This window comes from Poecilia mexicana, unplaced genomic scaffold (assembly GCF_051168715.1).
Source record: "Poecilia mexicana isolate PSO_F unplaced genomic scaffold, ASM5116871v1 scaffold_11, whole genome shotgun sequence".
Lineage (NCBI taxonomy): Eukaryota > Metazoa > Chordata > Actinopteri > Cyprinodontiformes > Poeciliidae > Poecilia > Poecilia mexicana.
Genome location: NW_028263380.1, coordinates 24345691 through 24487434, shown reverse-complemented (window position 1 = coordinate 24487434; position 141744 = coordinate 24345691). Strand labels below are relative to the sequence as shown.

At 36.7% G+C, this 141744-nt stretch overlaps 11 protein-coding genes and 2 pseudogenes across 18 annotated transcripts; 6 read left to right on the top strand and 7 right to left on the bottom strand.

The window, feature by feature from the left end:
* Positions 1–529: 529 nt before the first annotated feature.
* Positions 530–3507, top strand: LOC106913258 (major histocompatibility complex class I-related protein 1-like). Its single transcript, XM_014979971.2, has 7 exons — positions 530–717; positions 833–1087; positions 1172–1426; positions 1829–2125; positions 2209–2337; positions 2595–2636; positions 3020–3507. Exons 1-7 carry the CDS (start codon positions 657–659, stop codon positions 3058–3060), a joined length of 1080 nt encoding a protein of 359 aa, XP_014835457.2. The 5' UTR covers positions 530–656; the 3' UTR covers positions 3061–3507.
* Positions 3508–7493: 3986 nt separating this feature from the next.
* Positions 7494–10959, bottom strand: LOC148156564 (complement C1q-like protein 2). Its single transcript, XM_088009918.1, has 6 exons — positions 10596–10959; positions 10437–10478; positions 9914–9976; positions 9629–9712; positions 8044–8175; positions 7494–7940 (listed from the first exon to the last, which is right to left on the bottom strand). Exons 1-6 carry the CDS (start codon positions 10825–10827, stop codon positions 7657–7659), a joined length of 837 nt encoding a protein of 278 aa, XP_087866044.1. The 5' UTR covers positions 10828–10959; the 3' UTR covers positions 7494–7656.
* Positions 10960–17770: 6811 nt separating this feature from the next.
* On the bottom strand, positions 17771–24419 carry LOC148156563 (major histocompatibility complex class I-related protein 1-like). Its single transcript, XM_088010453.1, has 7 exons — positions 24157–24419; positions 20960–21223; positions 20508–20786; positions 19918–20220; positions 19480–19581; positions 19263–19280; positions 17771–19124 (listed from the first exon to the last, which is right to left on the bottom strand). Exons 1-7 carry the CDS (start codon positions 24317–24319, stop codon positions 19102–19104), a joined length of 1152 nt encoding a protein of 383 aa, XP_087866579.1. The 5' UTR covers positions 24320–24419; the 3' UTR covers positions 17771–19101.
* A 2750-nt stretch (positions 24420–27169) lies between these two features.
* LOC106911452 (major histocompatibility complex class I-related protein 1-like) lies at positions 27170–31552 on the top strand. Of its 2 annotated transcripts, none has more exons than XM_088010454.1 (7): positions 27170–27815; positions 28023–28277; positions 28359–28631; positions 29147–29443; positions 29530–29646; positions 30228–30269; positions 30670–31552. In XM_088010454.1, exons 1-7 carry the CDS (start codon positions 27755–27757, stop codon positions 30708–30710), a joined length of 1086 nt encoding a protein of 361 aa, XP_087866580.1. In that variant the 5' UTR covers positions 27170–27754; the 3' UTR covers positions 30711–31552. The 2 variants fall into 2 exon arrangements, with proteins under 2 accessions (XP_087866580.1, XP_087866581.1); XM_088010455.1 differs by having other exon boundaries at positions 27175–27815; positions 28069–28277.
* A 5430-nt stretch (positions 31553–36982) lies between these two features.
* LOC106911450 (uncharacterized) lies at positions 36983–51380 on the bottom strand (annotated as a pseudogene). Its single transcript, XR_015764582.1, has 9 exons — positions 50700–51380; positions 49492–49755; positions 49057–49335; positions 48365–48667; positions 47666–47841; positions 40515–40757; positions 39127–39402; positions 38519–38821; positions 36983–38392 (listed from the first exon to the last, which is right to left on the bottom strand). The product of XR_015764582.1 is annotated as an uncharacterized LOC106911450 (transcript).
* A 787-nt stretch (positions 51381–52167) lies between these two features.
* Positions 52168–56094, bottom strand: LOC106919413 (major histocompatibility complex class I-related protein 1-like). Of its 4 annotated transcripts, none has more exons than XM_088010459.1 (6): positions 55935–56089; positions 55339–55418; positions 54580–54807; positions 53180–53455; positions 52573–52875; positions 52168–52444 (listed from the first exon to the last, which is right to left on the bottom strand). In XM_088010459.1, exons 2-6 carry the CDS (start codon positions 55385–55387, stop codon positions 52329–52331), a joined length of 972 nt encoding a protein of 323 aa, XP_087866585.1. In that variant the 5' UTR covers positions 55388–55418; positions 55935–56089; the 3' UTR covers positions 52168–52328. The 4 variants fall into 4 exon arrangements, with proteins under 4 accessions (XP_087866585.1, XP_087866583.1, XP_087866586.1 ...); XM_088010457.1 differs by having other exon boundaries at positions 54580–54846; positions 55935–56088; XM_088010460.1 differs by lacking the exon at positions 55339–55418 and adding an exon at positions 55471–55585 and having other exon boundaries at positions 54580–54846; positions 55935–56085.
* A 935-nt stretch (positions 56095–57029) lies between these two features.
* LOC106911451 (major histocompatibility complex class I-related protein 1-like) lies at positions 57030–62308 on the bottom strand. The gene is made up of 6 exons (XM_088010456.1): positions 62181–62308; positions 61291–61557; positions 59814–60092; positions 59408–59710; positions 58770–58874; positions 57030–58660 (listed from the first exon to the last, which is right to left on the bottom strand). Exons 1-6 carry the CDS (start codon positions 62224–62226, stop codon positions 58614–58616), a joined length of 1047 nt encoding a protein of 348 aa, XP_087866582.1. The 5' UTR covers positions 62227–62308; the 3' UTR covers positions 57030–58613.
* A 1483-nt stretch (positions 62309–63791) lies between these two features.
* slc39a7 (solute carrier family 39 member 7) lies at positions 63792–69590 on the top strand. 2 transcript variants are annotated; one of them, XM_088010452.1, is made up of 9 exons: positions 63792–63957; positions 64535–64698; positions 64983–65428; positions 65789–65957; positions 66214–66294; positions 66395–66523; positions 66864–66977; positions 67900–68096; positions 68761–69590. In XM_088010452.1, exons 2-9 carry the CDS (start codon positions 64605–64607, stop codon positions 69013–69015), a joined length of 1485 nt encoding a protein of 494 aa, XP_087866578.1. In that variant the 5' UTR covers positions 63792–63957; positions 64535–64604; the 3' UTR covers positions 69016–69590. The 2 variants fall into 2 exon arrangements, with proteins under 2 accessions (XP_087866578.1, XP_014845375.2); XM_014989889.2 differs by lacking the exon at positions 64535–64698 and having other exon boundaries at positions 63795–63957.
* Positions 69591–73992: 4402 nt separating this feature from the next.
* LOC106910296 (chitin synthase chs-2-like) lies at positions 73993–81281 on the top strand. The gene is made up of 19 exons (XM_088010451.1): positions 73993–74837; positions 74969–75155; positions 75276–75374; positions 75598–75759; positions 76345–76519; positions 76592–76693; positions 76814–76955; positions 77037–77237; positions 77743–77858; positions 78326–78494; positions 78642–78821; positions 78905–79183; positions 79268–79430; positions 79523–79557; positions 79673–79737; positions 80047–80157; positions 80252–80463; positions 80563–80638; positions 81021–81281. Exons 1-19 carry the CDS (start codon positions 74015–74017, stop codon positions 81180–81182), a joined length of 3459 nt encoding a protein of 1152 aa, XP_087866577.1. The 5' UTR covers positions 73993–74014; the 3' UTR covers positions 81183–81281.
* A 17176-nt stretch (positions 81282–98457) lies between these two features.
* On the top strand, positions 98458–106286 carry LOC106919430 (chitin synthase chs-2-like). The gene is made up of 19 exons (XM_088009985.1): positions 98458–99337; positions 99458–99644; positions 99776–99874; positions 99982–100143; positions 100750–100924; positions 100997–101098; positions 101221–101362; positions 101444–101644; positions 102081–102196; positions 102599–102767; positions 102922–103101; positions 103184–103462; positions 103547–103715; positions 103811–103845; positions 103986–104050; positions 104460–104570; positions 104666–104877; positions 104977–105049; positions 106140–106286. Exons 1-19 carry the CDS (start codon positions 98515–98517, stop codon positions 106284–106286), a joined length of 3447 nt encoding a protein of 1148 aa, XP_087866111.1. The 5' UTR covers positions 98458–98514.
* A 4511-nt stretch (positions 106287–110797) lies between these two features.
* LOC106919441 (chitin synthase chs-2-like) lies at positions 110798–117766 on the top strand (annotated as a pseudogene).
* Positions 117767–117778: 12 nt separating this feature from the next.
* LOC106919522 (C3a anaphylatoxin chemotactic receptor-like) lies at positions 117779–121811 on the bottom strand. Of its 2 annotated transcripts, none has more exons than XM_014989939.2 (3): positions 121722–121811; positions 120530–120701; positions 117779–120185 (listed from the first exon to the last, which is right to left on the bottom strand). In XM_014989939.2, the coding sequence occupies exons 2-3, from the start codon at positions 120692–120694 to the stop codon at positions 119376–119378; spliced, it is 975 nt and encodes a 324-aa protein (XP_014845425.2). In that variant the 5' UTR covers positions 120695–120701; positions 121722–121811; the 3' UTR covers positions 117779–119375. The 2 variants fall into 2 exon arrangements, with proteins under 2 accessions (XP_014845425.2, XP_087866576.1); XM_088010450.1 differs by having other exon boundaries at positions 117779–120182.
* Positions 121812–122787: 976 nt separating this feature from the next.
* LOC106919516 (N-formyl peptide receptor 1-like) lies at positions 122788–129488 on the bottom strand. The gene is made up of 3 exons (XM_014989925.2): positions 129254–129488; positions 125286–125466; positions 122788–124697 (listed from the first exon to the last, which is right to left on the bottom strand). The coding sequence occupies exons 2-3, from the start codon at positions 125457–125459 to the stop codon at positions 123825–123827; spliced, it is 1047 nt and encodes a 348-aa protein (XP_014845411.2). The 5' UTR covers positions 125460–125466; positions 129254–129488; the 3' UTR covers positions 122788–123824.
* Between the last annotated feature and the right edge of the window lie 12256 nt (positions 129489–141744).

Sequence of the window (141744 nt, the reverse complement as noted above, 5' to 3'; positions counted from 1 at the left end):
GGAAGAAAAAATAACAACCATGGCGGATGATACCAAGGACTAAGTTGTTAATGTGACTTTGAGAAGGCAAGATATGCTCCACCAGTACCATTTATGTTTAAAAAGGGAAACAGAAAAAAATCAAGACTGAGTAAAGAGATAGAGCAGCAACAAAAAAACAAAAGCTAAGGTGGAGCACGTTACCTGTTTGACATCAAATCCAGTTTGTTGAGATCAGGTGTAGAAGATTTGAAGTATGTTTGCTAAACAGTTTCAGGAAGCATTCAAAGTAAAATCATTCATCAATGTCACACAGTCAAACAGGAAAGCATAAGAACATAAGACTGCAAAGACATTCTTAAGATTATTACAGAAAAGTTGTTTTATCTCTTCCTTCTGGCGCTATAACATGATTAAAAATAAGTCTTTACAATGGACAATGGAAAAATAAGTTACACCTTCAGAAATCAACAGATGTTAAACATATATCACCATCTCATTGCTGAATAATGTTTCTGCTTCTACTCCTCAAAGGCTGTGGGAAGGGCAGGTAATGTAACTGAAGGCGGCTCTTGTTTCAAGTATCTGTAGTCGCTTTGCATTGATCTTTGGTTTTGCTCTCAGCTTAACCGATGTACTTCACTCACATGATTTAACAGCTCGGTTTTCTAGAAAAGATGTGGCTTTACACAAACAAAATACTAATATTGCTTCTTCTCTGCCAGGCTTCATCATCAGGTATGGTAACCAGTTTTAATGTCACTAATATAACCGTTTATGCATGGATGGAGATTTGTGTAGGCTGATGTTAACTGACCGTATAAGTGGATAATCTAACATCTTTTCTCCACAGTCAAAAATTCACTGACATTTTTTGCCATTATATCAACTGGGATCAAAGATCTTCCAAGCCTGTTTACAACAGTAATTGACGACATCCAAGTGGATTACTATGATGGCAATGGAGTTAGAAAACAAAGCTCAATTCTCTGGAAGAACATTTCAAATTCCTCTCAGTCGACGATATTCTCTGAAGAAGCATTAAGGTCTCTGGACAACCTTTTGACATCCTACTTAAATAAGACAGCAAATCTAAACCCAACTGAAGGTACTGTGCATTTACCTGACATTTAAATGTTAAGTACTCTTTCTTTTAAACAAGTCACTAATTTCCTAATTTTGTCTGTCTTAGCTGTTCATGTTTTACAGTGCATGACCGGCTGTGAATCGGATGAAACGTCTGCTGAAGTTGTCATTTTTCAGCAGTGTGGCTACAATGGAGAAGATTTTATGAAAGCAGACTTCAAAAATCTGACTTGGGTTGCTCAGAGTCCTTTGGCTGAAAACATTACACAGGAACTGAATGTATACCAGCATCTATTTCTGTCACTGACTTGCCCTGAAATGCTGAACGAGTTTGTGAATCGTAGCGCTCTGCAGAGAGAAGGTATGCAGTGGATTGTTTTATCAACTTAATGAGGCATTCAGCTCCTCGTTGTTTTTAGAGTAAGATTTAATTTAGCACTAAACATCACTAGATCATAAAACTGGTTGTTTTTCACTTTATATCTATTAACTTTTCGTAAGATAAAATACAGACCAGCTTTTAGTAGCAAAACAGTAAACCAAGATACAGACTTATTTCAGAAGCCCTTGCTGTCGGTAAAACTTTGCTTTGGCGTCCGCTGCTTGTCCAGTCAGTTGGAGGTTTGACACAAAAACAAGGTGGTTGCATTTCTCCAGCAGTCAAAGGGCAAGATTCATATGTCTCCCATTTATGTTATCACTGCCCTCTTGTTTTTCCTAAACATTTTGCTTTTCTTCTCTCCACTTTGCCTCCCTCATGCAGATCTCACTTCTGTCGCTCTCCTCCAGAAGACCCCTTCCTCTCCTGTCAGATGTTTTGCCACAGGTTTCTACCCAAACACAGCTGAGATGTTCTGGAGGAGAGATGGAGTGGAGATCCAAAATGATGAGGAGCCCAGTGAGATCCTCCCAAACCACGATAACACTTACCAGATGAGTGTTGACCTGAATGTTTCAGCAATTGCATCTGAAGACTGGAAGAGATATGACTGTGTGTTTAAGCTCGGTAATAAAACCATAGCAACCAGACTGAAAAAGGAAATAAACATTACTGAGGATGGTAAGCTCCCATCACAAATTTCACAGATTAAATATTAAGTTATTTTGCTCTAACTTTGTCATAAAACGAATGTCTAATTCTAGCTTCAGATCCAGTGTCTCCTTCCTCTTCCTCCAAGTTTCCTCTTGGTTTGGCCATTGGACTTGTTGTCGGATTGATTCTGTTGTGTTTCTGCATAACTGGACTCTTTCTTTGGAAAAATTCAATAAACGGTACAGACTTCAACCTTTTTTATATACTGACAATTAACTTTTTTTAAACTTTACAACAAAAGAATAATTAAACATGAGTGAAAAAAATCTTCATATTTATATTTCAAACCTCATTTGTATCGACACCTCTTAAGTTGAAAGTTATTAATGTAATTTAAAAGTGCAAGTTAATTACTAATTGTTGTGTTGTTTCCACATGAACCAAGCTATGTTGCAAATATATTGTGATAAAATACTAATGTTTTTTTCCCTACTAGCCTCACATTTCAATCACAGACCTTCATATCCCAACTATCCAAGTAAGTTCTTCACCACACACACACAATGATCCATATATATTTGCTAAAATCTTTCTTATTTTGTTCATTGGACATGATATGGATAAAAGTTATTGCTTGAGTTCTGTGCAACAGCATTCTGAAAATAAAACATGTACTTTTTCAAAAACCTATTTTTTACCTTTTATCAGAACTGAATAGTGTTGGATTATATTTAATGGTTATCTATGCTGGAAATATATAGCCTGATAAATAGAAATATACATTACTTTTTAATCTGAACATGTTTCATTGACTTTTGTTTCTTTTAATGATGCATTTTAATAGAATTGCATGATGGATTTTAAAATCTGAAACAGGATTATTTTCAAATAATTGAGATTTCTTTTTTTCTGTCTTGACAGCCACCATACGAAATTGTCAACATCATTGTGATTTAGAGTAAGTTTGTGATCAAAGTTTATGTTTTGAGTGGGATCAAAAGAACGGATACAGAGCTGGAATTACAAATAATGTTATTTAACCAACACTACCTGCGACTCCTTCAAAATATTATGGTGTGACGTCTCTCTCAGTGAACAGTGAAACAGGAAACATACTGGAAAATAGTAATAACTTGTTATATATTTTGCTTTAACTTTTTTTTAATGAACTGATATCAAAGCAATCTTTTAATGAATGAAAGAAGACAGTTTTTAAGTATTTCGATTCAATAACTTGTAATGCTCTATATAGCTATGATTTTCTTGAAATAATTTGGTTTGTATGGCAATTACAAAATCACAATATTTTCGGAATTATATAATTCTCTATTCACTTCTTCTTGTTCTATATTTTGATCAATGTTTCTGTTTAGTATGTGATCAATTAAAGGGTATATGTTGTCATCATATAGTTTGCTTCCTGTCCTTGAGTTTCTTCAGTTGAGTATCCACATCCTAGTTAAAGGCACAGTACATAACTTTAATAAAAATATATTTTATTTTTACATATTTGTTAAAACTAACAAATATGTAAAAAATATGTAAAAAATATGCTATAAGTGAAAAGATCAATCTCCTCCACCTCCTCCCTGAGCTGCTGTTGCCATCTGAAGAAACAACCAAAAACAGCCAATTAGAGCAGGAGACTTGTCTTAGCACTGTGAATAAATCTCCTGTACTCACTGTTAAATGTGCCAATGGCAGAGAAACGACAGGAAAACCACATATCTGCCACGCTAACTAGACTGAGCATTCACAACAGGCTATGCTAGCTGCAGCTTAGCACAGAGCAAGGGGGGGATGGAAAGATGAGCAGTGCCATACAACAATGTGATTGACGGCGCTAAGACCCACCTCCTGGCTCTGATTGGTTGTTTCTAGTTCACACTAGGAGAAGGCAGAAGGCATCTTACTTGGCTGTAAAAAAAAGATGGCGTCCTACGAGTAGTTTATCGGTGAGCTGAAGCTTAACAACTTTATTATAAAATAATGCTATGACTCCTGACTATTATTTTTTATGTGGATCCTCAGACAGAACATGTATCAGTGAGCAGCTCTCATAGACACACGTGTCCACTGTGAGGTTTTTCATAGTTTGGATGAAGCAGCTGCTGAAGTTGGGTTCTGATTGCAGCTACGCCAGTCCTCTGAAGCTACCAGCTGTGGTGCAGCAAAGTGGGAAAAACTGGTTTTACTACACCAGTAAAACCAGTAGTGCTAGTCTACTTCATGTTGTTTATACAGACACAGCAATCCTGTGCTAACTTTGCAACTTTTAAATCTAATAAAATAATCTAGCTCAGATCTTAACTTTGTTGACACATTTTAAAGGATAAAAAATTATGTACCTGAAGGTCACTTTTTTGTTGAGGAATGAATTTTTTTTAATCATGTATAAGATATAAAAAGATGTTTTGGAAATGTCTGCCTAATAGTTCAATATATTAAGTCTTTTTTTTTGTCTTATTTGATATTTCGGGGGATTTGTGTCGCTGCAAACACGATAAGTAAATGTCTCCAAATGTTTCAATCCTCACAGGGAATCTTCTTCTAGTTAATTATGTGGAACTTTCAGTGAACTGGTACAAAATCAAAGCAAAAAGATTTGGATTGGCATTAAATAATACATATTTTGCCTGTCCAATGCTGCCCTCAAAACATTTCCATCAAGAAATTGCAGTGCTTAACCAGTGCAGCAAACAGAACAAGTTCTTATTGATTTGATTTTTAAGAAAACTGAGAGCCAAGCTATACTAATCTTTAGATTCCACCTCCTAAGAGGCAATAAACTTGTAATATTCTGATGCTAAGCTGACATTTCATAAAACATAAAATGAAGTTCAATACATCTATTATCAGCAGTCGGTCACTTACTAATATATCAAATCCATGTGATCTTAAAGAAAATGTAAATGGTGGAGAGTTTTAAGGACTCAGACATAGGTATGCCATACAAAAAGATAAATAAGTAGATTGAATTAATTTGCAGTGGGGTTATTTACATAGATTTATATGTAGCCTAGTACATTTTTTTTTCTGTATACATTCACCGTTTTCCCTTTCTCTGTTATTTCTAAGACAGTTGACTGTTATTTCAGTTTTGAACTTTTTTTGGTTTATATTCCTGCGACTAACTGTGTATACTTTCATTCAATAGGATTTGCAACTACCTCAGAGTTTATTTGCTTTGTTGTTTTTGTCAGCTAGATGAAGATGGAGCCATGAAAGTAACTGCTCCAGTTATTAATTAAATTTTTTGTAAACCCCTGGCGGATACTATACCACAATGTATGCTGTGTCTGTACTGTTATGTATTCTGTATTTCAATAGATCTATTAAAACAAATAAATAAATAAAAAATAACGGGCCCACCCAGTAAAGCGATAACTTCCGATTTAAAAGCATCCAATCGTCCAATCAGCTATTTCTCAGGTCTCCAACTGGGCATACCCTTTCCATTTTGTTAATGTTGTAGTGCTTCGTTACATAGACATGAATACCTAGACGCCTCATGAAGCGCTGAGTTGTATGTAACAGCGTCCGCCATCTTCTATGTGGCAGCAAGGCGATCGGAGCTCCTGATTAGCATATCTGACGGTAAACTGGCTTTCTACCTTCCTCACATTTTACTCACTCCTGTGTTTTTGACTTGTACATGGACAGATCCTCATCAGTCGTTTGCTTTGTGCTCATGCCAAGTTTCTCCATTGCTTACTTTCACTGTGTGAATATCTCATTATTCTATTGCAGGTAACAGATTCTCATGCATATTGTGATTGTAATTAATTTCTGATGGAGCCTGATTCTTTTGGTACCCTACTCACCGGCACTGACTCTAAAGAAGAAAAAAAAAAAAAAAAAAAAGCTTTGCATGTCTAATATTTCATTTCAATCCAGAGAGCATAAAATTAAATGCTTAACTGATGCCTTCTTTTTTACTTTTGTTCTGAGAGTAGCTAACTTTCATTTTCTCGCACAAAAAGGTTCAAAATATTTTAACACAAATTGGTAATTTGAATATAGCAAATGCAGCAGATAAGCAGAAGCAGATTAGCAAAATCAAAGTGAGAAATACCTCTGACCATGATGTGGCATAGTGCTTCCATATATTTGCTTTTATGATACGAGGCTTTACCCACTGTAAGTGTAAGAAGTTGACTTGTAAGAGTGACAAAACTTACTACATACTTGCACAACACAACCATTCACTTGCATACAGATGACCAAACTCTCTCACAAACACTATGATCCCAATGTGTCACACAACAAACACAATTATACTCTTATAGTATTTGTGAGAGTTTGGTCATCTTTGTCAGTGAATGCTTGTCCCATGGGGCCTCTCACACCTTCTGGATGTTGTATCTTAATAAACCCAGTTCCTGCGCCTCCCACACATCCATCTCCAAGTCTCTATGAATGTCTTCCAGAACAGAGGTGTACAACACATTTTGCCCACTCTTGGAAATATATGTTATCATTCTTATATGTATATAGAACATCTTACCATAGCAGTCTTATATTATACTATAGATTATTGTGATTTTCATTTTAGAAGTGTTGACTTTTGACTGCTGTGTTGAAGACTTTTGACCCACTCACAAAATGTCTCAGCAGCATAACTGATGGTTCCCTCCAGCCTTGAGAAAAATCACTCTCAAGGGAAAGGACTGGATGACCTGTGTGTAGAACTTGTAGACAAAACTTGTGCCTTTCGCATCTTCTCTTTATCTCTCCCTTCTCTCAAAATAAAAGACGAACTCAAGCTGGAAGTTGTCAGAACGCTGCATCTTCTCCTTTCATGAAAGCTTGGAAAAAACTCACATAAGTTGTCTGTAGTTCTTTTATGTAGATTCAGAAAATACCTATTACCCACTAGGAGGGAGTAATGTATTGTCTTCCACTATAACTTACAGCATTTTGATTCTTCAAAAATATATGCCTATAAGAACAAGCCATTTATAAAGCAGTTCATAAATAAATTGAACAATCACTATAAGTTAATTACTGGATGTTTCAGATGAAACGGCTCAGTCAATAATCCATTCTGTGACACTGTGCATTGCATTCATTAAAAAATAGAACTTATGCTACAAATGAAAAACATTGAAGACTGTAATGTGGACATGTTTATTAATCCTGTGACATGAAAAAATAAGTTGATGTATTCAAATTGTTCTATATAAAAATGCTCAATTTGATTTTAGAACATGTTCAGATGTGTAATAATGTGCCAAACTGGACAGAAAGAGGCGCTGGTGCTGTGTGGCCCTCACACACACACACACACACACACACACACACACACACACACACACACACACACACACACACACACACACACACACACACACACACACACACACACACACACACACACACAAAAATCTCTTCTACTTTTCAATTTCAATTACGTGTGATTTAGAAAATGCACATTTAAACCAAAATGTAATCAACTGTTTGTTGTTATTATCTTTGAACAATAATCTTTGATGCAGATCTGTGCTGCCTGGCTTCTACCACAAATTCTAATTTAAAAATAAAACCCTGTTATATTTCTACATGGTGAACAGTAGATGGCCACTGAAGGTAGTGTGATGATCTTGATTGTCATGAACCCATGAGTTAGCCGGCAAACGCACAAATACAATGTCTCCGATGTTTAGCATCAGTGTAACGCCATTAGAAGTCTTCTGACCACCGGAAGTCTGTTTTTCATATGTTGCAAAGATTTGCACTCCATTCTTGACCAACACCGCAGAAGTAGGCTCTGTAGAACTTCCATGTCCGTAGATGTGGAACTCAAAGTGATACACTCCTCTTACTGGTGCAGTAAACAGCCCTGTATTATCAAGAATTGTAATTATCTCTCATGTCATAAGAAATGTTACATTTTGTTCATACTGTAAATAAAAATGCAAAATATAAAGTGTAAATTGATGCACCTGTACTTGGACTGTAGGCATTTCCAATATTAGTGGTAACATGTCTGAAGACCATGGTTGTGTGTGTGTTGAATGGGCCATGGTTTCCTGAACCCGACTCCAAAAGAGCAGCAGAGAAAGCCAGTCGCTTGGCTGAGAGACAGACACGGGACATCAGCCAAATTCAGTCACACAGCAAGAGTTTTAAACATCTCAACATTTGTGAATTTGTTGTTTGAATACAACAAATTCACAAATGCAAAAAAGTTGTAAATATTTGCATTGATTTATTTTCTTAAGCATGCTGATGTCTTCATATACTTAAAAAGAATTTCAGCAGTGCTGGAGCTCCTATCTGTAGATGGGAGATGGGAAAATGTCTCATGCAGTTTGGACATGTGATAGTGAGAAACCCATTTGGAAAATTCTTTCTCTCGTAGAGCGTATTTTATATTCCATAAATCGAAGGTTGAATTTTTAGATCATTTTAAATGGGTATGTGCAAATTTTACTCCAAAAGTAAAGATCTGTACTGGTAGATTAATGTCCCATTTACTGACAGGAAGTGGATAAATTTTTTAAATCTATTTCTGAATTCTAAGTTTTTGAGAGAAACATTGGGGATTGAGGATTGTGATATAGGAGCCGTCATGAGCCGGGACTTAATTATGAGTCCGTGTCAACATGGGAGCACGCCTGCACATACATACACAAAACCGCTAACTTATTTCTGTTGCAGCTTAAACTGACGTGGTTCATCGTGGGTGCACACGCGGTGTTCCTGCCTCAGTTAGCATGCATCCTAACCTATTTTCATTTGCAAACATTTTCCCGGTTTTGTTTTCAAGCAGGGTTATTTCCGGATTGTGGCGCGCCAGGAGAGAGTCATGTGATGACATAGTGACTTCATCGGAACATACTGAGTGTTTTCTATTAAATTGATTATTGTATTTTTGATTACAAGTTTATTTTTATTATTATTATTATTATTATTATTATGTATACTTTAAGCGTGTATTTGAGTTAGAAGTAATTGTTTAGTAGTTGTTGAGAAGTCACATGGAAGGTGATGGACTCTTGCAATGAAGGTATTGCTGTTTGTCTGTTTTTAACCTGCCTTGGACGTCCTTGTATATATTCTGCACCTGCCATATTTTTCACCTGAAGAAAAGCTAAATAAATTTCACTAAAGTGATCTCTGGCCTTGGGCAGTCAATTTTTGTTTGTCCAAGTCATAAGAGAACCCTGTCACAAGGATTAAGGAAGCTCGCTATCACTACAGGAAGTTCTATTTTTATTTTCTTGGTCTTATAGTTGGACTGCTACACAATAGATTTTACTTGGTAATAATCAAATAATCTACTTTACTTAAATCGTATGGCCTGTATACCATTTAATGTTCCACGTTAAAAAGTTAAAACCTGCAAATATTATAGGATGTCAGCTTTGTTCTAAATGCTCATTTAAACCTATTCATTTTCACATTCAGATTTCATCCAGTCTTAGGATAAGATTTGTGCTCACGCAGTTATTTTCATTGAACTTGGACATTGAAGTCATTGATGGTGAACTGCTGATATGAGTGTTTCCTTCAGAGTTCACAAACCTTCTCCTTCTCTCCTCAGAGCCTCCACTTGGTTCTCGGTGACGTTAGCCTTGGCTTTAGCAGCAGCCAGTTCTGCTGCCTGAGCTGCAGTGAAAGGATAAACAAAGAGATTCAGTGAAATAAAACATTTATTTATATGTTCAGAGTATTATGTCTTCCCACATCTGAAATATATTGTACAAATATGATCAGCTGTAACAATTTAAATTTCAAAGTGAGATATTAATGTCACTGATATGGATGTGACATCAAACAGGCTGAGTGTTTCCTTCAGAGTTCACAAACCTTCTACTTGGTTTTCGATGCCGTCTGCCTTGGCTTTAACAGCAGCAAGCTCTGCTGCCTGAGCTGAAAAAGAAGAAATACCAAAAAAAATGTGTTCTGTTGTTTTAGGTATTTCTTAGTGGGTTGAAAATCTACGTTTGTTTGAAACAAAACTGTTTTGGTTAAGGTAAGTCTGTTTTTAATACAAAGGCATTGTCATAGAGCAATACAGGTATCTGAACAAAAATATTTCTTCTACTTTTTTAAATTTCTGTACATTACATTAAAAAGTTAAATATTAGTGTTGTATACATTTATATCTATACTTTTTTATACTGTAATAAACATCATGTGCTTTATTTATTTTAAGTCAAGTCCAGATTGACAGAATCAAGAGAAAGATTTGCTTATACCGTCTATACCGTCATGTGTGTAACTTACTGTTCCCAGTTATTCCATTGATATTTTATTAGTTGATACTTGTGATATATCCAAAGTAAACTTAATACCAAACCTCTGCACATCGTCTTGTATCAGTCAGTACCTTGGTACCGTTGGCTCAGTGATTCCAGCTCTTTCGTCTTCACTATGAATAGAAAAAAAAAACAAACATAAAACACAGAATTAAAATGGTCGTGCAATATGAGTCTTTAGTTAATCAGAAATAGTCTTTCCAATGCTTGAACTCTCTTTGTAAACAAACCTTCATTATCACTCTGTAGGTGCTGAACCTCCACCTTCAGTCCAGCCAACCAGGCGCTCATCTCCCTCAGGACTCCGTTGATGTCCTGTGTGCAGGTCTGCTGGTCCGGTTCTACCTGTCCCCCAGTCTGCCTTAAATGTGGAAGAATGTCATTTCCAGACTCCGCTTGAGGTTGAGCTGCAGAGACGGAGCAGACCAGCAGCAGCAATGGAAGAAGCGTTCTTATTTCCATCCTCGGTGTTGGTCTATGTGGGTCAACTCTTAAACTTCGTCAAGCCTTAAAGACTGAATTTTATTGTTTGTGGCAAATAATTACCAGAGTATCTTGTCAGTAAGACAGATGATAAAAAGTGTTACTTTAGCCTTGTCCAATAAAAAGGAGAATAATGGATCATAAAAACAAATTATTTCAAAACTGTACTTCAACAGGATCTGGAGGGTGGGGAGGAAGTTAGAGGGAATAGGTCAGATCTGGTCAAATCTGAATTGAAGTCTATGGGCCCAAAATATCAGTAAAATATTTAAATGTTACTCTACAGAACTGGTTGTGTATGAAGCCCACCTGCACACAGAAGGAGATTCTGCCATTTCAGGTCTTCTGGTTCTGGGAATGCAGAACAGACCACAACCAGAACCAGAACTAAACATGGAGAAGCAGGATTCAGCTTCTGTCCACCACAACTCTGGAACAAATTTTCAGTAATCTGTAAAACAGCTGAAACACTGAGTTCATTTAGGTCAAGCCTAAAAATCCAGAGTTGCCTTTGAATAGTAGCAAATGGACCATTGACCAAATGTAAGGTCAAGGTGATTGTATGATGCTTTTATAATGCAAGGCACTATGAACTACCTGATAAGGCACTACGAACTACCTGATAAGGCACTATGAACTACCTGATAAGGCACTACGAACTACCTGAACACGTGTTATACAATTAAACCTGAACTGACAATAAAGGAGGGAGTTGGATTGCTCTTAAAACCAGAACAGTATGTTTTTACAACATTACAGTGCCTTGCTAATCTAGTATCATATAAGCAACTCTAACTCAATTAAGCTCGACACACAATATGGTGTCTCACTGCTGCTAGAAATAGGAGATGATGTATTTTTGCGAATGTGGACCAATTCATGGGTACATGACACTCAAAGTCATCAAACGACCTTTAGTAGTCATTTGCTTTTCACCATGTAGGCAGTTAATATTATTTTTATTTACGATAAAGGTGAAAGGAGCACAATTAAACACATCTGCACCAGAGATTTAATTATGAAAATGATTGATTTGTAAAATAAAGTTGGAGCTGTTTGGTTTCTAAAGCAGCCATAACAAACATATATATGCTTGAGATTTTTTGTTGCTTTAGCCAAATGTTGTGTTCACACCAAACACGTTTTGAGCATCAGTCGCCTCTGGTTTACATTAAAAGTCTATGTGGAGTAGCATCAGAAGTGGCAGAATCACTCTAGCCGTTGTTTTCCATTGCCAGCGTATTTGTCTGATGTGTCAGACCCATTGGACGCGCTTGACAAGTCAAATGCTCTAAACGCTTCAAATCGCGCCGTGCTATGCACTCGAAAAGCGCTGCAAAGGCCCTCGACTCGCCTCTACATGGACTTTGAATGTAAACCAGACAAACCTGATGCACGAAACGCATTTGGTGTGAACGCACCATTAGTCTAAATCCGAACATAACTGAACAAGATTTTCTGAACGAATTTACAACTTTTATTAAAACTGGATGAGCAAACTCTATTTGGACCCAATTGTTTTTTATTTTTCAAATTAAAATATAGTGGAAACAGTAATAATGGAGCTCTTTCCAATGTGTGTAGAAGACATTTGTTTTGTTTGTATATGTAAATGAAACTGAATGATTTTTAAGAAACATACAGCAGAGAATCTGCAATAGAATAACTTACAATAAGACCAATCCAGGTTTTGAATGGGCTAAATCTAAATCTAGACGTTTGTTTATATAAAACACTGAATTTGCATTTAGGCTTCCTTTTTGTGTAATAAGTATTTGCAGTGTGGAATTTTGTGTGTTTTGTACATTTGATGTTAAATAAAAAAATGTCAGAATTATGTTAAAATAAAATTGTGTTTTATTCTGGCATGATACATTAAGTCCAGGACTTACAGGACAGTGCACGTTTTATTCTCCGCTGTCATATCATCAAATCATATATTCTGAGAAAAAGCTCTTGGTTCCTGAAAAATTAAGCATACATCCTAAAACCATTTTCAAAAGAAATAAGAAGAGGACCTGCTGTTTTATTATCAATATTAAATGACATATTGACCAAAAGTTGTTTCTCTTAAAAGTTGGTTTTAGTGCAAACCAATTCAGATAATTCAGATGAGTTAGTTTCCTGTTTCCATCCCATAAACTGAAAGCAATGATTTACAACACCTTCAGTTTAACCCACAATAGATTTTCTCAAATGAAAATATGATTTGAATATTGATGAGCATGTTTTAGTTTTATTTTATTTTTTTCAAATGAGTTTGTGGGTTTTGGACTGAATTTCAGTCCCAGGTTTATTCCAAAAATATTTATACCTCTGCAAACAAAGTATAATATTTCATCTGGATTAGGTAAACAACTTATGAAAAGTGACTTGATTCTAACCTTTTATACTTAAATCTTTGTTCTTTTAGTAAAATCTCATCTAAACCATTTATGGTAAATTACTGACACTTATCACATTAAAATCATTTCATACATGCTTGATATGTGAATTTAATAAGACCTATAATTATTTATACATCGTCTTTCTTTTGTTTTTGTTTAGCATCCTATGAATTATTTGATCCAATATTTATTTTCATACAAGTTGAGACAAGAATTTAAAACCATTGAACTTTAAGTTATTTTCCCACCATATGAACTTTTGAAATAATCATTCAAAATTACGTTCTTACAAACAAGTTATAATATTCTTTATGAGCCTAGATTATAATTTTTACATGTCAAATCTAAAGTATCAAGTCTTTTTTTTAATTTCTGATAATAGTATGGTAATAATTAATCAATAATAATAAGCTCTAAACGTTAAGGCTGGGCTCCTACTTCAGTCTCAAACAGCAGAGTGGACCTCCAGAGACACTGAGGATGGAAATGAAAATGTTTCTTCCGTTGCTGCTGCTAGTCTGCTCTGTCTCTACAGCTGAGCTGCAAGATCAGTCTGACAATGACATTCTGTCACATGTAAGGCAAACTGAGGGACAAGTGGGAGAAGCAGAGCGTCTGACTGAGCAGCAGACCTGCACACAGGACATCTTTTAGGTAAATTGTATTATTATCAAATGTTAGTTGTTTTATATACCTTTATAATGATCTTGTCTTATATGCTTTTATTTGTTTAGTATACATCTTTCTTTAAATGTTCCTGTATTGTTAAATTACTCTGATTCCTTTCTCAGAAGGCCTCTCTGAAGAAGAGCAATGACAACAGCTTTCTGCAGTAATTGTTCAGCAGAACGCCCTGCCTTTTGACCTGTTAGATAGCTGTAAAATTATCTCTGTGAAGACGTACAACTTGCTCTGTTTGATCCCGTCAGGAACTGGATAATCTTGTAAGATAGATTGTGTTAGTGATAATCTTGGCGCTGTAACTGTGATGAAGTGTTTTCCCCTCCCTTTAGAGTTACAGCGCTCTCTGTGATAAGGGATCCTAAAGACAATAAAAAGAGAAGGGCAGGCAAATGTGCTTTGAGAGCGGTAGGAGATTGTAACTGAAAGCACATCTCTGTCTGTTCTCCTCGCGAGTAAGAAAAAGAATCTAACTCTCTTGTCTTTCCTGTGTTGTTTAATCTGTGTTAATAGATGTCAACTCTGACAACATCAATGCTGTTCTGAGAGAGAACAGCAGTGGCTGCACTGAAGGTGGAGGTGCAGCACCTACAGAGAGACAATGAAGGTATAATAATAGAAGCTTATTCAAATTTGGTGGATGAGTAAAAATATGAATACTCATATTAAAAATTTAATGCAACAAAATTACATTACTCATTTACTATTTATTTATTATGGCCTGACCAAATAAAAAATGTAATAACTTAAATACATTAAAACCACCAAAACTTCACCTGTAGGTCAGGATTTAAATCTCTTTATGTGGCATCTTATTTGTAAAATGTGTGGACAAACAACAATGGTTTTTCAGTAAGGTTGGGGAAAATACAACATTTTCCCAGTCAATCTTTGTCAGTTCAAAGATGTTCTTTGTAGGCAGAACCATGTAAACAATGAATTGCAAATATACAACACAAAATGTCCAAAACAGGACTAAGTGGTTGTCAAAAAATACAAAGTTGCCTGTTTGGTTTTACTTTGGTCTGAAACCAGACAAATGAGGTAAACCAAAGGTTTTAGCCAAACTGGTTTGACACTTGTGCAGTTTCAGCAAAGGACTCAACCATGATGAAGTTTCATGAGCGTTACATGATCACCACCTGGTGGATCATACCATGCGTTTGCCAGGAACGGCAGCTCCATCAACAAGTGCTAAGAAAGCTTTTCACCAGCTGTTAAATATAAAAAGGACAGACCCAACTGGTTTGCTGTAAATATCTCTCAAATAAGTTAAACGTTTCCCACTGATGTTACAAATGACAGGAAAACATACCAGCGATGAGCACATTTTCCTGTCTTAAGCATTGCAGGTAATTTTGCATATTTTCCATGGGATGTGTGTTTTGGCTTCAGTCAATCACTGTAATTACCATAATTAAGAGAGTCCTTAGGCAAAAAAACAACAACCTCGAATTGATTGAGGTCCGATGAATTTGTGGTGATTTGGGATTTTGTTTCTGTTGTGCATTACTTTTAGGCCTCTTGTTTTCCCCGTCTCGCCGGAGCAGAAGGGTTTCTAAAAAAACAAAAAGCAGCATTCTAAATAAAGATAATTTTGAATCTTCAACTATAACATTATGTTTGTGTTTTCTTTTCTTCGTCACAAGAAACTCAGATAAAAGAACTGCAGGAACAAAGCCAAGGTAGATTATGTTACAAGAAAAGTTTGCTGCAGTGATTTGCAGAAGTATTTACACCCCCTGAACTTGTACATATTTTGTCACATTACAACCACAAATATTCTTTTTTTTTTGTTTGTTTAGATTGTACTTGATAAACGAACACAAACTAACAAGATACTGTGAGATAAAAAAATACTGATTCAAGATTCATTACTGTTTTGTTTTTAATTATCATATATTACTACACTACTGTTATACTTTGTGTTGAATCATCTAATCAAATCCCCAATAAACCTATGGAACATATCTGTCGTTATAATTTGAAGAAATGTGGAAAAACCCAATTACTGTCTATAGACACTGTACCAATACTCGATAATTACTGTATTAAATGAAACTAATAATGAACAATAACTGCACTGCAATTACATTTACCTGGACTACAACAGCTTTAGAAGCAAGATGACATTTCTTTTTTTTTTAAATATAGGTTTTATTCCACTAAGAAATACCTCAGATTAAGTACTCTGAAGAAATTTTTGAATTAATTCCATCTCTTTGGAATAAAAATGGAATACAACAAAGTTTCTGCCTGAACTGAAATCATCTCATTTCAGCTCAGGCAGCAGAACTGGCTGCTGTTAATGCTGAAAACCAAGTGGAGGCTCTGAAGAGAGAAAGGGAAGGTTTGTGAACTCTGAAGGAAACTTGTCTTTGCAACACACTTGAGATTCAACAAGTAAATATGGAACATTATATATCCCCTTAACTTCAACTTAAAAAAAAAAACAGATCAGCACATGTTACATTATTAAAACAATTGATTTAAAATGGTATTTTTCCAAACCTACCATGGTCGCTAAACAATGGAATATATGGGAACAACACACACATGCTCAGTCACACAGGAAATTGAAACTTGGCCACAACCCTGCCAGCTTCTCTTTTATGGACATTCAGGCTGTAAGGAAGGTGCAACACCTAGTGGTAGCAGGTGTTACACAAACATTAAGCACAAATGCAACAGAAAGGTGATTTACAATACCTTAGTTTAAAACACCTAACTCAGTTCAGATGGTGAAACAATCTCACTTGGATCGCCAGGTTGGTCAAAGCAGCGCCCAAACTGAGGAAAATACCTTCATGTCAAGGAATGGAGAGGCTGCTACAGTAAGCCTCTGCAGGCAGTCTCATCAAGAGACTTTCACGTCTCCATGGTAACGCAGAAACGCGGGGTTTGCAGATCCTTTTGTAGAAGTTCTCCAGTGAACACTTTGAAGCCTTTGAAAGAAATCTTCTTCCTGACCAGCAGATTAGAAGAAAAACTTAAAGTTTCCTGAGTCGGAGGCTCGGGTGGAGTCGACCTCTAAATCCGTCAGTCTGAGCTGGAGGTCGACTCCAAAGACGAGGTTTGAGATTCAGGATCAGTTCTTATGTGATCAGCTCTGAGTTTCATTTCATATGGTAGTTTTCTAGCCGTGTCTCCAGCACAAAAGAATGGTTATTTATTAAATTTGATCAGCTCTTGAATAAAATGAAATACAACAAAGTTATTTTGCAGTTTTTGGTACATGTGAATTACTTGGATTTGTTAGTCAGTAACCTGACTAATAAATCCTAGTTTCTTGATGCCACAGAAACAATATGATCCTTGGAAAATGTTGCAATGTTTGATACTTTTCCCTGCTGTTTTGAACTTTTTTGTGCTATTGCTGAAATTTAGTGTGTGCTTTCTTTCATCCCATAAGTTTTAAAACTAGCTCAGATCTTATTTGTTTTGTCTGCTAGATGGAGCAACGCAAGTAGCTACTAATGCTATTATTATTCTATCGCTATTATCTTTCTACTTTTTTCTTTAACTAACTTAACTGGATTAATGCTTCTATATTTTTCTATGCATGGTCTGGTCATAACAGATAGCTGCTCACACCTAATTTCTTCCTTTCAAAATGGAGTTCCTCGCGTTCCTACAAGCTCGCTCACTGTGAGAGATTGTTGCAAAGTAGTGCACTTGAGTGCCCATTGTTGGTGCTCATACAGGAGGAGTGAGTGCTGTAAAGTCTGTGGCTCTATGCAATCAGCAAGTTTTGTTTTAGAAATAAAGCCCTTTTTACCATATCAAATAATAACTGATCTTCCCTTCAGTGTTTATGTTATAGTGGAGGCAAAAAAGACAAACTGATTTGTAGATAATATTATAGATAACATTTAATTAAAGATAAATATAACACATCTCGATTTAGGTTTACAGTCGCTGCACATTGCTCATAAATGTCCATTTTGGAAATAGATCTAACAATCAAAGCTGCTAAAATATTAATATAAAAGTAAGCAGCAAAAATGTGGCAGAACATTTCATTTAATTCATATTATTTTACTTTTGGGGAATTCAGCATATACACTTTCATTATATCTTTAAATTACAAACTCTTTTTTTAAACAATATGAATATCAGGAATGTTTCCTTGTTCTGTTGAAACAGGTTTAGGAGACAGGCTTCATGTAAAAAACATTACTTCGAAGCATATAAAACAGGAATGGCTGCAATGCATACAAGATAAACATAGCTGCTAACTAGAAGTTATATACACATAGAACTCAATAGGACAGATTATAATGAACAGAATCCAACAACATAAAGGATATTTCACGACATTCTCATTATCTCAGTTATCCAGCATAATTTGTCAGAATAATTTGTGGAACTTTGACAGAGTATTTTCTCATTTAGAAAAGACTGAAAAAAATTAAACATATCTGTGCTTTTATTTTGGATATATTTTTCTTTGTATTGGTTAAATAAAAAAGAAGAGACAAAAAGCATAAAGTTATGATTACATTTTTCTGATAATCTCTGCTGTACCTGAGAACCCACAGCTGGCACCACACTCTGCCTGCAGCAGATAGTCACACCACTGCTGTGTTGATTTGTTACTTTCAGCATGCATTTGAAACCGATGTTTTTAGCAATAAAGTTTTGCTGTTTGTCTATTAATTTAGACTCAATGCACATTTAAATAGGTATTTAAATTAGCATTCACTAACACAGTTATATATGTTAATACACGTTATACTAACATTCAAAAACTAACATTTGTTTATTTACATCCATTGGATAAATTGTTAAAAGAAATGCTGTTAAATGTACATCCAATTAAAATAGGCCTTTTTAAAGCTTTCGGTGCAAATTATGCTTCTCCAACAAAGATACACTTATGTTAAGGCTATTTACTCATTCTTATAAACTGCTGCCAATTAATATAGCTTTCAGTATGTATAGGTAATAAATACAATACAGTATGAAATCATTTTCAAAAGAACAGAAAGATCATTTATATAGGAGTTCATCTTTAGATGGATTTTATTTGTACAAATTAAATGAATGACCAATACTACTTTGAATAAATCTAACATATTCTTTCATTTAATTTCATAAAAACTTAAATACCCACAATCCAATTAGGAGACCAAAGTCATAGCAGGATGCTGCATTTCTCCATCTTGATTCTCAAGTCAGCTTCTCAGAGAGACATGTTTTCAGAGTCTGAAGAACCAAAAGCATGCTGTTAATCTACTAATCTTATACTTCACAGATTATTTGGTGAAACATCAATTTAATCAGTGTCAGAGCAGACATAACAAATGGATAAAGAACAGACTAACAAATGCTCTGCCTACTTACCAGGGGTGAGTGGTCTTTCTGAAAGCAACACAGATAATTTGGGTTTCAATATGCAAACATATGATCAGATCAAACTTTTAAAATTGAAACATTTATATTCCTATGTTTTCCTATGTAATGAACATATTAACAGTAATTTTTTTGCTGTCTTCTTCAGATTGTACTCAATTAAGTTTGAAGTTATTTCATGACAAGTCCAGCTCTAAGAGGCTCTTACCATTTCTCTTCTTGTAGGCAGTAAATGCTAAAGCGATGATGATGATGGCAATCACAACAGAAATTACAGCAATGATGATGATTCTTATCTGAGATGATTCATCTGCTCAAAGATGAACAAAAAGAACTGATGAGGTAAGAACACAGCATGAATTGGAAACTGCTGAATCGAGCCCATAGATGTTATGTGAATTGTCATATTTTACTGGGGTTTTATTTTTAAGAAGGGATGTGCTCAGTATGGGACACTGACATCAGCAGTTCTGCAAACAGCTTCTTCACAAAAAGCTTATACAAAGCAGTTACAATGCTTCCTATGCAGAATATGTTTATTGTTTTCTAGATTTTCTGATTTCAGCAGAATGAAGTTTTAGTTCACGCATCCAACAGCATTAAATACTAATATTTATGAGTCTGAGATATAGATACTTATCCTCACCCCAGTTGGTCTCGATTACTTCTTTATCCAACTTGATCAGGATTTTGTTTCCAGCTCCAATAAACTGAAACACACAGTCGTACCTCACCCAATCCACAGGTGGGATAGATGAAATATCCAGATCAATACGATACTGGAATGTACTATCCTCATTGTTGAGGACTTCTCCAGGGTTCACACCTTCATGAATCTCCTCTCCATCCTTCCTCCAGAACATCAGGAAACTCTTTGGGTAGAAACCAGTAGCGTGACACCTGACGGGAGAGGAGGGAGTTTTCTGAAGGAGAGAAACTGAGGGGTAATCTGAACATGATGGGGGAAAACAGAAGAGGAAAGGGATGAAGAGGTAGTAAGTGGATGATATAATTAGAGCAAGGCATGGTCAACAGTTTATTAACTGAGTTATACATATATAACATATTTTTCCAACAAGCTTGTTGGACAAATATGATGAAACAGCTTTTAACAAATTGGTTTCAAAAGTAGAATAAAATAGTAGAAAAATATGATCGTTATTACTATGTACCACTTGATAACAAGACATAGAATAATTTAGTACACAAGAAGTCCATTCAGTTAAGTGATTGTACCTGTTCTAAAGAGAGTTCTGTTTCCAGCGATCAAGGATTCACTGAGCCATAGATAGCACTGATTTGTAAGGAGATCAACAAGAAAATCTATAGTCAACATATCCAGGTCCCAAAGCTGTTTGAGAAAAAGAGCCTCTTTTCTCAGAGCAATCCATTCCCGTCCTTTTAAATCAAATTCAAGAAAATCTTCTCCATCATAACCGTACTTCATAAAGCCAGTCAGCTCTTCAGTTTCCATATTCAGTTCACAGCCATTTGAAATCTGAAAAATATGGATGCCTGAAAAAAAATAGTCTAGTTATAGGCCACATAACATGTCAAAATGAGAGTAATATTAAGCAGTGAAAAATACTAATCTAGTTAGTAATGGCTTATTGCTATCTTAACTGGCATAAAATAAAGAATATTCACATTAACTATCTCAGATAAACAAGGTAATGAACATACTGTACCTTCACTTTGATTGAAGTGGTTCATAATGAGATCAACATTTTTGCTGAAGAAAGGAGGATTTTTTAAGTAGCAACGATCTTTGACCCATTGAAATTGGTCAGGATGATCTGTAAATAGTTTCTGCATCCAGTCTTGATTTGCTTCAACAATTTTTGCATTGCAGTAAACTACCTGGATGTCATCAACCTCTGCAATGGTTTCAAATGCAGGGAATTCTGTGAGCCCAGAGGACCCAGTGTAGTCGATCTTCATGACATGCATCACTGTATGGAAAAATATTAATTAGAACAAAATTACAATAACAAAATTCTCTCTCTCTCTCTTTCTCAACTGTAATATTATATTAGACAGACCGTAAATCTAAAGGTACTTGTCACTTCTATATTGTGGGAGCACGGGAAGCGGCATGGATGAATAAAAAAAACAACAACAACAACAAAAAAACATAACAATGACGAACACTGTGTGTGCTAGGAGGCTGGAGTTGGGGGGGGGGGGTTGAGTGGATGGAAGATTATAACAGGGAGGAGGGGGGGGGGGACAGAAAATGCTTGGAAACCACTGGGGGGCCCAGGAGAAAAAGTTTGGGAACCACTGCAGTAATGAAAAGAGAACACTATGTTGCTGTGGGAATATGGGTTTTTGTGTGTCTTTATTGGTTAATTTAGTCCCTGTGTTGTTTTGTCTAGCCCTTTATTGGTTCCAGCTGTATCTTGTTCCCCTGATTGCTCCCTTGTGTATTTTACCTCACCTGTGTCACCTACTCCCCACTGGATCCTTGTCTCTGTCATGTCTGTGTTGCTTACTTTGATGGTATGAGTTTCGTCCTCATAGCTCACCTTAGATTCCTGCTCATTTTCATTTTGGTAACCATTAAAGCTGATTTCTCAACTTGTTTATTGTTTTCTAGAGACCTTCTACAAACCATTTTGTGACAGTTGCTTGGGAATATGTTGCCCCAAGCAACATAGTGGATTACTATGCTGCTTGGGGCATAGTAATCCCAAGCAACACCAACATCAACAAGGAACATGACAACTGTGGAGAGTAGAGATTTTTACTCCTATACTGTGGGAGTGACTGCAGCAGGTTACTACACGCACACCCCTACACCCCCACCCCTCCATTACACCTCCACAACCCTCCACACTTTACCCCATAAATCTTAGTGCAAGGATGAGCATACATGTAAAATAGTTAAAGAATAAACAGCAATGAGCCTTTCATGCTTATGTTTGTTTTCTGGTAATCCTGACATTAACCGAAACAGCTACGAACACAGAACAGTGGCAGAGCTTTCCTAAAATTGCACAGTAACTTGTAAAAATAAATATACAGGCTGAAATATATTTATGATTATCCTAGTTAAAAACAAATGTTTATTGCTAAAATAGATTTACATCACACGGATTTGTAAACACACTCTAAATGACCTCTTGCTTAAAAATTGTTATCTATTCATGTCGGTATGGAGAGCCTTACAAAGCAAATGGGTGATTCTTTTTTTGCGGCAACATTTCGGCTTCAGGATTTTTGAAAAAAAAAAAAAAAAACAGTATTGTTTTAAGTTTTAAATATTTTGTCACAACACTGACATGTTTAACAATAAGAAATTAATAATGGGCAAGCTCAGGCTTGGATAAATTAATAATTACATGTGTTTTTTTTCACCATTGTCTCTGAATGTGCTCCACCCCGTTATGAACATTTACATATAGACCACAAATAGTTAAACATTTAAATATTGAAAAATAATGGCTTTTTCTTAAAAGAGTGTGTCCCTTTTACTATATGTTTGTTCTTGAAATTGTAACACATCATGTAGTTACGAATCATTTATGTCTGTAATGTAAAGAAAAAACTGTTTTTTTACTCATTATTACTGACAGCATTGAACATATTGGTAATTTTAAAAACGTATACCAATATTTGCATTTATTGGTCTTCAATTCCCAACATGGACCAGAAAAATTCACAGTACTTAATGTGTCTGTAACAATATTTAATAAAAACATGTGTGGAATGGAACATAACATGGTAGATTGTCCCATAACAAGGCGGAAAATCAACATCTTTGATTCTAAAATTTGACGATTTTCATCATTAGTTGCATAATTGCCTCTTTCATGTCAAAGTATAGGCAGAGTATTTGTCCTGGCTCTATTTGGCAAAAACAGGTGACATCCCTGTAGTGGATTTCCCCATGACAGGTACTCATTGTTCCTCTCACAGGAGTCAATGGGGGTACCAAGTGAAATGAAAACAGACAAATGGTAAAGACGTCTGTTAATACCTCAGACTACTCTGCAACTCTATTCCATCATCTGACATTTTTTATTTTACTTAAAATGATTACTTTTCACCCTAATTTCCACACTGTTTGGTTCATGAACATAACAGGGTGGAACTTTTCTAACTAATCTACCTACAGCTATTTATGTGGTGAACATTTAGCTAGTTAACCTTCAACAGAATAACAAACCTTGACTAAATCTAATATATTGTTTTTTAAATTCTACTGAATAAACATTTTTCACAATCTATCCTATCATGGTGGAACTTTAAGCTTTACTCATACAGGTTTAACATATTTAAGATAAGAAAAAGTACATAGGTAGTGACAGTTGAAGCTTACTTTGTTTTCCATGGTTGAATTTACTTCAAAACCAATTGATGTCACTTACATTAAAGGGTTTTTATGGAGTTTCAGACTTTTTGAAGGCAAAAAGGAAACATCCTAACAGGGTGGAAAGTTAGTACTGGGACATGTATAATATGAAGAAAATATCAAATGAGAAAAATAGTTTCAACAGATTCAATTGCATATTAAAATAAGGTTTAGTCCAGTCATTCAACTTATTGAAGAAAACTTAAAAAATATATATATTTTATAGATTTAACTTCATGAGGAAGTCTATTACTCTGCACTGGGGACACAATGAAATTGAGCATGTTGGTCACCAAAAAGGTGTGTAAAGAACAAAATAATATTTAAAAGGCATTTAATTTATATTTGAATAATGGCAAACATCTAAATGTATAATTGAAATACTTTGTTGTAAATATTTGGCACATTTTACAAAAAATAATTGTAAGCAAAACATGGGGACATGGAATGTTGCTGCAAAAAAATAATCACCCAAATTAGAAAAAAAACAATATAAGGTATAAATGACAATGTACTGCAATTTCTTACCTGCAGCTGTGGTATGGCAGAACATGAGAAGTATCACTAACTTCATCTTGCTTAGAAAGCTTACGTGCAAATGAAGGTTTGAGGGGAAGTCTGACTCGCTTAACTTGTTTGCTAAATCTAGAAATACTTTCTGTTTTATGCTCTTCATTGTATAATGTGACATGTGAGAGCAGGGGTGAAAGTAGTTTTAAATTCTTGGGGGAACTATGACAGAAAAAAAAAAAATAAAATAAAAAAAAAAAAATATATATATATATATATATATATATATATATATTTTTTTTTTTTTTTGTGTGTGTGTGTGTGCTTTGGAGTTTCTGTGCTGATTAATTGTTTTGTGAAGTGATAAAAGCTGGTAGCTCTTGAATTGCTACAAAATAAAGCTGTATTTCCTTCAGTCCACTGGGTGCAATGTTGAACCTTGAGATGCTATGAGACCTAAATTCTGAACATCATGGCATGGAGTGCATCCCAGTTTTCCATGTCTGGCATATAACCATTCATTTTATCTTTTAAACTGGTTATATTGATCCGCCAGACAGAGGGATAATCAGTAGCCCAGCATCATGACCTGTTTGTTCTGAAGATCCTGCAGCTTCATCTTCCCAACATGGCGCCTCCTCATCGTGACTCTCATACTGACAGGAGGAACCACAGAGCTCGGTTAGGTTAAAGCTCATCTTCTGAAGTTGGGATATTTTTCCTCCAACAGGATCCAGAGGAATCGCCTCAAACCAGATGTTGGACTGGATTTTATTTCAATGTCATTTGTGAATGTTAGCTTCTCATTTTCAACAGTGGAGCTATAAAGGTTGAAAAAGGTAATCATTTTGGAGAAAGTCTCATCAACATCAATATTTCAACTAAATAAGAGGCAAAAAAAAAGAAAAGCCTCTTAGACTCTGAGCCTGACAGCACCAAACTATTTTTTATATTAGACAATTAATTTAATTTCACATAATTATTGTGGTAGAAGTCATCTGTTTGTTAAATACTTAATGAAACATATTTACCGTGTTTCATTATTGTGAATGCTGTGTTATAGTCACAAAGAACGAGGTAATTAGTCCAAGTTTGTCATGTTCAGAAACTACAGCGGCTGTGCGCCAAGACAAAGGTAAACAAAGGTAAAACAACCCGAACAGGTGATCAACTCTAAACCACTCGCACATTTTTACTCTCCGTCTCTGTCGTTTAAGCACACCCGTTGCCATGGCAACCTCCTGCGCTCCACAAGCCGACCAGAGGTTACGTTAAAACATAACATTCTATCCGTTACGATATCAGGTTTTCAGGCTTGATATTTATTTTGAGATTATTAATAAGCCTCCCTGAACACAGCGGTGGTTGATTAGCTCATTTTAAACTCCTGCTCTGCTAGTTATTTTGGTAATGGAACCGAAACGCACAGAATTGTGCAACACCTTGCTGAAACAATAATTACTGAGATTATTGTTGTTGTTGGGTGATGAATTTGAAAACGTTTTGCTGAGTTTTTTGTTGCTGTTCTTTAATAAAGTTACAAAAGTTTTAAGCGAGCCAGAGGAGGACGTGCTGGTCTCAGCTTCCTGACGGCGTTCAGTTTGTCACTTAATGGGACAAAAGTTATTTATTAACTGATTAAGTCGTGTTTTAGATTGTTCTTGAAAAACTAATCAGTCACGGCTAATTAGAAAGAGAAGGAGTTTTTAAAGCAACAGAGGTCCTATTTTGAGGTGTTAAATTACAAAGTCAAATTTCTTTGAAGTCATATTTGACCTATAGAGCATTTTTATATCAACTACTGATTTTGTTTTTAGATGAACCATGTAGCACTTTGAGATTTTTATTAATGAAAAGTGCATTATAAATTAAATTTATTTTTGTTATTATTATTATTATTATTATTATTATTATTATTATTACTTGATTATGCTATAAAATGGAACGATGTGCCTGGAAAACACATAATACTGCCCTTTAACCTTTGGGGACCACTGCTCTAAATTGTCCTCAGGTGTGAGTGTGTGTGCATGGTTGTTTGTCCTGTCTGTCTCTGCCCTGTGACAGACTGGGGACCTGTCCAGGGTGTACCCTGCCTCTCGCTTGGAACGTTAACTGGAGATAGGCACCAGCGCCCCTCCCGAACCCACTAAGGGACAAGAGTGTACAGAAAATGAATGGATGGATAGTTTAAAATAATATAAACCCTGTTTTATAACTTAAAAGCAAAAGCTGGAGAGATTGGAGTTTCTTTGTGTTCACACCTCAGTCAATGCATATTTGGATGAGTCGTTTGGAAATTACCATTTAGAAATTATCTTAAGGGCTTGTACTTTCCCAGACGTCATGTTGGAGAACAGAGCACATACAATATTTTCTTGAGAGGTTAAAATTTAATTAACTGATGTATTTTATAGATAAAATTTTCAAATCTGTAGTTCTATTTCAGCATGAGAAAAAACATCTCCTCACCATCTATAGCTTGAATTCATAGTATCTTCCAGCTGAGCAGGTTTATGTTTATAAATGGAAGAGAAGAAAAATGGAGGATGAGATGTGGTAAAAGACTAAAACAAAGGTGAAGGAGAGTGCACCATCTGATTTGGCATCAAATCCTGTTTGACAAGATCAAGTGCAGGAAACAGAAAATATATTTACTGGCAAAATGCAGGAACTAACCAAGGGAAATCTACCTCTTAGAACCACATTAAAACACAAAAAAGCTTTAAAAAATCACACCAGAAAATAATGAAGACATTTTTTAAAAAAGATAGTTACAGAAAAGTTGTTTTTCTGTCTTCTTTTTAACATCCTTAATAAACACATTCAATTTATTTTATACTCCATCACCATTTATTGTGCCCTCATTTAATCAGAGGGACATTTCAAACTTTTATTGTGAGAAGTGATGTCTGCATGAGATTAATTAACTCAACATTAAACATCTATGTATGCTAATTATACATGCTAAAATACAATAAAAGGGCACATTTTTGAAAAAATCCATTACTTTTAAATGCATGTGGTACATACATTTAACCATACAGGGTCATTCTCAAAAAGTGAACAATTGATTACATATGAAGATGAATAACTTCTGAAAATAGATATATTTTGCTGTCACTGCTGCAAAATACAACCCCCACCAACAAACCTTCCCGTAATGGTTTGCTTACTGTCACTGTCTTTGGTGTCATTGTTAACAGTAGCCTTTAGAAAAACATTCCTCATTTATTGATGTCTTTGCAGTTATCTTCAATTTGCCAAATTGGCAAGTGTTTACAATGGGAAATGAAAGTGTGAACAAATCTAACCAAGAGGCAGCCCAAGAACAAAATATTGGATTGGAAAGTTAATTCATAAAATTATAAATTACATTTTAAGAAACAAGCAAATGAAAACGATGCATCTGTTAACATGTCATTGCTGAATTACACTTTGCTTTCCACAAACTCTTGTTGTTGCCTGTACTCCTCCTCAAACACTGTGGGAGGAGCAATTAATGTAACTGACGGTGGTTCTTGTTTCAAGTGTCTGCTGTCATTTTTGTTTTAATCTTGGTTTATACTCTCAGCTCAACAGTTTGAGAGGATTTAAAATCAGCTTTCTAGGAAAAATGTGTCTTTACACAAACAAAATAGTAATATTGCTTATTTTCTGCCAGGCTTCATCATCAGGTATGGTAACCAGTTTTAATGTCACTAATATAACCATTTATGCATGGAGGAGGATTTTTTTAAACTGTTTATTCAATGTTACATGACTCTGTGTTTCTGTTTTTAATGTTGTAAAGCACTTTGAAATGCCTTGCTGCTGAAATGTGCTATACAAATAAAATTTGATTGATTGATTGACCATATATCTTCCACATTTGTTTTCCACAGTCAAAAATTCATTGACGATTTTTGCTATTATTTCGACTGGAATTAGGGATCTTCCAAACCTGTTTACAACAGTAATTGATGACATCCAGGTGGATTACTATGATGGCAATGGAATTAGAAAACAAAGCTCAATTCTCTGGAAGAACATATCAGATTCCTATCAGTCGACGATATTCTCTAAAGAAGTATTAACCTATGTGGACCTCAGTTTTACTGTATACTTAAACAAGCTGGGAACCTTAAATCCAGATGAAGGTACTGTGCAGATACTTCACACAATGAATGTTAAATACCTTTTATTAACAAACAACAATAATTCTTTGCTGTCTGTTTTAGCTGTTCATGTTTTACAGTGTATGAGCAGCTGTGAATTGGATGAAACGTCTGTTGGAGTTATCACTTTTCAGCAGTGTGGCTACAATGGAGAAGATTTTATGAAACTAGACTCCAAAAATATGACATGGGTTGCTCAACATCCTTTGGCTGAAAGCTTAAAACCGCTGTGGGACTCTGCCCAGGAGCAATTAAACAACATAACACTGTTTTTGACACTGATTTGCCCTCCAATGCTAAAAGAGTTTGTGACTCTTAGCGCTCTGCAGAGAGAAGGTATGACAGTCATTGTTTATTCAGTTTAACTTTCACATTCAATTTCTGATTTTCTGACAGTAAGATTTAATTTACCACTAAGAATGCAATATATCATACTATTGTTTATTATCTCACTTCATTCATGATAACCTTCAGTAAGACAAAAATAAATAGTAGCTTTTAGTAGCAAAACAAAAAGGCCAAAAACCTTTAACTTTTGCACTTGTTGTTTAGAACTTTGTTTTTACATGAGCAATTGACAAATGCCATGTAATATTTTGAATAAATTGAGATTGAATCTTTCTTGTCTTTTATTCCTCAAAATTATTATTAAACCTACTTTTCTATTGCTGCTTACTGTGGTTCACCATTGTGGTCATGGGTTGACTGGTGCACATTGTACTTCCAGCAATCAAAGGCTGGAGGCAGACTCAACCATTGTCCATTTATTGTATCACTGCACCATTTTATTTCCTCTCCTCCTTTGCCTTCACCTTCTGTCCTCCTCTCTCCACATTGTCTCCCTCATACAGACCTCACTTCTGTCACTCTCCTCCAGAAGACCCCTTTCTCTCCTGTCAGCTGTTTTGCCACAGGTTTCTACCCAAACACAGCCGAGATGTTCTGGAGGAGAGATGGAGAAAAGATCCAAAATGATGAGGAGCCCAGTGAGATCCTCCCAAACCACAATGACACTTACCAGATGAGTGTTGACCTGAATGTCTCATCAATCGCATCTGAAGACTGGAAGAGATATGACTGTGTGTTTAAGCTTGGTAATAAAACCATAGCAACCAGACTGGAAAAAGCAGCAATCAGTACCAACTGGGGTAAGCTGCCTCTTCTCACAAATTGCACAGATTAAATATTTATTCTACAACTGTTTCATAAAAAGAATGTCTGGTCCTACTTTTAGATCCAGTCTCTTCTTCCTCTGAGTTTCCTCTTGATTTGGCCATTGGACTTGTTGTCGGATTGATTCTGTTGTGCTTCTGCATAACTGGACTCTTTCTATGGAAAAATGTCAACAACGGTATACACTTGAAGATTTTTCTACACACTGAGATAGAGTTTTTCAAATTTACAAAAAAAGTCAGTTAAATACATGTGACTGAAAAATAATTCACAGTAATTATTGATCTTTTTAAATATTTATATTTCATGGTTTTTATCATTTATACAGTTACACAGTAAAAAATAATAATAATATTGCCGTTAGTTTATGCAGCCCGTCAACAAATGAATGTTCATTTTTCAGATTCATATTTTCACCTTGTTATTCATACATGTATAAATATCAGTCTTCCAAGCTAAACATTTAATTCACAAACTAAATATTAGTTTGTATATTAAGCTTTCAAATTAAATATTTAGTTTGCAAACTAAATAGTTCCAAATGTAATGTTTAGATATAGGCTAAATATTTAACTTCATTTAGTTTCTGAACCAAATATTTAGGCGTAAATTGAATATTTATTTTGCTAACTAAATTTTTGGCACTTGTTAAAATTGCAGTTTATTAATTTGATTATAATTAATCAATACTGTTATTTCACATGAAACAAGGTGTTATGCTATGACATAAAAAAATAATCATATCTTTTCTTCTTCTAGCTTCAAAATATCCTGACACAAGTTCATATCACACATATCCAGGTAAGTAATTCAATGCACACACATATGACAAAACAGTTGCTAGCAATGTTTCTTGTAGTCCTCTTTTGAGAAGAAATGTTTTACATTTATAGCTTGATTTCTGTGTTACTTGAAATGCATCTTGGATCTCAAACAAATAATAAAAAAAAACATTTCACCAGATCTGAGTTTTGTTAGATTACGTTTGATGGATGTCTGTGCTTCTTAGAGTTAAAGTGGAAATATATAGCCTGCTAGAAGTAAAAATTTCTTACTTTTTAATATAAGCAAATGTTTTATTGACTCTAGTCTTTTAAATATGCATTTTAAAACAGTTGTATACTGGGATTTAAAATCCTAGACAAGACTACACCAGGACTGAGTTCAAATATCTAAGATGTCTTTATTTCTGTCTTGACAGGAACCATTCAAAATTGTCAGCATAATTTTGAAATACAATAAGTTTATGACCGAAATCTGCTTGAGTGGGATCAAAAGGATAGACACAGCAAAAACTGTTATAAAACAAACCTTAATTGTGACTATCAGTCACAAGAATGTGAGCAATTATATTGGAGCAATTAAACTGACAGGCAGGATAATTGGATGTGGTAAGAGTTAGATAAATATATTGTCTTAACTTTTGTATAAACTGAAATAAAATCAATATTTTAATGAGGAAAACATGCAGTTTTTATCCGTCTTGCCTGGCAGTTGCAAACTTTAAGTTCTGTTTATTCTTGCACTATATTTTGCATAAAATTCCCTTGAAATAAGTCTCTTTGCATAACTATTTGTCAGATCATATAACCTGAGTGATTAATACTATGCTAGTTAATTAACTTCTTCCTGCTTTCTATTTTGTTGTGCCTGTTTAATGAATTAGTGGTGAATAAGTGGTGTTTCATTATGTGAATCATACTGATTTTCTAAAATTACCCTTTTGAAGAAACAGATACTTGGACACTAACAGGGAAATACCTATTCAAACCTGTCCTTTTTCCTTAAACAGAAATAAAAATCTAGTTCCATTGTTTTTACCATATGTTTACATTCCATCTGTTGAAGCAAAAAAAAAAAAGTTTTGTTGGCCTACAAGGAAGTGTCATAACCTTTTCTGGTTCAATTTAACTTTCTGGTGCAAGTGATCTTATCATGGTGACACGCTTCGGATGTTATCATTCCACAGAATGGCCACTATCAGTGATTATCAGCCCCATTGAACGGCCTCAGTTGATCCCTCCTCTGCCTGTTATTTTGTTGTGCCTGTTTAATAAATTATTAAAGGATATGTTTTATTGTAATATTTTGTTTCTTGTTCTTGAGTTCCTTTACTAGGGTCTGAACATCAACATTAGTAACTACAATGTAACAATAAACAATTTACCCTGTTTGTTAAAACTTATGTTGAACAGTTAATAGAAATGAAGTGGATAGGCAGAAAAAGAACAAAGAATCCTTTGGGTTCTGTTGTAATCTTCTACTAACCTGAGCAACAAGCAGCCTTGGTAAAGCATCCCGAAGACAAATGGACTGAGGTTTGTGAGGGATTTTAAAATGTTAACTAAGCTCCTGCATAAGTAACAGTGAGTTACTGCTTGATGGCATGAGATAATATTACCCATTTTAATATTTAAAACATACTGTTAACTCTCACACTGTGTTTTTGTGGTTTGAGCTCCAATATGGAGATGGCTTTCCCCACTTTGAACCGGATGACAGGTTCGCTTTGTGAACCAGAACTGATGCAGGAGAACAGTCAACAACTTACAACTCCATGGGATGGCAAAACACACAGTTCTTAGTTGCTTATTTACATAAGAGTGAAGAAATTAGAGGCCAATATGGCTAATAATAACATTTCTGAGTATCTGTAACAAATGATGGACCCAGACTAAAGTCAACAATTTGCGCAGACTCTATTCAGAACCAATGACGATCAACACTTATGATTCTAGTTGATCATCAAATAAAGAAACAGCTGTTACAAGTGGTGTTTCATTATGTGAATCATACTGATTTTCGAAAATTGCCCTTTTGAAGAAACAGATACTGTCAGGGTTCCCGTGTGTGTGTGTAAGTGATGCATCTGTTCCAGCGAAGATCTTGGTGAAGAACCTGGGCAGCCTACACAGGTGGATCTCATCTGCCTCATCAGTGTTGGGGAGAAAGGAGCAGCAGAACCTTCACTCAGTGCTGGATGATTAACGTGCTCCGGTAGTCTCTCTAGCCGTCTCTTGTAGTTTACAGTACTAGTTTTTTTGATCTGTCTCTTCAGTATTTTACCAGTGGTTTCATAGTCCCTGTGTTTGCCTGCCTTTAGGTCGGTCTCTGGATTTTCCTACTGGATCGGTTCCATTGTTTTCTCCTCCTGTGGATCTTACCTGCAAGTCTGCCTGCCTGCTGCTCCCTCTGCACCACTCCATCAATTCTCCGGCTCCCAGTCAACACCATCCTCACGCTTGTCTCAGGGACCTCCGTGAACCATTCTCCACACTGGACCTTGGGCACATCCCCCCATGCTTCAACCAGAACCATTCTAAAGCACCTCTGATTGCATGACACTACCGGCCCCAGAAGGATTAAGAAGATTTGTCTGTTGTCCTTAAGAAAGAAAATAAAACCCTTACCTTTACTCAGGGTTGTTGATTTTGCATGTGGGTCAGAAGGTTAAAGCCGAACATGGCAGATACTTAGACACTAACAGGGAAATACCTATTCAAACCTGTCCTTTTTCCTTAAACAGAAATAAAAATCTAGTTCCATTGTTTTTACCTTATGTTTACATTCCATCTGTTGAAGCAACAAAAAAAAAAGTTTTGTAGGCCTACAAGGAAGTGTCAAAACCTTTTCTGGTTCAATTTAACTTTCTGGTGCAAGTGATCTTATCATGGTGACACGCTTCGGATGTTATCATTCCACAGAATGGCCACTATCAGTGATTATCAGCCCCATTGAACGGCCTCAGTTGATCCCTCCTCTGCCTGTTATTTTGTTGTGACTGTTTAATGCAGAGGTTCCCAAACTGTGGGGCGCGCCCCCTAGGGGGGGCGCCGTGTCATTGCAGGGGGGGCGCGGGAAGCCGTCTGGATAAAAAAAAAAAAAACATGAACACTGTATGCGCTGGCTTTTTACCTTAGAATGGCCAACTCTCTGTTATTCCTATGTCAATTTGATACAGTAGAGCAGGGGTGTCAAACTCCAGTCCTCAAGGGCCACTGTCCTGCAGTGTTTAGATGTGCCACAGGTAAAAAACAGTGGAACAAAATGGCTTAATTACCTCCTCCCTGTGTAGATCGGTTCTCCTGAGCCTTGCTAATGACCTAATTATTCTTTTCAGGAGTGGTGCAGCAGAGGCACATCTAAAAGTTGCAGGACAGCGGCCCTTGAGGACTGGAGTTTGACACCCCTGCAGTAGAGGCTTCCACACTTCCCATAATTGTGTCCTCTGTCACTTTTATCAGCAGTTAAAACTGTTTAATCCGTTGTTAACATGTTGTAACCTGTTTTTCTGAGCCGCCTTTAAACGCAACATGAGGGATACGACGCTCGCGCTGGGTTTCCACCTGTGAAGGAGACCTGCTGCTGCTGTGCGGAGCTACGTAGGTTTGTGTTAGAATCACGGGAGCAAACCAGCAAAACGCAAAGAACTTTTCACAGTTTTTCCCTCCAAACTAACCGACTGAGTTGAGTAAAGCTGCTGGATGCAGGTAATGTGAGCTAAAAGATGACTAGCTAATATCAATACAGAACCTTAAGCTTAACAAGTACCTTGTAGGCTACCGATGTTGGTGTCTATTTTCAGCTACGTACAGTTGTGGTCAAAAGTTTACATACACTTGTAAAAATCATAATGTTATGGCTGTCTTGAGTTTCCAATAAGTTCTACAACTCTTATTTTTCTGTGATAGAGTGATTGGAACACATACATGTTTGTCACAAAAAACAGTCATAAAATTTGGTTCTTTCATAAATTTTTTATGGGTCTGCTGAAAATGTCACCAAATCTGCTGGGTCAAAAATATACATACAGCAACATTAGTATTTGGTTACATGTCCCTTGGCCATTTTCACGGCAACTAGGCGCTTTTGGTAGCCATCCACAAGCTCCTGGCAAGCTTCAGGTCGAATGTTTGACCACTCTTCTTGACAGAATTGGTGCAGTTCAGCTAAATGTGATGGTTTTCTTGCATGAACCTGTTTCTTTAGCACTGTCCACATGTTCTCAATGGGGTTTAAGTCAGGACTTTGGGAAGGCCATTCTAAAACCTTAATTCTAGCCTGGTTTAGCCATTCCTTTACCACTTTTGATGTGTGTTTTGGGTCATTGTCTTGTTGGAACACCCAACTGCGCCCAAGACCCAACCTTCGGGCTGATGGTTTTAAGTTTTCCTGCAGAATTTGGAGGTAATCCTCCTTCTTCATTATCCCATTTACTTTCTGCAAAGAACCAGTTCCACTGGCAGCAAAACATCCCCAGAGCATAATACTACCACCACCATGCTTGACAGTAGGCATGGTGTTCCTGGGATTAAAGGCCTCACCTTTTCTCCTCCAAACATATTGCTGGGTGTTGTGGCCAAACAGCTCAATTTTTGTTTCGTCTGACCAGAGAACTTTCCTCCAGAAGGTTTTATCTTTGTCCATGTGATCAGCAGCAAACTTCAGCCGAGTCTTAAGGTGCCTTTTCTGGAGCAAGGGCTTCTTTCTTGCACGGCAGCCTCTCAGTCCATGGCGATGTAAAACACGCTTGACTGTGGAGACTGACACCTGTGTTCCATCAGCTTCCAAATCCTTGCAGACCTGCTTCTTGGTGATTCTTGGTTGACTCTTGACCATCCTGACCAATCTCCTCTCGGCAGCATGTGATAGCTTGTGTTTTCTTCCTGATCGTGGCAGTGACACAACTGTTCCATGCACTTTATACTTGCGTATAATTGTCTGCACAGTTGCTCTTGGGACCTGTAGCTGCTTTGAAATGGCTCCAAGTGACTTCCCTGACTTGTTCAAGTCAATAATTCGCTTTTTCAGATCCACACTGAGTTCCTTTGACTTTCCCATTGTAGCTTTTGTAGCTGAGTCTAATCACTGGGTCAAATGAGCCCTATTTAAATGGGCTCATGAGAAGTCAACAGCTGTAGTCAATCAGAATCACTTACAAGAAGTGAAGAGGCCATGACATGAAGCTAATTTGATTGACACAACTCGCTACATCACCAAAATTGACAAATTTTGTTGCTGTATGTATATTTTTGACCCAGCAGATTTGGTGACATTTTCAGCAGACCCATAAAAAATTTATGAAAGAACCAAATTTTATGACTGTTTTTTGTGACAAACATGTATGTGTTCCGATCACTCTATCACAGAAAAATAAGAGTTGTAGAACTTATTGGAAACTCAAGACAGCCATAACATTGTTTTTTACAAGTGTATGTAAACTTTTGACCACAACTGTACATTCATTTTGCCCCCAAAAATGTAGATGCCCCCCCGTCACACGCGTCGTTTCAACCAGACAGCCATTTGTAATCCATAGGGGGGCGCAGAAAATGTTTGGAAACCACTGGGGGGGCGCAGAAGAAAAAGTTTGGGAACCACTGGTTTAATGAATTATTAAAGGATATGTTTTATTGTAATATTTTCTTATTCTTGAGTTCCTTTACTAGGGTGTGTACATCAAAATTAGTAACTACATTGCAACAATAAACAATTTACCCTGTTTGTTAAAACTTATGTTGAACAGTTAATAGAAATGAAGTGGATAGGCAGAGAAAGAACAAAGAATCCTTTGGGTTCTGTTGTAATCTTCTACTAACCTGAGCAACAAGCAGCCTTGGTAAAGCATCCCGAAGACAAATGGACTGAGGTTTGTGAGGGATTTTAAAATGTTAACTAAGCTCCTGCATAAGTAACAGTGAGTTACTGCTTGATGGCATGAGATAATATTACCCATTTTAATATTTAAAACATACTGTTAACTCTCACACTGTGTTTTTGTGGTTTGAGCTCCAATATGGAGATGGCTTTCCCCACTTTGAACCGGATGACAGGTTCGCTTTGTGAACCAGAACTGATGCAGGAGAACAGTCAACAACTTACAACTCCATGGGATGGCAAAACACACAGTTCTTAGTTGCTTGTTTACATAAGAGTGAAGAAATTAGAGGCCAATATGGCTAATAATAACATTTCTGAATATCTGTAACAAATGATGGACCCAGACTAAAGTCAACAATTTGCGCAGACTCTATTCAGAACCAATGACGATCAACACTTATGATTCTAGTTGATCATCAAATAAAAAAAAAAACAAAACAGCTGTTTCATTATGTGAATCGATACTGATTTTCTAAAATTACCCTTTTGAAGAAACAGATACTTGGACACTAACAGGGAAATACCTATTCAAACCTGTCCTTTTTCCTATCTGTTCTATCTGTTGAAGCAAAAAAAATAAAACAAAAATGACTTGTTTTGACACTTCCTGTAAGGAAGTGTCCAAACCTGATCTGGTTCAAGTTAACTTCCTAGTGCAAGTGATCTTATCATTCTAGTTTAAGCTGGGGATTCCTGGTTTAGTTTTTTTTTTTTTTTTTTTTTCTGCTTTATTCCTGATTTTTTTGGTTTGTAATTTTGTTCTTATATGATTTTAAAAACTCAGCTCAGTCTGGTTCTCATTTTCTGATCTGGTGTCAACTGTGGCTAATCAGAAGAACCAAATGCAGACAAGATAGCGGTTGATATGTTCTCAGTTTAATGATAAATAAAGAAGACAAACAGTACAGTAGAGGTGCACAAAACCAGTGCTGGAGAATTACTATCCTATTTTCAGATGTGTACCGTCTTCAATACATCTGAATCTGAATAAGCTTGTACAAAGTTTTGTACAGTCTATAAATGGGAAATGGAAGACTGGCTAATACTGACATAAAATGTCACAATAATTAAATCCTAGAGCTAATAATGGCATCAGGTAGTTATGTAATCAGAAATTTTAACTTGTCAGGCACTTTTATCTTATGCTGATATTTGTCTAACTCTCAGACTGGAACTATTAAAATGAAAATTGCTGTTTACATGGAGTTTATGTGTTCTATTGTAGGTATCAATCAACATTTCTGTCACAACTGCACTCGTCCAAGTCAACATTATCAGCCCCTGGTTGCTTTTCAAGATGTCATAACCCTGAAAAACGGATGCGATAGTAAAGTGTTAGTTATGTAAAACCATATAGGGAATGTAAATTCCTTGATTCCTTCACTTTTCATCTAAAATCATGCATGTAGTTGTTCTTCATATACACTCTGACAGACAAGGCTTATCAGGTTTAATGATTCTGTAACTGTCTGCAACAGAAGCGCTGAGTGAAGAAGCCTCAGCCAATCTGCTGTAAGAACTGCAATTGGAATCTGCCTAAGAGTTTATTATCAGTAATGAACTTAATGACTTTTTCCACTGTTTTTAAAGAATGTGGAGTACAATTGTACATCTCTATAGTTCAAAACCTAAAATGTTTAAGTCAAACCAGAGTCTGACCATTTTACAGCGAGGGTATTTTCAATGTTTTTTTTTTTTTTGCTTTAGAACCACCACAGTTAGAGGATTTGTGAAACCTCAATTTTACTGTGTAAATCAAATGTTCACTAGTTTGATTCTTGTTTGGGTTCTTCTGAATCCAAAATCATGTATTATCTTATGAACTGGATGAATCTTTAGATTTCCATTATCTACTTTAACAGACTTATAATGTAATAGCTGAAAGTATTGTTATATGAGTTCAACAAAAAATAAAATATTAGGTTAACTTTTAAGTTGGAATTTAGCATTTTTATCATATTTAAAATTAAGGGATATATGGTGGCCATGAAATGATAACACCTGTAGAGTCAGCATAGAGTAGTAAAGTAGCTTGGAGCCATTTATAGTTTATAATGAACTAGAGAAAAAAGCTTTTTCTTAACCTTTTTAACATTTATTTATTTTCCCAATAATTATCCTTGTGGTGTAGCAGTAGAAAGAGTAGTGCTACTCATCATTGTGGTTTCTGCTCCAGGCAACAAAAGCAAAAGTGCAGGCCAGTGCTGCTAAAAGCAGCAGAACCACTCCAATGGCAACACCAAGGTGATTTCTAGAAGAAAAACCTGGAACCGTAGCAAAACATGTCAAATAACGACATAAGCAATTTGGTTGTGAGCTGTTTCAAGAGTTATTCCAGTGAAAAACAAAAACCAATGGAAATGATCCCTTCTTCTCTATTTGAATCATACCTTGGTTTGTTCTGATCATGGTTCTGTCCAGCCTGGTGGTGATGCTGTCCTTCAAACTGGCGAACAAAAAAATGCAGTCATATCTGCTCCAGTCTTCAGCTGTGACTGAAGAAATATTGAGATTAACACTCATCTGGAAGGTCCCATCATTGTTAGGGAGGATTTCTCCTTTCTCCACGCCTTCATAGAGTTCCTGTTCATCTTTCCTCCAAAACATTGTGGCTCTTTCAGGGTAGAAACCTGTAGCGTGGCAGGTGACCACAGAGGAGGGAGTCTTCTGGAGGAGAGACACTGAGGGGTGAACTGAAGACACAGGCCAAAAGAAATGTCAGCTCACAAAGCAACAACTCAAGGAGAGGACATGAAACTGAAAACAAATATCCAAAAACGGGAAAAATGCAGAATATATAGGAAATTGAATTCATATTAAAAACCAAATAGGAGGTTGTTCAATATTCTTTAGAACAATATGCTTTGACATTTTTAGTGCTGCATATTAAAATGGAATGATAAACTCCAAAAGCTACTAATAAACCATCACTAGGAGCTTAAGACTGAAAAAATATGCGTTTATATCCAAAAATGAACTACATGAGTGGAGTTTGTACCTGCTGTCTGTAAGGAACTTTTCCCATAATTCAAATACAGCTTAAGAAAATGTATGCAGTCCTCAGTCAAAGCATGCTTCCAAAACAGACTACTTCCATCTCTGTCCCAGTTGTGCTTGTTAATGACAGTCTGATGTCTTGGACTGATCCATGTCAAGGTTTTCAGGTCGAATCTTATGAGGTCGTCACCATCATAACCGTATTCATTAAAGCCATCAAATTCTCCGGTTTCATCGTCCCAAAAGCATCCATTTGTCCTCTGAAAAATGTGGACACCTGAAATAAAAAGATAAACTTAAATGTTTGAGTGCAGGAGTGAGACGACATCAAAACAGCAAGACATCTTTCATCAAAGACAAGTGAGTGTTGAGAGACGCTGTCTAGTTTCTGTCAGCAGGTAAATGTGTCTGGTACAAAAAGAAAGTATTATAGATCATAGATTAAGGTCTGTATTTTAATCTTCATGTTTGCACTCATGTTCAAGACTTTTATTTTGAAGTTAGGGAGGAAGTAGCTCTTGCATTGTAAACTTGTAGACAGAATAGACTAATAAAGTCTTAATATGGAGCTGATGGACTCCATATTAATCATATTAATCTTAGTCAACATCAGAAAAAAAATCTCCAAAACTAACTTATTTCTGCAGCAACATTTTCAGTACTTGGAACAAAGTTACATATTAACATAAATACTAGCTTTAAGCAATTTTTGAGCACTGAGAGAATACCACAAATACCATGAATATTCATGGTAGCATCTAAACATGTGGAAACCTTGTTGAGATACTGAAATAAAAGCATATTTCACAATTTTAACTCTCCAGAGTTTTAAAAACTTACATTTATGAAACCTTTATTGTAAATGTGAAAAAATAAAAATACTTCATTGATCATTATTAACTGATAGTCAATGTACATTGTCAACATTAGGCACCCACAAAAAAAAAAAAAAAAAAAAAAAAAAATATTAAACAGCATCATGAATAACTGCTGATTCCAGAAAGGAGAAAGGTGCAGCTATGCTTTTTGAACTTGTTCTGTTTAGGAATATCACATTTCTGATGTGTTCACAGATCTTTATCTGTGAACAGATAAAGATAACAGGTCTGTAGTCTGTTCTGTCAAGATGTCTGTTTACCTTCTGGTGTCCATTTCACTTTTGATATAGACAAGCATAAAAACTGCAATGTAGTCAAACTTGGCAAGAATATTTCACAATGATTACCTATTTTTAACCCTGGTTAACAAAATGTGGAACCTTTGCTCTGTTTGTGAAAACCAAAAGAGAGATTTAAGCAATTAAACCAGATATATTATTACAGTCTTATGAACCAAACATTTATAATGACCCTACATAGATATAGTCATCTTACAAAATGTGTCACTTACCCTCTGACTGGTTGAAGCGCTGTTTCAAGGTTATGATTGTCGCTTTAAAATCCAACTGGTTTAACAAGCACTTGTTATTCAACCACTGCGTTGAGGATCCTCTTCAAATAGTTTACTCATCCAGTGTGTTTTGAGTTTTGCATCCTTTAAGCCAGAGGTTCCCAAACTGTGGGGCGCGCCCCCTAGTGGGGGCGCTGTGTCATTGCAGGGGGGGCGCGGGAAGCCGATGAAAAAAAACAAAACATAAACACTGTATGCGCTGGGTTTTTACCTTAGAATGGCCAACTCTCTGTTATTCCTATGTCAATTTGATACTGTAGAGGCTTCCACACTTCCCATATTTGTGTCCTCTGTCACTTTTATCAGCAGTTAAAACTGTTTAATCCGTTGTTAACATGTTGTAACCTGTTTTTCCGAGCCGCCTTTAAACGCAACATGAGCGCTACGACGCTCGCGCTGGGTTTCCACCTGTGAAGGAGACCTGCTGCTGCTGTGCGGAGCTACGTAGGTTTGTGTTAGAATGTGTTAGGCCTAAACAGCAAAGGGAGAAACCGTTAAAGTACAACTCAAAACCACGTCTTTCTCGCTCTCTGTATCAGCGCAGCTACTGTGTGGCTAACTCGCTGTTACTGTCTCTTACTCTGCAGTTGTGGAGTCACAATGTCTGGGTTCATGAGCGCCCCCTGCGATGAGGCACGAGAACTGGCTGCCTCACCTCGAATCTTTTCGCTGCCGTTTCTGATCGCTCCTCAGCACACGAAACACGTTACACACACAGTTGGTGACAATAAAAACACAGTACATTAAATACATAAGCTAAATTATTGAAAATCAGTTCATAGATTAAAGGTTTTTAACCATTTTATTGGCGCGTACAGACAGGAGGAGCATGCTCTCATAGAATGGCAGCTAGTGCAGTTAGCGAGAGGTTGCGCAATCCCAGGTGAGGCTCAGCTCGCTGCTGCCTCACCGGCTTCGCTTCCAAGCATTTGAATGGGAAAATGCGAAAATTAAGCGATTTTGAAGAAAAAAAAATCATCAGATTTGGTTAAATTAAATGAAAAATATGTACTTTATAGTACAAACTACAGGGTGAAAATATCTTTATAAATGATTTTATTATTACATATTATTTTTCCATGATGACAGGTGAGGCTCAGCCTCACCTGCCTCCCCTGACCCCACGTCACTGATATATATCTTAAGAATCTTTTGATTCACAAATGTAAAGGGATTCTTCCATTATACTGTGCTGTGAAATCAGGCTGTTTTTTCTCTTATGTGTCCAAGTATGGCTGGAATACAACTACAGGTGATGGTCAAAATTTTTTTACATCATGAACAGATTGATATATTTCAAATGCTTTATTCTTTTAATGTTGATGATTATAACTCACAACTAAAAACCCCAAATTCAATATCTCAGAAAATTTGAATATTACTTCAGAGTTCAGACCAATACAAAAAAGGATTTTTAGAAATGTTGGCCAACTGAAATCTATGAATATGGGGCTCGTTTTGCCTAGATTACTGTAGCAATGCGGCGTGGCATGGAATCGATCAGTGTGTGGCGCTGCTCGGGTGTTGTTAGACCCCATGTTGCTCTGTTAGTGGCCTTCAGTTCTTTTGAATTGTTGGGTCTGATGTATCACGTCTTCCTCTTGACAATACGCCATAGGTTTTCTAAGGAGTTAAAGTCAGGAGAGTTTGCTGGCTAAGAACAAGGTTACCATGGAAATTAAACCAGGTACTGTTGCTTTGGCACTGTGTGCAGGTGCTAAGTCATGTTTGAAAATTAAATCTGTATATCCATAAAGTTGGACAGCAGTCAGAAGTGCCCTAAAACTTTCTGGTAGATGGCTGTGCTGACCTTGAACCTCAGAAACTCAGCTCTCTACGAATGTGTGTAGGAGCAGATTATGAATGAACGTTTTTGTGAATGGGTATTGGGTCACATGGTTCATCAGCGGTCTATTTAACAGGAACCTTTGTTGGTGAAGACAGGTATTCCTCCTGAAAGGCAGAAAAAGTTTTTCATCGCTGAATGCTGTACGCTCAAAGCTGAACGGTGAACGCTACATACCGTCACAGGTGTTTGATGAATCGTAAAATATACATTTTCTGGCTTTGATGATCACTGCCGAGATGCAAAGAAAATAAAGGGATGACCTGCACAACAATCAAATACAACTCTGATTTTAATTTAGCTGACAAGGTAATCAACACTTCACCTTTCCCTTGGCGTACCACCTTGGTGGCTTAAAGCTTTGGCTGAACACAGAGGTCTGTGCACAGCCTGCCTCTAGCAATGACATTTGTGTCTTACCCTCTTATGCAAGGTGCCAAAGATAATCTTTTGGGCAACTGTCAGGTCAGCAATCATCTCAATTATTGTGTAACTTACAGAACTGAACTGAGAGACAATTTAAAAGTCTTTGCAGGTGTTTTGAATTAACTGATTAGTGTGTGGCACCAGGGGTTTTCAATATTGAACCTTTTCACAATATTCTAATTTTCTGAGATACTGAATTTGGAGTTTTCGTGAGTTGTCAGTAATAATCGTCAACATTAAAGAAACATACATTTGAAATGTATGTAATGAATGAATATAATATACAAATTTTACTTTTTGAATGGGATTACTGATTTATATCAACTTTGACACATTATTCTATTTTTTTTTACCAGCACCTGCACATAGCTGAGGGTTGGAGCATGAATTTTGCTTTGTCAAAAAATAAAGTAAGTAAAATGTGACTACCTGGAGATACAACATGGCAGATGAAAAACAAAGCAAAAATCTTCATCTTGTCTTTTGTTATTTTGATGAAATTCTGTTTATGGAGGAAACAAATCAGTCAACATATACTTAGCACAATATACTGTGTCTAAAAATTTGCTGTCTAAAAATAAATTTAGCATCATCATTTACTTAATCAAATAACTTGTCATTATCAGTAAACCTTAAGAACAAAACTACTTTCAAACAAGATTTTTGAGTGCTAAGAAGACTGTATTTAAACTGATTATAAAAGTGATGTGAATCACCTTTTTAAATTAGTATTTGTCTTATACTGGCTATCATGAGACTGCACTCTAAGAAATGAAATTCTGATGCTGCTTGTTTTATTTAACCGTTTTATGTTCAAATTACTACTTAAAATTACGTTTTTATGCTAAACATACTCAGTTATGTCAACTGGTTCCACTAAACTAGCTTATGAGAATATGAAATTCAGTCAACAAAATCACAGAACCAGCAGTATGTGAAAAAATAGAATTAAACTTAAGTCTAAATTGTTGAATTTACTCAACTGAATTTATGTCTTTATTTAAATGATTATGTTGAAAGTACAGGTATAACACTCTTTATTTTAATTAGCTTAGTGGAACCAGTTGACATAAATTGGTTAAATAAGTTGAACATTTCATTTCTTAGAGTGTGTCAGAGATCAGAGTTCCCGTAAAAGAAAGAAAAAGTTTGAAAGCATAGAGTTTTAGGTAAAATAATAAGTACCTCAAAGTACAACAGTAAAAATGGTGTATTTACTCTGCAACCCTCCATATGTCTTGCATACTCGTGAAAGCAGATGCACCTGCTGTGTGGTGGTTATTTTCTAGATCAGGTTTGTGTGTGCATTTGTTTTCATTCATGAAAAACGTATCAAGCCCAATGTGTTATAAATCTATATTATGACTTCCACTTTCTGAAATGAGTGATACAAATATTGAAGACTATCATATTCATATTTATTTTATCTTTACTTATATTATCTTATACTTATAAAAAAGCATCATGTGAATTCCAAATTCACATAACCACACGAGGTTTTAAACAAGTTTTAACTGTCTTAATGTGAGACCCAACAAAGTGAAACTTTAAATGACCTTTTCAGTTACAAATGTTTTTCAGAAGTATAACAAGACAGGAAGAAAAAAGTCAGACAACAAATGTACCTGGCAAACGCCTGGCTCAAACTTTTAGAGTTAGGTTTTATCTCACTACCTCACCATACCTGTTGCCATCAACCCTGTCCAATAATCCTGCTTCTTTCCAAAGATCTTCTGTCCTTGCCCCTCTCCTCTTTACTCAGTTCCAATGTATTATTTCTTACTAGATTTAAACCTCAGTTTGATATACCATTGTAGTTGCAGAATGAGAACACTTACCTGTAGATTGTAATTGTAACCTTGCTCTTGGATATTTGTTGTAAGAAATAAAAGTCTCCCCAATTTTTAACAGCGGTTTTGTAACATACACAGTGACAACGCACGTCGTTCGTCTTAAATGGAGAACTGAAAGCAGAAGTTATCATGGATCTTTTTTAGCCAATCGGAATCTGAGACATGATCATAGATCACATGATAGTCAGGGTGGTATCTGAGCTACATTTATGATTGCTGTAAAATCTGTCGCTCTATGCATTTGGCAAGGTTTTTTTCTTAGAAACCAAACTTTTTTTATACCATATTAAATAACTGATCTGGACTTTATTGTTTATGTAATGGGGGAGACAAAAAAATCAAGGTTTGAAGATAATTTTTAATTAAAGATTTATAAAACATAACAGCTTGATTTAGGTTTACAGTCTCTGCGTATTGCTCATTAATGTCAAGATTGTAGAGTGGTGAGGAAGACGCAGTGGACCCAGGTTTGTAGAATAAAACAATGATTTAATGACTAAGAGTACAAAAATCAGGCAGCACAGGCAGGAACTCAGAATTTGGTAGCAACTGGTAAAAAAGTACTCAAAATGGGAACAAAGATGGCAGTGGACAAGACAAGAACCCAACAAGGAACAAGAGACACAGGTGGGATTAAATACACAGGGTAATGAGACACAGCTGGGATCAATCAAGGGGTAGCCAGGACAACAAGGAGACTCAGCTGACAGAAACCAAAATAAACTCACAGAAAAACTCAAATCCTCATAATTAATGTCCATTTTGGAAACGGATCTCACAACCTAAGCTGCTAAAACATCATTGATTAAAACAGCAAAAATGTGGTACAAGATTGCATTTAATCACCTTATTTTACTCAACATATCCAGATTTATTGCATCTTTAAATTATATACACCGTCACAAAACATCATGCAAACATCAGAAATATTTAATTGGTAAACTGGTATAATTTGGAAATGGTAAGCTTAAAGCAAGGAGATAGGTATAGTATATCAATATCAGATGTAATACATTTTAAACATTTTACATAAAAAATTATCCATAACATATCACCACTGCTGTCTTGGTAATTACTTTTTCAGCATCCATTTGAAATAGTTTTAGCAGTAAAGCTTTGCTGCATGTCTATTAACTTTGACTCAATTCACAGTTAAATAGTTATTTAGATTAGCATTTACTAACATACACACATATATTATTAGTACCTGTTCATAATACATTCACAAACTAAAATTTTAATTTCTTTACATTGGCTACATTATGAAAAGGAATGCTGTTAAATGTACATCCATTTAAAGTTGGCTTTTTTAAAGCTTCCAGAGCCAGTTATGGTTCTCCAACAGAATAGACATTTTGTCATGATTTGGAGATGTGATGGTGAGGAGAAACGCAGACGAGCCCGGGTAGACATGTTTAAAGTTGATTTAATGACAAAACCAGGTCACAAATTCCAAAACCTCCAGAAGCACAGGGGAACAGCCAGCACCATAGACATCAATACGTAGACCCTCATGGAGCGCTGAGTCATACGTAAAAGCGTCCGCCACCTTGTATGTGGCAGCAGAGCGATCGGAGCTCCATAAGTCCTGTGCTGTGTGGACTTGTTTCAACCGTTTTACGAAACAAACTGGATTCATTAGGATTACCTTCCCCAGGTAAGGATGAAAGATCAGAATTACTTGACTTTGCAGCCAGAAATTCGCTTTTAAACAACCGAAAAATATTTCCTATGTAGCTAAATTGGCCCGAAATAACCCCTGATTATTAGCTTAGCAGCTAACGTTTTCATACTGTTTTCTAATGAGAGAGCTGATGAAAAACCACTGTTAGAGGAGAAGTTCATTAAAAACCAGAGGATTTAGTGAGGAAAGATCAGTCAGGATCAGAGCTGGAGCTGCTGTTCTTCAGTCTGTTTCCAGCTCAGCTTCTCCATGTCGGTATTTAGCTTTAAAGATGCTACGAGTCAGAGCCCAACATGCTGAAAATGTCTTACTGAATGTGAAAGAAACATATACGGAACATATCGTATGTATTTTCTATTACACTTTTGGATAATTTCTCTTTTATCCTTGGCTTTAGCCTGTGAACCAGGACGTCTCAGAAGTCATTGAGTTCTCCCAGTGTGACCAGCAGTCTGAAGCATGTGACCAGTGTTCCCAGTATAATAAATAAATGTTTTATTCTTTCACCAAAACTGGCATTAGCCAATGAAACACAGCCCCTGTGGTAAGGTCCATTGAAGAAGGACCCGACAAGGAACAAAGACAACAGGTGGACTTAAATACACAGGGAAGATAATTAGGGAATGAGACACACCTGGGAAGCAATCAAGGGGAAGGAGTCAGGACACCACAAGGACTCACAGGGGAACAGAACTAAATAAACACAGAAAAACCTCAATAAATACACAGAAAAAACAGATCGCAATATTTATGTTAGGACCTTTTACTCATTCTTATCAACTGCTGCCAATGAAGGTGGCATGCAATACAAATGATGGTAATAAATGAAATACAGTATAAAATAATTTTCCAAAGAACAAAAAGATCATTTATGTGTACAAATTAAATGACCTATGCTACTTTGAATAAATCTAACTTACTGTTTAATTTGTGATCATAAAGGCTTAAATACCCACAATCCCATTAGGAGACCAAAGTCAGAGCAGGATGCTGCATTTCTCCATCTTGATTCTCAAGTCAGTTTCTCAGAGAGACATGTTTTCAGAGTCTGAAGAACAAAAACATGCTGTTGATCTACTAATCTTAGAATTACTTCACCGATTATTTGGTGAAACACAAATTAAATGTCAGAAAAAGAGCAACAAATGTTAGGACTTACCAGACATATATGGTCTTTCTGAAACTAATACAGATAATTTGGGTTTTAATATTTAAACATGTTACACAACTTTGAGAGAGAACACATCTTTATTTTATATTTTTCAATTTAATGTTACATTCAACATAAGAGTAAATTTATTTTATTCAGTTTGTACTTGATTAAGTTTGAGGAGGAATCCAGCTTTAAGATGCTCTTACCATTCCTCTTCTTGTAGGCAGTAAATGCTAAAGCGATGATGATGATGGCAATCACAACAGAAATGATAGCAATGACGATTCTTATCTGAGATGATTCATCTGTAGAAAGTCAAACAAAATTAACAGTTCATGTAAGAACACAGGATAAATTAGAAACCGATATATTAATATTAATGTGAATATATCAATATTAAAAAACATCCACATTATTATTACATAATCATATTATTGTTATATAATATTACTGCTGTTAATATATTTACAAAACAGTAAAACCCATTTATTTGAGTATTTGACGTATGGCTGTGTGGGAGATTGGAACTATGATTTACAATAAGGGAAAATCCCAAAGGGAATAATAAAGTTTCTATCTATATCAAGCCATAGATGTTATAAAAACTGATGCATTTTTTGAGAAAATGTCACATAAAGGGATCTTATTTTTAAGAAGTGCTAAACAAGATCAGCAGTGTTGCAAACAAATTTTCTCCAAAAGTTTAAGTAAAGCAGAATATGTTTATTGTTTTCCAGACTTTCTGATTTAAGCAGAATTCAAAAGCTTTAGCATACATGTCCAAAATACTGATGGTTATGATGCTGAAATATGGATATTTATCCTCACCCCAGTTGGTCTCGATTACTTCTTTATCCAACTTGATCAGGATTTTGTCCTCAGCTCCAATAAACTGAAACACACAGTCGTACCTCACCCAATCCACAGGTGGGATAGATGAAATATCCAGATCAATACGATACTGGAATGTACTATCCTCATTGTTGAGGACTTCTCCAGGGTTCACACCCTCATGAATCTCCTCTCCATCCTTCCTCCAGAACATCAGGAAACTCTTTGGGTAGAAACCAGTAGCGTGACACCTGACTGGAGAGGAGGGAGTTTTCTGAAGGAGAGAAACTGAGGGGTAATCTGAACACGATGGGGGGGAAAACAGAAGAGGAAAGAGGTCGTAAGTATATGTAATCCAAGTTTATGGCTGTGTTGATTTAATTATGTTTCTATGACAATTTAGAGCAAGTTGGTTGAAAAATATGAGCAAAGTACTTTTACTCAAATGGCTTCAATCAGAACTAACTGCAAAACATAAGTGTTATTGAAAACATAATTTTAGAGATAACTCCTGAAAGAGAGGGATAAGCATAAAATTAATGTTTATGTTTCAGCTGACTGAATGGAAGTACATTCAGTCAGCTGAAGAACTGTATCTGTTTTAAACAAAGAACTTTGTCCAGAGACCAATGAGGCATTAAATAACCCGTAGCATAGATCTGTGAGCAGATAACGGTGAAGAACTGTACCTGTTTTAAACAAAGAGCTTTGTCCATAGACCAGTGTGGTATTTAATATCTCATAGCATAGATCTGTGAGCGCATAATGGTGAAATTCTAGATCTCGTGTATCCATATCCCAAAGCTGTTTAAGAAAAACTGCCTCTTTTTTCAGAGCAATCCATTTCAGTCCTTTTAAGTCAAATTCAACAAAGTCTTCTCCATCATAACCGTACTTCAAAAAGCCCTTAAGCTCTTTAGTTTCAATGTTCAGTTGACAGCCTCCTACCATCTGGAAAATATGGATACCTGAAACAAAAATATTTTTTAATGCTTAAACATGGCATTAATACTGTAGTGCAGTTTTAAGCAATATTAAATTGCAGAAGTGATAAAATAGTGATAGAATAGTACTGTATTGAGGCAGCAAGTGTGTTGACAAATTGACAGATTAATAAACATTACCTTCAGTTTGATTGAAGTTCTTCATAAGCTCAGCGATTATATATTTAAAGAAGGCAGGATTATCGATAAAGCAAAAACGTTTGAGAAGCTCAAATATTTTTGGATTATCACTAAGTAATTTTTTCACCCAGCCTATTTTTGCATCAATTGCTTCATTGTTACAATGAGATGTATCGATGTCATCCAATCTTCCAACCGCTTCAAATGGAAGGAAGCTTGTGAGCCCAGAGGATCCAGTGAAGTAAACCTTGAGAACGTGTGTCTCTGCATGAAAAAAAAAAGATTGTTTAGACAAAATGTATAATATTTTTTTATTATAAAAAGCTTGTCCTCTTGCTGCAGTCTTTGAGTGAAAATCTTTAATTTATATTTACATTATAAATATCGAGTTCTGGAGGGCATTTAGTTGATTGTAAATCTCTCCATTTTGTCTCATGTTTCTTTAAGAAATAATGTCATGAATTTACCAGATTTACACATAGCTTGAGGTTAGATCAATGTTTTTTAAAACCAGGTAAAAACAGATGATTTTTACATAAAAACGAACACAAGACAGATGCACTTTCTTAAAACCATTTGTGTATTTAACAGTTTGTTACAATATAAAAAACAATCTAGCCAAAGTGAGAGGATAATGTCTCTCAAAAATTATCAACTAAAAATATATATATAAATATACATCTGCCTTCTGTGTATGTCAGATAAATACTTGGATGATTGTAAAAAAGGCTCAAATTCAGCACAGTTATATAAAGACAAATGAGGTATACAATTCAACATCAGTTGTACAGAAAGATGCCCAATTTAATTTGAAAGCTAATAAGTCAATAAATAATTGATGGGAATCAGTTCTTCGATAAACTGATTCCCATTGAGTGAAAGCTGGTGTTCTTTGAAAACAGCCAAACTTCCCATAGAATCAACAATTAAAATATTTATTTAAATTAAATTATGCTTTCAAAGCAACTCCAAACAGGAGGGTTTTTAGTGTAGATTTAAAGCCAAGACGTTTCTCAACGGTTTCGCAGAAACAACCTCCTTGTCACGAAAGGTAACAATTCCCACACCGCTTTTTCTATACGATATGGAAAAGCACAGTGATATGATCTTCATAGTTATTACAGTTTAAAGAGTTAAATAAGATTTACATAACATCTCACAGGAGATGAAAAGGAGAAAAAAACATGCAAGGTTTTGCCTTTTCTTACCTGCAGATGAGCCTTGGCTGAACATGAGAAGTATCACTAACCACTTCATCTTGCTTAGAAAGCTGAAGTGTAAATGGAGACCTAAGGGAAAGTTTCAGTTGTTGAACTTGTTAGTTAAGTCTAAAACGGCTTAAATACCCGCCCAATTGCTCTTGGGCGGGTTTAATGTGATCAGTGAGTCAATGCTTGACTTAAACCTCTTGTCAGTTTGATAATATCTGTTATGTCCACATGACCATCCAAAGAACTACAAGTAAAATAAAATATGACTTCCTTGTAGGTCTATCTCTGCCATTTTGAGGTTTTATCTGAACATTTTGTGAATCAGTATGTTACCTTTCATAGTGTATTGCAGATCGCAGATTAGAAAAAAATACACAATGCACTTTCATCTGGTGATTAGATATTTCAAACGGAAATTTCTGCATAGATCTTTTATTCTTTTTTTTCTTAGTTGATTGAAAAAATGTCTGTTATATCTTTGGAGTGGGGATTTCATCTTATCAAAAGAATAAAAGTAGTAAAGAAGCAATTTATTCTGTATCAGACTTAAATAACTGTATATTGTCAAATATATCTTTTAAATGAACCAACATATTCATGAATCCCTCATTAAATAATTTTGAAAATCTTGAAAGTTTTCCTAGAGGTTGTTTACCATAGTTCAATTTTAAAACAGAATAAAAATGGAAGTAAAAAAGGACAGGGAAGTTCTGAACGTGTTTTTGCACATGTTCAAAACTTTTCAAGAAAACAATGCTTTATTTCTCCAGAAAAGTGAACTACCTAAAAGTAAGTATCTATTACATGCATGCTTTAGGTGTGTGACTGAATCTTCTTCTCTTTTGGCTTTTTCCTTCTGCATTTGCCCAGTAATTAATATGTTTCAATACAGACAGGTTCTCTCCATCGTCTAGCCTTTCACCATCTAACTTCATCTCCTCTTTCACCATAAATCTCCTTCTGGTCTCTCACCCTGAGGCTCCAACATCATGTCCTGATGTAATCACTGTATCTCCTCTGAACATGTTCAAACAATCTCAGTCTGGTCTCTCTAACTATATCTCCAAAATATCTAATATTAGTGGTACGTGTCTGAATAAAGTAATAGTGAGACTAAATTATTTCAACTGACCGATCGTTGGGTTATATAAGATCTTTATAAATACTGGAGCAGATGTTTTCTTTTTTTTTAATTCATATTTTTTTTTTATTTGTTCTACATTTGGGAAGAAGATACATACATATGGATTATACAACAATCCCAAAGTCAGGTGGAGATAAAAACAGAAATAATATAAATATAGTTTATAATATAAATATAATGAGATCTTTTATTTATTTATTTTTCTCACCTGTTCACAGAGGTTTTTCACAGTCCTTATAATTATCTCATTATAATGAGATAATTTATTTTATTTTTTTTAACAGAGTGGCGGAAACGGGCTTCCATAAAACAGAGACTCACTTTGTTTTTAATTTTGTTTGAAACTTTATTTTTTTCAGGGAGATAAAACTTTTTTTTAATCGAAATAACCTAGCAATGCAGGGTCATTGCTATGAAGCCTGCTAGACTTTGTTAATTTTTCCAATAATTATCCTTGTGGTGTAGCATTAGAAAGAGTAGTACTACTCATCATTGTGGTTTCTCCTCCAGGCAACAAAAGCAAAAGTGCAGGCCAGTGCTGCTAAAAGCAGCAGAACCACTCCAATGGCAACACCAAGGTGATTTCTAAAAGAAAAACCTGCAACCATAGCAAAACATGTCAAATAACGACATAAGCAATTTTTCATTGTGAGCTGTTTCAAGAGTTATTCCAGTGAAAAACAAAAACCAATGGAAATAATCCCTTCTTCTCTATTTGAATCATACCTTGGTTTGTTCTGATTATGGTTCTGTCCAGCCTGGTGGTGATGCTGTCCTTCAAACCGGCGAATAAAAAAATGCAGTCATATCTCCTCCAGTCTTCAGCTGTGACTGAAGAAATATTGAGATCAACACTCATCTGGAAGGTCCCATCATTGTTAGGGAGGATTTCTCCTTTCTCCACGCCTTCATAGAGTTCCTGTTCATCTTTCCTCCAAAACATTGTGGCTCTTTCAGGGTAGAAACCTGTAGCGTGGCAGGTGACCGCAGAGGAGGGAGTCTTCTGGAGGAGAGACACTGAGGGGCGAACTGAAGAGACAGGCCAAAGAAATGTCAGCTCAAAAAGCAACAACTCAAGGAGAGGACATAAAACTGAAAACAAATATCCAAAAACAGGAAAAATGCAGAATATATAGGAAATTGAATTCATATTAAAAACCAAATAGGAGGTTGTTCAATATTCTTTAGAACAATATGCTTTGACATTTTTAGTGCTGCATATTAAAATGGAATGATGAACTCCAAAAGCTACTAATAAACCATCACTAGGAGCTTAAGACTGAAAAAATATGCGTTTATATCCAAAAATGAACTACATGAGTGGAGTTTGTACCTGCTGTCTGTAAGGAACTTTTCCCATAATTCAAATACAGCTTAAGAAAATGTATGCAGTCCTCAGTCAAAGCATGCTTCCAAAACAGACTACTTCCATCTCTGTCCCAGTTGTGCTTGTTAATGACAGTCTGATGTCTTGGACTGATCCATGTCAAGGTTTTCAGGTCGAATCTTATGAGGTCGTCACCATCATAACCATATTCATTAAAGCCATCAAATTCTCCGGTTTCATTGTCCCAAAAACATCCATTTGTCCTCTGAAAAATGTGGACACCTGAAATAAAAACATAAAAAATGTTTGGATGTAGTGAGATGACATCAAAACAGCAAGACATCTTTCATCAAAGACAAGTGAGTGTTGAGAGACACTGTCTAGTTTCTGTCAGCATATAAATGTGTCTGGTACAAATAGCATGTATTATCTTGGATCATAGATTAAGGTCTGTATTTTAATCGTCATGTTTGCACTCATGTTTAAGACTTTTATTTTGAAGTTAGGGAGGAAGTAGCTCTTGCATTGTAAACTTGTAGACAGAATAGACTAATAAAGTCTTAATATGGAGCTGATGGACTCCATATTAATCATATTAATCTTAGTCAACATCAGAAAAAAAAATCTCCAAAACTAACTTATTTCTGCAGCAACATTTTCAGTACTTGGAACAAAGTTACATATTAACATAAATACTAGCTTTAAGCAATTTTTGAGCACTTAGAGAATACCACAAATACCATGAATATTCATGGTAGCATCTAAACATGTGGAAACCTTGTTGAGATGCTGAACTAAAAGCATATTTCACAATTTTAACTCTCCAGAGTTTTAAAAACTTACATTTATGAAACCTTTATTGTAAATGTGAAAAAAAATAAATAAAAATACTTCATTGATCATTATTAACTGATAGTCAATGTACATTGTCAACATTAGGCACCCACAGAAAAAAACAAAAACAAAAAAAAACTATTTTTTTATTAAACAGCATCATGAATAACTGGCTGATTCCAGAAAGGAGAAAGGTGCAGCTATGCTTTTTGAACTTGTTCTGTTTAGGAATATCACATTTCTGATGTGTTCACAGATCTTTATCTGTGAACAGATAAAGATAAAGGTCTGTAGTCTGTTCTGTCAAGATGTCTGTTTACCTTCTGGTGTCCATTTCACTTTTGATATAGACAAGCATAAAAACTGCAATGTAGTCAAACCTGGACAAGAATATTTCACAATGATTACCTATTTTTAACCCTGGTTAACAAAATGTGGAACCTTTGCTCTGTTTGTGGAAACCAAAAGAGAGATTTAAGCAATTAAACCAGATATATTATTACAGTCTTAAGAACCAAACATTTATAATGGTCCTACATATATATAGTCATCTTACAAAATCTGTCACTTACCCTCTGACTGGTTGAAGCGCTGTTTCAAGGTTATGATTGTCGCTTTAAAGTCCAACTGGTTTAACAAGCACTTGTTATTCAACCACTGCACATGTTGAGGATCATCTTCAAATAGTTTACTCATCCAGTGCGTTTTGGCTTTTGCATCCTTTAAGCTGTTGTCACAGTATGCCACCACTACACCATCAACTACTGCAGATGCCAAAAACTCTGGAAAATCTGAGATCCCTGTAGTGGCAGAGAGGATATACCAGAGGGAATGTGGTTCTGTGGGAGAAAAGCAATTCCCTGTAAATCTTTTTGTTTACATGTATATTTCTTAGTAAAAATCTGTTTTTCTGCAAACAAACTTGCATGCAAGTCATAGTTTACACTACAAATGTTGTTAAATTTGTGCATCAAAATTTAACAACATTCTTGCAGTGAGCCAACATTGCTAACCCCTATACCACTATGAAGCACCAATAGTCAAAGCATAGTTAAGTTTTATATTCTATTTGAAAACAGGAGAAACATCATTTCACTGAACAACTCACGACAGTACATAAACATTTTATTTCCTGTTTACACAGACTAGACATTCAAAGCATCTGTTTCCAGGATCAGTCTCTACTGTGAAGTAATAAACCACCAGGCAGCTCCATAAACAAATGTATGCAATTCAGAGGTCAGGCTCACTTAATTTCCAATTATAAGTCAGCAAAAGTAGCTTTACTTTTCAGTAATTATGAATTAGGAGTAGAAGAGGGAAGACTATACCCAGAAATGCAATATGACAGATGAGAAGAAAAGTAAAAAGCCTCTTCATCCTCTTATGATGCTCATGGATAAAAAGATCTCTGCAATCAGAAAAGCATGAAATCTGTAAACTTTCTTAGCATGTCAACTTACCTGCATATATTTTTACTCAGCTGTGTTTACAAAAAATTTTGGTGACACACTTATGGAGAAGAATTAGCTTCCTGTGTCCAGCAGCTTATTTGTGTTTATCCATGGAAATTAGACTCTGTTGCCATTAGAAACATAAAATTTAGATATGTTACAATTGTCATTTATTAATTAAACCTTTCAAAAGCCATGTCTTTTTAAAAAAATATGTAACCCAAATCACAATGCTTTTGTAAACAGTTACAGTGTTTACCACCAGAAAGACATGGCTGGATCTGCTTTAGTAAACAAGAAAATGACAACTAAAATCAAACAATAAATTCATATTTGGCTTAAACAAAAATCAAAACATCTACATTCTGGGAGAAATAATTAAATAAGCATATAATTTCGTGATTTCATTAAACGTGCTGTCAAAATCTTGGGTTGTGTTTACTCAGCATGCTTGTAGAAATTTGCACACTCACCTGTTACATCATGCTGCATTTAGGAAATTCTTTGTGGTAAATGAAAATTAACTCGTTTCTAGATTAGAAAACCGTTACTGCGTCAGTCCAAAGCGTCTCTTCATGTTACTGAAATGACAGAAGAATCATAACAGAGTGGTCACTTGACCAACAGGAGAGCAGATTTCATCACACATTGCGCATTAAAAGGCGGAAGCAAGAGGGAAAGTGAAAGTAGGACTGTGGTGTTTAAATTAGCAGTGTCAGCAATAGATTTTAAGGTCTCTGTGTTGATACATGTGTAAAATAGAGAGATTTAATAATTATCAGACTCATAGCCAATATCTTATGTACACCATAAAAATCTTTGCAAATCTATTACCAAAATTATCATTTTATTGTGGCTTTACGTTGACGTTTTTAAAGCCATTTTAACCCTTGAGTTTACAAATGGGTCCAATCGACCCCACACCCATATCACTTTTATCAGTTGCCTCAGTCCTCGCACGCACAAGAGTTAAGAGAACTGAATGTTTCGATGTTTCAGTGATTTCTAATAACAATTAGCTAAATAGTTATTAGAAATAACTGTTAGCTAAATAGGTGATTTCATGTATGATCTTTGTCTCCCTCTAGTGGAAAGTTGCTTAAGCATACATTTACTAAAAAGTCAAAACGATCTACAAATTATGCATTTCGCCCCAGATACTGCAGAAGCTGCACAGTGCACATGCAATTTATTAAACATTAATCTGAAGAAACAAACAAACAAGAAACAAAACAAATAAACACTATGTTAAGAATTTGTAACAGTTTGCTCGGACCTTCTTTTCTTATTTTTATTTTCCTCCTCAGTTTAGAATAGAAATAATTATGATTTTTATTTTTTTTAAAGTGTCTACTGTACAAAAACAGAAAGAAAGTTTATTACAAAAATAGCATTGTAGAAATAGGTCAAAAACAAATATCTTCCTCAGACTATATAGAAAATTGGACATGTCGGATTAGTAATTTCTATCTCCATGTTCCCAAAATGTTTTCAACTTCCTGTGTGAAGTTTTCATCTTAAGTTTTTATAAATATAAGTACAATGACAAGAAAATAAGCAGACAGCACTGCAAGAAAATTACTAATCATTTTATTCTATGTGGTTTCAATTGTTGGCTGGTCACCATCCATCCATCCATCCATCCATCCATCCCTCCCCCGAATCGCGAGGGTAGCAGCTTTAGAAGGGAGACCCAGACTTCCCTCTCCCCAGCCACTTGTTCCAGCTGGGAGAGGGAGAGCAGGGTGGATGGGCTCTCCCTTAGAGATGGTGTAAGAAGCTCGGCCATCCAGGAGGGACTCAGAGTAGAGCCGGTGCTCCTTCACATCAAGAGGAGCCAGTTGAGGCTCGGGCATCTGGTCAGGATGCCTCCTGGACGCCTCCCTGGTGAGGTGTTCCGGGTGGAGGGACTATGTCTCTCAGTTGGCCTGGGAACGGGATTCCCCTGGAGGAGCTGGAACAAGTGGCTGTTTATTCTGGTCAGCATAAACAGCTTAATTGAAATTACGCTAATTTTAAAATGTTTTAAGCCACATTATGTAGTTCATTAGGACAAACTGAAAACATGTTTTCAAAAGACAGTGTAATATTCTAATTTCAGACATTTAAAAAAATGTGTTGATGTGTGGCATCTTTATGTTTCAGTTATGCAGAATCAAAATATTCTTAAGTTTTACAACCTTTGTTGTTACTTCTGACACAATTGTTTCACCTTTTTTCTTCAAAGTTGTCCAAATTCTGACTAATTTTTGCAATCAACAACTTTTGTTAAATAATATATATATTACATGTGTTTGTACCAGGACATTTACAGTTGTTTCCTACTAATGAGTTATTCAGTTCTGTTTTGGAACTTAATATGACTGTTTCCTTTTTTCACAAGCATGAAAAGTTTGTCTGATATTCATTATGTCAAGAATTTATTTTTAAAAATGCAGTGGAAGGTGAAAACAATGTATTTATCTGATATAAATTAATATGAAGTTAAGATAACATGTTACGCACATAAAATCTGCTAATATAAATACTTTTTATGAAAAAATGGCCTGAACTTATCTTACACTTTTATCCACAATCAGAGAAATTAGACACTAAGTGAAAGGGTCAATCTACAACAGAGCAATTCTAGGATAGAATAGAATAGAAACTTTACTGTCATTGTCACAGGGGCGGGATTAAAAGTGCCATCAGCCAGTGCAATACGCACGCAATAAAAAAGCTAAAATTTGCTAAAAAGACAGATATACACACATCAAAGTATCGGCATAACATATAAAATTGGTCAAGCTCCAAGGTCAGCAAAACAACTGTTTGGGTTGTTGCATCAGAAAATGTTCATTCACAGCCCCTGATGACCAGACATGGCTGCACTAAGTGAAACTTATGTCTAATCCAGTATATTTGCCATCTTTGTTTGTGTATATTGCTGGACACAGTACCAGTATTAGCTTTCTTTGGCTCTGAAGCCATTGAATGTGTGAAGTCAAAAATGTTTCTGAAAGGGCCAATTTATTGACTTTCCCCAAAGTCAATCCTCATCCTTTAATCTTCTCCTGTAAAGACAAATTGTTATAATATGAAGTCTTGTCTGTTGCAGTGGATATAACGGCATTCACTGATTAAAGAAAAAAAAAATGTATCAGATGACTTTGTTAAATATTCTTAAATGGTGAATAGTTACCATCAACAAGCTGGAAGCCTGAAATGCAGACAATAAGTACCATAAAATAATTAGTGATTCACCAGTTAAAATATCTAAAACATGAATTTTGAATTCTGTCAACTGGTAAAATTCAATTTTTCCTCACCAGTACGTTTCTTCAGCCAGAGGACAATTACAGCAATCACCAGAAGAAGAAGAAATCCTCCTGCAATGCCTGCAACAGGAGCAACTGGAAACTCTGGAGGATAAGCTGAGGAGGGCCAAACATTTACAAAATTAAGCAGTGCAGAACTAAAATGTCTTCTTTATGACTGGATGTTGCGTTACAAAATTTGAGTTTAATGCAAAATTGCCCACATTAAAGAAACATATTGCTTTTAAATTTCTGAGTGAAAGAAAATACTGTCTCTAAGCTGCAATATAATTATGGAAATTTTATCTAAAAAAGACACATCTCTTGTTATGTATACCTTTAAATAAATTTGCACAACATTGGCAGAAAAGGGGCAATCTCTCAATTATAGTTGCCATTTACTATTCTTTCCAATGTGTCTTTGGCTTTAATTTTTCTAAAGAGCCCATGAAGACATGTAATACATAGCTGCATGCAACATAGGGATCCCTTTTCTTATTTAGCCATGTTTGTGCAGAAAAGATTATAAAGTGTCATGTTTATATGTGGAAGTACCCAGAACAAATATGTTTTTGAGGGAAACACATGTTGCTCAAAAATCTCAGTTTGCTGTCCTAAAGAAGTGGTACCATCACAGCGGTGTGTCTTACCCCAGTTTGTATAGATGACAGATTTATCCAGAGTGGTTTTTATGTTGTCTCCAACACCAGAAAATTGAAACACACAGTCGTATCTCCTCCAGCCATCAGGTGGGACTGATGAAACATTGAATTCAACACTCATCTGGAAGGTCCCATCATTGTTGAAGAGGATCTCTCCTTTCTCCACATCCTCATGAATTTCTTCTCCGTCTTTAGTCCAGAACATTTCAGCTCTGCCAGGGAAGAAACCTGTAGCGTGGCAGCTGACCACAGAGGAGGGGGTTCTCTGGAGCAGAGATATGGAGGGGTTTTCTGCAGGAAGAAAATACTCATAAATAAAATATATCCATATAATATCTGCAAATGTGGGCTTCACAGCTATAAATTAACAACTGTATAAACTGAATAAACGTACCTGTCCGCTGCAGAAAGCTCTTTCCATGGCGAATATAATTTTTCAACCAGTCAGGACATTTGTAGATGTAATAGTTTTTATTATGTTCTAATCTAGCTTTCTCACCATCCCATATGAGTTTTGTGAGCACAGCTTGTGATTTTGGAGCAGTCCATGTCAGTGTCTTCAAGTCCAGGGCTAAGAAGTCTTCACCATTATAACCATACTGATTAAACCCTATAACCTCTCCAGTCTCATCATCCCACTCACAGCCATTCATTCTCTGTAAAATGTGGGGACCTTAAAGAGAGAGAAAAATTCAATACAAATAGAAGAACACATTTTATCAACATAAAGGGATCTTTATGTACCTATGTAAAAATAATGAAAGATACCTGAACTTGTGAGACTGACTGTAGCTTTAGCATGTCACCGAAATTACATTGAACATTTTTAAGGGAAACCAAATTGATCAAATTAGACTGAATTTAGCAAGAAATGACATGAACAAATTAAGCTAAAATTAGGAGAAGAACATATGGATTAAAGCATAAATTTGCAATGAACTACAAAGTAAAATGAAAGCACAGGAAATTATTCCTTTGATGAAGACATGCACAAAAAGGCCAAAACAAAACTCCACAGTCAAATGACACTGCATTGCTTTACAGCCTAAAGTCAATGTCATGGGAGACATTGACTTTCTGTTTGCTTGCTCTAAGGTTTATGTTACAACAATGGGAAAAAACAGACTGGATATGCTGGCAGCACATAGAGTAGGTCCAGTAGTGTTGTTGGTATTGTTTTAAAACAGAATGGAAATGCAAATAAGAGCAATAATAGAAATTCAAGATTCTCCAGATACTTTTATTTTACAACTGCTTTAAAAGAAAAACGCAAAGAGGAAAGTTTGCTAAAGGCATGTTACTTCAGGCAGAGCTGCTACTTTATAAAATTGCCTAGAAAGCATGTGAGAAAAGTAGACTTTTTTATTGAAGTGGAGTAACATGTGAGTTAAATTGCCTCAAAAAATCTTCTTGGAATCATGTATTTAAAAAGTTAAATTAAAATCTAAAACTATATATTCAGGATCTATAGTTAGATTCAGAGTCTAGTCTTGAAAAGACTGAAATCAATTCAAGACTGAAGACACTTGCAAAATACAAATACGACAGATTAGGGGATCACAGGAAAACTTTTTTATTTTATTGTGCTTTTATGTAATTTCTATTAGTATTTGAGTCACATTTGAGGTTTTAATTTTTGAGCTAGTTAATAGAAACTGGTGGGAGGCACAGCTTTTCTACATCCTTCATCCATCTGCCAGGATTGAAGGACAGACTCTACCACAAAATTTGCATGGTGGGTAAATATACATAGAGTCCACAGATTTTTTCACTTTAAAATTACATTTAATTTAACCAATCTAAATATATGACAACACCTAAACATTATCAAGAAGGTGGCAAAAAGTAGTTAAAACTATAGAGCAGATTACCTTTGGTGAGGTTTAGGCGTTGCTTCAAAATGTCAATGTTTGCCCTGAAGACATGCTGACTTCCAAGACACTTCTGAGAATACCACTCCAGGTGCTCAGGATTCCTTTCGATCAGTTTCATCATCCAGTCTTGTTTGGGCTTGGCTATCTTAATGTTGCTGTCACAGTATCCCACCTGAACTTCATCTACTGTTGCTGCGCCGACAAACTCTGGAAAGTCATGAACTCCATGGGTAGCAGTAAGAAAATATCTGAGGGAATGTTTCACTGAAAAAAATGTATATCATTAAAAAAGTAACTATTCTTTACCCAAAGAATTTCACAAACTACATTTAAAGGCTAAAATCGTTATGTTGATTTAAACACTGTGGTAGCCTACTTCAATCTGATGTAGTAATATCTGTGTTGTGATTATTTACTTGTTGTGGGGCAAAAGATAGTCTTTTTTATTCCTTTAGAAAAGAACCACCGTTAAACATTTAAACACAAGTATGTGTCCCTTATTAGGACACATACTTTTGGTTTAATATACATGTAATGGTAGCCAGATTAGCCTGTTCGGGGTCAGAATGCTGTCTTCTATATAAGGCATGAAGTATCTTACTTTCATATCCACTACAAAACGTAATAGCGTGATAAAAGAATGGACACATGATATGACAAAAAAACAAAACAAACAAAAACTTTTGTCTGCGAATAGGTGGCTATAGATGCAAGCGGTAGCTGATGATGAACGGATGTGTGAGGGATTTTATAAATAACATAAAAATTGCAGCGTTTCAGTGTTGAATGAACAAACGCCACGCAGGCCAGGCCAACCTTTGACTTAAAAATGAAACTATCAGGATATTGCGCTGTCACGGAAAACGACACATGCGACATTGTCTTACCCGAAGAGGCAACGTGAAAGAGCAACAGTAGACCAAAGCAGTTCATGATTGCGATTTGTTCGAGCTCTTCAGAGGTAGAATCAGCTGTATAAACATAAAGGAGCCAAAACAACCTGCCGGAAAGGGGCGTGTCCACTTCCACTGACGTTGTCACATCAAATGCGGAATGTAAGCACAAAGGTGAGGACTTAGGGGCAATAAAAGAGGTTATCTTCAAGTGGGACTGACCCTTTGCACCTTGTTGCATTTTGGACAGACACTTTGGTGAAGGTCGATCTACTCCTAAGTTTATTTATTATTTATTTAAAGTTCTACTATGTTAAATACTTTCAAATATTTCTGTATTATTCTGAGATTTATGACTTATTCCTCTCTTTTCAAAAGAGGAAAAAAAAACCCTGAAAGGTATTTTTCTGAACCTACATAAAAGAACCACAGACAGCGTAAGAGAATTTTATGGCCAAACTTTTGCAAAAGGAGAAGACTCGGCAAACTGCTCCACCAAGCCGTTCACAGAGCGTTCTGCCCTCTCTCTGCTAGAGCAGGCCTTTTATTTGGGAAAACAAAAGCCAGAAAAAATAAACAAAAACAGATGGCAAGCTCTATCTAACACACAGGTCATCAAGCCCTTTCCCTTGAGAGCGATGTCTTCCAAGGGTGGAGGGAACGATCAGTTCTCAGGAACACAGATATTCAACACAGCAATCAAAAAGTTTTAGCACATCACATCACTACTGATTAATATTAGACTGACTAATAATCTAAAGTAATCAAAAAATCTCTAACAAACCCAATACTTTTAGACACCCTGGGACGGGGATTAACTAATCATTTTGAGATTTAGGTCGCTCAATCGAACCATCACACACAGTCCATGAGAATTTGAAAACATTTACTTTACTTGCTAAAGTTATCAGCTGTTTGAATATATCCCCCCTCCATAACATGAGGACAAATTAATGTACTTTAATTGTATTTATTCCTCTCAGCATGGTCAACAAATACAATAGATTTGGGAACATTTCCCTTTATTTACCAAAGTTACCTGGGGGGAACAAAATTCACCTGTTTGAAATAATGTGTCCCACCTCCATGGCAACAAATTAATTTACCAAGTCTTTAACTGGGTGTATTCCTCTCACCATGGACAAGAAATCATGCAGATTTGAAAACATTTGCTCTTCATTTGCCAAAATTAGGGCGCAAATGAACTTGAAATATGATCTGTGCAAAATGCATGTCTTGAGAAAAGACAAAAACATGGATGAACTGAACGAGGCCGTTAATTTGAATGACCTTTTTACTCACATTAAACATTTGATAAATTTTCCAACATTCAGCTGATTATCAAAAATGCTCTGCTGTATTCTGCAAACGCTTATCCAGCGGCTGCTAAACGACGGAACTCCATCCTGTCCTTCAGGATGCTCCTGATGTTCATCTCGCGATATTTCGTATCCTCATTATCTTTTCTTTGTGTTCTTCAAATTACAGGTAAGGTGTTGCATAAGTATACTTTAAAGTTTCACGTGTGTCAATTCCTGTGAAGTTATTTTCTATTCTTAGTCATACATATATTTAATCTCTGGTGTGCAACGAATAGAGATGTAAACATGCTTGGAATGAAACGTGTCCCCGCGAGATTTTGAGGAGTTTAGTTGTGCAAATGCCACGTCTGACAAGCAGCATCAACGCAGACGGAACTATCAGCACGTTTACCTCTCAGGACAAAAAGTTATTTAGTAGCAAAACGAGCCGAGATATTGAACACTATTTGGTGAGACTGCACTGATTGTTTTTCATTGTATTCCGCACTTTGTAGCGATGCTCAGGTTGCTGCATCAAGCTAGCACATTCACTATTTATTAGCTTCCTAGCTAGCTCTGCTGCAGGCTCTGTAAACAGCTTGCAGAAACCGGTGGTGATTGTTTGGTGGTCGGATTTTACTGTTTTCTGTTAGATGATAGGTGGTTCTTTTCTAAGGGAATTAAAAAGAGTATCTTTAGTCCCACAACAAATAAACAATCACAGAAATTACTACATCAGACACCAGGCTACCGTCAGTGTTTGAATTATCGTAAAGATTTTATATAGACTTAATTTATCAGCTGGTTTCGTTATAAGGAGAAAAGCTATATTAAAGATCTCTGAAAGCTGTAGACAAATCAAAATAAGGTATGTAGTTTTTGGTTTAAGGCTAATAGTTTCTCGTCGAAAGAAGAGAAGATTTCAGTGTTGATGATTCAACAAAATGTAAAGAAGAGGGATGTTACAGTATTTCATGCACTCCAACCAGATAGTCATGTATACCCGTCTTACTTATTTGTATCTCTCTCTCTGCTACTAAAACCAAGCTGTGCTGTCCAGACATGGAGGCTACTAGATCTTGTCGTTGATTGGAGTAGAAGATCCGAGTCCTGTAAGATGGGAGGCTGGCGGATCCGACTTGGTTCACATATGCTCAGTTTGATTGAGATCCGGGGAGTTGAACGGCCAAATCATGACCACAAAGACTGTGGTATTCTCCTCATGTCACTCTTCCACTATTTTTGCTTTGGGCCAGAAGGTCACAGACATCACAGAATATTGTTTCTCTCCTGACTGATCTGTGTCTACGCAGTTCCTTATGCAAAACACTGTGATTTACTCCTATAGTCTGATATTCAAAATTATAATTTGTCTTGTTTACATTTTTCTTTTGCTTATATTGAATTTATTAACACAACATAAGCATAACAGTTGTCAACAAAAAACAGAAAAGTTTTCAGTTTTTTTTTTTTTTCTCATTTCTCTTTCTCATAGGGTCTAATATGGGCTGCTTACGTCTGCTGACACTGACACTGGCTGCTTCTGCTGCACTGCTGTTAACCTCTCAATCGGCCACTGCTCACAGCCATTCCCATGGTGACCACGGGCACACTCACCATCACCACGGCCACTCCCACGGTGAGGATGATGGACACTCCCACGGCGCTCAGGTGAAAATGTTCCACGGAGCGAGCAAGTGGAGCGCTGAGGCCAACCTGCCTCAGCACGAAGAGGAGCATCACCATCACGGACACGATCACGGACATGGACACGCACACTCCCATGATCATGGACATGCACACTCCCATGATCACGGACACGCACATTCTCATGATCACGGACACGCACATTCTCATGATCACGGACACGCACATGGATCAGAGAGAGCAAAGAGAGAAGCAGATGGAGAGAAGCGTGACTTAGTGGAGCTCTGGACTCAGGTACGCTCAGAGGAATGTGTTGCTATAATTGTAAAAGGTAAAATTTTTATAAATATAGCAACATAGTAAACATCTTGCTATAATAGTAACAAAGATGGAAAATCTTTATTTGTTTGAAAAGGTAGAAGTTGTCACGTTGACTTCTTGGGGATTTGTTTGGGGATTGATATCACATTTTTATGTATTGAAATAATCTAAAATCTAATTTTTTCTGGCTAAAAACAATCTCACCACTAAGCTACATGTATTGATCACTGTCTTTGATCATGATCAATTCTACCTTTACAAACTCGGCCACTTCCCCATCATGTAACATTTCTGAGGAACGTCTGCCATTGAGTTGATTTTCATTGTCTGCAGGCAATCGGAGCCACCCTGCTGATCAGCGCGGCTCCTTTCCTCATCCTGTTTCTGATCCCAGTCCAGTCCAACAGCGACCAGCACCAGAACCTGCTGAAGGTGCTGCTGAGCTTTGCGTCTGGTGGACTCCTGGGTGATGCCTTCCTGCACCTCATACCACACGCTCTCGGTAGGTTCTCTTTTGTTTGTTTCATAGCTTATAGAAATGTAAAGTTTTATTCAGAATTGTTTACATTTCCACCACATGAAATCATACTGAAAGTTTTACATAAGAGTAAAAAAAAGAAAGTCTATATTTTGCTATTTCAATCAGTCTTTATGTTCTGTTTCTAAATTGCTTTATTTTACAGATCAGAGCTGCAGACTTTGCAGTTTGACTTTTTAAATGTAATTCCTGTTTCCTTATGTCATTGTATTCTGCATAGATCCTCATTCCCATCATGGAGAGGAAGATGAGGAACACGCTCATGCAAGCGAAGAGTCACATGACCACGGTCACTCCCATGGTATTCCTGGAAGCTCTTTTCACTCAGCTGCTATGCAGTAAAGTCAGCGATATTCCGTATCAATATTTTCCACCTGTAAACTGAAACTTTTCCAACACAGGAGCCGCCCACGGTCACATGATGTCTGTTGGTCTGTGGGTTCTCGGGGGAATCATCGCCTTCCTGGTTGTTGAAAAATTTGTGCGTCTGCTGAAGGGAGGACACGGACACTCCCACAGTCACTCTCATGGTGGGAGAGAAATTTATGAACAGAATTTTTTTTCTTAAGATTAATATTTAGAAATATTTTCAAATGTGTTTTTGCTGCTGATGGTTTCTGGTCCACTGTGTGAATTTAAAGAAAATACTTATTTAATCAAATGCATTATAGTGTATACAGCTATGAACAATAAGGCACTGATAAAAACAGTCTTCAAGTCTGGACACTTTTAGTGGATGGCAAATGTATTTACATCATCTTCCAATATTTGACCACTAGATGTCATCCTGGGCTGGAATACGTCCTTTAGGATAATTGATTCTTACCTTTGTGAGGTAAATTATACATTTCCTGGATGTCCAACTTTCAGCTGCTGCCAAAGAAAAGGACAGTGATGGAGAAGAGGAGAAGGAAAAGAAGACAAAAGAGAAGAAACCAAACAAAGGTGCGAAGGCGGCAGAGCCTAAGGAGAAGAAGGGCACAGGCGAGTAATCTAATTTCCTGGATGTTTCCCGCTGCCTTTCTCCCCTCTCTCGTTCCCTCGGGACTTAACATAGGAGGTGCTTTACAGTTTTCCTCTTTAAAATGTGACACACTTTCAGGAAGCATGATCATTTCTCAGCACAAAACATTTTTATAGTCAAAGATGACCAAAAATGTTTTTTCTCATGAAAAACAAGCTCACTTTAGGTGTAGAAGTTTTTTAAGCTGCTATGCAATGATAATCTCATACTGGCCCAAGAGCAACAAAATAAAAATACATTTTATTTTTTTTTTACAAACATCCAAAGGATTGACTTGAATATTCCCACAACTCTAATTACAGTAAAAGCAACAATAATGGATCAATTAAAAAAAAAAAAAATGGTTCTTTGGAAAAGTGCACACATTTAAAAGTTGGCTTGTTAACTGTTCCTTTAAGAACATTAAAACACATCAGTAGGAGGTGTGTCTAAATCTGGGTTACTTCCCTACAAATGGAACAACTTCATAAGAAAACAATTATTTAAAGAAAATATTATGTGGTTCATCAATTGTTTATTTTCTCCATCCTCTTTTTTTCTTTTTGGTTTGGTAAACTAAATCTTACTCAGTAAAAATAAAAGTTGCATGTAAAAATAATTTTAGAATTTGAACTGACAGACCACATGTGGTTAAGCAGAATTATTATTATACATATTCTTATTTGATGTACATAAAAATGCCATTTCTGTTTTGGAAAAAAATCTAAACTTGAGCTAGTGTTGCTTGAATTCATGTAATTTTTCAATTTTTCAATTTTTCAGGTGTTGAACATACCTGAAAAACGTACAGTCACGATTGATAACGTTTCATGGTCATATATATATGCTGTCATTAAACATCATTACTTGGTAAAAACAGTTTCTTTTTCTCCATGGAAACAGAAATCAAGGTGTCTGGTTATCTGAACCTAGCTGCTGACTTCACACATAACTTCACCGATGGCCTGGCAATCGGAGCGTCATTCCTGGTCAGTCCAGCTGTTGGCGCTGTCACCACCCTGACAATCCTGCTTCATGAGGTCCCACATGAGATTGGGGATTTTGCCATTCTTGTCCAGTCTGGCTGCACTAAAAAGAAGGTACTTAAATTGTACATTATTTTGTCCTTTTTTCTAAAGATGCCGTTTCAGATTGGTTGTATTTTCCTAAAAATGTAGAATTTGACACAAACTTCATTAGTGTAAAAACAGGATAATTTTCTAAAATGGAGCAGGTTTGAATATGTATTGTATTATTTGCTTCTGCAGAACAGATGCCTCTATTTGTCTTAGATGTCAAACTCAGCAGATTCTCTCTGGAACGATTTATGTGCCCTTATTGTGTAACCAGAATTTCAAGTTACAATTCCTGGTTCAAAGTTTTTGTGCCTTTTCTAAGTTAATCCAAAGTTTTCTGCTTCCATTTAGGCATTACAGTGGGATTAAATTTGAGATAAGAATTAGTGAAGTTTATTGTTCCAGTTTTAGTTAAAATATAAAGATTTCTGTGTCCAAACAGAAAGTTACACAATATTTGAGTATGAAGGTATAAAATGGTGAAGTATGTTTATGATAATGGAAGTAGCTTAATTATGTAACAACTAGGAATTGGTAAAGGTGGTAATCAACCCACATTTCCAAATAGTCCCCCAATCATTTAAAACACATGTACTAATAATATTGAATTATAATTTTAGCATTTCTTTAAAATGAGGAGGTGTGTGTAGGTGATAATGAAGCTGAGTTTCTGTTGTTCCTCTGTCAGGCGATGTGTCTGCAGCTGCTGACCGCAGTGGGAGCTCTGGCCGGGACGACTTGCTCCCTGCTGGCTGAAGGTGTGGGCGCCACGGCGACCGCTTGGATCTTACCCTTCACAGCTGGCGGGTTTGTTTACATCGCCACGGTGACCGTGCTCCCCGAGCTGCTGGCGGGCCGCTCCAGTTTCGGCCAGTCTCTGATGGAGATTCTGGCGCTGCTGTTTGGAGTCGGCATGATGGTGCTGATCGCAGAGTACGAATGAAGCGCTTTTTGTTTTTTTTGGAGCGGACAGAAACTTTTACAGCACAAGAGAAAGAACGGAGACACTGACAGGGAAAAATACATTTAAATGAATTTTTGTTTTTATTGCTTTTTTTTCTTATCAAATTGAATTTATGTTGTTTTTGTTTTTTAACCAGAAGGGTCAATGTTTTCTGGAAGAAAAAAAGAGGTATGGAAAGAGATTAGTGGATAAAAACTGATATCAGGATAAGGAGTTCTGCAGTAGTATAGTCTGTAAATTCACCTGCCACTTATGTTAAAACAACCATCCAACTTTCAGTGTGACTGCTGCATAAAACGCAGAGCAGCTCCTCAATACAAGAGAAGAATGTTTGTTCTACGGTGACCTGCAACTATGAAGTCCTATTGTTGGATACCGAATGTTAGCTTTTTTTACATTCCATGCAAAATGATGATGTTGCTTTTGTTGATGTGGTCAAACTGCATCACATTTTACATTTGATTTAATTAGCTTGAAGAAATGTTTTTCAGTACCTTGTTTTCCTGAGATGAATTTTGCTGAATGTCCCCAAATAAAGACTCATTATTTTCTAAGTATCATCTGATTCTCAATAAATATTAAAATAAATTGTATATCATTTAAGAGAATTTATGTGATGGCACAAAAGTATTTAGAACCTGTTTAATGAGGATCAAATCTATCCATGATCTAACTGGCCAAACCATTGGAGGAACAAAAAATAACTAGTAAGAACTCTGAATCCCAGAATGCAAAGCGTTAACCCATTTTCATGCACGGCAGTAATCCCTGTTACGTTATAGAGAAACAAAACTCTAGGCAGCAACAAGTTTCTCATCTTTGTCCACAGCAGCTGCAGCATTTGGAAGAACATGTGTGAACCTCATCACCTCAGTTACAGAGTGAAAGAACGCATCACTGAAGAAACTGGATCCAAAATACAGTATACAGTAGTATAGATTTCCTTTTGAACCCAAAAATGTTCAGTCTGACAAATTTAAGTTAAGAGATTAGTCCATAACATTTTAAACACAGTATTTGAAATGTGAACTAATAAACAAAGATGGGTGATTTTAAATGAACATTTATGGATTCTGGATATAAATGTTTATATCCAGAATCCTGGAGAAGGCATTCCTTCTCCAGGAAAGCCAGGAATGCTGCAAGGCATTCCTATAGAAAGGATGCCTTCTCCAGGAAATTCTTGTATTCCCATACCAGTAATGTACAATGATGATCAGGTTTTATACATTCACAAAAGGAAGTGAAAGAGGATAAAATTTCAGGAGGAAAATCAAAACCTGCCGTTCCTCTTATGTTTCTTTCAGTTTTACAGTCTGCCACGCCTAAAATCCAGGGGAGAGAAACGGATTATAAAAAGTTTTTGTGAAGGTGTGGAGCTCCTCCAGAAGTGGCTCCTCCTCCTCAGGACCTCACATTTCAGTAATACTCTGACATAATTCCCCTACTCATGACAATAATAGTGACCCATTTCCTCTTGTTTTATTTTCTTTTCCGGTGAAAAGAGAACTTGGAGAATGAATATCCATGGATATTATTATGTCATCACTGTTTTGGTGAAAGTCAGTCCAGAAAGTCGGTTCAGAACGTCAGTTCTTCCTGGTTAAACTTCTCTCATGCCCCATTCTGTGATTTTAGGTTATCCTGAGTCTTCTTTGTAGTCATGCTGCTACAGCCTTGGGCAAACTGAACAGTTTTTCTCTCTTACTCCTCCAATTTGCAATATTTGCTGCTATTTCAATTGTGAACTTTTTGTTTTCTCGGTTGTTTTTCTCTCCATAGAAGCTACACCTGGTCTGGCATTCTATTTGCCTCTTCGTGGAGGAGGGAATTGGCTGAGATAATTTTGCCGATAACTAAATGTTCTCCGATTAACTTATTTTTCTTTGACTTAGAAGGTACTTCTACATCAGTTCTGCTTCTTTTTTGTATACCTGCTCTGTCTTCTCAAACCCCCAGTCATTCATGGCAGATGGCCCATCAAACTGAAGCAGGTTCTGCTGGAGGTTTCTTCTTGTTAAAGGGAGTTTTTCATCTCCACTGTCGCTACATGCATTTTGCATGCTAGGTTTGAGGGATTGCTGTAAAGTCAACAACATGAGATACTGTCTACTGTCACAACTTGCTGGTCCAGAAAAAGTAAATGCTGCGATCCAGTGACTTGATGCATTTCCTTTGATAGAAAATGTTTTAAAATAATTTGAATAATAAATCACCCTAATGAAATGTTTGGCAACTAAGGTTAATTGGAATGTGAGTGTAATTGAGCTGATATGACTTTTTTTTGATGACTTATGTTGTTAATTCTGTTTTTGATTTTCCATCATGATGGCCGGAATTAGATAAGGTGCCAAATACCAGAAGGTTTTGAACCAGTTCTTTTGTGGAAATAAAAGCCAAAGTCTCTGATTACAGAAACAAACCCAAAGCTCTTTATGTGTTTTATATATTGTGTTTCGTCAGCCAGCATATTGTTGCCTACAAAGGAAAACATCTGATACGCAAAGACGGTAAGCAGGCTGGTGTGCTTTACAGGAAGCATCTCATTTCTCATCACTTCTAATCCAGCCAAAGCAAATAATGAATTTTTTAATTTAATAAATACACAGCAGAACATTTTTGTTTGTCAATATTTCTTCCTCCTTATGTACTTACTTTGGTATTAAAAAATATTTATTGATGGATATCAATTTTCTACCTGCTGCTTCATTATTACCCATAACAAAGGACGAAATTATCTGGACTTGTGTATAGAGCTAAACTAATTGCATACGTTACATTCCTGACTCAGAAGACATTGGATGTTGATACTGTCTAATCACAAAAAACATTTTCAAAATTTTGTTTAAATAATCTCTTCATGAACCTCCTGGCAAAACATAAGAAAAACACAATCAGTCACAATTTTAGTGTGCTATTTCACTGCAAAACATCAAGCACACATTTTATTACATAAATGGGAATGCAACATAAATATACATTTGATCAATTTAGTTATATTAGAAAATTACCCAGTATTTACTGAAAAAGTAATTTTTTGAGCTATAAAAACAAACTGTTACGTTTTTTTTTTTGGTGGGGGATAAAGCATGGGGAGGAGGTAATCTTCTCTGAATTCATATCACATATTATGAATTCACTTACCTGAACTTGCTAAGCCTGTTACACACTTTCCAGGCATTTAATGCAGGAGGAGCTTAAAGTAGGTTATGAGTCAGACAGTATAAGAGACAACACCAGAGCACACAGAGAGCATCCATAAGCAGGAGGTACGATGAAGGGAAACGGAGAGCTCAAGTAAGTAATTTGTAAACTTGATCTTTATATATGCTGTGTCTGTACTCGCAAATGGCAATATTGATCCAGAAATTAATATATTAACAAATATAAATTGATATATCTGCCTATCTACAGTGCCGTGAAAAAGTATTTGACCTCCTACTGATATCTATTTCCGTTTTTGTTTCTTTTCATTGTCGTCGATTGAATATCAACGAAATACAAAATGTTGTTTTCATAGGATAATTTAATCTATTAAAGAAAAAATAATATTCATACCAAACTGGCTTCATGAAAAAGTTATTATCCCCTAAACCTATGTACTATATTGTGCCACTGCAACAACTTGCATCAAGCATTAACAACATGTTTTTACATTGTAGAAGATGCAAAAACTTGTTTTAGAAACCATCCTTATCACGGTTTAACCTCATGCATCTGTTCCAGGAGGCCATGGGACACCTGTCGGGAGGTTCCTGTAATTGAAGACGAGCACACACCTTGGAAGTTGTTAAAGCTTCTAAAGACCATCACTTTGTTTGCAGTAGCTCTCACTGTGTTTGGATTGGCAATATGTAGCAAGGTTAGCTTCATTTTACAGATTTAAATTTGACTTCCTAATTTGTTTCTGTTTCACATATTGTTTCTGTGCTGCTTGATATCATTATAGAGATATACAGTAAATATAAATGTAGTCACTAATTGTCATAGGGGGTCTGATTGTCAAAAAGTACAAATGAAATAAAAGGTTGTTTCTTTTTTTTTGGTAAAAGATAACACAGAACATCCATATTGTGGTAACACTTTATTTGAAGGGGGTTGAATAAGACTGTCATGACACCATTATAAACATGACATAACTCCTGTCATGAACATGAATAAGCCTTCATGAATATTTATGACTGTTGTCATAAAGCATCATTCGGTAAATTATGACACTTTTAATACAAAGTTGACATTATTCAAAATGCCGTTGTTATGACAACTTGACATTAACCAAGAAATCATTACTGACATAAATTTGTTATAAAATAATTACTGATTTCACTTAAAAAATTAGGTAACTTTATGTTATTAAAGGTAAAGTTTGAACTGTAATGATTTCTTGGTTAATGTCATAATTTACCGAATGACGCTTTATGACAACAGTCATAAATAGTCATGAAGGCTTATTGATGTTCATGACAGGTGTTATGTCATGTTTATGAAAGTGTCATGTCAGTCTTATTCAACCCCCTTCAAATAAAGTTTTACCCATATTGTTTAGTTTAGTTTCAAAGTGGCAAATAGACATTCTCAGCAGTCAGTTGTGGTACCAGTGAACTTTTATTTTCCAGGCTTCTTTCCTTCTCCTCATCACTTTGTCCCATGAAGATACAAAGACCCTCCAAGCAGAGCAGAAACCCATCGCACTGCTGTGTATTGGCTGCTCTCTCATTGCACCCGCTGTTCTGCTGCTGCTGAAAAGCATCTGGAAATCATGTTACAAATCATCAAAGCTGCCAAGAAAATCATCTGCAGCCCTGGTAAGGCAAAAGATAATATTTTTAACTGTATCTGATCTGTAACTGATCCTTAAATATGATCTAATTACTTGTTTCTGTGACATTTTGTTGAATTGACCTTTTTCTTTGTCCCTCAGGTTTTGTTCTTCGAGTTCCTTGTTTCTGTGGGGTTAGCAGTGCTTACCATTGTAGCAATGCCACACCTGGACATTGTGACCAATGTGACCATCCTAAACAGTGTAGCTGTCCTTTCTGCATTCCTACAAGCGGTCACTCAGTGCACTGTCAAAAAGATGAACATCTTCCTGCTGCCTTCCATCATGGCCTCTGTGGTTATGGTTGTTGGTTACTGTTTGTTCGTGGTCCTGTACATTTTGAAAGACTCCGCCGATGTGAAGACAGCCATCTGGGTGGGTCTTGCTGTTGGTGGGTCAATCTTGGTATCTTTCAACTGGTGGGAGAATTACTTCAGGGTGATCTGTGTGAAGAGAAAATCCAACGTCCTCAAAAATCTGTTTGAAGACTTGAGCAAGTGTCAGAACATGCTGCACATCATGTCCAGCTTACTGAGGATTGTGGTCACTGCCTGTGTGCTTGGTGCCTATGTTCCTCTGGCCAAGCTGGACTGGGACATTGTGACCTCCATTCCAAGCAGGGAAACAAGGATAGTAGCCATCATCATCGGGGTCCAGCTGATCTCCTCTGCACTCTGCCATTGGTTTGCTTTGGCAGCCTGTAAGATGCATGCTGTCCGCCGATGCTTCATCCTGCCTTTGTACCTGGCTTCACTGGCTGTGATGGTGCTGTTCATCGTCCCTGTTATTCTGGATTATCAAGACCACCAGTTAAGCTTGAACACAACTGAAAAGATCAATTTCACAAGTTACTGCGCTGAAGCTGTGAATGTAAGAAATCAAAGTCTGAGTGGTAACCTGTTCCCACATCTGATTTTGGATGTTGCCCAAACACTCTGCTTCCTGGACATGTCCAACACAGTGAACATCTTCTTACTCGCAGGTAAAAAGAAAATAAAGAAATGCTGTTGTTGTTATCTGGGTATCTTACTTTTTCGAGGTTTTTTGTTTTGGCTGTTTTAGTATTTAAGCTTTGGTAGTAGTGACTTTATTCTTTCTTTTCTTTCCTATCAGGTGCAGCTATATCATGGTGGATTGGCCTTGTGCTGGCTACTATCCATATATGGTACTTTAACATCTATCGTATCCAGAAGACGCAAGACTTGTTTGTTCGGAGACTCTATGAGGGTGCCTTTATTGAGCAGTCCTTACTCCTCAACACCCGTTTCAACATCGAAACCAGAAAACGCAAGAAGAATCAGTAAGTCATTGTGTGCATGACTTACGTCTTTTATCTTCTTTCTATTAGTAATGTGATTAAAGTAATAATCACATTACAATGGAAACAGTTTCTCATATTTGCAAATATTTTCATATCAAGGAATAAGGAGAATGCCACCCCTGCTATGTTGTATCTTTGTGCAACAATGTGGCATGAGACCTATGAGGAGATGATGAATATCATGGTCTCTATTTTCAGGTGAGTTAAACTTATGCCCACCTTAAGAGTCTGTGTTATTTTAGCTAATACTGTCTGAAATTTACATCTAATATTTTATCGTAAATAAGGAATAAGAAAAACTCCTTTAAACAAATGTTATATGGAAATTAGTTCCAATTTCCAAGCATTATTGTCTAAATATTCTTATTTTACTTTTTTTTTTATTATGAATTCATCCACACTTTGCATTTGTCTCATCAAGACTGGACAAGTACAGACCAAAAACAGGACCCAAGTTTAATGATTTCACCTTTGAAGCCCATATCTACTTCGATGACGCCTTTGAAAATGCCAAAGGAAATCAGGATCGTCATCTGAACACATATGCAAAGAACCTTGTGCAAATCATCACTGAGGTTTATGGGTAAGAACCATGTTTACAGATAGCTTATTGTATAACCTGAGCAGTTTGTCATTAAACTTGAATAATGACCATGTTTCCCATAGAAATTACTTAATAGGTTGTTTTTGCTAGCAATATTTAGCAAATTGAAAAAGTCAGTCAGTCAGTGATAGTTAATGCAAGAAATAAAGTTGATCTACAACTTTAAAAAAAAGACATTAGCTGAATAGAGAACTGACCAGGCCATGGATAGAAAACATATTTTTGAGACCAAATGTGTGAGTTCTAGCAAATTTGTGTAGATCTTACATGTTCAGGTATTATAAAATGCTGGTAAAGGAGGCAAGTTTTGATTTCATTATGAGTTTGCTGTTCAAATATATCTCGGTGACATCCTGGTTAATGAGATAACGTCTATTACCCACTAGCCTGCCATCTTATGAAATATAAAATGAGATCTCTCCTGGCTGGCTCGCCACCCCAAATCTCTTCATAACTGAGACAGTTATATCTTGTGACATAAATCTTGTGCCAATTAATTTTAATCCTTTGATGGAAAAATTCCATGGTAAAGTATTTATTGCTGTCCCTTTTCTATATCATCAGCATCTTCAAGAACCTTGATAAAACATTCTTCGGAGTACAGCAGCAAATTCCAGATCAGTCAATCATAGAGACGCCATATGGAGCTAGACTGGTTGTTGAAATGCCTCATGGGAATAACATTGTAGTTCACTTCAAAGACAAACAGAAAATTCGGAACAAAAAGAGATGGTCTCAGGTAGGTAATAGCAAATGGATCATCTCAACACTTTAATCAAGAACCTTTAGTTTAACTGTTTATTGTCTGCAGGTGATGTATCTTTACTATCTTTTGGGTTGGAAACTCATGACCAAATATCACAGACTCTGGCAAAAGGGGTGCAATGAAAATGATCTGAGGAAAGAGTTCCAGGTGAGACAGAAGACACTTTCTGGATATTTATTAGAGCAAGCATGATAATTTTACTTTTAATGCGTGGTCAAAGACAATTGTGTTGAATGTATACAAAACAAAACTGTGTATTTATTCCAGAGAGAAAAACACAACACCTACCTCTTGGCTTTGGATGGGGACACAGACTTCCAACCAGCGGCTCTGATGCTGCTCATCGATCGTCTCAAAATGTATCCCCGTGTTGGCGCAGCATGTGGCAGAATTCACCCCACTGGATCAGGTTGGGAGCAAACCAGGGCTATTTTGCGCGAGGCAAAGGGCCATGGTGAGGTTATAAACCAGTTGTCTATTTCTCCTGCAGGTCCTGCTGTTTGGTTCCAGAAGTTTGAGTATGCTGTCAGTCACTGGCTGCAGAAGACAGCTGAGCATGTCTTTGGCTGTGTACTGTGCAGCCCTGGTTGCTTCAGTCTGTTCAGAGCAGAGGCACTCATGGATGACAACGTGATGAAGAAATATTCAACCAAATCCACAGAGCCCAGTCACTACATCCAGTATGACCAAGGTACAAGAGTGAACACTGAAAATATTTTGGGATAACTGTTTCTTTTATTATTTAATATGATCTAATGACAGCTAATAATTTCACAATAGATGAATTTTTTTTTACTACAGATTAGAAAAGTTTTTCTCTTTGATTACTCACAGGAAAAATGTCCTAGTTGGAGATTTTCTGTGGGAACTTTGCTTGTTCTCTACTTGTATACATATGTTACTTTCCAAGGCCCAAAACATGCATGTTAAGTTAATTGCTGTTAAAATGGGTTGGTCACATAGTTCACTGTTTTGCCATGCAATGAACTGCCAAACTGTCCATTGTGTTCCTCATAGACCACTGTTGTTAGGCCATGTGACCCAAGAGACTCTGCTTGGATAAATGGATGTTGAGAATGGATGGATGAACAGATCTAATTATTCAATAAAGACAAATTTCCTTTTCTGTCTTTGTGTTGACTTTAAAGCTTTCTCTTTACTATTCCAACATCTAAATATAGATTTTGTTTTTGCAGGTGAGGACCGCTGGCTGTGCACTCTGCTGCTGAAACAAGGCTGGAGAGTGGAATACAATGCAGCATCTGATGCCTACACCAACGCACCACAGGACTTTAAAGAACTGTACAACCAAGTAAGTATATAAGCAGTGCAGAACATAATTAATTGAGTTATAATTCCAAATGTAACGGCAATGATTGCCAACAAAATTATCATCACCTACTAATGTTGACTTGGCAGCCTTTAAAATAGAAATGCAATACAAGAAATAAGAATTAAATCCTTCTTTTCCTGTGGATTAAGGTAATTTGTCCACCACTGATGTCATCCAGTGCTTTAGTTTGCAACTCAAACTCACAGTTATACCCCTTGTGATCTCGAAAAATATTTTTGTTATACTACTGTTCTGCCAAACAATGTAGCCGTGACTGTGCTTGATTGATGCTCCAGTAAATATCAGTCTTAGTTATATTATTTCTGAGTGCTTTTCAAATTTCCAACCAATTTCAGTAATTAGTTAATTTTTGAAATTTAGGTGAATAAAATATTTTGGGACAAAAAAAAAGTGACACTACAAATGACTACTGCTTTTCTACTTAGCGAAAACGATGGGGCCCTTCCACAATGGCAAACGCTGTGGATCTGCTCGGTTCCACCAACCTGGTTTCCAAGAAGAATCCATCAATGTCCAAACCATTCATGTTCTACCAGTTGTTTGCCATGATATCAGCCATCCTTGCTCCGGCCACCATCTGTCTCATGGTTGCAGGTAACTGTTGTTATGTCCTCTGGACTTAACAAACGCTATTTACTATTTAGAAGTTATTAGAGTGGACATGTTCAACACTTGTACTCCATTAACATTTAAAAAGCTTGTGGACATACCTTAAAAATATGTTGTTTCTTCTGTACCCAGGGAGTCTGTCCTTCCTTTTGGACATACCTGCTGCTGGTGCTCTGGTCTTAGCTGTGATACCTCCTGCCATTTACTTGGGTCTTTGCTTTAAGCTGAAGGCAGACACTCAGATCACTATTGCAGCAGTGTTGAGTGTCATCTATGCATTCCTTATGATTGCGGTGACAATGTCCATTATTGGTAAGTGCACAATTTTATCTAAAACAAATATTTGGGTGTTGTTGTTTTAACTCTAAACATTGGTATTCTTTGCTTTCTGCCAGCCTCAATAATGAAGGAACAGACCATTCTGACACCCAGCAGCATTTTCATTGTGGCCATGTCAATCATTTACATCGTCACTGCACTGCTGCATCCTCAAGAACTTCCTTTAGTATTTTATGGCTTACTCTACATCATCTGCATCCCAAGTGCCTACCTCCTGCTCACCATCTACTCCATGGTCAACATGAACAGTGTCTCATGGGGAACCAGAGAAACAAAACCTGCTGCAGAGGCTGGAACAACTGGAGCCAACATCCAGCAAACTAAAACACAAAAAGGTAGATTGGTACCACTCTGAAGGACTAAATGAGTAGAGCTGATCTTTCTGCAAAATAAACTGAAACTTAGTTTTACCTTTACAGCAAAAAACACCTTCAAACGACTCTGCTCCTGGAAGAAATTTGAAAAATCCAACCACCGAGAAGAAGACAACCAGCTCGGCGTGAGACAGGAGATCCCAGATCCTATACAGCTTGGACCTCAACCCCAGAACAGTATTGTGGATGATTATCCCCAAGACAAAGAGTAGGTTTTAAAGATATGAAAAACAAGTAAACTGCAAAGTAGTAAAGCAATGGCTGACACCAATAATTTTTCTTTTTCAGTTTTCCTTTTAGGCCAGAGGAGACCATTTTTGACTCCCCAGTTCAATGTAAGTGCAAGAAAATTGTTGCTTTTAGAGTGCTTAAACACTACAGTACTGCATTTCCATACATTAGTAGAATATTATTTTTTCAAATACTTTTCTGTCCTGTCTTGTTGCTTAGGTTGGAAAGCAGAAGTGGAGAGTTTCTCCAGTGACATTCAGCTGCAGGTGGATTCTCTTGATGAGGTGATGTCCTTTAGCTTAATAGAGACTTCACTCATAAATACTTACAGCCATTTATTGAATTCTTTGTTTTACTCTCTATATGATAAATAGCACCATTGCTCACCACTCGTTATTCACATTCCTCAACAGTTGAAGGTGATTTACTTGGTTTTAAAGAATCGTTTAATCTGGTGATTCTAATTAGAATTTGACTGGTTAATCCACCAGTAAACTGTATGTAATACTTATGAGATTGTATTCACTGAATGGCACCATGCTGAAACCTGTCAGCTAAATATCAACAATGCCATGCTTCATTTGTTGTTGCAGGATGAGGACCAGTTTTGGAAGGAACTTATTGAAAAGTACCTGGAACCTCTGCAAAATGACAAAGAAAAACAGGAAAAGACTAAAAATGAGCTGCAAGATCTTAGAAACAAGGTAAGTAAAGAGGACTGGAATGTAATGTGTTTGAGATATGCTTGAAAATATATATATATGTTAGGCTAACCTTTGCACTTCTTTCCTCACACAGATCAATTTTTCATTCTTCTTCTTGAATGCCCTGTGGCTGATGGCAGCCTTCGTATTTCAAGTCTTCAAGGTCTTTGAAATTCAGATTGATATTGTTGACTTGAACCTTAACAAAACTGGTGGAAAATTCCAAATTGAGCCAATGAGCCTCATGTTCATCCTGGGCTTTGCTATTTCAGTTTTGCTTCAGTTTATAGGGATGTTGTGCCACAGGTGAATATTGATCAGATTACGCTTTTATCAAATATATTTCCATAGCTATACTCAATTAAAAAGAATCATGTAATATTTTTTTTTCTCCTGCACTTTTAGAGTCTTCACCATCATTCATTATGTGGCATTTTTAGAAACGGAGCCAAAACAACAAAAATCCACTGCAATAAAACAGGTATTGTTTCTGTTTCTTACTCAAACTAAACCTAAATATTGCTCACACTTCTGCTATGCTGTAACACCACAGATACTCCAACTGCCAATTCATATTTTTTCGACAATTGTGCAAAAATTACCTTCTCTAGCTCCAAAAGCTTTGCTCAAGTAGATCATGACAAAGCATTCATAAGTAGAAATGAATGTTGCTTCATTTAAAGGATAGTACTAAATTACATTAGAATCAACAAAGTGAGTAAGACCAGATTCTTCACATAATTCTTAAATATTCCCAGTACAACAGTTTTCCATACTTTCTGTTGATAGATTAGTTACTTGGTGGCTTTGCTCAAAGCGTTGCAGCATTTTTATCCACTAATGTCCCTTTGATCTCCTTCCAGCATGACTCCATGTCCAATGCAGATTCAAGCTCAGGCCTTTCTTCCATTACTGACCTGAGCAACATCACAAAGGATGAATCTGAGCTTGAGTTAAGTGACGGGTGGGACAGCGGAAACGACTCTCCAGAGTTGGACTTTGAGCTCGGAACTGAGGAGGTTTAAGTTTTAAACAAGATTGTTTTTTAACACTTTTGGCACTTTGATGTATTTCATGTTTGATCATTTGAAATGATGCAGCAAAGTGTGACCATCAAGTTGACCTCCATATAAAGTATTTTATTTAATGTTGTGATTTCTTAACTATTTATGGCTTCTAAAATATAGTTCATGTAACAGTGTTTTTTTTTATGTTGTTCCAAATGTTACTGTGTAATGTGCAGACTGAGCCTGGAAATCAGTGGTTATTTATTTTTAATCAGCTCAATCAATTAATTAAAGATTATTGACATTGTTATTGATGTTTATTTCATTCTTTTTATCTGCCATTTTCATTGACGCTGTAATTTCAGTTTATTACAGTTTATAGAAGGTAAAAACTGAAGGATGAATTGATTTTAATGTAAATTAATTAAGGTGTTGCTGCTGTTGTAAGTTAATCAAGAAAGTTTTTCCTCAGAATTTTGCTGAGATCACTACTTGCAAACAAACAAGTATTACCTTGAAGATTGTTTTGTTAAAGTGCAAATACTAAATTATTTTAGATGTTTTTACGTTGCTTTGTGTGACCAGGAAATCATACACATTGTTTACAATATTTATTTCCTGTTGTCATTTCAGTGTCTTCTTTTTTTTCAAACTGTTGAAATATGTAAATAAAAAATATTCAAAAGTATTTATGCACTCTTGCATGTGTTTTATTTGACAAGAAAACAAAACATAAACGCAAGACATGACATGAATATAAAGAAAAAAACTACAGAAAAAACTGGTTGACAAAGGTTGGGGGTTTATTTGAAGGGATCTAAGGGGGCATACTGATCTTATTTTTATTGGAAATATGGTAGTTATTACTACCTGTGGATGAATTAGTTCAGTAATTTTAAATGTTAATTATTTTTAACATTTGAAATCCTCAGGATTTGCGCTGCACGCTTGAGAAACAAAAAGATTTTATCAACTTCCAATATGCAATTTGGCCACTAGATGTCAGGCTAGGCTGGATTACATCGTTTAGAACAGTGGCGTCCGAGTCCAGTCCAGATCTGCCACTATGCGACTTTCAGATGCGTTTCTTCTCCAACACACCTGGATCAGATGAATGGCTCGTCAGCAGGTGTGAGTTACTGCTGGTGAGAGAAGTCTGCCTTTTGACTCAGGCGTGTTGAATCAGGGTTGCATGTAAAACTTGCAGCAAGGGCAACAGCTCTCGAGGACTGGAACTGGGCACCTCTGCTTTAGAACAATTGTTCTTTAAGATTTCTTTTTGGGGTAAATAGTTAATTTTCTTAATGTCCAACAAGAAAAGTAGAGTAATGGAGAGGATAAAAAAAGGAAAAGACAAAAGATTAGAAACCAAACAAAGATGCAAAGGTGCCAGAGACTGAGGAGAAAAGTAGCACAGGGGAGTAATCCTATATCCTAGAGTTATTTCCTGCCACCTTCTCCTCTGAAAGTATTCCTCTAATTCAGAAAGAGATTCCACTGAGAAATGTGACACAGTTTCAGGAAGCATGATCAGTTATATTTTCCAATTTTTGTTATGGTGATAGTTATCAGTTCTGTGGCACATTTTTTTAATAGCTGAGCTCAAAGACCAACAAAGATTTTTATTATTCAATTATTCAAGGACTTTATTTAAAAATTCTCACATCTCAGATGGCATGAAAAGAAACAAGAAGCAACTAAATTCTTATTTTTATTTAAATACCTGTGACTTTAGAAAAGTGCACATATTTAAAAGGTGGCTAATAAACTGTTCCTATTAGAATATACAAAAAAAAGTCAGTGGGAGGAGTTTCTAAATCTGGGTTAGACAGCTACAGAGGAAACATCTTCCTGAGGAAATTTTTTCTCTGACATGGCTGTAATTATAACATCATAGATTTTGGCATTCTTTCCTCCACGCCTGTTTTGGGTTTTGGCTTGATAAGCTAAAACTTACTCAGTTAAAAATCAGTTGTTTGAAACAACAATTTGTGACTCTGAAATGACAGACTACATGTGGTCAAACCAAATTATTATTGCAGATATTTTTATTTGATGTACATAAAATTACTAATTCAGTTGAAAAAACAAGAAGTTTAACTAAACTTGGGCTAAATATTACCTGATCTTAGGCAAGTTTTAAATTCTTACATGTTTACTGGAAATGTGGCTGTAACAGTTTATTATGTCCACACAGCATCCGTCAGAATTTCCAGAGAAATGTTTGAGTTGTATAACTGCAGCATTTGGAACTGCAGTTATATAACTCAAACATTTCTCTGGAAATTCTGATGCATATATGCAAATCAATTAGTACAAAAGCATATGAGGAAGTTTAATTAAATTCTAATTAAGACCTCATTGTTGTTGCATTGTGATGCCTGGACCGAAACTTTGTCTTTATGGGATCATTAATTTTTTTTTTTTTCTTTTTTCTGGCTGTGATTTGCAGATTTATGACCTGATTTATGACCTGATCCAGCACATGCGTGTGAACTTCTTGGCAACAACAAAACTCCTGGCAGCAGCAGCATCTTCCTTGTCTTTTCCCACAGCAACTATCACGTTTAAGGACACGCACTTCATCTTCTTGACCTGAAATACTGAGTAAAAAACTGCTTCTTCAAAGAAGCTTTGGATCACAAATACAGTATTAGCTGCTGTTTGTGTATTTTCATTCCAGATGAAAAAAGCATTAATCTTGTTTTCGTCAGCTCTTACAGAAAATAATCTCATTGAGTCATAGATTTCCCAAGATTTTCTAATTGTGTTGACAAAGTGGTTTCCCCTCCTCTACTCTGAGAGAAGACAGCATTTGGAACTGCAGTTCTGCACGCCTGCTAGATGCTTCGATCTCAGCAGAAAGTGAACCACAGCCTGAAGTGGCTGCCTGCCACGACATTTATAAACATGCTGAATGTTGTCTATGTTATTGCAGCTACTAGTGCTAAATCTCTGCCATTGCCAAGGCTGTAACCACAGTTAGTTTGTGTCATCACCCATATGCACAGTGTTTTTATCATTTAAAAGTACACATGGGACTTAAAGGTATTGCTACGTAGTGCTACAATTTAAATTTTTATTTGCTGGTAAACAGAGCTGCAAAATCATCGCTCCTGTTTTTAGTTTGCCATTTTGAGTCTGTAAGTGTATTTTTACTTCCATTATGGTAGTCTTTCACTCCATTCAGTTAATCACATTGATGTGCGTTCACACATCCATCCATTTTCTTTACACCCTTGTCCCTCGGTGGGGTCAGGAGGGGTGCTGGTGCCTCTCCAGCTAAGAGGCGGGGTCACACTGGACAGGTCGCCAGTCTGTTGCAGGGCAACACAGAGACAAACAGGAAAAACAACCATGCAGTCCAAAAACATGAAAGTCATGTTTTTGGAGTTCTCGGAGAAAACCCACACATGCAAAGGGAGAACATGCAAACTCCATTCCCAGGCTGGGAATTGAACCCAGAAGCTCCTTGCTGCAAGGCAACAGCTCTACCAACAGCGCCACGGTGCAGCCTGCATCCACACATTACAATTTTTATTTTATCTTTTATTCGATCTTATGAACTGGTTCTCTGAACACACACCAGTTTTCTTAATTAGTTTTAAGATAATCTGATTAACTTAAAACTAATTAACTCCTTCAAACCTCGGTTCTTATACATATGCACAATAAATTGTGAATATTTCTTTATTGGTTTTAGATTCTCTTTTATTCCTTTTTACACTTTTTGTAGTTTATTATTTGCATATGTACTTATTAGTTTTGTTAATTTAAGAGTTTTAACTCAAAGTATTTTACACTTACATAATTTTACCTTGAAGAGATGTGGGTTTTCTTTGTATGTGCTACAAGTTCTTTCCTCCATCTGTGTTTTAATGCCACACCGCACCAGGCAGGTATTCACAGACCATAGATGACAGGGACAGAAAGCTGTTTACCTAATTATTTTTAATAACCAGGTGGCACCAATTTGGTAATTTTTAATAAAATTGCTATGTTAATTGTGTTTGGGACTTAATAGTGCTATTAGTCCAATTAAGCTTATTGTTGTACAACTTCTGGGAAAGATCTGGGAAGAATGCTGAGTATTTGAGTTCTTGAGAAGAACCCAAGGTGTCCTCAGTGACCTGATAGTCTGTTGTTGTTGTCCAGTGGTTTGGTCCCCACAACTCAGTGTCTTACGTCTTTTAGGCACTGAAAATATGCTTTCGCACAATCAACTTTAATTGATGGCTGAATAACAGGCTTCTGCGGTATTTCAAATACATGACGCAAATGTGAGAAACTTCCTTCGGAATCTAAAAGCCTTTCCAGTTAGACACAGTTTTAGCTACTGAAGTATTAAAGGGGTATTAAATATTTTTTTGAGCTTTACATCATGTCATAATGCCATTCCCTCATGAAACTCCTACCTGAAGTGTTTCATGATTCTTTCATGAATGTTTGAGAATTTTGCCCCAAATAAAAAGCTCATTGTTTTGTAAATACTATTTGCTTCTCAATACATATTAAATACATATTAAGTGTATAACCCTTAAGTTAACTTATTGCATCTAAGTATTTAAAACATACTTGCATATTTGCTCAAGCATCAAACATATTCCTGATCGAACTGTTGGACACGGGAGGGAAAAAGACTAGAGAAAACTCTTAAAGCAAAGTGTTAACACATATTCATGTACAGCTGGAATCCTCATGGTGTTATAGTATTAATGCTATCTAAAACTACACATGGGACCTAAAGCTAGTATGTTCAGTACATAAATGTGTTTTTACTGCCATCTTGGTAGTCTATCACTCCATTCAGTTTCACGGTGAGGCAAGTTCACACATGAACTTTCATTTTTTCTTCTGTTTGCTTTGTCAACTCTCTGAACAAACCCCTTTTGTTCCAGGTTAGTTTTAATGTTAGTTTGATTTCATTCCAAATTCTTCAAAACAAAAACTTGGTTCTTCTGCATATTCACACTGAACTGGGATATTACTTGTTTTATTGGTTTTAGAATCATAATGTGACAATCTGTGTTTGTGTATTTATTTCTTGGTTTTTTCTCTCCTTGTTCCCCCGAGTCTCTGTGATGTCCTGTCCTCCCTGTTGATTGATCCCAGCTGTGTCTAGTTTTCCTGATTACCCTCCCTGTGTATTTAAGTCCACCTGTGTCCTTTGTCTCTTGTCGGGTCCTCGTCTAATGTCAGTTCTTGTCGCATGTCTAAGCTCTCCAGTTGAACTGCTAAGTCCTGGTTAGCGTTGGTTCTTGTTTTCAGTCGTCTGTGTTTCAGTTGCTACTGGTGATTAGCTGTGTGCTAAACTCTCTGCTGTGCCGCCTGTATTGGACTGTTTGAGCTTTCATTAAATTCATCATTTTTTTCACAACCTGGGTCTCAGCGTTCGATCTCACCACCTCCAAACCACCACATCATGACACATAATTGTTAATTTTTACACTTTTTGTAATGCATTATTTTCATTTGCACCTATTGGTTTTGTTGAATTAGTCCAGTAGGATTTCTTACTTGAAGTTCAAGTATTTTGTAAATACATTCTCTTATTTTGAAGATGTGTTTTCTATGAGTTTGTAGGGGTTGCTACAAGCTCTTTCCTCCATCTATGTTTAAGCGCCACACCTCACCAGGCAGGTATTCATAGTGTCATAATTGGCAGAGGGAGAAAGCAGTTTGGTTAATTATCCTTAATAACCAGTTGGTTTCCAACTTGGTGCTTGTCTTTGGCACTTATTCAAAGTCAGACTACACCTATTGCTGAAAACTTCAAGTCTGAGAAGAATGCTGAATATCTGAGTATCTAGAAAGAATTGAAAGAGGCACACAGTGTGATGGTTCCTTTTGGTCAGCAGCGGTTGACCAAAGTGCTTCACAAGTTACACAAACCAATATAGCATAACACAAAGATTAAAACAATAAAAATGAAAAACGGAGATCTTAAACAGCAAACAGGAAACAAATCCAGTGTTTTCCAGTCCTGATCTCTGTAACACACTGCTCTAAATATTTAGGTGTGTTCCTGCTTTGAAGATTGCCGAGTATTTGAAGTCCTGGTTTAACCTAAGGAGTGGATTACTGCTCCTGTGTATCACCTGATGGTCCCTTGTTGTCAATGTTAATGTCACATTTAAATGCTGTTGTACATTTAAACAATAGCAGCTGAACAATCTGCTTCACAATCTACACCAACCATCGTAGCATATAGATTGACACACACACACACACACACACACACACACACACACACACACACACACCCCCACACACACACACACACACACACACACACACACACACAGAATCACACCAATATTAAACAGAAAACAAGTCCAGTTATGTGGACTGAATTAGTGATATTCCAGTCCACATAACTGAGGCTCCTCCAGTCGTTGCTCTTGAAAGTCATATTTGGTATATCATCCCAAAGTGTTACTTTTCCATAGAAAAAAAAATTGCAGTGACTTGCAATGAGTCACTTAAAAGTACGGTTACCTAACTTCTTGGTGCTTCATTGGATGATACATCAGCATGAAGCACATAATCAAGAGGTTGAAGGAAAAGGAAACATGCCTTTTAAAAGGGTTTATAAAAAAGACTTGAAACCTTCTGAGTTATTCAGCAATCCAGAATCAATATTTTAAAGAAATACCTTTCTCTCCAGCCACAGCTGCAAGCTCCTGAGGTATGTCCTCCAGCAGGTCTGTACATGCATCCATCCATTGTCTACCTGCTTTTCCTGTAGGATCGCAGGATAGCCTCACTCTTTCAAAGCACTTTGAATTGCCTTGATGCTGAAAACGTGCTATATAAATAAAATTACCTTACCTTACCTTACTCCACTGGTCATTCCAATCAGCAGTTTGCAGAGAAAAATCAACTTAATGGTCATGTTTGTAGATTATTGGAGGAAACAAGAGTAAACAAGGCAAACTCCATACAGAGAGACCCCAGGTCAGAACCTTTGTATTGCAAGGCTACCACTGTTCCACTGTGCAGCCTGCTTTGCACATCTACCCAGTGAAATGAATGCCATTTCTAAATAAACCAGCTCAGTTACACTGGATAAAAAACATCTGTGGACATCAATTTTCAAGTCTAGCCACGCATTCTCATTATGTTTTAAGTCTTGACTGATTGCAGCCTGGGAGTGTTTAACGATGCCCTGCTTGAATGTAATCTCCACCTCAGTCTCAAGTTTTTTTGCAGCCTGTAACAGTTTTTTTTGTGTTCCCCCATGATTGCCCTTTGTGTAGTTTATTTCAATCTCCCATTGTCTCTGAATCCCCTCGGTATGATGCAGCAAGCAGCCCGTTTTACTGTGGGAGTGTCATGCTCAGGGTGATAATTAGTGTGTTTTGTTGTGTTTTATTATGGTCACACCTTACTTTGCTATAATCTCCAAACACGACGTCTTTTTGGCTTTTTAAATAATTACTTTCTTCTTTCTTCCATAAACGCCACATTTGTAAATGGTTGCTCTTGAAAAGTTGTCAGTCATTGCAGCTCATTCTGACCTTCTTCACTGCTTCTCTGCTTGATGCTCTTCTTGTCCGTCCAGTCAGCTTAGATGGAGATTCACAGATTGGTGAGTTTACAATTGTGCCATACTCTTTTTATGTTTGGATGATGTATTGAACAAACCTCTGTGAGCTATCCTAAGCTTTGCATAGTGCTTTTTAACTTAACTCTATTCTAAATGTCTTCACAACTTTCTCCCTGACTTGTCTGCTGTTCTCCTTGGTCTTCATGATGCTGTTTGTTTACTCATGTTCTCTAACAAACCTCTGAAGCCTTTAAGCAAATCTGGATTTATAGTAAATGTGACTAAAAGTGAACAAGTTTAAGCGCAGTAAAACATTTGCAAGGCTTTCAGAATTTCTGGAGAACAAATATAAGTAATTTCTCTTATTATGGATGATATAATATTGAATTATCAGGCAAAAAATAGATTAAAGCAGTGGTATCAAACTCCAGTCACAATGGTCAAAGTTCTGCAACTTTTATGTGTCCCTTGTCCTACATGCTTGGATTACTGCCTCACCAGAGACAGTCAGCTCCACAAAGCTCTGTCATGCTGCCCTGCATAAGGACAGCAGGCATGCTGAAGCAGAGAAAAATCTAAAAGTTGCAGGACACTGTAACTGGAATTTGAAATTACTGGATTAAGGCATCCTTAAGCCGTTTCTGAGCAAATAGAACATCAGACATTTTTCTTCTAAATAAAAAAGAGCACTTTTTGGAATATGCTGTAAGTAAACATGTGAATTTAGATAAATTCAGCGTATCAGCCGGTTTTAAGGAAGTTTGCCTAAATGTGAAATTTGATTTCCGTTAAGGCACAGCCTGCACTCCTCGCTGCTTCAAACTGACCTGACAGGATTCCTTGATGCCATGTTATGAGTTCAGGTTTTGAACTCATCACCTGAGTTGTGAACTGGAGTTTGAAACCACTGGGTTAAAGCATCCTTAAGCAGATTCTGAGCAAATAGAACATCAGACATTTTTTTTTCTAAATAAAAAAGAGCACTTTTTGGAATATGCTTTTACATGTGAATTAGATCAATTCAGCCGGTTAGAAGGAAGTTTGCCTAAACATGAAATCTGTATTCTGCACAGGCTGCACAGGCTGCACTCTTCGCCACTTCGAACTGACCTGAAAGGATTACCTGATGCCATATTATGAGTTCAGGTTCTCATGAAACATATGATACATGGCAAGTGACTGAACTTTTGCATGATCTCATTATCATTGCAAATTGAGTTTTATCTGCCATCCTTTATCAATCAATCAATCAAATTTTATTTGTATAGCACATTTCAGCAGCAAGGCATTTCAAGGTGCTTTACATAATTAAAGAAAAAATAAAAACAGCATGTGACATTGAATAAACAGTAAGAAAGAGAAAAAGATTTTGAAAAAAAAGAAAAAGATAAAAAAAAGATAAAAGCATAGTTTTGTTACGGAATTAAACGCCTGTCGTCCCCGGACTCCGCTGTCCGTTTAACACGGGTATTATCCAGGCTCCGTTGCCTAACAGGACAAGGTCTCCAACCTTGCAGCACCAGGTTCTGTAGAAAGAGGAATAAAAGAAATTAATAAATAGATAAAAAGTAAAGATAAAAACATTAAAAACATCAAAGACATCAAAAACCCACACTCTAATTCTAATTTAGCCATAAGCAACTCTAAACAGGTGGGTTTTAAGTTGAGATTTAAAGGCACACAGTGCTTCAGCTGTTTTACAGTTTTCTGGAAGTTTGTTCCAAATCTGTGGTGCATAGAAACTGAATGCTGCTTCTTCTCGTTTGGTTCTGGTTCTGGGGATGCAGAGCAGACCAGAACCAGAAGATCTGAGGGGTCTAGACGGTTGGTACAGCAATAACAGATCTTTAATGTATTGTGGTGCTAAACCGTTCAGTGATTTATAAACTAACAACAGTATTTATTCTTTGAGCTACAGGGAGCCAGTGTAGGGACTTTAAAACTGGTGTTATGTGCTCTATCTTCCTGGTTTTAGTGAAAATGCGAGCAGCAGCGTTCTGGATGAGCTGCAGCTGTTTGATTGATTTATTAGTCAGACCTGTGAAGACGCTGTTGCAGTAATCAATACGGCTAAAGATAAACGCATGGATGAGTTTCTCTAGATCTCACTGAGACATTAGTCCTCTAATCCTGGAGATGTTCTTCAGGTGATAGAAGGCCAACTTTATGACTGTCTTAATGTGGCTCTGAAGGTTCAGGTCAGAGTCCATCACTACTCCCAGGTTTCGGGCTGATCGCTGGTTTTCAGTTGTAATAACTGAAGCTGTGCATTGATTCTAGTTCGCTCCTCTTTAAGTCCAAAGATAACTTCAGTTTTGTTTCTGTTCAGCTGGAGAAAGTTTTGGCACATCCAGACATTTATCTGTTCTAAGCATCTAAGGAGAGTCATGCTGAGGCAAACCTTTTGATCCATTCCATCCGTAAATTTGAGAAACTCTGGTCCGGAAGACATTTCTTCAAAGGTATCTTGTGAGTGAGTGTTGGAGCAGAGAGGGAGGGGGGAAGAAGGAGGGAGGGGGTAAGGAGAAGGAAGGGGGTAAGGAGGAGGGAGTGGGGAAAGAGGAGGGGAACCAGTCGCTCTGTCCCCAGTCGATGTTTTATCGTTTGTTTTGGGACACTTTGCTTCTGATAAGCGGAGTCTTCCATCCTAGTCAGACATCCTTGAGCCTGTTTTTCTGAAGCGATGGTCACATTGTTGTCCTTGTTGATAAAATGAAAAATGTTTGCAGTGAGCAGCCTTATTCCATGTTGTTAAGATTGCGTCTGCCTCTTCCAAAGAGGTGAAAGTACTGCCAGTAGATCCAGAGGTTATCGATGAAGGTCACTGAGCCGGCAGAGCAGGTTTTAATCAGCCATTTGTTTATCATGTCCAGTCTGGAATGTTTTTTGTCTCCCCATTGAGGCAATGGAATTGGACCACTGAGAAATAATTTCAATTTTAATTTTCCCATAGTGTCCAGAAAAATATTAAAGTCCTTTTTCAGAATGTCTGATTTTTGCTTTGCCAGATCGTTGGCTCCAACATGTACAACTAAAGTCTCAATGTTTGGCTGATCAGTGGTTAGAGAGAGCACTTTGCGAGTCAAATCAGATACAGTGTCACCAAGAATAGAAACCACTTTCGTTTTCTTGGGATTGCAAACATGACTGATTCCATTTACTGCCTCATCTCCAACAATAAGCACTCTTTGCATACCTTTCATTTTCCTTTAGACTGGAAACAGATGTTGAATCTAAAAGAACTCAGAGAACCTAGATGTTGTTTTTCCCATCAGGGATTTGGTGCTGTATGAGTTCTATTTAAAAGATTAAATATGGTAACACTTTATTTGAAAGGGGGTGAATAAGACTGTCATAAACATGACATAACTCCTGTCATGAACATGAATAAGCCTTCATGAATATTTATGACTGTTGTCATAAAGTGTCATTCGGTAAATTATGACACTTTTAATACAAAGTTGACATTAATCAAAATGTCTTTGTTATGACAACTTGACATTAACCAAGAAATCATTACTGATATAAATTTGTTATAAAAGTATTACTGATTGCACTTTAAAAATTTGGTAACTTTATGTTATTAAAGGTAAAGTTTAAACATTAATGATTTCTTGGTTAATGTCAAGTTGTCATAACAAAGACATTTTGATTAATGTCAACTTTGTATTAAAAGTGTCATAATTTACCGAATGACGCTTTATGACAACAGTTATAAATATTTATGAAGGCTTATTCAGAATATGTTCATGACAGGTGTTATGTCATGTTTATGACAGTGTTATGACAGTCGTATTCAACTCCCTTCAAATAAAGTGTTACCTTAAATATTATTTTTTAGCAAATAGTAACTTGTCAAATTAAGAATAATGTAATCAAATACATGTACATGCAGCGGTATATTTTAGAAAAGCTTTTTTTAAAGCCTAGATTTGCTGTTCAGTCTGAAAAATTTGAGGTTAGTTTTTAACATTTTAAATACATTTTTTGAAATAATAACTGACTAAAAATGATGGGTGACTTTAAATAAGTGTTTATGTTTGAGGCAGTTCTGGATGTCTGGTTCAATAATATGCTCTGGCATTCCTGGAGAAGGAAAATCAGTAGCTTAGAATGATCTTCAGTCTAAATGAGAACTTCCCAAAATCAATTAAGTTTATTTGTATAGCACATGTCAGCAGCAAGGCAGTCCAAGGTGCTTCACATAATAAAAACACAAAATTACAAAGTTGTAAAGAAACACCATACTGTCAACAATTGAACAAATATTACATTTTGATGAGTGCCATCACCAAAACCAAATATGTTGGTCAATGTTTAATTAATTTTGGCTCAAAAGCAATTCTAAACATGAGGGTTTTTAGTTTTTATTTAAAGAAAAGGAAGTGAAGAAGGATAACATTTTGATTGGAAAATCAAAACCTGCCATTAATGTGCCGATTTCTTTCCTCTTATGTCATGTGTCATTTATTTTAATGGGCGGTCGACGCCTAAAATCCACACAGAAGCTGAATTGTAATAGATTTTTGTGAAGGCGTGGTGCTTCTTCAGAAGCTGCTGCTCCTCCTCATTATGACAACGCAGTTTAGTATTTCTGTGAAAACACATTTACTCGTGACAATTACAGAGACTTATTTATTTTGTCTTATCTTCTTTTCCAATTAAAAGAGAACGCCTGGAGAAAGAATGTCAATGAATCACTGTTGCAGTGAAATTAAGTCCAGAAAAACGTTTCTGCCTGGTTTATCTACTCTCATTCTATAAAGCTATTCTGCATTCTACAGGGTCATCTCCGTAGCTGCTGCTGTAGCATAAGGACAAACTGACCCCCTTTCTCACTTAATTCTTATACTACTCTCCAATTTGCATTATTTGCTGCTATTTCAGCTGCTAACTTTGTTTTCTCAATTATTTATCTCTCTAAAGAAGCTACACCTGATCTGGCATTCTGTTTGCCTGTGATACGTCCCTGTTGGAGGGGATCAAGTGAGATAATGCTGCTAAGAACTAAATTTCCTCCCTCTCCTATCAACTTTTTATTTTTCTTTGACTCAGAGAGTGCCCCTAAGATGGAACATTTCTTCTGTACCTTTCTTGTGGACCTGCTCTGTTTTCTCAATCTCCCAGTCGCATGGCAGATGGTCCATCTGAGACATGATCTGCTGGAGGTCTCTTTTAGTGATGTAGTCAAGACCACCTAACCCTAGACCAAGTCAAGACCAAGACAACACCAAGACTTTTAGGGTCCGAGACCAAGTTGAGACCAAGACCGTGGAAGTTGAGACCGAGTCAAAACCAATACCAGCACCCTGTGCTACATGACCCAATGAAATGTGAAATATGATCAAAATTGCTTCTTACATTATCTGAAAGATTCCCATTCCCATAAAAACACATAAATTGAAACAATATCATTATCAATTCAAACTCTTCTTCATTCTGCCTTGCTTCCATCTCTTGTCTCATGCCATACCTAAAAAGATAACGCCCTGGGTGTTTGCTCATATCGCACATGTCAGAAACCACAACTCTCTGCACCATTAACATAGCAATTAACACAATGCCCCAACGGTGAACAATGCTCATCTATGAACACAATGCAAGGCACAACAAGCAAGAAGTAACCAAGCACAAGGCGTGCACCGTGACTCTTCTCACTCTCTGTCCTGTTGCATGAAGCCAGGCTGCAATGTCTGCCACCAAGAAAGGTAACGAAAAGAGCAATGAGCATGCTCTGTGTGCTCTTCTGTTCTAGTGTTGTATTTCTTCACTAATTAAATAAATATCAATGTATATAATAAAATAAAATAATAATAGCTACTGAAGTGTACACAGAGCATTGCAAGCATTACAGTGAGGCTCCAGTCCTATCTTCGTAAAGAACCGTTCAGAAGAATCACATCGTTCATGAATGTCACATATTGCAAATTTTGGTCACAGCATTGTCCCATATATGCGACACATCAGTCAACACCTCCGCACAATAATTCAGAGCAGTGACTGACAGCTGTTTTCATAACGAATGCAGTTAGTCCCCACACAGCTAGCTTTGCTAACATCACGTCCACAGAGCTTTTCTTTCTTTGAGCTTCTTTTCTAAGTGAAAAGAAGCTTTCACTTAGAAAAGTAAGTTCTAAGTGAAAATTTAGTACTTACTTTCATGATGAGGGACATAGCGCTGCTGAATTTACATGTCGCCATTGGATTTCTTATGACTTATGAAGTGGGATTCTATTACTGATGATTAGACAGACATCTGCTGCTCAGAAAACACCTGCACATTGGAGTTAAGCATCTACTTTTGCTACATGCTTGTCCAGAAGGAGTGAATCCTGGAAGTCAATGACTTGATACAAACCACTAATGTGCATGTTTCTACTCAAACTGTCAGAAGCAGACTCCTTGAGGGTGGTGTGAGGGCACAATGTCCACATATAGGTTTTGTGCTGACAGCCCAACATCGTGCAGGACGATTGGCGTTTGCTAGGGAAAACCTAGCATGGATGAAAGCAGGTTCACACTGAGCACATGTGACAGACGTGACAGAGTCTGGTGACAGAGTGAAGAACATTATGCTGCCTGCAACATCCTCCAGCATGACTGGTTTGGTGGTGAGTCACACATGTTTGGATGGCCGCACAGCCCCCCATGTGATGACCAGAGGTGCCCTGACTGCCATAAAGTACCAGGATGAGATCCTCAGACACATTGTAAGACCATATGCTGGTGCAGTGGGCCCCAGGTTCCTTCTTATTTATGACGATGCTAAGTCTGTTTCAGCAATTCCTGCATGATGAAGGCATTAATTTTAAAGACTGGCCACTTGTTCCCCAGACCTTAATCCAATTGACATTTGGGATATCATGTTTTTGTCAATCCCCCAACGCCACGTTGCCCCACAGACTGTTCAGCAGCTAACTGCTCTAATCCAGGTCTGTGAAGCGATCCCTCAGGAGAACATCTCCCATCTCATCAGGAACATGCCCAGGCGTTGGTGGCAGATTATTCAGACATGTGGAGGTCTCACACACATGCTGAGCCTCATTTAGAGTTGTTTTAAGTTATATTCACTGATGTTGAATCAGCCTGTTGTGTTATTTTCCACTTTCATTTTGAGTATGAATCCAAATCCAGATCTCCATAGAGTAATAATTTTGATTTACATTGATAATTTTTATGTTTTCTTCTCATTCAATTTCACCACCAATGACAATATTTAATTAAATGAGATTATTGTAGTGTTCCCTTTAATTTTGTGAGCATTGTAATTTGAATAATGAACGGAGCTGATGCGCTGTTTGATAACCAGGATTAGTTGTAATTTATGTGTTTTTGAATTGAAAGATTTTTTTTAAAGTGCCTCAAGACAACATTTGTTGTTAATTTTGTCTTGGGTTTTTCATCATCATGGAGGGAATTATTCAATACCAAACTGTTTTGATCCAACACCTTCAGGTGCCAGCTACAAAACTGAAGATGAAGAGCAATTCTTTTTTGGCATCTAAGGAAATTAAAGCATAAATTCAAATTCCAAACTTGTGACAACGAAACGGAAGACAAAAAATAGCAAAGATGATTTGACAGGTTGGTATCGGGGTGTGGACACTTAGCCACGTTATCAGATTGTAAAATATTTTCCTTCGAACAGATTTATTTATTTTTCTGTTGAAGTGTATAGCATATATTTAGCAATATATGAGGGAAAGTTTTTACAATTACTTGGTCTATTTTTCACATATACACTTTTGAGAGCCACAATTTCAGTCGTAGCACAAACATGGGTGAGATAAATTAGTTGTGAGGTTAATGAAATTATTACTCTATAATGAAACTTTGGGTTTCATGGATATAGACTCTCTTCATATGTTGCATCCTGCCTCCAACACTAGCTTAGAGTTTAGATGTAGAAGATTTTGTCAATGAAAATCATTGCTACAGAAAATTGTATGTTATGGTTTCCTTTTAGAAGTTTTCATTCTAGAAACACTTTACCAACACTGTCTAATCACAAAAATAAAAACCGATAATGAATGAATGTACATTAACTTAATGCCACCTTACCTGGTAAAACATAATAAAAATACGATCATAGTCACAATTTTAGTATATTACTTTAATGGCAGAAAATTACCACAGTGCTTCCTGAAAACAGTTATTTCCTTGAGCAAATGGAAAAAAAATCTATGTCTCTATTTCTAAAGACAAAAAGACAGATATATCTTGGTTACATTTCTTTACATTGTGACAAAGGTGCAATTTCCTTAACAGGTTTCATTTAAAATGTCTGTTTCCACATTTTTGGCAATCTTTTCTTAATTCACGTTGCTCATTGTGAATTCACTTACTCGAACTTGCCTAACCTGTTACACATTTTCTAGGCAAGTATTGCAGGTGGAGCTTAAGGTAACTCATGAGTCATACAGCTGGCTTATAAGGTTGATGATGTAGGAGAAAACACCAGAGCACAAAGAGAGCATCCATAAGTGGGAGGTACAATGGAGGAGGAAAACATAGAGGAAAACAAAGAACTCAAGTAAGTAATTTGTTCATCTGGCATGTTGTAACCAATGACAACTAACATATTAACAAAGATCTATCTATCTATCTATCTATCTATCTATCTATCTATCTATCTATCTATCTATCTATCTATCTATCTATCTATCTATCTATCTATCTATCTATCTATCTATCTATCTATCTATCTATCTATCTATCTATCTATCTATCTATCTATCTATCTATCTATCTATCTAATCAAACAAAGGCTGTTTTCAAAGGATGATTAAAGTTAATTAAGGAAAATTGCTATTCAAACCAACCTAGCCTCATGAAAAAGTTATTGTCTTCAAATCCTATTTACTATATTGTGCTGTCGTTGTTGCAATAACGCTCATCAAGAATTTTTTTTTTTTTTACTGTGTTTGATGATGTAAAAGTTTGTTTTAGCCACCATCCTTATCATGGTTTAACCTCATGCATCTGTTCCAGGAGGCCATGGGACACCTGTCGGGAGGTTCCTATAATTGAAGATGAACACACACCTTGGAAGTTGTTAAAGCTTCTAAAGACCATCACTTTGTTTGCAGTAGCTCTCATTGTGTTTGGATTGGCAATATGTAGCAAGGTTAGCTTCATTTTACATATTAAATTGTGAATTTTTAATATTTTTCTGTTGTACATAGAATCCCACTTTTCTTGATTTCATTGTTGAGATACAGTAAATATAAATGTAGTCATTAGCTGCCAGAGAAGGTTGAGATATTACAAACAGATACAACTGTAGCTGTTTGGTGCTTGAGCCCACCTCATCCAAAAAGTATAAAGTAGAGGTTCTTTGGTAAAATGTAACACACAACATTTACATTGTTTAGTTTCAAAGTGGCAAATACAAATTCTCAACAGTCAGTTAAGGTACCAGTGTCCTTCAAAGGCTTCTTTTATTTTCCAGGCTTCTTTCCTTCTCCTCATCACTTTGTCCCATGAAGATACAAAGACCCTCCAAGCCGAACAGAAACCCGTCACACTGCTGTGTATTGGCTGCTCTCTCATTGCACCCGCTGTTCTGCTGCTGCTGAAAAGCATCTGGAAATCATGTTACAAAACATCAAAGCTGCCAAGAAAATCATCTGCAGCCCTGGTAAGACAAGACAATATTTACTAACTCTAACTTAAGTCTTATGAATCCCAAATAAACAATTTCTGTGACATTTTGTTGAATTGACCTTTTTCTTTGTCCCTCAGGTTTTGTTCTTCGAGTTCCTTGTTTCTGTGGGGTTAGCAGTGCTTACCATTGTAGCAATGCCACACCTGGACATTGTGACCAATGTGGCCATCCTGAACGGTGTAGCTGTCCTCTCTGCATTCCTGCAAGCAGTCACTCAGTGCACTGTCAAAAAGATGAACATCTTCCTGCTGCCTTCCATCATGGCCTCTGTGGTTATGGTTGTTGGTTACTGTTTGTTCGTGGTCCTGTACATTTTGAAAGACTCTGCCGATGTGAAGACAGCCATCTGGGTGGGTCTTGCTGTTGGTGGGTCAATCTTGGTATCTTTCAACTGGTGGGAGAATTACTTCAGGGTGATCTGTGTGAAGAGAAAATCCATCATCCTCAAAAATCTGTTTGAAGACTTGAGCAAGTGTCAGAACATGCTGCACATCATGTCCAGCGTACTGAGGATTGTGGTCACTGCCTGTGTGCTTGGTGCCTATGTTCCTCTGGCCAAGCTGGACTGGGACATTGTGACCTCCATTCCAAGCAGGGAAACAAGGATAGTAGCCATCATCATCGGGGTCCAGCTGATCTCCTCTGCACTCTGCCATTGGTTTGCTTTGGCAGCCTGTAAGATGCATGCTGTCCGCCGATGCTTCATCCTGCCTTTGTACCTGGCTTCACTGGCTGTGATGGTGCTGTTCATCGTCCCTGTTATTCTGGATTATCAGGACCACCAGTTAAGCTTGAACACAACTGAAAACATCAACTTCACAAGTTATTGCGCTGAAGCTGTGAATGTAAGAAATCAAAGTCTGAGTGGTAACCTGTTCCCACATCTGGTTTTGGATGTTGCCCAAACACTCTGCTTCCTGGACATGTCCAACACAGCTGACATCGGCTTACTTGCAGGTAAAACGAAAATGTTGTTGTTATCTGGATATCTTGTTTTTCGGGGGTTACTTGTTTTGGCTGTTTTAGTATTTAAGCTTTGGTAGTAGTGACTTTATTCTTTCTTTTCTTTCCTATCAGGTGCAGCTATATCATGGTGGATTGGCCTTGTGCTGGCTACTATCCATATATGGTACTTTAACATCTATCGTATCCAGAAGACACAAGACTTGTTTGTTCGGAGACTCTATGAGGGAGCCTTTATTGAGCAGTCCTTACTCCTCAACACCCGTTTCAACATCCGCTCTAGAAAAAACAAGAAGAAACCGTAAGTTAGTTATTGTGTGCATATGCTGTGCAACTCTTTCATCTTCTTTCTTTTGGGCAGAAATTTCTGTTTCAGTATATAGTAGTAATCATAAAGCCGTTACTTATATTTGCAAATATTTTCATATCCAGGAATAAGGAGGATGACACTCCTGCTCTGATTTATCTCTGTGCAACAATGTGGCATGAGACCTATGAAGAAATGATGAATATCATGATCTCAATTTTCAGGTGAGCACCTGAAGAGTCTCTATTATATATAATTGAAGTATTGTCTTACAATCTTTATTTGACTTTTTTTTCTAATGAATTCATTCACACTTCATGTTTGTCTCAAGACTGGACAAGTACAGACCAAAAACAGGACCCAAGTTTAATGATTTCACCTTTGAAGCCCATATCTACTTTGATGACGCCTTTGAAAATGCCAAAGGAAATCAGGATCGTCATCTGAACACATATGCAAAGGACCTTGTGCAAATCATCACTGAGGTTTATGGGTAAGAACCATGTTTACAGATAGCTTATTGTATAACCTGATTGCCAGCAGAGTTTGTCTGAAATGTCATTAGGTTTTAATAATGATCATGTTTCCCACATAAATTACTTAATTACTAATATGTTAGAATAACTTGTTTTGCCAACAATTCTTGGAGGAAAGTTGTTTGAAAAACAAAGATGTTTTATTTCAATCCGTCTTAATTAATAAGTCAAGAAATGAACTTGATCCTCAGCTATTAAAATGACATTGAGTAGGGAGTTTGTGTAGATTTGAGATGTTCAGATAATATAGATTGTGGGTTTTTTGTCAAAGTTTTTATTTGTTTTAGAGTTTGGTGTTCAGATCTATATTGGTGACATTCTGATTAAATGAGATAACGTCTGTTACCTACTACTCGGTGTCGCCTACTTCAGTATAAATTTAGACTTTTCATGTCTGGGTCACCACTCAGAATCACCTCATTATTAATAATTCACTCCAAATAACATAAGTTTGTGCCAATTAATTTTACTCCCTAAAAGCAACAATTGAAACAATTGAAACACTAGAGATGAAAATGTTCCAAGGTAAATTATTTATCAGTATCCTTTCTCTCTATCATCAGCATCTTCAAGAACCTTGATAAATCATTCTTTGAGGTACAGCAGCATATTCCTCATCAGTCAATCATAGAGACGCCATATGGAGCTAGACTGGTTGTTGAAATGCCTCATGGGAATAACATTGTAGTTCACTTCAAAGACAAACAGAAAATTCGGAACAAAAAGAGATGGTCTCAGGTAGGTAATAGCAAATGGATCATCTCAACATTTTAGTCAAGAACCTTTAGTTTAACTGTTTATTGTCTGCAGGTGATGTATCTTTACTATCTGTTGGGTTGGAAACTCATGACCAAATATCACAGACGCTGGAAGAGGGGGGAAGAGGAAATCGATCTAAAGAAAGAAATCAAGGTGAGATAGAAGAAACTTTCTGGGTATTTTATGAAGTGCAAAAATACTCATTTAATTTTCAGTGCACAGTCAAAGACGACAGAGTTGAATGTATACAAAACAAAACTGTGTATTTATTCCAGAGAGAGAAACACAACACCTACATCTTGGCTTTGGATGGAGACACAGACTTCCAACCAGCTGCTCTGATGCTGCTCATCGATCGTATGAAAATGTATCCCCGTGTTGGTGCAGCATGTGGCAGAATTCACCCCACTGGATCAGGTTGGGAGCAAACCAAGGCTATTTTGCACGAGGCAAAGGGCCATGGTGAGGTTATAAACCAGTTGTCTATTTCTCCTGCAGGTCCTGCTGTTTGGTTCCAGAAGTTTGAATATGCTGTCAGTCACTGGCTGCAGAAGACAGCTGAGCATGTCTTTGGCTGTGTACTGTGCAGCCCTGGTTGCTTCAGTCTGTTCAGAGCAGAGGCGCTCATGGATGACAATGTGATGAAGAAATATTCAACCAGATCCACAGAGCCCAGTCAATACATCCAGTATGACCAAGGTACAAGACTGAACTCTATTAAAACTTTTTGATAACTTTCTTTGCTATAATATAATACAATCTAATTTAAGGAAATAATTTCACATTGTATACTTTGATACTGCAAAGTAGAACATCTGGTTTCTATGCTTTTTCAGAGGTTACTCAGCAATCTGTGGAAACTTTGCATATTCTCTACTTTCATCCGCATGTTTCCTTCCAAAGCACCAAAGTATGCATCTTTATTTCATTGGTGCAACCTGCCCATTGTGTTGCTCATAGTCCACTCTCATTAGACAACTTCCCCCAAAAGACCCTGCCTGGATTAAATGTTTAGAATGGATGGATTAATAGATCTAAATATTCAATAAAGATACTATTCTTTCTCCATCTTTGCTTTGACTTTCAAGTTTTTTTAATTTTTCCAACATCTAAACATATATTGTGTTTTTTGCAGGTGAGGACCGCTGGCTGTGCACTCTGCTGCTGAAACAAGGCTGGAGAGTGGAATACAATGCAGCATCTGATGCCTACACCAACGCACCAGAAAGCTTCAAGGAGCTTTATAACCAGGTGAACTCATAAAGTAGATCCAGTGTAGAGCTATAATTCAAAAATATATTCATAATGATTACCCACACCACAAGAAAAAAGAAATATCCTTTGTTTCTTGTGGATCAAGGTAATTTGTCCACCACTGATACCACCCAGTGCTTTAGTTTGCAAGACCTCAAACTCAGTTATACTCATTGAGATCTCTAAAAGAAATTTGATGTTGTACTCAGTATGTTCTACCAGACAATGGGTTTGTGACGTTGCTTGGTTGATGCTCCAGTATCCAGTTGATGCTTATTTTACCCCTGAGTCATTTTTAATTTTCAGTAACTGGATAAATAAATGGAATTCCCATTGAATAAAAGGTTTCAGGACAAAAAGAGGTCATAACTTAATAATGACTACTGCTTTTCTACTTAGCGGAAACGATGGGGCCCTTCCACGATGGCAAACATTGTAGATCTGATCGGTTCCACCAACCTGGTTTCCAAGAACAATCCATCAATGTCTAAACCATTCATGGTCTACCAGCTGTTTGCCATGATTTCAGCCATCCTTGCTCCGGCCACCATCTGTCTCATGGTTGGAGGTAACTGTCACTGTGTCCTCTGGACTTTGTAAAGCACTATACAAGTACAATCCATTACCATTTATGTGTTATGAGTGTTAAACACTTGTACTACATTAACATTTAAGCAGTTTGTGGAAATATCTTAAAAATATGTTGTTTCTGCTGTACGCAGGGAGTCTGTCCTTCCTTTTGAACATACCTGCTGCTGGTGCTCTGGTCCTAGCTGTGATACCTCCTGCCATTTACTTGGGTCTTTGCTTTAAGCTGAAGGCAGACACTCAGATCACTATTGCAGCAGTGTTGAGTGTCATCTATGCATTAATTATGATGGTAGTGACAATGTCCATTATTGGTAAGTGCTTATTTATGTCTAACAAATGTATAAATATATTTTGCTTTAACTCTAAACATTGGTATTCTTTGTTTTCTGCCAGCCTCAATGGTGGTGGAAAAGACCATTCTGACACCCAGCAGCATTTTCGTCGTGGCCATGTCAATCATTTACGTCGTCACTGCACTGGTGCATCCTCAAGAACTTCCTTTGTTGGCCTATGGCTTACTCTACATCATCTGCATCCCAAGTGCCTACCTCCTGCTCACCATCTACTCCATGGTCAACATGAACAGTGTCTCATGGGGAACCAGAGAAACAAAACCTGCTGCAGAGGCTGGAACAACTGGAGCCAACATCCAGCAAACTAAAACACAAAAAGGTAGATTGGTACCACTCTGAAGGACTAAATGACTCGAGCTGATCTTTCTGCAAAATAAACTGAAACTTAGTTTTACCTTTACAGCAAAAAACACCTTCAAACGACTCTGTTGCCGGATGAAATGTTGTAAAAAATCCGACCAGCGAGTAGAAGACGAACAGATCACCATGAGACAGGAGATCCCAGATCCTATACAGCTTGAAACTCAACCCCAGAACAGTATTGTGGATGATTCCCCCCAAAGAGAACAAGTGTAGGTGTTAAAGATATGAAAAACAAGTAAACTGAAAAGTAGTAAAGCAATGGCTGATACTATTGTTTTTTTTCTTTTCTTTTTTTTCCTCTTAGGCCACAGGAGATCATTTTTTCCACTCCAGTTCATTGTAAGTGCAAGAAAATTGTTGCTTTTACAGTGCTTTAATACCACAATAGTGTATTATAATACATTAATTAACAAAGTCTTTTCCAAGCACTTAATGAAATTAGGTTTTCAAATAATTTTCTGCTTTGCCGTGTTTCTTAGGTTGGAAAGCAGACGTGGAGGGTTTGTCCAGTGACATTCAGCTGCAGGAGGATTCTCTTGATGAGGTGATGTCCTTTAGCTTCACTCTTATAAATACTTACAGCCATTCATTTAATTCTTTGCTTTACTCACTCAAATAGCACCATTGTTCACCACTCGTTATTCAGACATCCAAAAAGTCAATGCTGATTGATTTGATTTTAAAGAATAATTTAAACTGGTGATTATCAGGATTTGGCTGATAAATCCACCAGTAAACTGTAGGTAGGAATTATGAGAGCATGTTCACTGACTGACTGCCACGAGTCAGCTAAATCTCACCAAATATCAATAATCCTTTAAGTGGTTCATTTGTTGCCTTGTTAAGTTAAATGTAATTTTTCTATGGATTAAAAATGTTCACATCGTTATCTCCAAATGTTTATCTTTGACTTTTTTGTTAATTTTAGATATTGAACTGATGTGTTGTTGCAGGATGAGAAGCAGTTCTGGAATGAATTTATTGAAAAGTACCTGGAACCTCTGCAAAATGACAAAGAAAAACAGGAAAAGACTAAAAATGAGCTGCAAGATCTTAGAAACAAGGTAAAAGAGGAGAGCTGTAATATAAAATACATTTGACATTTGTTGAAAAATCTGACATTTTTTAAGCTAACCTTTGCACTTCTTTCCCAACACAGATCAATTTTTCATTCTTCTTCTTGAATGCCCTGTGGCTGGTGGCAGCTTTCGTCTTTCAAGTCTTCGCGGTCTTTCAACTCAAGTTTGACATTGTTGACTTGAACCTCAACAAAACTGGTAAACAGTTCGAAGTTGAGCCGATGAGCCTCATGTTCATCCTGGGCTTTGCTCTGTCAGTTTTGCTCCAGTTTATTGGGATGTTTTACCACAGGTAATCACTGATTAGATTTTTTTTCTCAACTGTATTTCCGTAACTAGAGTCAAACAAAAAGATGCGTATAACACAAAACTTTTTATTCTCCACTTTTAGAATTATGACACTCATTCATTATGTGGCATTTTTGGAAACGGAGCCAAAACAACAAAAGTCTGCAAGAAAAGCGGTAAATATTTTTGTTTATTATTCAAACTAAACCAAACGATTGGTCAGAAGTCTACCATGTTATATCACCATAGATATCCCAACTGCCAAGAATTAATAAAATTATTATCACAACAGCTTTTCAACAAATTTTCATTAAACAACTCTGCTATCTCCCAAAGTTATTCCCTGTTCTTGTGGATTAAAGTGGGAAGAGATTGTAGATGAGAGCACAGACAACACATAGACTGTGTTTAACAACTTAAAACTAAATTAAATAGTCTGTCATACAGAAAATATGATAAAAATCATCTTCAAACTATGTATTTTACATACAATACGATAGATGTAAACACACATGTGCCTCTAGCCCCCTCTGCTGGACATTTTGCAGGCTGTAAGTACCTGTATCCAAATGTTTTGGGACCTTCCACTGGTATTCTGGAATTAAACGGGATTGGAATCCCAGCAGATATCAACATCTATCTACATACGGAAACTGGATAGATGTTGATAAAACAATGTGTCATTAAAAACTATCACATGGCTTAGACCCTACTGACCTTTCATAAAACAGTTCATTCAGAGCCTGTGTAAGAAATATTCACAGGGTGGGAAATAAGACTGCAAGAAAAAACAAACTCCAGATAGATATTTCTGTGGAGCAAAGGCAATAATGACGCCACATGGTGGTGCTGTTGAGTCGTAACTGGGACTCTACATGTGTTGACGTTAATGCCATAATGGGATGTGATGTACCTTTTTATTGGTTTATGCAAATAATTAATAAAACAATACAAAGTATTCTTTATTTTACTGAAAATCATTCAAATATGTCAACACACATATAAATAAAAATAATAATTTGAAGACTGTTGTTAACAATAGTGAATTGCTGCCATTTTAAATTATTGGTCAAGAGAAAGATTTTTATTTGATAGCTTTTACATTAATCTCCAGGAGGAGTAAAGTTTAATTTAATTTTTATATTTGTGAAGTTAAATATTATCCGTTCAATCATTTTCCATACTTCCGGAGGAGTGATTGCCTGCTAGGTGTGCTCAAGGCGTTGCAGCATTTTTATCCAATAATGTTTCTTTGATCTCTTCCAGAATGCCTCCATGTCCAATGCAGATTCAAGCTCACTCGTCAACTCCGTGACTGACATGAGCAACGTCACACAGGAAGAAAGTGACAGTGAGTGGGACATTGACAGCTACTCTCTACAGGAGATTGGGGATGGAACTCAGGAGACTTAGATTTTTAACAAGACTGTTTCTGCACCTAAACACTTTTAGCACTTTTAGTTTCTGCTGTTGCACAGATCTTTTTAAATGACACTGCAAAGTAGGACACATACCATGAAGGCAACCCCAAGATGAAGTATTTTATTTAACTGTTGTGACTTCTTAACTATTTATCATTTTGAAAAACAGAGGTCCTGTGACAGTTTTTTTTATGTTGTTCCTGTTTTGTATAAATCTTTTATGCTTTATGTTGTGTGTAGATTGGGACTTGGAATCAGTGATCAATATTTACTTTGAATCAAAACTGTCTAAGCTAGTCAATCCATTAATGAAAGCTTCATAAATGTTGTGATTAATGTTTGATTTATTATATTTATCAGAATTTTTTTATAAACTCAATAATTTTAATGTATTTGGTTTATTGAAGGAAAGAACTGAAGGATGAATTAATCTTGAATGTCCAATATTACTACAGTGTTACTACTGCTGTAAGCTATTCAAGGAGGTTTTTACTTTGGAAAAACCTGTAAAATCTGGTTGGCTCACTACTTGAATGTTAACTCAGAAAATATTTTTCAAAAATGCAAATGTTAAATTATCTTTATTCTTTTCAAATTGCTTTGTGTGATCCAGAAAGTATACACATTGTGTATCCTGTTCCTCTTGTCAACATCTTTGTTTTTCTTTTAAAAACTTTTAAATGTGTAAGTTTAATATATTATAAAGTATTTGTATTATTGAATATTTTTTATTTAACAAGAAAAAAGAAATAAACAAACAAAATAGCTACATGTCTCTTGTTGCTTTTTGAAAAAAAAGAAGAGTCACCAGGGGTCTGAAAAGTTGCACAATAAAGTGACAAAGTCACTGAGATGGCAGCAATACTTTCCCTTGTCCACACTCCACAGATCATCTACTGCATTATTTTTTGTAACTGATTAATCAAAAATAATTTGAATTTATGTATGTCATATCCATGAAAAACTTGCTAAATCTTCTCTTCAAGGCTAACAGCTTCATCTTCTAACTCTTAAACTCCTGTCATCCAACGTGCTTACAGGAATGTAAGCACATTTAGGAGTTTAGGGTCCATGTTCACTGCTACATGTGGTCAGTTGCTGTCTGAGCCAAGCAAGCAATATTTACCTGAGCTTTGGGCATTTTATGTACCATCTCCAAAATAAAGACCAGGTTTCATATCATGGGAAAGTCAGAGACAGGTAACTAAATGAGCAGTCAAATTGTCCCATGACGCAGTTTGACTTAAGTCATGGGTGTCAAACTCCAGTCCTCCTCTGTTCTGCTGTTTTTAGGTGTGCCACAGGTATAAAACACTCGAATGAAATGGTGTAATTTCCTCCTTCTTGTGTAGACAAGTTCTCCAGTGCCTTGCTCATGACCTAATTATTCTATTCAGAATAATTATTCTATTTATAATAATTAGGGGGCGACTGGGAAGAGTAGTCATCTTGTGATCGGAAGGTTGTAGATTTGATTCCAGCTTCCTCCTGCATGTGTTGATGTGCCCCTGGGCAAGGCACCTAACCCCAAATTGCCTACCGATCTGCGTATCAGTGTATCAATGTGTGAGCGTTTGTGAGTGCGAATGGGTGAATGTGACTCTAGTGTAAAGAGCTTTGAGTGGTCAAAATGATTGGAAAAAGCGCTATATAAGTTCAGTCCATTACCATTCAGGTGTGGAGCAGCAGAGGCACATCTAAAAGTTGTACGGCAGTGGCCCTTGAGGACTGGAGTTTGACAGTTTGACACATGTGACTTAAGTGGACAGAAAAAACAATGGTCCAAGCATCAGAGCGTAGAAGAATTGCTGCAAAAGAGAAATAACCAGTAAAACACAGCACTCAGCTTATATATAATGTAAATCCATTCTGTGCACAGGATTCAGATTTTATTGTTTTTAAATAATTGAATGCATTGTGATTTTACCCTGGAAAAGAGAAGCATAAACAGTTCAGCATTCAAGAGGGGTAGAAGTACATTTCGGACCTTTAACTATATATCTACACCATGGTAACATATTCAATTTTCATAAGCAGGAAATACTTAAATGATTTCTGCATGAGAGATTCGTGAGAGCTTGTAGAAAGGAGGAAGACGGAAACATTTTCTTTTTGAACCCCTCCTTGGCATGGCAAACATTTCTCTCCCTTCTGAATGAAGAATGACATAATGTTGTCAAACATTGACTATGCTGGTACTGGTAGGCATTGATCCTCAAACTGAAACTATGACGTTTTAAGGTGGTTTGGATGATGACTTGAAAAATGAAAAAAAAACTACTTGACAGAACACAACAATGCAAATACAATATAATTCAGCTGTACAAAGGTATGCATAGAAACTAACCCTTAACAAGGCAAATCATTTTCTTTGTTTTTCATTTCTGCTTTGTCTCTTTCTCAGCACTTGAGTTGTGACACACCAGTAAAGGGACTTAAGAGATTATAATAAAGATATTGAAACAGTATTTAAAGTCATTGAGTCTATGTATTGATTCTAAAGTGTTTTTGTTGCACAATAAGAAAGAAATAAAACTGAAACACTCATGGTCTGTAAATTGTTCACACCTGTTATTATTTATTTTCATTAATAGATTAGATATTTTTTTCTTCTGACTTCACTGTTAGTTGCCTGTGGTGTTTTCCAGAAACTTCTGACTAATCAAAAGATAAAAAGAAGCAAAGAAGGAAAAATATTTTCATCTACATAAAGTCAAAGATGACTGAAATAATTTTAAATGAAAGAAACCAAGATTGAAACAACTTTGTTTCCAAGGTGTGACCTACTTGACCTACCTGTCAAAGCTTTTCTCCTCCTGTAGTTTCTCTTTCTGTAAGATACAACTCACAGAAAACATAAACTGACTCTGCCGTTAGACGTTTTGGATTTCATATATTTCATTTCTTCATCTACTTCAAAATTACGTTTGCAGGTTTTTGCATTTCATTCTGTTATATAACTTCCAGGCAGGAAACAGTCTAAGTTCAGACTCATAGTAATTCATTTCTTAAAAATTACAACAATCATTACTGGTGCAGAAATCTGATTGGCTCACAAGTATATTGAATTTCAGCAATTTTGACAAAGCAACTGAAAAACATCAATATTAGATGATTAGTTTATGTTGGGAATCAATAATAGATTTGGATTAAACCTGACGTAACCCTAAGAGCAGGGTTTTTTTTTTAGTTGTGATAATGTCTTGTGATGTAACAAGACTTACTTTAAAACCAATACCTGATTTGAATCTGGTTTACGATATCTAATGACAACATTGTTTGCTTTTTGTAATTTCTTTGACCTAATTTGGCAACCTGCCTGCTACGTGTCTGCAGGCACCAGGGGGGGAAGGACTAGGGTTAGGACTGAAGGGCTCATGAATCATGCAGGTAAAAGATTATAAGGATGAGAGAGAAAATCAGAGAGCAAAACTGGACCTACGATGGAGGAGGACAACAAGAGAAGAGAGCTCAAGTAAGTAATGCATTCTTAAAAGTTGATTTGATTTTTAGCAAGATAAAACATTAAGAGTCTTCAATAAGTATTTATCAAATTCCACTGTGAAAAAGGAAGAAAACTGACCTCAATAACCTCCATGTTAATAATAATTTAAATCCCAGGTTAAAGGTTTATCTAAACTTGCAAGAGCAGAAATGTTAATCCATAAAGAATAGGTTGATCCTAAATAATTCCTTCTTTTAACCATCCTCCTCCCCCAAACTGTGGATTTTTGTGCTAGAAGGCCATGGGACACATGTCGGGAGGTCCCTACCATTGAAGACGAGCACACACCCTGGAAGCTGCTTAAGCTTGTAAATATCATCTCTTTGTTTGCAGTAGCTATCATTATCTTTGGACTGGCAACATGCAGTAAGGTAAGCTATTTCTACATGACTTTTTACGTTAAACAGATGAAACAAATACTTTTAAAAACCTGAAGGTAGAAAAGACCATGTAAAAGCCTGTAATATGTTTGAGGCCATTTCTATAGAACATAATACATTCATTGATCCCACTTCAACCTAAGAATACAAGTGAAATAAAATATATTTAGTAAAATTTTACATTACGTTTTTTACTGTTTAGTTTGGTTTTGAAGAGAAATTCTCAACATTTGCGGTACCAGTGGTTTTACATGATTTGTTTAATTTTCCAGGCTTCTTTCCTTCTCCTCATCATTTTATCCCATGAAAATACAAAGACAATCCAAGCTGAGCAGAAACCCGTCACACTACTGTGCATTGGCTGCTCTGTCATTGCACCTCATGTTCTCCTGCTGCTCAAAAGCTTCTGGAAAGCATGTTACAAATCATCAAAGTTACCAAGAAAAGCATCTGCAGCCCTGGTAAGACAAGTGGATTTGATGTCCAGCTGATGCCAAAAACAATGAAATGTTTTGTTTTTGTTATTTAGTTGAATTCATCTCTCCATTCTTTTCTCTACAGGTTTTGTTCTTCGAGTTCCTTGTTTCTGTGGGGTTAGCAATGCTTACCATTGTAGCAATGCCACACCTGGACATTGTGACCAATGTGACCATCCTAAACAGTGTAGCTGTCCTTTCTGCATTCCTGCAAGCAGTCACTCAGTGCACTGTCAAAAAGATGAACATCTTCCTGTTGCCTTCCATCATGGCCTCTGTGGTTATGGTTGTTGGTTACTGTTTGTTCGTGGTCCTGTACATTTTGAAAGACTCCGCCGATGTGAAGACAGCCATCTGGGTGGGTCTTGCTGTTGGTGGGTCAATCTTGGTATCTTTCAACTGGTGGGAGAATTACTTCAGGGTGATCTGTGTGAATAGCAAATCCAACGTCCTCAAAAATCTGTTTGAAGACTTGAGCAAGTGTCAGAACATGCTGCACATCATGTCCAGCGTACTGAGGATTGTGGTCACTGCCTGTGTGCTTGGTGCCTATGTTCCTCTGGCCAAGCTGGACTGGGACATTGTGACCTCCATTCCAAGCAGGGAAACAAGGATAGTAGCCATCATCATTGGGGTCCAGCTGATCTCCTCTGCACTCTGCCATTGGTTTGCTTTGGTAGCCTGTAAGATGCATGCTGTCCGCCGATGCTTCATCCTGCCTTTGTACCTGGCTTCACTGGCTGTGATACCGCTGTTTATTGCTCCTGTCATTATTGATTACAAAATCTACAAATCAAACATCAACTTCACAAGTTACTGCGCTGAAGCTGTGAATATAAGAAATCAAAGTCTGAGTGGTGACCTGTTCCCACATCTGGTTTTGGATGTTGCCCAAACTCTCTGCTCCCTGAACATGTCCATGACATCTGATTTTGGCCTATTGACAGGTAAGAGTTTCTTGCCTGTTTACTCCAAGTAAATTGTTGAATGAATTTTTTTCTGTATTTGATTTAGTCCAGGTCTCAGTTAAGTCGAAAGTCAGTAAACTGGTCCACGATACATAAAATCTGCATTGAGCCAGAATATATATTTTTCCAGAGTCAAATTCCTTTTTCACATCTATCAGCTACTCTGCTTTGTGTTGTATTATATTTAATCTTGGTATTTAGTGCTATACTTGGTTTATACTGGTTTCTCAGATTTCCAGAGGTTGTCTTATTCTCCTATCAGGTGCAGGAGTATTATGGTGGATTGGTTTGGTGTTGGCCACAATCCATATTTGGTACCTAAACACCTGCCGCATCCAGAAGACTCAAGACCTGTTTTTGAGGGTCTATGAGGGAGCCCTCATTGAGCAATCCTTACTACTCAACACACGCTTCCACATTCAGCGTAAAAACCAAGGGAAACGGTGAGTTTTGTGTTTTTTGTTTGCGATGCAACTTTTGTTTCTTTGATTTGCCTTCTGAGCATTAGTTTTAGGTTTTTGCAAATGGTACACAGTTCTTGTGAAATTAAAGCTACTTGGACAGAAGATAGTTTCAAACATGCAAATGTTGTATCAAGTTTTAGAGAAGACACCACCCCTGCCATGGTTTATCTCTGTGCAACCATGTGGCATGAGACCTATGAGGAGATGATGAACATCATGATCTCAGTTTTCAGGTGAGTTACATTGACATGTTTTTGACCTTGCTTTTCAGTCTTCTAGATATGTCTCTCTTTCAACACCAATGAATCAAATAACTATATCATTATGACTCTAGAACTTGTTTGTATGACCAGGAGGAGATAACTCCTCCTGGTCTGAGTTACCTCCTCCTGGTCTGACAAATCTTGATTCAGATTTGTCACACCAGGGATACAGCTAAAATCCACAAGAGGAGTTACAGATCCTTATCGGACTAATCAAGCAACATTATGGGAAGTGATTTCAGGCACTTTCATCCAGGATCTCTCTGTCAGTGATCAATTTCTCCTAACTTTGCCTGAGGTTTATATATATGTGAACACTAGGGGTCAGACTAAGAGTGAGTCAAAATTGCGATAAGGAAAGATCGTTGAGGTCATGTGAGCTGATTTCCAGCGTTTGTCTTTTTAAATCTATAGGATATATTGATTAATTTCAAGTAAACTATGCTTATTCATTAGTAATTTGTTCTACCAGAAGGATATGCTCTTAATATCCTCCTTCTTACTTTTATAATAATGGACTTTTTTACTTGTTCTCTTCATGTGTTTCATTACTAAAGACTGGACCAATACAGACCAAAGAGTTTGACGCAGTCGCAGTTTGATGATTTCACCTTTGAAGCCCATATCTACTTTGATGATGCCTTCACAAATGTGACAGGAAGTCAGCACCGTCATCTGAACACATATGCAAAAGAACTTGTGAGAATTATTGCAGATGTTTATGGGTAAGGACCAAGTTGAAAGATGATATGATGTTGCATTTCTCAGGTGTCAAAACTGGATTTATGACCAGAGACACATTTTCAATATGAATTATTTCAATTTTGATGTAATTCATTCTTTGTCACCAGAATTTTCAAGAACCTTGATAAAACATTCTTTGATGTACAACAGCAAATTCCTGATCAGGCAATCATAAAGACACCTTATGGAGCTCGTCTTGTTGTTGAAATGCCTCATGGGAATAACATTGTAGTTCACTTCAAAGACAAAGAGAAAATTCGGGTCAAGAAGAGATGGTCTCAGGTAGAGAATATCTCACTGAGGACATCAGTGTCTCAGCAGGAAACACTTGCTTTGCTAACCGATCTTTAGTAATTTACAGGTGATGTATCTTTATTATCTCCTGGGTTGGAAACTGATGACCAAGTATTACAGATACTGGCAGGAAGGACAACACGAAAAGCATCTTAGGAGAGAGATCCAGGTGAGATAATGCATTTGTTCTGAGTATTTTTGACTTTCTCAAACTTTAATGCATACATTAATACAAACCATCACACAATGAGTTGAGAAACTGTACATTTGCTTCTTTCAGAAAGAGAAGCACAACACGTATCTCTTGGCTTTGGATGGGGACACAGACTTCCAACCAGCGGCTGTGATGCTGCTTCTCGATCGTTTGAAAATGTATCCCCGTGTTGGTGCAGCATGTGGCAGAATTCACCCCACTGGATCAGGTTGGCGCAAATGAAAATGTATCATTTTTCATTTGTGGCACACAGAGCCACAGGGAAAGAATTGAACACCTCTGCATTTGTCCTGCAGGTCCTGCTGTTTGGTTCCAGAAGTTTGAATATGCTATCAGTCACTGGCTGCAGAAGACAGCTGAGCATGTCTTTGGCTCTGTACTGTGCAGCCCTGGTTGCTTCAGTCTGTTCAGAGCAGAGGCACTCATGGATGATAACGTGATGAAGAAATATTCAACCAAATCCACAGAGCCCAGTCAATACATCCAGTATGACCAAGGTAATAGGTGCTGTATGAAAATCCATTTTCAATCTTCTGAAGTTAATAATTAAACCTTGGTTTAGATAAACCTCCATTACATAATGATAGCATTCACCAAAGTATGTACATTCTCCCTGACAGTTTTGGATTTGTGTTAGATGCCTTTCATTGGTTGTCTTACATTAGTTTTCTTTTAATTGCAGGTGAGGACCGCTGGCTGTGCACTCTGCTGCTGAAACAAGGCTGGAGAGTGGAATACAATGCAGCATCTGATGCCTACACCAACGCACCAGAAAGCTTCAAGGAGCTTTATAACCAGGTGAACTCAATAGGGGGAAAAAAGCATTTTTACCAAAATTGTAACAGCAAAATAATGAAGCCTGATCACCCGAAGTGCTACCACCACCCTCATAATATACATTAATCATCTCTCTAAGTAGTTTTTTTTTTGTTGTTTTGTGATTGATGCCATCTGAATATATATATTTTTATTCAGATTGTTGCAGGCTCACCACTGCCTTGAAAATGACTTTGTCTCCTAGTGTTGGGGAGCGTTTGTGAGAGGTGTGACGGATCTCCAGAAGGTCTGACTTCTGGTTATTGTTGTTATTTTTTAGCGGAAACGATGGGGGCCTTCCACAATGGCGAACGTTGTGGATCTGCTGGGCTCAACTAACATTGTCTCCAAAAGGAACTTATCCATGTCCAAACTGTTCATGTTCTACCAGCTGTTCGGCATGATCTCTGCCATTCTTGCTCCATCCACCATCTGCCTCATGGTTGCAGGTCAGCATCTGTCTGTGTGTCTTTGAATGTAAAAATGACAAAAATAAATGCAAATCAGATGTTCAAAGGTGAGAGCAGTTACACAAAAATGTTCCAGCCTGTTTTTTTTTTCTCCAGGTAGTTTGTCCTTCATCTTGGAAATACCTTCTGCTGTGGCTCTGATCATAGCTGTGATACCTCCTGCTGTTTACTTGGGTCTTTGCTTTAAACTCAAACCAGACACTCAGATCACTATTGCAGGGATTCTTAGTGTTGCATATGCATTCCTCATGGTGGTGGTGGCAATATCCATTATTGGTAAATATAAATGACATTTCTAACTAATGTATTGAAATCATGTTGCTATTTTTTTAATATGTGTTATCTTTTGCACCAGCCTCAATAATCAAGGAGAAGACCATTCTGACACCCAGCAGCATTTTCATCGTGGCCATGTCAGTCATTTACATTGTGACCGCACTGATGCATCCCCAGGAACTTCCTTTAGTGTTTTATGGCTTACTCTACATCATCTGCATCCCAAGTGCCTACCTCCTGCTCACCATCTACTCCATGGTCAACATGAACAGTGTCTCATGGGGAACCAGAGAATCAAAACCGAATCCAGGGGCTGCAGTGACAGCAGTCTCCGCCGTCCAAGCAAAAACAAAAAAAGGTAGGACAGAAAAAGGTAGTGCTACATAATGTTGTTTTGTCCCAGCAAATCTAAAAGCTGTACCCTGGCAGCAAAGGGCATCTTCCAGCGACTCTGCTCAAGGATGAAATGTTGTAAAAAATCACATCCGATATCAGAAGACACCCAGCCTCTGATAACTGCCCTGCCTCAGGAGAATTTGGTGCCTGAACCTCAAACCCAAGACACTGCTGCTAACGACGTCTCCGAAAAGGAACAAATGTAGGTTCTAAACACAAGTTGAAATAACTACAAAGTTTCCATCATGTGAATAGATATTACCACTTTTTTCTGAATTTGTTTTAGGCAAGTGAAGACTGGTTTTGACTGTCTGGCTAAATGTGAGCTCAGAGGAATTTATGTATTTTATCCCAGAACTTGGCAAGTTTTGAAATATTCTTTTGTGTTCTGTTCTTCAGGTTGGATAAATGAACTGGAAAGTTTGCCAATGACATACAGCTGCAGGAACAATTTCTGGACAAGGTGCAAATGTGTTTTTTTTTATTTTTTATCTTAAATGGAGCTGTCACTATCTAAAGACCTGATTTTACGATTCAAAAAGTGGTTTACAAATATCTTAAACTAGATTGTGCTGCTGCCCACTTAACAATTGCACATTTAGAGTTTCTGTATTTTTGCTCCTTCTCCAAATTATGAAATTGGCCCCCAGCACATTCTTCAAATAAAATTAATTTGGTGTCAGTTGTTTGTGCTGATTTGTGCAGCAAAAGTCTTTCTTTGTGTCGTTAACAGAGGTCATGAAAGGTCAACCAACCACTTCTCCCACCCCAACATTTAAAAAATTAAACAAATTTTAGGCATATCTACTATAGAAAACCAGTTAGCTGATCTGGAGAGAAGACAGCTCATGAGGTGACCCAGGACTCTGGATGAGCAAGAGAGATTGTGCAAAGAAAGATGGTCAAAGGTTATTTCCTCCTTATGAACATTTTTTTTAATGGTACAGAAGTGTGTTGTGGTTTCAACACAACATCAGGGAGAGTGTCAAAAAAGTGTGGCAGCAGGATTTCCCCCCCATTGAATACATTTGTTAAAATGACAAACATTTATTTATAAATGCTCTTTGACTTCCTCTCATTTTCCTTATCTATTGTTTATTTTGGTTGCTTTTGTGATCATTGCAGGATGAGGAAAACTTCTGGAATGAGCTCATCAAGAAATACCTCGAACCTGTGAAAAATGACAAGGAAAAGGAAGAACAGACAAAAAATGACTTACAAGAGCTGAGAAACAAGGTAAACTGGAATAACTGAAATGATGAAATGATGCAGTCAACTCCACTTTGTTTTAGTCTAATTTTGGATTTCTCTCCCAACATAGGTCAACTTTTCCTTCTTCTTCTTGAATGCCCTGTGGCTGATGGCAACGTTCGTCTTCCAGGGCTTTGACGTCTTCTCCCTCAAGATCAATATTACCGACTTCTACCAGCAGGAAACCGGGGTGACGATCCAAATCGAACCCATGAGCCTCATGTTCATTCTGGGATTTGCTATTTCAGTTTTGCTTCAGTTTGTTGGCATGCTGCACCACAGGTGAACCCTCATTTCAAATGCCATCTTCTCCACAATGTTTTTAATGCTTGTGGTTGAAAATGTGACACCATTGTTTTTATTGTTTTAGAATCTCCACCCTCATTCATTACATAGCGTTTCTGCAAACAGAGCCCAAACAACAGAAATGTGCAGATAATGAGGTACCGACTTTCTGTTGATGCGAAAGTATTCTTACTTACTGTTTTTATTTCTTACATGGAATATCACCAGTTTTAACACCACAACTGGTATTTATTTAATGGTATTAACACTTTCACTATTAGTGATTAGTAGTTTCTTGTGTTGAGAGTTACTGTAAAAAAATGCTGCAAAGATTAATAAAGGTTTGGACATGAATCTGAACTCACATATTGTACCACTATTAAAATCATATTATTCTGGCTGCATTTTTATCAAGTAAGAACTTATTATTCTTTCTGCAGGTGGACTCTATTGCAGATTCAAATGATGAGTCGGCCTACAATACAGACCTAAGTTACGTGTCCCAGGAAAACCTGTCATCACAAGACTGGGAGTCTGAGTTCTACAAATCAAACCTGGACATTCAAGAGGACTTTGTTTGAACCAACACAATTTATTGAACCAAAAAACTTCAGAGACTTTTTAAGCTTTCAATATGTGGTAAATGTTTACCAATATAATGAATGCATTTACTTAACTTGAATAAATTCAGTTATATGTGGTTTTTATTTGACGTCTCATGAGTAAAAACAAAAAGATCTCAGTTTCTGCCCATTGAAGAAACTCTATGATACATCCACCTCCCTGCAGTGGCAAAAGCATTGATGCACTATTGTCGGGTTTCTTTGAAACAGAAAACAAAGATAAGTTAATAAGTCGTCACAGCTCCTAATTATTGGAATGTCATGGTGAGATTTATGTGAATGAATCTGCTGGACAAGATAGTTTTTTTTTTCAGTGACACATATAAATTCCTTCTTGCATCTAAAAGAAGGAAAATAAAATTTCTCATGAGTAAACTGAAGCCAACTGCTGTGATTTTATCTGCCTTGTCTGTGGCTGCATGAAGATGCACATGACTGTATTCCAAGAAATGGAACCTTTGAGAAGGTTTGGAATAAAATCACTGAAAGAATGTAAATTCAACGCAGTACGATTTCAACATCTCTTCTGTCAGCTGTTCCATTGCCTTGTGCTGGCACAGTTTGTGTAAGCCAACACATTCTTCATGAGAATCAATTGCTTTATATTTCAGAGCAGAAGGCAGATTTCACAACAGTTCCTTAGTGTTTGTTATGGACCTCTACCTCAGGTTTTTGGGAACTACTGTGCTACAACTTTTAGGTGCATTCCTTCTCCAACATGAACAAAAAACTAATAGCTGAATGACCTCATCAGGAGTCGTTCATCTCTGCAGAGGCCTGGAAACAAAACATTCATCATTCAAGTTCATTTAAGACAGAATCTGACAGCCCTACAGCAATAAGAGCCTCCTTGTTTTCAGCTGCAGTTGGCCAATCGGTGACAATGCCAAAATAAAAAATATAGTTGGGATAAAGGCATGGATGATCTTTTCAAATTCACCAAAAAATTTACTTAACCTTTGCAATGATTTTTATCTGAAAAAAAGGCTATGTGGACAGCACTTTTTTAAAATCATGTTTACAGTAAAATTGGCAGAAATAGACAATTCCAGTCTCTTTTTTTGTATTTAAACAATAATGTAGTTATTTGTCTGAACAAATTATAGAAATTAACAAAACAATGCTTTAAGTTACATATTCTACTGTTTCACAAACCATCAGTATTCTGCTGCAGCATAACATGATCAGAAGTCATTCTGCATGGTGACATAAACATCGCATCATTTCAACATTTCAAGGCTCACCGTATGAAACCAAATCTTAGAAAAACACTTAAGAAAAAAAAGCAGTTCACTTTCCATAGAACTTCCTTTTATCTGCTCCTCTTGACCTTTGTCAGAACATACTGAATCATAAATAGTACTGGACTTCCATGAAAACTTTCACTTCCCTCTGCTTTTTCATTCTTTCAACAGACTTTCTCCCATTATTGTAAATCACAAGCACAAAAAAAGCAACTTGAAGTATATGTTTTGGTGAACAGTAAGATGCTGAGCAGAGTATTTAGTTGAATTGAATATGTTGTACAACTCCATCTCACAAGGATTTGGAATGTATGCAACATTTTCAGGAAGCCGAAGCCTATCGACCAATGAGAATCACTTTGACTTGTGTTTTTTCTCCAAACACAAAGTTTTATTTTGATGCACTGCTCTTTCAGTCATCTGATTGGTTCACCTGTTCTTCAGTATCAGTATCAGTCAGAGCTTTCTTACAAATTCCTGTTAGACTCCATCTCAGTTCGGTCTTAAAATCCAGCCCCATGAAGAAGTACAGCAGCGGGTTCACGCAGCTGTTAAAGTAGGCAAAGCCATTGGCCAAAGGATGCCAGATTTTCAGCACTGCATTGTGTTTATCCACCATCTTTACAAGGAGCAGACAGTGGTAAGGACCCCAGCAAAAGAAGAACGCAATGACCAGCAATGCCAGGATACGCAGGGGGCGTGTCTTTCCTACAAGGCGAGTGCGTCGGATCCCGATAGCAGCCATGATGTAGGAGATAAGGATGACCATGAAGGGGAAAACGAAGCCACACAGGAACCTGTTTAAATACAGAGCATGTCTGAGGCTGCTGCCTCCCTCCTTCGACTCCTTCACCTCAAAAGAACATTTGCTCATGTTGTTCTCTCCCATGTTGACTTGGCGGTAGAACAAGTAGGGACTACTGAAGAGGATGGCTGTGATCCAGACACAAACTGCCACCACTCTGGCAGCACACAGGGTACGCCGTTGCTTTGTGAAGAAGGGCCTCCACACACCGACCATCCTGTCCAAACTGATCACAGCCAACAAGAAGACAGAGCAAAACATGTTGGCGTATTTAAAGAAGCCGTGAAACCTGCAGAAATATTCTCCAAAGGGCCAGTGGTCGAAGAAGAGCTTCTTGATCAGGGAGAAAACTCGTGTGACGCAGAAGATGAGGTCGGCTATCGCCAGATTCACCAGCCACACGTTGGTAACCTTCTGCTGCATTTTAAAACCAGAAAAAGAAATAAAATGGAGAGAACAGAAGAGAAGAAAAATATTAAAAGTGAACCAGTATACCCATTAGGCACCATTTTGTGAAAAAAAAAAAAATCTCTGTATTTGTCTTGTCATACAATCCAAAAAGAGACAAAGAGAAAACTAATGAAACTTTTTCAGTATTCAGTAGTGTTTATTTATCAGTTAGAAATATCTCAGTTCATCACTCATGTTCAATAAATGATATCCCACAATCTGTTTTCTGCACATTTGACCCAGTCAGCCCTGAAATACATTAAGGAACATGATGAAAATGACAAACCTAAATGCATGTTGATGTATTTTACCTTGAGCTTGAATCCTGCAACCCAGATCACCACAGAGTTCCCTGTGAGCCCAAACACAACGGTCAGTGTCAGGAGGACGGTGTTGATGTTTTCCATGATGGCTTCAGCATCCACATTGTTGTGATTATCTTTACTGCTGGGAGGCAGTGAGGTGCTGGCAAACATTATGCTGCTGGGAAACAGAGAACACAACATATTCAAACATTTTATCACTGTGCATGAAAAGAGAATATATATAATTTGGAGTCTTTGTCTTAAAAGCATTTAAAAGTTTTTCTTGAGGTGCACAAGCCACTTTCCATCCATTTGTTTTAAGGTAGGGTCAATCACAGGGCAACACAGAGAAACACAGGACACAATGTGTTATTATGCAAAAAAATAAGATTTTCAAAGCTGTATTTCAGAAAGCAAGTACTACACAACATTTATGGACAGGTAGCTGTTCACATGTCAAAACTGCATAACCCGCATGCTGTGTCCATGTTGGGTTCCAGTTAAAATGATTCACTGCAGTTTTTTATGTCTTTCCTACTGTTGATTTTTCCAGGAAACTCGGGGGGAGTTCCAGAGGCGCAAATAGTCAGTCAGTCTGTTATGTCTGACAAGGAACGTCAAAAAGACCTTATGCAGGTCCAAAAGTTATAAAATAGGCTTCCAGATTGTGACTAGAATAACATACTGAAAAAGGAGTAACATTTTTGTTCTTGTTTTTACCTGCCTGCGACGGTGAGCTCCACACACACACAGCCTCACTCACTCCTGGTCTTAGAAATATGAAACCTTGTAGTAAGATACTACATCAACACTGTTTACATGGCATATAATTAAATGTTTCATTACTCGTATTTTAATGTCGTTTACATTGTTCAACCATCAAGTCGCATTTTATACAATTCCCCCAAATTAAATGCACACAGAAAAACAAGCATTAAAAAACAGCTTGTAAAAAGTATAAAAACCAACAAAGATCGATATCTATTTTTACATGTGTAGATCAAACTTTTTTATGTAAATGTTGATCTTTTGATCTTAAAACTGTGAAACAGATATATATAGATATATATAGTACATACACATGTATATGGAGACTGTACTTTGAAAGCATAGATTTGTAGACAATTCCATTATCACGCTTCATCTGCCCCAACAAAAAGCAAAAACTAGTTTAAGTTTAGAATGAAGTTAACCATACCTGTGAACCTCTCTTGTAGTAGAACCTCTTGTCTTAAGCCAAAGTAATGCACCTGTGAAATGAACTGCAGCTGAATCTTCTGCTGGTGACTCTGAATCACTCTGGGTGAGTTTTCCTCTCAGTGACGTGGAATTTTAAAGAAATCTGTCTTGTGGTGACTTGCCTGAAGAAAGGTCCCACTGGTTGTTAGGTGCTATTGGCCAACATGCGGGTTAATGATGCCGTAAAGTCATTTTTCCAAAGTCTGGGGAAAGATTCAAGTAATTATAAGACTCATTCAAGTCTTTTGCACCAAGTTTCTAATGTCTAAAATAAGCATTTTCTCATTAACTGGAAGCACTGCAGTAAGTTAGTAAGTCAAATTCTCAAACTTTTCTCCATTTGTCAATTTTAGCAAAAATAATATGAAAAGTATATTTAATTCAAAATGCAAAAACAGCTACTTTTATTATTTTGAAAATAGAATAAAATTAATTACTAATGTTAACTGGGTCAACTGTGGCTCAATGACTCCTTCAATTAGAAGAATGTGGAGTTCAACTTCAGTTTCCTGCTGTGACAGGACTCTCTCATGTGCCTTAGGGGAAGATACTTAATTCTATGTTACCAACCGAAGTGAACTTCGGTGTGTGTTTTTGAAAGCAAACAGGCGAATGTAGCTCTCTGAACTGCTTTGAATTTTATGCCTTTTGTTTGTACATAAGGAATTCGGCAAACAATGAGACAATAGAAAAAGGAAAATGGCAGCCGTATCCCCAGTCAGAGGTTAGAGTTGGAGTTGTTGGATGCATTTTATCTGCAGTAATGCAGGTGTTGATTGGGTCTGTCATTCTGAATAGCTGAGCCATAAAGAAAAGCTGTTGGTTGACTGGTCAGTGTATGATTGACCTTCATCATGAAAAACAAGTGGCTGAAGTCAACATTTCAAGGGATTTAACCAAAACAACTAGTGTAATTAAAATCATTTCATGCATTGCAATGACATAAAATACAGATTCCTGGTCAAAGAATAAATTAAAAGTGATCATTCAGCAAAAAATCATATCTATAATAAAATATGCAGAAATAAAGAGTTTAAATACTTTATTTTACATTCACATCATATAATTTGTTGATTGAAGAAGTTACAGAAATAAAAGGGAGCTTTAACTTTGTTACGTATTGTAATTTCAAACTGCACAATGCACCAGCACGGTGCTGTATCTGGAACATAAATATGTTCCAGATAAACAGCCTCCTTCATCTCCCAGTGATGAGTAAGTACTCTGCACATTGAATTCTCCACCGTTGCTTTATGAGCTTGTTGCTAGGGGTGGATGGTGTTCATCAGACCATCCCACTTCCAGTACTTACATCTGTCTAGATTGAAATAAATAATAACTGAAATTCTTTAAAGCACAATTTAAAGAGCCAAGCTAAAAAAATATATCTTAAAACCAAAGTGTGTTTTCCATAGAAAAGCATCAGACTTTCGGTACAGTTTCAGTTCATCTGTTAGCTGAACTTCTATAAAAACACAGTCATGACTATTCCTGACTTTCCTGAAATAGTTTCACTTCCCTCCGTTTTTTTTATCTATATTCCTCCAGACAGAACAGTTCCACTTTTCACAAACAAAACAACTCAAACCACATTTGCAGGAAAATTTGAGTTAAATTCTGTAAAACTCTTGATAAAGTCAGTATTTTGTTTTTACTCAGCAGTAGGTAGCGTCGACATACAATATATAAAAAAATATCTGACATAATGTACAAATCTAGTTAAGAAGCACATGTTGGACTTCTTTGTACTGCTTACGAAAAACATATGCTTTTAAAAATACATATTTGTGATATATAACTTTGCAAAAGGTTATTATACAGTAACATCACAAGTTGTACCAAAAGCACCATGTGCAGAAAGATAACAATTTTTTATATCAATTATTTGTAAAAGATAAATGCTCATCATGTCAACTGGTTCACAAAGAAAACTGAGAAAACCTGCAGCTTTCAGTGAAATATTGAAACATGTTGACTATTTTCCATAACTATTATATAATCCACCTCTAAATTACATGAATCATCTTCTGGGAGCAAACGCCTGGTGACCAACTGGATGGACTTAAACTCGAGTCCTTTCTGCCGCCACAGCAGTGCTGTACTTTGACGTGCAGCTTTCATCCAGAGAGCGGTCGTTAGACTGACAAGTCTGTCCTTCCACATCATCAGCCAAAGCTTTCCTGTAAATGCCCATCAGACTCTGTCTGAATTGGCCCCTCACCTCCAGCCCCATGAAGAAGTACAGCAGCGGGTTCACGCAGCTGTTAAAGTAGGCAAAGCCATTGGCCAAAGGCTGCCAGATTTTCAGCACTGCATTCTTTTTATCCACCATCTTCACAAGGAGCAGACAGTGGTAAGGACCCCAGCACAAGAAGAACGCAATGACCAGCGATGCCAGGATACGCAGGGGGCGTGTCTTTCCTACAAGGCGAGTGCGTCGGATGCCGATGGCAGCCATGATGTAACAGATAAGGATGACCATGAAGGGGAAAACGAAGCCACACAGGAACCTGTTTAAATACAGAGCAAATTTGGTGGTGTTGTCTCCCTCCTTCGACTCCTTCACCTCCAAAGAACATTTGCTCATGTTGTTTTTTCCCAGGTAGACTTGGCGATAGATGAAGTAGGGACTACTGAAGAGGATGGCTGTGATCCAGACACAAACTGCCACCACTCTGGCAGCACACAGGGTACGCCGTCGCTTTGTAAAGACGGGCTTCCACACACAGAACATCCTGTCCAAACTGATCACAGCCAACAGGAAGACGGAGCAGAACATGTTGGCGTATTTAAAGAAGCCGTTGAACTTGCAGAGAAATTCTCCGAAGGGCCAGTGGTCGAAGAAGAGCTTCTTGATCAGGGACAAAACTCTTGTGATGGAGAAGATGAGGTCGGCTATCGCCAGATTCACCAGCCACACGTTGGTAACCTTTGGCTGCAATCAAAGTGAATAAAAACATTAAATGGTTAACAATTCAACTCCTAAATACAAATTTAACCATTTTCTCATCTAATTATTGAATATCTTTCATCAAGAAATACAATCTTTATTTTGCCAGATGGATCATATTTTATAAACTATCCATCTGATGAAACAGATGGATGGTATATGGCGGATGGTATATAGTGTATATAAGTTAAAACTTTTTAAACTTATATTTCTAATTATTTACAAGCATGCAAGCCTTTCTGAATTTACAGAGAAGTCAAGTCATGTTTATTTGTGCATTTCAGCAACAAGGCTGTAACATAAAAACATCATATATTCACCAATTATGAAACAAGCAATAAACATTACATTTTGTCAAATGCTGTCATCAAAATCATCAAGCAAATACACATCAGACATGTTGATCAGTGTTCCAGTTACTACTAATTAACGGCAGCTCAAAGCAGGTGGGTTTTTTTTTTTTGCCTTGATTTAAATTAACTCAGTGTTTCAACATTCTTGGAAGTTTGTTCCAGATAAGAGGAGCAGAGAGGCAAACACAAGAACATTGAACGTCAGAAACTGTTCATCTACCTTGAGTTTGAATCCAGCCACCCAGATCACCACAGAGTTTCCTGTGATCCCAAACACGACGGTCATTGTGAAGAGGACAATGCCGACATGTTCCATGACGGCTTCAACATCCACGTTTGTGTGGTCATCCTTGGAGGTCTTGACAGTCCAGGTAGGTAGAGAGGAGTTGGACATTGTGCAGCTGAAAAATAAATCATATAAGAATATTTAATTTTCTTTTCAGCAGTTAGCATTGAAGAACAGAAAGAGGAACCAGGAATCAAATCACAATTTGATAAAATACGTTTGTCAAACCTAAAAAAAAAATTCTGAAATATGTACTGGAGTTTAAATGGAAGATAATTATTTTGTTGACCAGGATTTTTCTGTGAATCAGCTCTGATTTACAGAAAACAGAGAGAGCAACTCATGTAGATCTACCAGATAAAAGATGTAAAAATTCAGTAGATTTACAGAAAACTTTGTTAAAACAATCCCGGCTTTAAGCACATATTGAATGTAACAATTGTTATTGGAAAATCATTTGCAATACAAATTATTTGATTTACATAAGGAAGCACAGAATGTACAGAAGGAACCATGTTGGTCAATCTAACTGAGAATGCTGACCTCATGCAACCCTGGAAAATGTCTCAATAAATAAACAAACACGTAGGACCATTAAAGGGAACATTTTGAACATTTCTCTGTCAGTGAGCCAACAAAAGTGTTTGTAAAGATAAAAAAGTGATATTCTTACATGCAGGAAATAACCGGAAACAAACTGATTTTATCTGCAATAAGTTTGTCAGATGAAAAAATATGTTACCATCTGAACAAAGTGCTGGTGAGCAAAGGGTGGATTTATATAGTGTGCAGAAGCAAAGCATCTTTACTCAGAAGAGGAAATTAGCATGAAACTGCAATAACTGTACAGTTTCCTTTAGCCTCAGATAAGAAAACACAATCTGGGCACAGAGCAGTTAATGGGGTCATGAGCAGACAGGACGGATGCAATGTGACTTCATTATGTCACATCACAGAAAAATGACGTTGGTACAGATCTGTGACAAGACTGGAAGAGTAAACATTTATATTTTTGAAGTGCAACATGCAGCTATTACACTGATCCTCATATGCAGGACAGATTATATCAGTATTTATAGATAACTGCTCTCCTTTATGGGAAGGGAACGGAAATAAGTTGGTAAACATTGATTAAAAAAAGTAAAAAAGTAATTCTAATAGTAGCTATAAAGGAAATGTACATCAAACAATGTTTAAAACACTAAGAACCACAAGAGATAACAGAAAAACCACCACTTATACTTACATTTAATATTAATTTACAGAAAATCTAGGATCGATTCAATAATTGATTCAGTGTGACTGGAAGAATGATCATATATCAGTGCTGTATTCAGCACTTGGGCATTTCGCTTGTCTGGCCACTTTATTACTATATCTGCTATATGATATGCATATGCATCAGCATGAGTCGAAGGTGATGAAATGTAAAAAATGGCATAATGTAAATACATTAAATGTGACAGATATAGCTGACTTAAATATTTAAATACAGAAGAGATGATTGTAATAAGAGTATAACCCAATGACATGGTCATGTTTTGTTTCAGCTGACAGGGCCGATCTTCATCAGATATGTGTTTTTTTTCTGAGAACAGTCTGTTTCAATGAAATGTGGGGATCTTTGAGAGTTTCAGGGTTGTAAACAGACATTTTTTCGATGTTGAATCTGATAAGAAAGCTGCAGAAGCTCAACAGGAAGCTTATAAGATCTGGAACACATATTAGAAAGAGAAGTTGTCATGCAATGAGAACCTTACACTGCACTGACACGTCAAGTGTCAAAGGAAAGCTTTGGTACCATTTCTTGAAATGAATCACTCAAAGGTCATCAACTCTCTTCATAGCATGACATTAAAGTTAATCTCATTCATCATCGCTAAAATTCAGTAGTAGTAGTAATTCCTATCTTGCTCTATCTGTTTAACCAAATTGTAAGTCTCTTGGACTTGTGTTTCGGGTCTTTCTGCAGAATGCTGTGGTAGCCATTTTGGTTCAGGGTGCCTCTGTACAAGTCAAAGAATTCATCTTTTACTGAGACATAATAAAAGTAAAAGAGTAAAAGATCCCCAAACCATCACACTTTCTTCTCCAATGCATGACAGATGAGGCCACCATGGAGCCATCCATTCTTGAATATTTTTGATTTTGATTTATCACTTCATAATACCTTCTTCCCATCTTCAGGAGTCTGGTATCAGTGTTTCATGAACCAGACAAGCCTCTTTGTCTTATTCTGACTTTTTAGCAATAGCTTTCTTGTTGGAACTTGTACAGTAAAACCTGCAGCTCAAACTCTTCTCTTCACTGAGGAAACAGAAACAAGTTAAAAATAACCTGTGAATTGCATACCACAAAAGCTATTAATTCTCAGAAACCTGTCCTCTGACTGGGTTGTGGCTTTGGTCCTGCTAGATTTCCTGTCAGAGTTTGCCCTAGTTTTTCAGTACGATTTGATGGTGAAGTAAATTGTCTTCACTGACACCTTGACCTTCTTTACAACTTCTCTTTAGGAAAGACCTACATTTATAAGTATTATAATGGTCTGCCCTCTACTCTTAACAAAAATGCCTTTTTGTAGCAACACTCTACTTTTGGTAGAGTACGTTTCTAAAGGAAAGGGCACCACAGTGTGTTATAACTTTGATTTTATGCACACAAAAGGTTGTAAATAATCCATAAAACACCTGTTGAAATTAGCAGCACCAACTTTCAAGGCTTTATCAACCACACATTGGTTCAGAACCAATGTGTGGTTAAACTGTTAACTGAGAAAGGTCTTGTTTTATAATTCTGAAATGCACATTATCAGTTTGGGCTAACCTAACCTTACTTCAAACCTCTGGCAGTTCACTACTACTGTACCATTTCAAGCTAATCAATGGACTTATATAAGAAAACTGGAAAAATCTGGGTGTTCTAAAACAAAAATTATATACAGAAATAATTAGAATAGAAATCAGTTGCCCCATTATCAGTGATCACTGTGATTGAAGTGGTGAAACATAGAAATGACCTCACCCCAACAAAGACTTCTTGCTTCTTTGACAAGATCAAACCTCAACGTTGGTTCTGCCCTGTTGTGGTCTGTCACAGCAAATGTTTCCTTGATACATTCACATTAGAAAATACACTTTATTTAATCAAAAGACTTAAACCAGACTCCTCTACAAGGGTTTGGCACACAAGTGTCACAGACAAAGCTTAAAAACTGTCGTTTGGTTAAATATTTTATCGAAAAAGTCTGTGAGGCAAATCTTGTTAAAAAGTTCAGTGCAAAACCAGTTAGTATCGTTGATGAGTCAGTAAAGCCAATTTATGTCACATCAAGGAAGATGCAGATGTTTCATGTAAATTTGCGTTACTTAGAAATTGGAATCATTTAGCTTTAAAGGCTCTTTTACAGATCAGTTTATTATGACAAATGCACCAATGAGCCATTGCTCTGAGGCGCCGTCTGGCCAAGTTACCAGTGTTTTCCAAATGTTTATTTCTATTTTTCCTGTTTCGTTTTTACTACATCCTCTAAATTTGGGCAAAGAAGAGCTGACGGCTTAGAGTTTATGCAAACTACACAGCCACCCTCAAAATGACTACAATCAAATTACTTGAAAAGAAACAAGTCTACAATCGAAGGCTTTTAAGAAATATATTTGTATCATTGCAAAGTTGATGAGTTAGTTTGACTTGTTGACATGTTTTATGCTCATCCAAGCGAAGCACAAACACATAAATAAAAACCAAGAACCACTTCGGTACAAAACTCAAAGGATCAGCTCAACAAAAAAATGTCAAGAAGTAATCTTAATAAATCTTATAAATATTGTAGTATCATCAAGCAGAAATGAGAATGTCTCAAAATATACATGTAAAAGAAATTGAATCTGATGAAAAAATCTTACCTGCAGAATTTAAAGCTGTGACTGCTGTGTCAACTGCTTCAGGGGGAAATACAGGCAGAAATGAAACCCATGTACAGGATCCTCAATGTTACTGTTCCTTTAAGTGGTTTTATTGCTAAAAACATCTTGTTTGTCTCTTTCTCTCTCTCTATCTCTCTGCCTTCCCCTCTCTCTCTGTCTCTCTCTCTCTCTAATTCAAACAAATGCAGAGTCACTTCTCTCATATATCATATCTGCCACTTCACCTTTCACTTCACCTCAGACTGCTTCTCTTTTCCTTGAACATCTCACTCTGAACTAAATGTTCTTGACACAAATATAATTTGGTTAAATAGATGTTAGAGTTCTTAACAGCTGTTTCCAAATCAAAAGCCAAGTGTTGTTTTAGCAGAATCCATTTTTCAATGTTTCAATTAAACCCTCAAAACCGAATCTTGACTGTTTTGATGTTTGTTCACAAATTTGTCTCATTTAATTTCCTGTTTTCTGTGTACATGTAAATTAGGTTTCCATCATATGAGAAATGCAACATTAAGATAACAACAGTTGTAAAAACTGACTTTAGCAGACACATTGTCCAAACTGCAGTCACGTGTGGATTTAATAACCTCCTATAGGAAAGAAGAGAACAGGGAAGTAAAGGAAAGATATAAACTGAGGACAAGGAGTACAACACTAACAAAATGTTTCCTCGTTAAAAAAAAAAAAAAAAAGATACCAAAGGCAAAACATTGTATCTGGAAATGATGGAAACTTAATACTATAGAGTGACCTATAAAATAGTTTAAACATGACAAACAATGGTATAACTAGGTAAAACAGTGCTACAGAACAAGTTTCACACAAGTTTAGCAGATTTATAAATAAAACAGCAAAGATTTCCACATCATGGCAGCGCCGCCATTCACCTTTCAACCAGCAGAGAGCAGCAAAGCTTTTATTTGCGGTCAATGCGGTTAATGGAAAAGAAAATTCTGAATTTTACTTTAAAAATTAACTCTCTTCAAATGTTTATTACCGTCAGATATAAAAATGTTTTACCATGTATCCTCTTTTTGTTTTTTGTTTTTTTTAGTGGTTCCTAGTGATGTTGAAACTGCAGCTTCCTCCTCGCTGCTTCCTCAGGGTACTTGGGTAATTGCAACAGCAGGGGATCATGAACTCATGACGAATGTTGCAGTAGGTCATGACTCAAAGCAATTAAATAATATTAAAGTCTCTACTGCTGTTTTGGTTAACAGGAACATCTCTGACTTCTAAAAACATTGTGAAAAGGAAGTAAAGAATTAGATTGAGGAAGAAGGTAGACTTCTGACGAAATTCATTCATTTAGTGTGGCAAAACATTTGCATATTAAAAAAATATGACAGAGCCTGTTCTAGAAAACTAACTGAACTAAAATGACAACTGGAATGGATGGATGAAACTCCAAAATGAGTCTGAGTTCCAGAATTGTGAGTATATTAGAATTATTTCACGCATAGCAGTTAAAAAAACGAATTAATGATAAAAAATTACATAAAATAGTGTTACAGAATAATTATCTTGCAGGCTTATCAGATTTCCAAAGAACAACAGCAGAAATGTTCACTGAAGGGCAGATATGCGATTCAACTTTCAACCAGCAGGGCGCAGCAAAGTTAATTTTATTTTGTTTTATTTCCAATCTGCTTCAATGAGAAGAAAAACCAGCACTCTTCAAATAACCCCTTTCTCAGCATCAAGTTAACCTTTTTTATTATTTATTCTCCATTTTTATGCTGTTATTGGGAAATGTTGAAACTGTTTAACCACTTCCTTATTTGCTCTTCCTCACGGCTCTTGGGTCATCGTAAAACGGCCTCATGATCTCAGAGTGTTGCAGTGGCTCATCGTGTGAAGCATAATCCTGCAAGCAGAAGCATTTCAGCATTACAATTCACTATGTTTGGATATCCCCATTTTATGAGTTTAGTATTATCTTTTAGTCTTAAAATGACACTTTTATTTGAAGCATTTGGAACTTCTGTATATTTGTTTTGTCAATGACTTAATTTTTATTCAGTGGTTTGTTTCTAATACAGCTGTGTACTTTATGTGGTCATAAATTACCACATGTACACACATTAACTCGTAGAATTGTGTTAATGTACAAAGTGATAAACTGATTACTGCTGACATTGCTTAACACAGCATGTAAAGTCATTTTATATTCTGTTATTACACTACATAAAATATTTATTGCATATTTATTGTGTAATAAAAGATTCTTTGTTCCTAGGACAAAGAAATCTCTTTGTCCATGAAACTATGATCATCAGAAATATAAATGAAATGTGTGAAATGATGTTTTGGGACGCAGGGCTGCTGCTTAGGTAAAATCCAACCCAGGGCCTAAGAAATACTGGAGAGTCCATCAATTCAAGGCTAAAATTAAAAAATGAATTCTTAAATAAAGAGTGAACGGTATAGAAAGAGCAAAACTTTTAAAAAACTGATTTGTTAGTGACATGTTATTTTTTGTAATCATTTCCTGACCTGTAAAATCAAAGTCTGCCTTACCTGAAGGACATTAAATGGCAAAACATGAGGAGAACACAACAATTAAACTGAAAGAAAAAATGTCTGGAAGTGTTGGACCAAAAGTCAGAATATAACTCATGGAAATGTTTTCCACGCAAAACAGGAAGCAAATAAAACAACACACAAGAGAAACCAGACTACCAAAATAAAAGAGGAACTGCAACTCAAAGTAGAAACCAAAACATATGAAAAACCACAAACTGAACCAAAACTATTTTAACCCATGACTCCTTCATTCTTAAAATGATGTGATAATTTAGCTGGTAAAGGAAGTTGAAGGGGAAAAATGACTGGTGAAATACAATAAGATCAACTTTCCCACTAATTAAACATCTGTTCACTTCCTGACCACTTTCTACTGCCGATATCCTTTATCCTCATTTCCCTGCACTGGCATAAAGGAGTTGCTTTATTCCATTCCTTAGAGGTTTTAAAGTCAGTGTACAATAAACTCTCTCATTACCAACATCAGATATCCTCTGGTCTTCATTTGGATCTAACACCTTAACAAAGTACTAGTGTTATACTCTGATCAGACAGAGATGCGTCTGTTTGGCCACAATGAGAAGAAGTACGTTTGTAGAAGATTAATGTTTTCAGAACATTACAACAACTGCTGAACATGGTTATGGTAATAGCATCATGCAGTGGGCTGTGTTGATGTCAGATCAATTGTACAAATTGGATTAACTACTGGGAAGTAAGTATCATAGAAGGTCAAACAAAACATACTACAAAACCCATTCACAAAAGAGAAATGTAATATATGTTTACCTCATCATCTTAAAAATAATCAGATCCAGTGAACCACTGTCACTTTTAACATAAACTCAAAGGATTGTTTTATGCCGAGTTTCTGCAGATGTCCCATGCAAAGGTGTGTAACGAGGTATCTGTATGGTCCAGTAAGTCTTAAACCTATTTAAACCAAATTTGCTTATTGCTTCAATAAGACTATTACAGTCACTTAATGTCCTCTAATGGTGCCTGAGGGAGCGCTGGTCAGGCTTGTTTAGTTTCAGTCCTACTTCTTCCTGTGCCACAACCACAAGTTTGCTCAGCAGTTTGAGCAGAATGAGAAGAAGTAAGTGATAATGAGGTTTATTGTTTACCTTCATTATGTCATCTAATCATGATCAGACATTTGCACCTTTTGCAGTTTCTCTTCAGTTACAGCAGAGGGCAGCAATAAACAGTCTACCGCTGCAACAAACTCATCAATGTTTCTCTGTGTTCATATGAACAGGTGTTCTAACTATCTGTGCTACCCATTAATCCATCCTACCTTGTAGTAGTGCTCATGCCCATATCGATTCTACGTCACATACTGCTTACTCAGCAGATTATCAATACATCCTACCTGCTCACTAGCACCGACAGACAGACATAGCTAAAGTCAGACTTATCTTCATTGCTACCTATCTGCGCTATGGTAGGAAAATCTGACAAGAAGCAGCTTTGTGCTTGATTCATTTCAAATGTGGACACAGAATGGGGTTGAGTTCATTCCAATTCATTTTTTTTAAATCAAGGACAGCACATTAAACAATGCTACATGTGGAAAAATAGAGAAACCGTTGTTTTGTGAATAACAATGCACAATGTACCTTTATTTAAAGACAGTAATATCAAAAGTTAAAAATTCATGTCATATGCACAGACACCTACCTTGCATTTCTGCAACTGTAAACTAGAAAAACATAAATATATATATATACTGCTCAAAAAAATAAAGGGAACATTTCACTTTAATTTTGTGTGTGGCTCCAAATCCAGGCCTCCATTGTTAATAAATTTGATTTCCATTGATGGTTTTTGTGTGATTTTGTTGTCAGCACATTCAACTTTGTACAGAACAAAGTATTCAATGAGAATATTTCATTCATTCAGATCTAGGATGTGTTATTTGAGTGTTCCCTTTATTTTTTTGAGCAGTGTATATATCAGAGAAAGTTAATTCTCCATAACAATGTAAGTCAGTATAAATCAATCTTCATGTGTTTGTTTTTGTCTTAGCCAGTGTTTTGTCTGCAAATAGAAAACTCTAAGATTAGTTTCCATTTTTACTCCTGAGGGTGGGGTCTCTGTGTGCAGGTGAGGTTTTCTGAATCAGGTTACTGTGGGACTGACCACCTGTCAGAGCTCAGGGAGGGGGGACGGGCTCACGGCAGCGTGGGAATTCTGGCTCTTTTGAGAGAACAGGGCTCTTTTGGCTCGGATCACTAAAAAGATTCAGCTCTTTCGGCTCCAAAGTGGCTCATGAATGAGATCAGCTCATAGTTGCAGATAACTACATTCAACAGCTCTTCTTCTGGGTCAGCGTGGAGTGGAATGTGCATTTTGAGTTTTAAAATAACAAATGAGTTTGTTATTTGGCTTTTGATGATTACATTTACAGATTTACCTGTGGAAAATTGAAGAAACAGGAGCTTTTAATTCAGAGATCTTCCCATTTTGTCTTAAACTTGTTTGTATTGAACCAGCAATACGTGACAGTTTGCTGCTCTAATGTAAAGAGTTTTAAATGTTTTCCATGTGAAATTTTAGACAGGTAGCACCAACAGATATAGTTATCTATCCGTACTACTGTAGGAGAATCTAACAAGGTAGCACAGACCGTCAGAACACCGGGAAAGAGACAGGGAACCTCTTAAACCCACGATGAGTGAGTTCACGTGTCATGACGGGATGATGTCTCAGGAAGTTAGTCTTTTAACAACTGGATGCTCTTCTCACGTTTTACTGATTAAGTTCATTCAGTAAACATTAAATGCTGACATAGCTTCCTCTTCCTTTATCTTCCTTGCTCCCTCCTGATGACGTGAAAAGTCATTAACATAAAGACTCAACAAAGTGTAACTGACATGATGCAACATGTTTCCAGATGCCAGGGGAATTAGTTTCTCTTTGTTTCGTTTTGTTGCACAGGCAGAATCATTTCTTTAAGTTACGGGCCCTTAAGCACCTAAACCTGTCACAGCCTGGTGTCGGTGAAGGTTTTACCTTTAAGTACCACTTTGGCGTGGAAACTTACACTGTGCTTACACTGCACAACATGCCATCAGTCCAGAACTGATGAATATTCTTTGTAAAAGTGGATTGTGCTAATTTCACTGACACAGTGACAAAAAAAGCTTCAGACAAATTAAAACTCAATTCATTAGGTTTACTTTGAAAACACAAAACAAAAACAATATTTGTAGAAGGACAATTTCAAAAAGAAAAAAAAAAACTTTGTTTAGACAACCATTTTGAATTTGCTGAAAAAATCCTAACTTACAAACTGCTAATGATACTTTGGATTAAAAAGTAAAGTAAAATGATTAAAGCACAGACAGTCAGAACACCGGGAAGGAGAAGGAGAACCTCATAGAGCCGCGAAGCTGGGGAGTGAAATGAGACATTAAAAAGAGTGACAACACTTGACATCCTTTTTATACGGTACAAGAGTCTTTCTGAAATATTGCTCTTTTACTGCTGGTTTTACTAGCCTGAGGCTCCAGGGCACACAATCTGATCGCATCCAGTCAAGACTGTCATGTTTATGTGCTGCCAACCCTGAACTATAATTAAATGTTTACTACACTTGGAAAGGCACAATTACGTCATAGTAATGTGGGTGCACATAGTAATGCACCCACATTACTATGTGGGTGCATAGTAATGTCTTAATACTATGCACCCACAAGTGAGTGTTGCCTTTTCTATCTATTCATAACCCATAATGCCACATTAATACATTTGAATTCATGACGAGCAATAAAAAAAACCTCCACATTTTGTTGATGTTAGCATGTGCTGTGTATTCACTCAGCATTCAGATGAATTATCTTCTGATGCGGACTCAGTTCTGGGTATCTCTCGACATTCACAACTGTCAGTCCAGACTCCTTGGAGTTGTTGTGCCACAGTTAAATGCTGATTGGTTGAATGTTATCTTTTCCCAAAGGGGATTACAGAATTTTATCAAAAGGATGTATGGAGGAAAGAAACAGGAGGGAAAGTCCAGGAGAGCTTCATTTTACCACAACGAAAATGATCGTCTGATGTGACATCTGTCTTTTAAGACACAGAACAAAGCTAAAGGATCAATGACAAATGAGAGCACTGTCTGAAAATAAAAAGTTTCCATGACTGCCAAATGATGTCCTGGGAATAATCAGGTCCATCTCATGATTCACGGCTTGTAGAGCCACCCTTCACAACAATGCTTTGTGGTTTTGGTTATGACTTTGTCGGTATTTTGACCTATTCGTCTTCTGTTGCAAATGTTCAGAACAAATTAGATCCACAGATGGTGAGACTCTGACCAAACATGTCTACTGCTGTGTGTCCAAAAGACACACAACACTGTTTCTTTTCCATCACACATAAAACTTGTGATGCAACTTTGCAAGCTTAAGTAATATTCCTTTTTTTTTTTTTTATAGAGAAGAGAATAACCTTTAAACCTATTAAGTTCATGTTTTTTTCTGTTTTGTTGAATTTTGCAGACTGGCAACTGTTTAAATGTTTTCCACTTTTTAAAATCTGTTCATATCTGTAAAATAATGGACATAAAATCATTTGACTGTTTGTAGTGAAAGTCATGCAAACTTTACTCGGGTTATTTCATGTGTTGAATCTGCTCTCAAGTGGTGTGGTGAAGAAACAACAGATGGTGGAAACATGGTGTGAGCAGCAGCAACACAGAACAGATACAGACTCAATGGGGCTTTCTTCCCCTACAGAACAACTTTTACTGCCCAAATCAAGAGACCATTAATAGCTAACAGTTTTTATTTTGGTGGAGGTACTCAGTTGATGCTGTAGATTACTGGAACAATGTTTGCTTGTTCCACTAATTTCCAACAATAAAGAAACATTTAACTGTGTCAACATCCATATGCACAAATAAGCCTCACAAAGAAAATTATTTCTTTTCTCAATTATACAGCGAAAAAAGGGCCCAGAACTACGGTCAAAAACCGACACTCGTGTTTATTAGTCATCAAGGAGAAAGGTTACAACGATCTATTAAGCATAGTAAATCATGCTATAATCGTGTATAGCCTGACTTTATGGCTGATTATCAAAAAGAGTAAAGAGGATGTCTAGTTATAAAGTTTGTTTACAGAATTGTATTTTGTGACCTACATTTTGACAGAACAGTGACCCTGAAGCTAAATGTTATGTGATGAGTTGCTTAACAAACAAGAGACCTCAGACTGACCCGGGATTCTCCGTCTTGGATATGTGCTAAAGATCATAAGTTATGATTCAGAATCAGTTGGTGAATGTCGTGAACACAAGTCAGAAAATCCAGTTTTCTTAATAATGATTCACTATCTGCTGATGCAGAATGCTGTTTGGTAAAACAGATAAGAAGTAGAAATCAACTAACATCGCTGTCTGTTTGGCGTCCGTTTTCTTAGTAATGCTTCCTGCTCAGATGATAATGACTGATTAGTTGAAGTAAAGTTCTGTGTTAAAGTTTAAGGACAGATTAAAACAACCTGCAGTGAGGTGTCATGGAAATGCCCTCCAGAGATGGTTTCACTTTAAATAAGAACAGGAAAAAACATGATATATTTGTGTGATATCACACACAAATCGAACTTTTAACCTGAGAAAAAAATAATACATCTAATTTTTACAAACACACAGGTGGTGCTCTTGTTGACACCTCCAAAGGCAGAGCAGAAAACATCGAAAGCCTTATATGTAAAGGCTGAGTGTGGAATGCTCCACTTCTAAAGCACCGGCTCATTTGTCATTGCCAATTTTAAGATGAGGACAAAAACAAGCATAGTTTGAATATATTATATACATTATATGATGGCTGAGAAAAAGATTGGGATGCTGGTAAATATTATGTGTACACTTCAACTTAATTGGGAAAGAAAAAGTAAATTCAAGCCACCAGTTAAAGCCTGAGTTCTTCTAACGTTTTATGACAGTTTATAAAGAAAAAGCAGTAAAAAAAAAAGGGTTAAGTAACAACATAAATCTCCATTTTAACAGGAAAAAAGACATTCCACAGTCTTTTAAAGGCCATGACACTAAAGTGAGCACATACAGTTAACAGCTTTGTTTAGGAGAAATGCAGGGCTTCATGAAACCCTTTATGTTGATTCTGGCATTTTTCTTTTCCTGACACTTACCAGGAAGTTTTGGACAATTTTTCTACTCAATTACATTGCCAATAAGTTAAGAGCTACATCCTTGATGAAAACCCCTGCAACCCTTGGGCACATTTTGGAAATTTCCTTCCCACAGTTGAAATACATAGTTTCCTGTTTCAACGAATCCTGAACAACATTCCAGTACAGTGATTATGCCAGCAAATCATTTCCCAATACAAACATGATCTATGAGTCGGTAAACTCCACAGTTATCTAACACTCTGAAAGGTTTTCAACAAAAGTTTTAAAATAAAGTGCTGTTATGGAGACATTTGACCTGACTCTGATGCTTACTGCAGTTCAGTAAGTTTTAAGATGTTGTCACCTCCATTACAATCTGGTTCACTGACAAGATAAACGTGGGTCATAATTTGACCCAGATCCACATGTGTTTAATTATTTCTCTCAGTGTAGATATGGGCAAGTTTAGGCTTGATTTGTTTTGAACTTGCTTAAATTTATTTTGTGTTTTGTAACAAATAGGCCTCTGTGTCATTTCATTCTTTTACCACTGGAAAACAAGAAGTCACAGATTAAAGAAACCTTTAATCAACTGTTACATTTTTTGCATTACATTTGTTTTAATGGGAATTCGAGGGGCCCCGGATTTTTACACTTTAAGGCGTTTTACACGCCTTTACCAGGGTTGTCAATTATATGGAAGGTGCCGTTGGTGTAAAAGTGAAAGAGAAAGGCATACGGGTCACACTGACTACATCCATTACACATTCCACTTTGGGGTAAATAAACTTGCTGAACAGCCCCGGGGCAGTTTGAAGATGTAAAGGGAGGAGTGTCTAGTATTTTTAAGCAGTTGGTGCCAAAGAGGCAGTAAAAGGAGAAAATTGTTCCATGTCGCACAGAGTGAGCCTCTGAGAAAATCTAAAAAAAAAAGGTTTGACAAAAAACCCTTTATTAAATGTTTGTTGGAAACATTTGTATTTTCCATCCATTTTATAGAATGGAATGAAGAGGATATGACTGCACATTTTTTTATGATGTGATGTATTATGGATGACAAATATAACCCAGTTTGGAGTACAGATGGTCTCGAATCATATCACTGTTATCTAAACTTAAGCAGCAAAAAATAACCACGATTACACCAACGTTGAATAAACAAGTTATCAAAAAAATGTAGGAAAATCCCTGCAGACGTCTGGTCAAACACACACCTCATACTGAGGCAGAGTGTTCACTGATGAAACACTCAAAACACTGAAGTAAAGATGGAATACACCAGTCAGTTCAGTCTCGTTCCTCTGGAGACAAAAATAAATGGTTCAAAGAAATTTAAACCTAAGTAAACAAGGAAGCAAGAAGAGCTGAAGGAGGAAGAATAAACTATAAAAAGTACCCAACTGCATAACAAAGAGGTACATTTGTTTAATGCTTTATAAAAAGATTTTGTCTGAAAAGAAATTGTATCCTAGTGGAAAAACAAAATAAAAAACCCTACTTTTTACAGTCGTTGCACATTGTTTTTATTAATCGTAATGTCTAACCTGACTTTCAAAGAATATTTTTTCTTTCCTAGAAGACTCTGTTTAATGCTATAAAATGAAATATGCACAGTTTAATAATTAGACCTATCTACAAAAGCATCTCAGTTCTCCACCAAGCCTTGCAGTCCCCAGTCCTGGGTTTGTATAACATTCCTCCTGTGTTTGTTTTCCCAACTCCTCCCAAGTCTTTCCAGGAGGCTGAAGGTAACCCGTAGGTAACCCGGAGCTTTCTGCTCCCAACAGAAGTTGACAAATGGGTTGAATACAGACAGCATGAATAATGGAGGCCCTCATATATCAATCTGATAAGCAATTAGGACATGCGTCTGCTGTCTCTGTCTAGTCACTGTCTCCTATCTGTGCCGAATCTTGCTAACTCCTATTGACTGCAGCAGGAAATAGCAATGAGTAATGTTAAATTTTGTGAAATGTGTTTTTTTTCCATTTAAGGAGAGTCTTGCGTCTATCTCTTTCTTAAGAATTCAAAAATGTATCAAATTATGCCAATGACATATAAGTAAATAGTTTTGCATCTATGCAAGATATGTGAGATAAAGCTGCTTCTGATAAACAGTAGTTAGAAGGAAATTTGACAGAAAGTTGATGATGAAAGTTGATATCGAAAAAGAAAACTCGATGTGGGGGGGTGAATGTATCTACATTTAACTGATTATGCTAATGTGGAAATTCCCTGTAACAGCTTAGCTGGCATACCTTTAAGAAGAACCCAGCTATAGATGAGCAAGCAAACCATCAGGTGAAAACACATGATGCACATTTACGTCCTGAAATCCCAGAAAATACCAAAAGGTACTTAAATTCTTACTGAAATGTTTGGAAAGCGTCTGTACAGAAAATAAAAATTAATTCCACAGATGTTTGGTGTAGGAAATACAAAAAAAGATACAAAAGATGCAAAAGTCTTGTTCTGTTTGTACACAAAGTGGCAATTTTTAAGAAACTTTAGAAGCATAGTGCTGAAACAAAATCAGTTTTACCCGAGACCTCTAAGTCTTTAAGGTGTCTTCAACTCAAAATAAGGCTGACATTTAAGTAAATGTTAAAACATAGTTGATTCCAGATAAAATTGGGTCATTTTCTGTTACAAACCAGTTTAATTCAATTCTGTTATGTTTTATAGTACCATGTCAGAAACAGAATAATCTCAGAAAACTATTTGCACTTCAAAACGTAAAGTCATATCCAGTTATTTTGAATCCCATAGAGACAAGTTTGTTACTATATGGAGACGTCCTGGAAAGAAACAACACTCATCACAGGCAAATTTAACAAATTCAACTCAGTTGATGTCTTCATTCAGGAAAAAGACACAGCAACATAAAAGTGAAAGACCGGGGCGGGGGGTGGGGGGATACTGTCTGTGGGAAACTAAAACAGAGTTAATAACAGTAGTTTCTAGTAGTATCCAGAAAAAGGGCAGAAGCTGGCTGCAGCAGAAGGGCAGGTTCTCTTTATGTGGGAAAGAAAATAAAAGGAAGCAGGAAGGTAACTGCATCATGGGTACATCAGTGTCTTCATCCTCCAGAGAAACACACAAAGCATTGGCCAGGAGTACTTAATGTGGGAATGAAACATATAGAGATTTCCCAAAGTTAACAGCAACAACACTTCAACAAATGGCTTCATTCAGGAAAGAGACAAGACACTGAGTCAGGAGTCACTTCTATGGAAAGGTTTTCAGGAAGACGTAGAAAAAGAATCAACTGACAGCCAGATATGAGACATGGTTAGTTCTCATGAAACAAGACAATGACAGACTGGCTTTCTTCAACTTCCCTTTTTTATAAATTCGTTATTGAGCAAATTGGCAAAATCCAGTTATATTAAATAGTGCTTTTAAATAAGGAAATATTCCAACTTTGCCTTAAAATGTTCTGTATTTAAGCAACAATGTCAGAGTTCATTCAGGGCGGACCTTTCTATCAACCTTCTACGGTAACAGATTTGACTTTTTGAGTAAACTGGACAGATAAATATCAAATGAGGACAGGTTCGGGTTCCAGTCGGGGTGGCGAGGAGCAGCGAACCTCAAGTTCCTGGTTTAAATCTCGTTCCTTCCTGGGAATAATCAGGGTGGCGGTGGCAGGAGGGGCAAACATCAGCAAAGTCTGCATCCTCAAAGTCTGCAGCAGAACAGAGGAGCTGCGGAAAGAACAACTGTTCTGGTTTCCAATAAAGGTTTTATCGCATAACTTTATTGAGAGTTTTCAGCAACAACAATGAACTTTATTTAAAAATT

What these genes read in the sequence shown, in the direction of transcription:
- LOC106919413 (XM_088010457.1), bottom strand. Translation starts at nt 55,387, where the DNA reads ATGAAGAGGCTTTTTACTTTTCTTCTCATCTGTCATATTGCATTTCTG. An exon ending in CTGTCATATTGCATTTCTGG is followed by an intron (nt 54,847 to 55,338) that starts GTATAGTCTTCC and finishes TTTCTCCCACAG; the next exon opens with AACCACATTCCCTCTGGTAT. An exon ending in CATAATCAGAACAAACCAAG is followed by an intron (nt 52,445 to 52,572) that starts GTATGATTCAAA and finishes CTATGGTTGCAG; the next exon opens with GTTTTTCTTTTAGAAATCAC.
- LOC106910296 (XM_088010451.1), top strand. Translation starts at nt 74,015, where the DNA reads ATGCCACACCTGGACATTGTGACCAATGTGACCATCCTAAACAGTGTA. An exon ending in ATCTGAGGAAAGAGTTCCAG is followed by an intron (nt 76,694 to 76,813) that starts GTGAGACAGAAG and finishes TATTTATTCCAG; the next exon opens with AGAGAAAAACACAACACCTA. An exon ending in AATCCACTGCAATAAAACAG is followed by an intron (nt 80,639 to 81,020) that starts GTATTGTTTCTG and finishes ATCTCCTTCCAG; the next exon opens with CATGACTCCATGTCCAATGC.
- LOC106919516 (XM_014989925.2), bottom strand. Translation starts at nt 125,459, where the DNA reads ATGTCCAACTCCTCTCTACCTACCTGGACTGTCAAGACCTCCAAGGAT. An exon ending in TGGCTGGATTCAAACTCAAG is followed by an intron (nt 124,698 to 125,285) that starts GTAGATGAACAG and finishes CTTTGATTGCAG; the next exon opens with CCAAAGGTTACCAACGTGTG.
- LOC106919522 (XM_014989939.2), bottom strand. Translation starts at nt 120,694, where the DNA reads ATGTTTGCCAGCACCTCACTGCCTCCCAGCAGTAAAGATAATCACAAC. An exon ending in TTGCAGGATTCAAGCTCAAG is followed by an intron (nt 120,186 to 120,529) that starts GTAAAATACATC and finishes TTTAAAATGCAG; the next exon opens with CAGAAGGTTACCAACGTGTG.
- LOC106913258 (XM_014979971.2), top strand. Translation starts at nt 657, where the DNA reads ATGTGGCTTTACACAAACAAAATACTAATATTGCTTCTTCTCTGCCAG. An exon ending in CTGCCAGGCTTCATCATCAG is followed by an intron (nt 718 to 832) that starts GTATGGTAACCA and finishes TTTTCTCCACAG; the next exon opens with TCAAAAATTCACTGACATTT. An exon ending in AATAAACATTACTGAGGATG is followed by an intron (nt 2,126 to 2,208) that starts GTAAGCTCCCAT and finishes GTCTAATTCTAG; the next exon opens with CTTCAGATCCAGTGTCTCCT.
- LOC148156563 (XM_088010453.1), bottom strand. Translation starts at nt 24,319, where the DNA reads ATGTCACATTATACAATGAAGAGCATAAAACAGAAAGTATTTCTAGAT. An exon ending in CCACTTCAATCAAAGTGAAG is followed by an intron (nt 20,787 to 20,959) that starts GTACAGTATGTT and finishes ATTTTTTTTCAG; the next exon opens with GCATCCATATTTTTCAGATT. An exon ending in AGTAATCGAGACCAACTGGG is followed by an intron (nt 19,582 to 19,917) that starts GTGAGGATAAGT and finishes ATCTTTGAGCAG; the next exon opens with ATGAATCATCTCAGATAAGA.
- LOC106911451 (XM_088010456.1), bottom strand. Translation starts at nt 62,226, where the DNA reads ATGAACTGCTTTGGTCTACTGTTGCTCTTTCACGTTGCCTCTTCGG. An exon ending in GAGCTTTCTGCAGCGGACAG is followed by an intron (nt 59,711 to 59,813) that starts GTACGTTTATTC and finishes TTCTTCCTGCAG; the next exon opens with AAAACCCCTCCATATCTCTG. An exon ending in CTGGCTGAAGAAACGTACTG is followed by an intron (nt 58,661 to 58,769) that starts GTGAGGAAAAAT and finishes TCTGCATTTCAG; the next exon opens with GCTTCCAGCTTGTTGATGGT.
- LOC148156564 (XM_088009918.1), bottom strand. Translation starts at nt 10,827, where the DNA reads ATGGAAATAAGAACGCTTCTTCCATTGCTGCTGCTGGTCTGCTCCGTC. An exon ending in CATCGAAAACCAAGTAGAAG is followed by an intron (nt 9,713 to 9,913) that starts GTTTGTGAACTC and finishes CTTTCACTGCAG; the next exon opens with CTCAGGCAGCAGAACTGGCT. An exon ending in TGCCTACAGTCCAAGTACAG is followed by an intron (nt 7,941 to 8,043) that starts GTGCATCAATTT and finishes TTGATAATACAG; the next exon opens with GGCTGTTTACTGCACCAGTA.
- LOC106911452 (XM_088010454.1), top strand. Translation starts at nt 27,755, where the DNA reads ATGTGTCTTTACACAAACAAAATAGTAATATTGCTTATTTTCTGCCAG. An exon ending in CTGCCAGGCTTCATCATCAG is followed by an intron (nt 27,816 to 28,022) that starts GTATGGTAACCA and finishes TGTTTTCCACAG; the next exon opens with TCAAAAATTCATTGACGATT. An exon ending in TAGCGCTCTGCAGAGAGAAG is followed by an intron (nt 28,632 to 29,146) that starts GTATGACAGTCA and finishes TCCCTCATACAG; the next exon opens with ACCTCACTTCTGTCACTCTC.
- slc39a7 (XM_088010452.1), top strand. Translation starts at nt 64,605, where the DNA reads ATGGGAGGCTGGCGGATCCGACTTGGTTCACATATGCTCAGTTTGATT. An exon ending in TAGTGGAGCTCTGGACTCAG is followed by an intron (nt 65,429 to 65,788) that starts GTACGCTCAGAG and finishes CATTGTCTGCAG; the next exon opens with GCAATCGGAGCCACCCTGCT. An exon ending in CTGGCTGCACTAAAAAGAAG is followed by an intron (nt 68,097 to 68,760) that starts GTACTTAAATTG and finishes TTCCTCTGTCAG; the next exon opens with GCGATGTGTCTGCAGCTGCT.
- LOC106919430 (XM_088009985.1), top strand. Translation starts at nt 98,515, where the DNA reads ATGCCACACCTGGACATTGTGACCAATGTGGCCATCCTGAACGGTGTA. An exon ending in CATCTGTCTCATGGTTGGAG is followed by an intron (nt 102,768 to 102,921) that starts GTAACTGTCACT and finishes TGCTGTACGCAG; the next exon opens with GGAGTCTGTCCTTCCTTTTG. An exon ending in ATTGGGATGTTTTACCACAG is followed by an intron (nt 104,878 to 104,976) that starts GTAATCACTGAT and finishes CTCCACTTTTAG; the next exon opens with AATTATGACACTCATTCATT.